Raw genomic sequence first — 144,179 nt, 5'->3', positions numbered from 1 at the left:
CAGGGCTACGGATCTAGTGCTGGAAAGTAGGATTAGGCTGGGTAGCTCTTTTTCGACCGGCACGGACACGATGGGCCGAATGGCCTTCTTTTGTGTCGTAATTTTCTATGATTCTATGAACCTTCTTAGCTGTAATGAAAAGAGAACCTTTCCCTCCTCATAACTGAAGCTTCTCGTCACTTCTATCATTTCAGCGAAGATCTTCTCCACTCTCTCTTTGGCTGTGAGATCCTTATTAGGCTCACGTCGTCTTCCTCATTCCGATTTAATTGAAGGCATTAATACTAGCGTGTGAAATGTTAAAATATTAGAGACAGGAAATCCGATTGTGAGCTTGTTAAGTGTTGGTACAAAAACGTCACTGGCTTTCAGCTCCAGGTTATCGTCTCAAGCTGCAAACAAACCGGGAGCATTCTGCACATGCTCGTTATGGGAACAGGCTCGTTAAAAAAACATTTACGCCAGGTGTAAAGTCCTTACTCTGCAGTATGAAACCACACGAGGCACATTCTGGGGATAAGGTCACTCTGTGACCTGAACTCTTTCTTCACAGGACTCCAAAGACAGTGACCCTGCGTGGGACCTCCCTTTTTATACCTGCGTGATCAGGTAAGGAGTGTCTCCCACAAGTTCACCCCTTGTGGTCAAGGTGTGCATCTAGGTTGAGTGTATACTGTAATACAGTGGTGTTACATTGTGGTTGCATACATGACATCATCTCCCCCCGCAAAGTCTTACTGGGATCATAGGTTTAGTCTTTCAGGTGGTCTACGCTCCCTCGTGGAGCGCCGCAGTTGGGGCTCTGGTTGTTGGACACTGACGTGAGTGTTTGTCACCTGTGGTGATTCCGGCCTGTCCGGGCTGACCGCAGGGACTGTGCATTCTTCTGATTGCTCTTGTTGCTCGTTCACTGGCGGTGTTGTGAGCTCCATCTCATGGTCTTCTTCAGGTTCCTCCGTGTCGATGATGAACCTTTTTTTTACTGGGTCCAGATGCTTACAGCATATCTGACCATTGTTGAGTTTTACCACGATGACCCTGTTCCCCTCTTTGTCAATTACAGTGCCCTCAAGCCATTTGGGCCCCATGGCGTGATTGAGGACGAATACAGGATCATTTATTTCTATACATCTCCCCCTCGCATTACGGTCGTGGTACTCGTTTTGTGACTTGCGCTTGCCCTCAACTATGTCAGTCAGGACTGGGTGAATGAGGGACAACCGAGTTTTGAGTGTCCGTTTCATTAGTAGCTCTGCGGGCGGGACCCCCGTGAGCGAGTGCGGTCGGGATCTTTGGGCCAGCAGGAGGCGCGATAGGCAGCATTGTAGGGAGGGTCCTTGAATCCTGAGCAGACCTTGCTTAATGATTTGGACCGCACGTTCCACCTGGCCATTGGAGGCCGGCTTGAACAGCACAGTCCTGACGTGGTTGATGCCATTGCCCGACATAAAATCTCAGAATTCGTAGCTTGTGAAACATGGGCCATTATCACTAACCAGGATGTCCAGCAAGCCATGGGTTGCAAAGATCGCATGGAGGCTTTCCACGGATGACGTGCATGAATTCAGAATGATGCACTCGATCCATTTCGAATACGCATCTACCACAATAAGGAACATCTTACCCATGAATGGACCCGCGTAGTCAACATGAATGCGTGACCATGGCCTGGTGGGCCAGGGCCACGGGCTGAGCGGGGCCTCCCTGGGGGCATTACCCAGCTGGGCACACGTCGTGCACCTGCGAGCACAGTGTTCCAGGTCTGAATCAATTCCAGGCCACCAAACGTGTGACCGGGCAATAGCCTTCATCAGCACAATGCCTGGGTGCTCCCTGATGAATGCCTCCCTGCCCTTCTGGGGCATAACTACCCGGCTGCCCCATAGTAGGCAATCGGCTTGCATGGAGAGCTCATCAATCCGTCATGGAACGGTCTGACCTCCTCAGGGCATGCTCCATATGCGGGCGCCCAATCCCCAGTCAGGACACATTTCTTAATCAGGGATAGGAGGGGATCTCTGTTTGTCCAGATTTTGATCTGGCGGGCTGTGATGGGGGAGCCTGCACTGTCAAAGGCATCAACAGCCTTGACCATCTCGGCACTTTGCTCCGCTGCCCCCTCAGTGGTGGCCAGTGGAAGCCTGCTGAGCGTGTCAGCGCAATTTTCAGTGCCGGGCCGGTGCCGGATGGAGTAGTCATAAGCAGCCAGCGTGAGAGCCCATCGCTGTATGTGAGCTGACGCGTTGGCATTGACAGCCTTGCTGTCTGACAACAGGGATGTTAATGGCTTGTGGTGCGTCTCTAATTCAAACTTCCTACCAAATAAGTACTGATGCATTTTCTTTACACCGTAGACACATGCAAGCGCTTCCTTCTCGACTATCCCATATCCCAGTTCTGCTTGAGAGAGCGACCTGGAGGCATAAGCCACAGGTTGTAGTTGACCCTCAGCATTGCCTTGCTGCAACACGCACCCAACCCCATAGGACGATGCATCACATGTCAGAATCAATTTTTTACAGAGGTCGTACAGGGTCAACAACTTGTTTGAACAAAGAAGGTTCCGCGCCCGATCAAAAGCCCGTTCCTGACAGTCCCCCCAAAACCAATCGCAACCCTTACGCAGGAGCACATGTAGCGGCTCCAACAATGTGCTCAAGTTCGGCAAGAAGTTCCCGAAATAGTTCACCAGTCCCAGGAATGAACGCAACTCCGATGTGTTGCAGGGCCTGGGTGCCCGTCGAATTGCCTCTGTTTTGGATTCGGTGGGCCGAATCCCATCTGCAGCAACCCTCCTGCCCAGAAACTCAACCTCAGGAGCTAAGAACAAACATTTAGACTTTTTGAGTCGCAGGCCTACCCAGTCCAGTCAGCGTAGCACCTCCTCCAGGTTGTGGAGGTGTTCCTCGGTGTCTTGACCCGTGATGAGGATGTTGTCCTGGAATACGATCATTCCAGGAATGGATTTAAGCAGGCTTTCCATGTTTCATTGAAAAATCGCAGCCGCTGATCGAATGCCAAATGGGCACCTGTTATAAACCAACAGTCCCTTGTGCGTGGTGATGGTGGTCAGTAGTTTAGATTCGTCGGCCAATTCCTGGGTCATATAGGCTGAAGTGAGGTCCAACTTGGTGAACAGCTTGCCGCCTGCCAGCATGGCGAAAAGGTCCTCTGCTCTCGGGAGCGGGTATTGATCTTGTAGGGACACCCGATTGATGATGGCCTTGTAGTCGCCACAGATCCTGACAGAGCCATCCGCTTTTAGTATGGGAACGATGGGGCTCGCCCAGTCGCTGAATTCGACCAGCGAGATGATGTCCTCTCTCAACAGCCGGTCCAATTCGCTCTCGATCTTTTCCTGCATCACATACGGCACTGGACGGGCGTCCGGGGTGATGTGCCTTTGAAAGTCCCAACGCCAGGTTGGAATAGTGAATCGAATTGTTGTAGGACTTGTGAGCACGAACTTCACTCCACAGATGACATTGCGTGAACATCCCCCCATTTCCAGTTCATCTTGGCTAACCAGCTCCTCCCCATCAGTGCAGGACCATTGCCCGGGACAATCCAAAGCGGTAGCCGATTCACTAGCCCATTGTGTGTGACAGTCAACATTACACTGCCTAGCACCGGAATGATTTATTTCGTGTAAGTCCGTAATTGTGTGTCAACAAGTGCTAATTTGGGTCTATTGGCTTTAAGTGGCCATAGCTTATCAAATTGCTGAACGCCCATGAGCGTACAGGGATGCCGTTTAATAAAACCCTCATCATCATTGGTGGCGTTTTGGTGTATGAACCAATATTCGCCACATGGACCCGCTGCACCACGGCGCCCATCGATTTGCCCCAAAGGTCATCCTGCCTCAAAGAACTCTCTTCTGGTCCATCCGCCTCGTATATTAGTCTGGTTGCAGGCTTCCTGCACATTCGAGCTAGGTGGCCACTGAGATTGCAGTTTCTGCAGACAAACTGTTGAAATCTGCAAGATCTAGCTGAGTGTTTTCCCCCACACCTCCAGCATGAGTTAAAGTTTCCATTGTTGGGAACAACAGGGCTGTGGACAGGCATTCCGCGCTGACTGTCCCTTTGACTGCTCTTAAGTACCCTATTCGTGGGTGTCAATGGCCCCATCCTGGCCACTCTGATGGCGTGAATGTCCATTCAGCCTGCCATTGACTCTGTTGAAGTCTTGCTCTGGGGTCTATTGCTTCGGACTGCTCCTGCAAGCCTGCGGGGCTCTGAGTCGCATTGATGATGTTAACTTCCTGATCCATCGCCGCGTTAGAGGCAGAATTGCGCGCGTATATTATTTTCGTCTCTTCCTCCCCAGCCATGAAAATCTGAGCCATCAACGCCGCCGCTTCCAAGGTCAAATCCTTGGCCTCAATTAATTTGCGGAAAATTCCCACATGACCGATGCCCTCGATAAAGAATCCCTTAGCATCTCCCCCCTGCAGGCGTCTGTGAACTTAGAGGCTGGCCAAACGCCGGAGGTCCGCTACGAAGTCCGGTATGCTCTGTCCTTCTTGACGTTGGTGGGTGTAGAATCTGTGTCGGGCCATATGTATGCTACTCACCAGTTTGAGGTGCTCCCCGATCAATTTGCTAAATTCTTCAAAGGTTTTGTCCGCCGGCTTTTCAGGTGCTAGTAAGTCCTTCATGAGTGTGTAAGTCTTTGGTCCACAGCTGGTCAAGAGATGAGCCCTTTGCTTGTCGGCCACTGCATCCCCCAGCCATTCTTTCATAACAAAGCTTTGCTGAAGCCTCTCGACAAAATCGTCCCAGTCTTCCCCAACACAGTACCATTCCTCTGTGCTACCGGTGGCCATTCTCGTGGGTCATGAATTCCCGTTTCTCGTCGCCAATGTAAAGTCCTTACTCTGCAGTATGAAACCACACGAGTCACATTCTGGGGATAAGGTCACTCTGTGACCTGAACTCTTTCTTCACAGGACTCCAAAGACAGTGACCCTGCGTGGGACCTCCCTTTTTATACCTGAGTGATCAGGCAAGGAGTGTCTCCCACAAGTTCACCCCTTGTGGTCAAGGTTTGCATCTAGGTTGAGTGTATTCAGTAATACAGTGGTGTTACATTGTGGTTACATACATAACACCAGGAAGGGAGCGGGCTGATTCAGACTGATTCCTGGGATGGGGCAATTGTCCTATGAGGAGAGATTGAGAAAATTAGCCCTATATTCTCTAGAGTTTAGAGGTAATCTCATTGAAACATACAAAATTCTTACAGGGCTTGACAGGGTAGATGCAGGGAGGATGTTTCCTCTGGCTGGAGAGTCTAGAACCAGGGGTCACAGTCTAAAGATAAGGGGTCGGCCATTTAGGACTAAGATGAGAAGAAACTTCTTCACTCAGAGGGTGAATCTTTTGATTTCTCTACCCTAGAGGGCTGTGGAGGCTCAGTCCTTCAGTATATTCAAGACAGAGATTGATAGATTTTGGGATATTAAGGGAATCAAGGGATATGGGGACAGTGCGGGGAAGTGGAGTTGAGGTAGAAGATCAGCCATGATCTTATTGAATGGCGGAGCAGGCTCGAGGGGCCGAATGGCCTACTCCTGCTCCTAATTCTTAAGTTAGGAAAAGCTGGGAAGGGAGCGGGCTTGTTAGTGTGCTTGTTTTTTTTTAAAGTAGAGACACTGTGCTTCCGGTTGTTGAAGTGCACATTACTTCTGCCCAGCTTCTGGTTGTTGGCAACAGTCACTCTGTATCTGAAAAAAATTATCTTCTGGAAAGCAATTCCAGAAAAATTACTTTTATGCAGTAAAATAACTTAAACCTCAAACAAAGAATGAACCTGCATTTATATAACACGTTTCACTAACTCATGATATTTGAGGTTGATTAAAACTCCCTATTTGGACCCTACTCACTGTGACTTGTCCTTTTTATGCCACTAAATTGTTTCCATAAAAGTTTTCTAAAAATATATATTAATTTTTATATTATATTAAAAATAAAATATTTAAAAAAATATTAATTATTTTTAAGCAATTAGAGCACATTTTAAATGTTTTTTTTAATGTTAAACCTTGGCCTTGAAGTTGCTCTGTTGGGTAATTTAGTCGCTGAACTATTTGTTTGAAACTCCTCTCGCCACCATTAGCAGAGGTGTAAACTAATTTATTTACTCTAAACGGCTTTACTCGTCTGCTAAAGCAGACTTTAGACACAACTCTTGGGTATTGTCCCACAATATCATTTCAATCCCCAGACATCCAAGGGTTGGGCCTATACACATTGGAGTTCAGAAGAATGAGAGGTGACCTTATCGAAACGTATCAGATTATGAGGGGGCTTGACAAGATGGATTCAGAGAGGATGTTTTCACTGATGGGGGAGACTAGAACTAGAGGGCATAATCTTAGAATAAGAGGCCGCCCATTTAAAACAGAGATGAGGAAAAATTTATTCTCTGAGGATTGTAAATCTATGGAATTCTCTGCCCCAGAGAGCTGTGGAGGCTGGGTCATTGAATATATTTAAGGTGGAGATAGACAGATTTTTGAGCGATAAGGGAGTAAAGGGTTTTGGGGAGCGGGCGGGGAAGTGGAGCTGAGTCCATGATCAGATCAGCCATGATCTTATTGAATGGCGGAGCAGGCTCGAAGGGCCAAATGGCCTACTCCAGCTCCTATTTCTTATGTTCTTATGTTCTTATAGCGGGCACAGCATCGAAGCAGAAACTGCTTCTTATTTGAAACCAATCCACCATTCGAAGATTTTGAAATGAATTAATGTTAAAGGAATCCTCTCTGCCATTTTATTTTTTAAAACAATCTGTTAGCCTCCGTTCTAAAGAAACCTTCCCGAAGTTGGGGATCTGGTCCCTGGGGAGAGCAAATGAGAACGTGTGGGGGGAGCAAGGAGAGCATGCTGGGGTGCTCAGGAGCGTGAGCAGAAGAGTGGGGAGAATGGCGGGAGGCTGAGGGAGCGGAATGACCCCTCGAGGGAAGAACGGGAAAAATGACCCGCGGGAGAGCCGGTGCCAGACTACGACATTACGATTCACAAAGGTAGAAAGGAACAAGCTCGTGTCCTCCACATGCGCCTTTCTATCTTCTGCCAGCGTGGTTCCTTGGGCAGGAGCTTGCTCGGTTTTGTGGGGTATCGTCATACATCCTTAACCTCTAACACAAGTTCGAGGATGAGGAAACACATCTGGTTAATACTCTTTATCAAATCAATGATGTAACAGAATCCCTTGCATGCAGTGCTTGTGAGGCTGGCACTTACAATAACTCACGTTCATCAGGAATACCGCAAGCGTGTCATCTCGACTGTTCAGGCGAGCCTCATGCAGGATTAGAAAGAAAGAAAGACTTGGATTTATATAGCGCCTTTCACAACCACTGGACCTCTCAAAGCGCTTTACAGCCAAGAAGTACGTTTGGAGTGTAGTCACTGTTGTAATGTAATGAAGTCCCTAAGTAGTCCTGGAGTGTGCTGTATCTTTTTGATAGGGTTGATCACATCCTCCTAACATGATGCCAATATATCAGCGTGTCCTCCCCACATCTGGTTCACCACCACCTGTTTCTTGTCCATTGTACTCACTAATGAGGAACCGTGGGTCTCCGTTATGGCCTTCCTTTCTTGTATCCTTCCAGTGCATCCATAACTAACACTATTCATACTGACTACTCCCTTACATTCGATCTGGCTACTTAATTTCTTATCACTCCCCACCTAATGTCAGTGAGCTAATATTAGCCGCTCTCCAGGGTTGACCTCGTGCTTTTGCAACGACTGCAACTACTTTCAAGTGTGTGTATATCATGTGTAAGAAAAGCTTACTAAGGCTATTTTACCGAGTATACCTATTACATAGAATGTACAACATAGAAACAGACCATTCAGCCCAACTCCAGTGTTTATTCTCCACACTGGTATCCTCCTGTCCTACTTCAGCAAACCCCATCAACATATTCTTCGATTCCTTTCTCCTTCATGTGTTTATCTAGCTTCCCCTTAAATGCATCTATGCAAGTCGCCTCAACTGGAGTATTGTGTACAGTTTTGGTCTCCTAACTTGAGGAAGGACATTCTTGCTATTGAGGGAGTGCAGCGAAGGTTCACCAGACTGATTCCCGGGATGGCGGGACTGACCTATCAAGAAAGATTGGATCAATTGGGATTGTATTCACTGGAGTTCAGAAGAATGAGAGGGGACCTCATAGAAACGTTTAAAATTCTGACGGGTTTAGACAGGTTAGATGCAGAAAGAATGTTCCCAATGTTGGGGAAGTCCAGAACCAAGGGTCACAGTCTGAGGATAAGGGGTAAGCCATTTAGGACCGAGATGAGGAGAAACTTCTTCACCCAGAGAGTGGTGAACCTGTGGAATTCTCTACCACAGAAAGTAGTTGAGGCCAATTCACTAAATATATTCAAAAGGGAGTTAGATGAAGTCCTTACTACTCGGGGGATCAAGGGTTATGGCGAGAAAGCAGGAAGGGGGTACTGAAGTTTCATGTTCAGCCATGAACTCATTGAATGGCGGTGCAGGCTAGAAGGGCTGAATGGCCTGCTCCTGCACCTATTTTCTATGTCTATGTTTCTAACTACTCCTTGTGGCAGCAAGTTCCATATTCTAACTGCGCTCTGGGTAAAGAATCCTGAATTCATTATTGGATTTATTAGTAACTAGCTTATATTTATGGTCCCTAGTTGTGGTTGCCCCCCACAAACAGAAACATCTTCTCTACGTCCACTCAAACCCTTTCATGATCTTAAAGACTTCTATCAGGTCACCCCTCAACCTTCTTGTTGTGTACGGAGAAAGAGTCAGACTGAACACTGTGAGCTCAAAGTAAAGTGTGACCGTAGTCTTTTATTGCAGGTCTCCAGAGTGCCTCACCAACCTGTGAGGCCTCCTTAAATACCTGTGCTCCCAAGGGATTATGGGATCCTTTGGGACTCCAGGGGATGAGCCCTCTGGTGGCTGTACAGAATAAATACAAGTCCACATATATAACAACACTCCGCCACCCCCCCACACCCAAAGTCAATCGTGTAACTATTTACAATGTGAGTCGATCTAGGGCCCTTCTTGCCCTGGTTGATCGTCTCGCTGTAAAGCTGCTGATGTTGAATCATTTGTTGGGCTGGGCTGCCTGGTGTGTTGGGCCCTGCTGGGCTGCTGTGGATGATGGGTTTTGCTTCGTGATCAACCGTGGTGCCACTGGTGTGTATGTTGAGGGATCAAAAAAGGTAGGGTCCAAGGTGGGTTGCTCAGGATAGTCCGTGAATCTGAGTTTGATTTGGTCCAAGTGTTTCCGGTGAATGAGTCCATTTGAAAGTTTGACCCGAAACACCCTGCTCCCCTCCTTGGCCACGACAGTGCCGGGAAGCCACTTGGGACCTTGTCCATAATTTAATACAAATACAGGATCATTGATTTCAATCTCGCCTGACATATTTGCTCTATCATGATATGAACTTTGTTGAAGCCGCCTGCTCTCTACCTGTTCATGTAGATCAGGGTGAACTAATGAGAGCCTTTCTTAAGTGCTCTTTTAATGAGCAGTTCAGCAGGTGGGATCCCAGTGAGTGAGTGGGATCTCGTGTGGTAGCTAAGCAGGAGTTGGGATAGGCGAGTCTGCAGTGAGCCTTCAGTTACCCTCTTCAAGCCTTGCTTGATGGTTTGCACTGCTCTCTCTGCCTGACCATTGGACGCTGGTTTAAACGGGGCAGATGTGACATGTTTGATCCCGTTACGGGTCATGAATTCTTTGAACTCAGCACTGATAAAACATGGCCTGTTGTCACTCACCAGGACATCGGGTAAGCTGTGTGTGGCAAACATGGCCCGCAGGCTTCCAGTAGTGGCAGCAGACGTGCTAGCCGACATTATCTCGCATTCAATCCACTTGGCGTACGCGTCTACAACCACAAGGAACATTTTACCCAAGTCGACGTGTACTCTAGACCACGGTTTGGAGGGCCAAGACCATAAACTTAGCGACACCTTCCTGGGTACATTGCTTAACTGCGAGCATGTATTACATCTGTCAACGCAGGACTCTAAGTCCGCATCGATACCGGGCCACCACACGTGGGATCTGGCTATCGCTTTCATCATTACGATGCCTGGGTGGGTACTGTGGAGGCCATTGATGAAGGTGTCTCTGCCCTTCTTGGGGACCACTACTCAATTGCCCCACAGAAGGCAGTCTGCTTGTATAGACATTTCATCTTTGCGCCGCTGGAACGGCTTTATCTCTTCCTGCTTTTCCACTGGGACACTGGATCAGCTCCCGTGAAGCACATAGCTTTTGACTAGAGATAATGGGCCCAAGTTTCCACATGATTTGCGCCTGATTTTTAGGAGCAACTGGTGGAGAACGGACTATTTTAGAAATCGGAATTCTCCACATTTTTTTTCTGCAGTTCTAGTCAGGTAGAACAGTTCTAGTTTAGAACAGAATTTTTTCTTCAAAAGGGGGCGTGTCCGGCCACTGACGCCTGATTTGAAAGTTTCCACAGTGAAAATGTACTCCAAACTAAAGTAGAATGGGGCAAGTGAAGATTTTTGTAGAACTGAAAAAACCTGTTCTACACATTAAAATATCAGGCGCAGGTTACAAATTAGGCGTCCAGAACGAGGTGGGGGGGGAGGGGGGGGGAAGAGAACTCATTAAATTCGACAATAAATCCTTATTTATACTTCTACAAATATTATAAAAATAAATCCAACCTGAATAAACATTTATAAGCCAAGAAAAGATTAAATAAACCATCTTCCTACCTGTGTGAAAGTGCTTCAGCCAGGAAGAATTTTGCAGCCGTTCGTGCCGCTGAGCGGGAGAGAGAGAGAGAGAGAGAGAGAGAGAGAGAGAGAGAGAGGGGGGTGGGAGAGAGAGGGAGGGAGGGAGGGAGGGAGAGAGAGAGAGGGGGGTGGGAGAGAGAGGGAGGGAGGGAGGGAGGGAGAGAGAGAGAGGGGGGTGGGAGAGAGAGAGAGGGGGGTGGGAGAGAGAGAGAGAGAGAGGGGGGGAGAGAGAGAGAGGGGGGGAGAGAGGGGAGGAGAGAGGGAGAGAAAGGGGGGGAGAGAGAGAGAGGGGGGGAGGGAAGGGGAGGGAGAGAGGGAGGGAGGGGGAGGGAGGGGGAGGGAGGGGGAGAGAGGGAGGAAGGGGGAGAGAGGGGGGGAGGAAGGGAGGGGGAGAGAGGGGGGGAGGGAGAGAGAGGGAGGGAGGGGGAGGGAGAGAGAGGGAGGGAGGGGGAGGGAGCGAGAGGGGGGGAGGGAGAGGGAGGGGGAGGGTGTGAGAGGGAGGGAGAGAGAGGGAGGGAGGGGAGGGAGAGAGAGGGAGGGAAGGGGAGGGAGAGGGAGGGAGGGGAGGGAGAGAGGGGGAGGGAGAGAGAGGGGGGGTGTCGGGTCAGGGAACAGGAGCGCGGGTCGGGTCAGTCGGGGGGGGGGGCGCGGGTCTCGGGTCGGGGGGGGGAGCGGGTCTCGGGTCGGGGCGGGGGGGGGGAGCGGGGGTCGGGTCTCGGGTCGGGGCGGGGGGGGTGGAGCGGGGGTCGGGTCTCGGGTCGGGGCGGGGGGGGGGGAGCGGGGGTCGGGTCTCGGGTCGGGGCGGGGGGGGGGGAGCGGGGGTCGGGTCTCGGGTCGGGGTCGGGGGCGGGGGGGGGGAGCAGGAGCTGGCCGTGGGAGGAGCCTTATTCACGCAGCCCCAGTGAGGCCATTCAGCCAGGGCTAGGGGCTGCGTGCTTCGGGCCCCTCCCACACAGTTCGGCGCCTGGAGTTACTGCACTTGCGTGCCGACTATAGCGCGCATGTGCAGAGGTCCCGGCACTGTTTTCAGCGCAGGGACCTGGCTCCGCCCCCCCACAGCTCGTGCTGGCTGCGCCAAGGGCCAGAGGACCTGTAAGTAGGTGGAGAATACTGAGGATTTTTTTAGGCGCCGTTTTAGGCGCGAAAAACAGGCGCCCAGCTCGGAGGGGCGCCCGTTTTTTTTCTTGTTGAAACTTGGGCCCAATAAGGGGTCCTGGCTTGTCCAGGTTTTGATCTGCTGGGCAGTGACGGGTGATTGCTCACTCTCAAATGCTTCCATAACTATGGCTAGATCTGCGGGCTGCGCCATTTCCACCCCTGTGGTCTGCAATGGCAGTCTACTGTGAGCATCGGCGCAGTTTTCTGTGCCTGGCCTGTGGCGGATGGCATAGTTGTATGCGGACAACATGAGCGGCCATCTCTGGATGCGGGCCGATGCGTTAGTATTTATCGCTTTACTCTCGGAAAACAGTGATATAAGTGGATTATGGTCAGTTTCCAATTTGAATTTTAGCCCAAACAAGTATTGATGCATTTTCTTTACCCCATAGACACATGCTAACACTTCCTTTTCAAACATGCTGTGGGCTCTCTCAGCCTTAGACAGACTCCTGGATGCAGAAGCAACCGGTTGCAGTTTCCCGAAATCATTAGCTTGTTGCAATACCGATGCCATATGACGACACATCACATGCTAGTGCCAAACACTTCCATGGATCATACAACAGAAGCAATTTGTTTGAGCATAACAATTTTCTCGCTTTTACAAAGGCATTTTCTTGGCTTTTGCCCCAAACCCATTCGTCCCTTTTCGTAGTAAGACATGCAGTGGTTCTAGCAGTGTGCTGAGACCCGGTAACAAGTTACCAAAGTAGTTCAAGAGTCCCAGAAACGACCACAGCTCCGTCACGTTCTGTGGCCTTGGTGCGTTCTTGATTGCCTCCGTCTTCATGTTGGTGGGCCTGATGCCGTCCGCTGCAATCCTCCTTCCCAAGAACTCCACTTCAGGCGCCAGGAAAAAGCACTTCGAGCGTTTTAACTTGAGCCCCACGCAGTTGAGTCGACTAAGAACCTCCTCCAATTTATACAGGTGCTCGACTGTATTCCGACCTGTGACCAAGATGTCATCCTGGAAGACCATGGTGTGCGGGACCGACTTCAGTAAATTTTCCATGTTTCTCTGGAATATCGCCGCCACTGATCGGATTCCAAATGGGCATCTGTTATAAACAAAAAGACTCTTGTGTGTGTTGATGCAGGTGAGGGCCTTTGATGATTCCTCCAGTTCCTGCATCATGTAGGCTGAAGTCAGATCCAGCTTCATGAACGTCTTTCCTCCCGCCAGCATTGCAAAGAGGTTGTCGGCCTTTGGTAGTGGGTATTGGTCCTACAGGGAGAAACGATTGATAGTTACTTTGTAATCGCCACAGATTCTGACGGTGCCGTCTCCCTTGAGGATTGGGACAATAGGACTGGCCCACTCGCTGAACTCGATCGATGAAATGATGCCCTCTCGTTGCAGCCGGTCTCGCTCGATCTCGACCCTTTCTCTCATCATGTACGGTACTGCTCTCGCCTTGTGATGGATGGGTCGCGCCCCCGGAATTAGGTGGATCTGAACTTTTGCTCCTTGGAATTTCCCGATGCCTGGTTCGAACAGCGAAGGAAATTTGTTTAAGACCTGGGCACACGAAGTGTCGTCAGCGGGCGATAGCGCTCAGATGTCGTCCCAGTTCCAGCGTATCTTTCCCAGCCAGCTCCTGCCAAGCAGCGTGAGACCATCGCCCGGTACCACCCAGAGTGGTAGTTTGTGCACTGCTCCATTGTAGGAGACCTTTACGGTAGCATTGCCGATTACAGGAATCAGTTCTTTCGTGTAAGTTCTTAGCTTCGTGCGAACTGGAGTTAAGACTGGCCTTGAGGCCTTGTTGCACCACAACCTTTCGAAAGTCTTTTTGCCCATGATGGACTGGCTCGCGCCCGTGTCCAGCTCCATTGACACCGGGAGTCCATTTAGTTCAACATTCAGCATTATCAGGGGACAATTCGTGGTGAATGTGTGCACCCCATGCTTCCTCTATCTGAGGCTCTGGTTCGTTGTGATCCTCCGTGGATCTGTCGTCCTCTGCAACATGGTGGTTTGCAGGTTTAACAGGCTTAGCAACTCGCCTGCACACTCGTTGGAGGTGTCCCATTGTTCTACAGCCTTTGCAAATGTATCCTTTGAATCGGCATGAATGGAAACGACGACCACCCCCGCAGCACCAACAAGGTGTTAATGGCCTTGCATTCATCACCCTTAATGGTAGACTCTGAGTCATCTACGGACGTGCAGCTGCAGGTATGTGTGACCTGCTCTGTACGGTACGATTCAAAAACAACATCACTTTGTTCATAATACTTGTAGCAGCACTTGTGTGCTGAGAGGTTTACTTCATATTGTCACTGGGCTATCGCTGTGGCCTTACTCAAGGTTGGGGTCTCTGCAGTCAAAAGTTTGCGAAGTATGGTTTCACGGCCAATGCCAAGTACGAAAAAGTCTCTGGGCATGTGCTCCAAATGTCCTTCAAATTCGCAATGTCCTGCAAGGCGTCTTAGCTCGGCGACATACTCGCCACTTCCTGGCCTTCAGACCTTTTGTAGGTGTAGAACTGATACCTCGCCATCAGAACGCTTTCCTTCGGGTTCAAATGCTCTCGGACCAGCATGCACAAATCATCGTATGATTTCTCCGTGGGTTTCGCTGGAGTGAACAGATTCTTCATGAGGCCATACATGGGTGACCTACAGATGGTGAGGAGGATCGCCCTTTGTTTGGCAGTGCTCTCTTCCCCATCAACTCATTGGCCACGAAGTATTGGTCGAGTCGCTCCACAAAAGTTTCCCAATCATCTCCCTCCCAAAATTTCTCCAGGATGCCCACTGTTCTCTATCTGTATCTCGTCGCCAGTTGTTGTGTATGGAGAAAGAGTCAGACTGGATAATGTGAGCTCAAAATGTGTGACCTTAGTCTTTTATTGCAGGTCTCCAGAGTGCCTCTCCAACCTGTGAAGACTCCTTAAATACCTGTGCTCCCAAGGGATTATGGGGTCCCTTGGGACTCGAGGGGATGAGCCCTCTGGTGGCTGTACAGAGTAAATACAAGTCCACATATATAACACTTCTCTTTTAAGAACATAAGAAATAGGAGCAGGTGTAGGCCATTTGGCCCCTTGAGCCTGCTCCGCCGTTCAATAAGATCATGGCTGATCTGATCATGGACTCAGCTCCACTTCCCTGACCGTTCCCCTTAACCCTTTAGTCCCTTATCGCTCAGATATCTGTCTACCTCCACCGTAAATATATTCAATGACCCAGCCTCCACAGCTCTCTGAGGCAGAGACAAGATCCCCAACCTGTTCAATCTTTCCTGATAGGGAGTAGCACTTAGAGAGGATATACGTAAGGGTAAAACGATACACAAATCTGCATACAGCGCCTATCTTTAGTATGCTGGCCCTTGTATAGAAACATAGAAAATAGGTGCAGGAGTAGGCCATTCGGCCCTTCTAGCCTGCACCGCCATTCAATGAGTTCATGGCTGAACATGCAACTTCAGTACCCTATTCCTGCTTTCTCACCATACCCCTTGATTCCCCTAGTAGTAAGGACTTCATCTAATTCCTTTTTGAATATATTTAGTGAATTGGCCTCAACAACTTTCTGTGGTAGAGAATTCCACAGGTTCACCACTCTCTGGCTGAAGAAATTCCTCCTCATCTCGGTCCTAAATGGCTTACCCCTTATCCTTAGACTATGTCCCCTGGTTCTGGACTTCCCCAACATTGGGAACATTCTTCCTGCATCTAACCTGTCGAACCCCGTCAGAATTTTAAACGTTTCTATGAGGTCCCCTCTCATTCTTCTGAACTCCAGTGAATACAAGCCCAGTTGATCCAGTCTTTCTTGATAGGTCAGTCCCGCCATCCCGGGATTCAGTCTGGTGAACCTTCGCTGCACTCCCTCAATAGCAAGAATGTCCTTCCTCAAGTTAGGAGACCAAAACTGTACACAATACTCCAGGTGTGGCCTCACCAAGGCCCTGTACAATTGTAGCAAAACCTCCCTGCCCCTGTACTCAAATCCCCTCGCTATGAAGGCCAACATGCCATTTGCTTTCTTAACCGCCTGCTGTACCTGCATGCCAACCTTCAATGACTGATGTACCATGACACCCAGGTCTCTTTGCACCTCCCCTTTTCCTAATCTGTCACCATTCAGATAATAGTCTGTCTCTCTGTTTTTACCACCAAAGTGGATAACCTCACATTTATCCACATTATACTTCATCTGCCATGCGTTTGCCCACTCACCTAACCTATCCAAGTCGCTCTGCAGCCTCATAGCATCCTCCTCGCAGCTCACACTGCCACCCAACTTAGTGTCATCCGCAAATTTGGAGATACTACATTTAATCCCCTCGTCTAAATCATTAATGTACAGTGTAAACAGCTGGGACCCCAGCACAGAACCTTGCGGTACCCCACTAGTCACTGCCTGCCATTCTGAAAAGTCCCCATTTACTCCTACTCTTTGCTTCCTGTCTGACAACCAGTTCTCAATCCATGTCAGCACACTACCCCCAATCCCATGTGCTTTAACTTTGCACATTAATCTCTTGTGTGGGACCTTGTCGAAAGCCTTCTGAAAGTCCAAATATACCACATCAACTGGTTCTCCCTTGTCCACTCTACTGGAAACATCCTCAAAAAATTCCAGAAGATTTGTCAAGCTTGATTTCCCTTTCACAAATCCATGCTGACTTGGACCTATCATATTACCTCTTTCCAAATGCACTGCTATGACATCCTTAATAATTGATTCCATCATTTTACCCACTACCGATGTCAGGCTGACCGGTCTATAATTCCCTGATTTCTCTCTCCCTCCTTTTTTAAAAAGTGGGGTTACATTGGCTACCCTCCACTCCATAGGAACTGATCCAGAGTCAATGGAATGTTGGAAAATGACTGTCAATGCATCCACTATTTCCAAGGCCACCTCCTTATTTCCTGGAAGCACTTTCTGACTAAGACAGTGTTGTCTTTGAACACATCCCCAAATGATAATTGGCAGCATGGTCTGGTTTTGTAAGCCCTAATTTAAAACCACTTGTGTTAGGGGTTGTGATATCAGCAGTGTGGATCCCGCCTTGACAAAGCCGCACTTTCGCCCTGCGCCATTTTAACAGGTGCATTTTGTCCAGTGTGCGAGGACCTTGCCCCCAGGCAGGTGAGGGGCCTCATTGAAAGGCAAATGTATCGGTCTGATGAGGTCCTTCAGATCCTGACGCCATTTGAACTAGTTTCCAGCGAGGTCAGCGCCCGATTCTGGCTTCGCCCGTTACCATGGAAACTTGTCGCCAAGGATCAGCAGGACCAGTAGGTGAGCTTAATTTTTTTTATTTTTTATTCCTTTTTCTTTGTGGGCTGGGAGGAGCAGTGACAACACTTTCAAAAACGATACCATTGGCCGCGAAGTGTTTTGGGATGTCCTTGAGATTGTGAAATGTGCTAAAATATAAGTGTAAGTTCTTCAAAACAGATTATCTGGTCATTATCATATTGCCGTTTGTGGGAGCTTGCTGTGCGCAAGTTGGCTGCCGCGTTTCCTATATTACAACAGTGACCACACTCCAAAAGCTACCTCATTGGCTGTAAAGTGCTTTAAGACGTCGTGAAATGCTCTATATAACTCCAAATCTTTATTTATTTATTTATTTCTATAAATCTGAAAAATTAGTTCAAAAACCACAAACTTTTAGAAGGCCCTTGGAACCAAGATCTTCTCTGCCTTTAACGGAGCTGGTTTTTTTCTCCAGTTCAGTGTCTGTAAGCTACCACCACGTGTGTTATGTAATGGCTCACACATAGCGTCACTGCAAACCTTAATCTGCCTGTGCTACGCTCCGCTGAAAACGTGGGAAAATAAATATTCCCGCGGGTAAGGACACAGCCCTGCTGTGCTGGCACAGACAGTGAATCTATCAAACCTGCCTCACATTCGGTCTCTGCCAAGATCTAATCTCTGCTCTTAATGCAACTGAAAAACCACAAGGGTCAATTCTGGGTTGTTTCACGGGAGGCCAAGCGTTGATGCCCAAAATGACAGAACCCAGGCGGACTTGCACATGAAATGTTCACAAGAAATTATTAAAAGAGAGTTGCTCAGTCAAATGGTCAAATATTTCATGTAAAAATAACAAAATGCACATTATGCTTTTTCATAGACGTTGCATTATGAGGACAGGTTGCACAGACGAGTCTATGATTAGGGACTGATCTGACCGAAGTGCTGGATGTAGAGAAGATGCTTAGAAACATAGAAAATAGGTGCAGGAGTAGGCCATTCGACCCTTCGAGCCTGCACCACCATTCAATAAGATCATGGCTGATCATTCAACCTCAGTACCCCTTTCCTGCTTTCTCTCCATACCCCTTGATCCCTTTAGCCGTAAGGGTCACATCTAACTCCCTTTTGAATATATCTAACGAACTGGCCTCAACAACTTTCTGCGGTAGAATTCCACAGGTTCACAATTCTCTGAGTGAAGAAGTTTCTCCTCATCTTAGTGGCTTACCCCTTATCCTTACATTGTGACCCCTGGTTTTGGACTTCCCCAGCATCGGGAACATTCTTCCTGCCTCTAACCTGTCCAATCCCGTCAGAATTTTACATGTTTCTATGAGATCCCCTCTCATTCTTCTAAACTCCAGTGAATACAAGCCCAGTCGATCCAGTCTCTCCTCATATGTCAGTCCTGCCATCCCGGGAATCAGTCTGGTGAACCTTCGCTGCTCTCCCTCAATAGCAAGAACATCCTTCCTCAGATTAGGAGACCAAAACTGAACACAATATTCCAGGTGTGGCCTCACCAAGGCCCTGTACCACTTGCAGTAAGACCTCCCTGTTCCTATACTCAAATCCTCTAGCTATGAAGGCCAACATTCCATTTGCCGCCTTCAACGCCTGCTGTACCTGCATGCCAATTTTCAATGACTGATGTACCGTGACACCCAGGTCTCATTGCATCTGCCCTTTTCCGAATCTATCACCATTCAGATAATATGCTGTCTTCCTGTTTTAGCCACCAAAGTGGAAAACCTCACATTTATCCACATTATACTGCATCTGCCATGCATTTGCCTACTCACCTCACCTGTCCAAGTCACCCTGCAGCCTCTTAGCATCCTCCTTACAGCTCACATCGCCACCCAGCTTAGTGTCATCTGCAAACTTGGAGATATTACATTAAATTCCTTCATCTAAATCATTAGTGCGTATTGTAAATAACTGCGGTCATTGTCATTGCCTGCCATTCTGAAAAGGACCCATTTATTCCGACTCTCTGCTTCCTGCCACCAACCAGTTCTCTATCCACGTCAGTACATTACCCCCAATACCATGTGCTTTAATTTTGCACACCAATCTCTTGTGTGGGACCTTGTCAAAAGACTTTGAAAGTCCAAATACACCACATCCACTGGTTCCCCCTTGTCCACTGTACTAGTTACATCCACTTGAAATTACCGACGCCTGGGAACTTGCAAACCTCACCGCCTCGATCTCCTGCGCCCCAGGGATCATGATGTCATCCGGTGCGCAGAGCCCCGTTACCGCCCCGGATGCAATATTCGCTTCCGCCCCCTGTAGCATCACCGGACATCAACAATGGCTGCTGCAGGAGGCGTTGTCACCTTGGCTGGCTGCTTGGGGAGCGCTAATTAAAGACAGTGGTGGTCAGATAGGGCAAAATGTTATTCTCACCCCTGTGTGCTGTTTTTCTCTATTTCTGCCCACCCCTGCTCTTTCTCAGAGCGCTTGGGACGGCACGTCACGGATCGCAGGTGTCGTCGCCGACCATTCCCAGCCTTTCCTTGAAATCACCTCAGTAATGGCCCTTCCCTTTAAGGGAGGGAAGGAGCCTGTGAATCCAACAGCTCTACACGGGACATTGTGCCGCGCTCTGCTGCTACCGCCCCTCCAAGGTCGCGCTTGATTTAGCGCTCCACTCCCTTCCTGGAGCGCTAAACCGGAAGTTCGCGTCCGATTGAATTGAGTAGTGCGGGCAAAATATTTTTGAGCTCCCACAAAAATTATCGGCCGAAATGGGGCGCGACTTAATTTCTAGCCCATGTGTTCCTTGACATCGTATCTGTTATGCTCATAATAAAGCATTGTAACAGAGTACTGTAGACAATGAGTAAATGTGACCATAGCTCCTTTATTCAAACTCCTTGTTGGTACAGCATGGGAGGCCTGCTTATATACAGTGCTCCCAAGGGCTGCTGGGATCCCTTGGGACTCCAACAGGTATGCCCTCTGGTGGCGGTATGATACAGGTTGCTTACGGTTGCATGCATAACAGTATCGCAGCAGGATTTATTTTTTAAATGGAGCATTTTTGTCTCAGTACCTCGCAGTTTCACGGTTTGATAGAAAGAAAGCATTACATTTATGTAGCGCCTTTCACCTCCTCAGAATGTCTGGATGATGGGAGGAAAGATGGATTAGATCATGCACCCCACAGCCATACACAGCTTGAAACAATTCATGTCATTCAGTGTTTTACACGGTTTGCTTTGTTTATGATATGGATTGGACACACTTTTCACAAGCTCAGGAAGTCCCAAAGGGCTTTACAGCCAATGAAGTACTTTCGAAGAGTAGTCAATGTTGTAATGTAGGAAACATTGGCAGCCAATTTACACACATTCCCACAAACACCAACAACCTAATCTATTTCGGTGATGTTGGTTGAGGGATAAATATTGGCCAGGACGCCGGGAAGCGCTCCCCTGCTATTCTTTGAAATAGTGCCATGGGATCTTTTACACCCACGTGAGAAAGCAGACGGGGCCTCGTTTTAACATCATGCAAAAGACTGCACCTACGACAGTGCAACACTCCCTCAGCACTGCACTGGAGAGTCAGCACAGATATTTATCAGGGAGGAGCAAGGCCATGGATAGTTTTGAAAGTGAGGTCAAGGATTTTCAAGTTGATATACTGAGGGATAGGGAGCCAATGGGGATTCGTTGCAATCTGGTTAGGTTTGTTGGATCAGCTTAGTCTGATTACTACTCATTTCCAGATTCGCTTGATGCAGTGCTGGCGATACCAGTGCTGTGTAGGGTGTAGATAGATACCAAATGGCTGGGTTTTCTCTTGAGCCAGTGGAAGCAGATGGGTCCATTTGTGTCACTTGGTTCAATTGGAGGCGCTCTTGCCCCCGCAACCCCCCGCGCCCCCGAGGCAGGACGTTGTAGGTTCAAGCCCCCTTTGAAATAGTGCCATAGGATCATTCGCGTCCACCTTAGAGAGCAGATGAGGTCTCGGTTTAATGTCTCATCTGAAAGATGGCACCTCTGACACTGCAGCATTCCTTCAGTACTGCACTGAAGTACATTGTTGATGGACAGTCGATCTGACCTAAACCATATTTCTTGGATTAAGGAGGAATCAGCGACTGTCTACCTGGGACTTTACTTTCTTGGGAACAGAAGACCAAGAAGAGACAAGACTGAAGATTTTAAGGTTTTGAAAGGGTTTGATTAGTTGGGAATAGATAAGTGTAATGTATTTGCTTCCTGGGTTCTTTGCTTAAGAATTCATAGCAACACATTGCTTTTTTAACAACTAGTTGGTTTATTAACAAAGGTTTAACAATCACACTACACATTACCAGTTCATCCACCAGGCTCACAACTGCATACCTCATCGTGGATGACCTAGACCCAACTGACTGGGGTTTTATTGAGTCTTGTGAACATCACGTGACTGGCTAAGCCACTCACAATGCAACAGCTCTACAAGTATTTTGTTGTAATCAGAAAATAAAATGCCCCCTTATTAAAGGTGGGGTGGAGGGGGGCACTAAAACCGGCAAATTAAACAAATTCTCATTGAGACGTAAAATCAAATTAAAATTTGGTTGCCGTGGTTGATGATGCACTCCAGTCCCTCCGGCGCCCACCTCTCGTGGAAGGCCACGAGTGTACCGGTGGACACCGCGTGCTCTATCTCCAGGGGCACCCTTGCTCGGATGTAACAGCGGAAGAGAGGCAGGCAGTCGAGCTGAACGACCCCTTCGACCGCCCGTTGCCTGGACCGGTTGATAGCCCCCTTGGCCGTGCCCAGGAGCAGTCCTACGAGGAGGCCTTCCGACCTGCCCGCTCCCCTCCGCACAGGGTGCCCAAAGATCAGGAGTGTGGGACTGAAGTGCAACCAGAATTTGAGGAACAGCCCCTTCAAGTAATGGAATAGGGGCTGCAACCTCACACACTCCATAAAAACGTGGAACATGGACTCTTCCAGACCGCAGAAATTGCTGACGGCCTGGGAGCCCATGAACCAACTTAAAAACTTATTGCACGGGACTGCTCCGTGCACCACCCTCCAGGCCAAGTCCCCAATAAATAGAGGGAGGACTCCCGCGTAGAGTGCACTCCATCGGGGACTTCCGCCTCCTCCGGACGGCAAGATGGTGCGCCATGGCGTGTCCGGACGGCAGACGAGGATGGCAAGGTGGAGAGTGTGCAAGAGCAGCCCGTGCAGGAAACCCCTCCGTGCAGAACTGAAAGGCATGGAGGGGATTTCTCCGAGGAGGCTCAGGTTGTGAGGCGCCGGCTCCCGAGGGAGGTTTCGGGGCTTGGCGCCGATGAGGAATTCGGTTCGGACGGGGGTCAGTTCGGACGGGATCTCCCCACGTGCTTGAGCCTCCTCGACACACCTAACGGAGTCAGGGCCCAGAGCTGTTTTTAGTGACTCGATGGCATTGGCCGCGCTCCGGACGTGGGCCCAGTTTAGGCGCCATGCCAGCACGTGTGGCGCCATCCAGCCCGCTCCTCCGCCAATGAGCAGGTCCCTCAACCTGGTCACCTCGCCAGCCACAGCCCTCTCGTCTGCCTGCCACCTAAAACCGCGGTCGTGGAGGTACGGATTCCTGAGCAGCAGGCAACAGCTCTACAAACCTGTGAGCATACTCACGGGTGCATACATTACAGTAAGCTTTTGTGCTGTGTATAGAATTTAATTCTAGGGCCTATGGATTCAAAGCAAAGAAAACCAAATTACATAAGGGATTCAGACAGAACTTATTTCAGGAAAAAGATGATCAACATGGGAACAAGAGGAGGCCATTCGATCTGCCATTCAATTAGAATTGGCGGTTCTGCGCCTCAATTCCATTTAGCCCCCTTTGCTCAATATCCCTTGATAACATTACCTAATACAAATCTGTCAACCTCAATTTTGGGAGTGGGAGAATTATAATTTCCACTACCTTCCGTGTGAAATAGTGCTCCTGATTTCACTCCTAAAAGGCCGAGCCCTAATTTTAAGATTATGCCCCTTAAACCTGTCAGGTGGTTGGAGTTTCAGAAAGGATTAGGTTGTCCTCTCAAAACATTCCTGGTTATTAAATTTAATAAATGACACAGAGATTGCATAGCACAGAGACAGGCCATTTGGCCCAACTGGTCCATGCTGATGTTCATCCCCACACACGAGCCTCCTCCCACCCTGTTCATCTCACCCTACCAACATAACCTTCTATTCCTTTCTTCCTCATGTGCATGAATCTAGGCTGACACTCCAGTGCAGTGCTGAGGGAGCGCTGCACTGTCAGAGGTGCCGTCGTTCGGGTGAGATGTTAAACCGAGACCCCGTTTGCTCTCTCAGGTGGATGCAAAAGAATCCATGGTACTATTTTGAAGAAGAACAGGGGAGTTATCCCTGGTGTCCTGGCCAATATTTATCGCTCAATCAACATAACAATCAGGTCATTATCACATTGCTGTTTGTGGGAGCTTGCTGTGCGCAAGCTGTCTGCTGCATTTTCCACTTTACAACAGTGACTACACTCCAAAAGTACTTAATTGGCTGTAAAGCGCTTTGAGAGGTCCAGTGGGCATGAAAGGCGTTATATAAATGCAAGTCTTTCTTTCTTTCCTTGTTTCCTCTTAAATGGATCTATGTTATTCGCTTTAACTACTCCCTGTCGTAGAGTTCCACATTCGAACCACTCTCTGGTGAAGAATTTTCTCCTGAATTCCCTATTGGATTTATTGGTGACTACCTTATGTTTATGGCCCTGAGTTTTGATCTCAACCGCAAATGGAAACATCTTCTCTACGTGTAGAATTTTATAGAATACCAGTTGATAAAGGTTTCAGATATATCTAAATGCATATATTTTGTAAGTAAGTGGGCATTTGAGTCACACAGTGAATGCTCTCACTCCTGCAGATTGTGAGTCACTCGGCTTGGGTTTAAACCATTACCTGTTCTGATGTATTTCACTCTTGAAAATAATCGCACCTCTGTGTGTTTAAATGGGCCTGTGCCTCATTTGTTTAGATTGGAGATCTCCGTGGTAGTATTTAGCTGATGTTGGCACTCTGCCATAAGAGAAGGCTTGCAGTAGATCCTGTTCATGCTGTTAGGCAGTGAATGGCAAAAACACAAGAACACAAGAAATAGGAGCAGGAGTAGGCATTTGACCCCTCGAGCCTGCTCTGATCATGGACTCAACTCCACTTCCCTGCCCGCTCCCCATAACCCTTTACTCCCTTATCGTTCAAAAATCTGTGTATCTGCGCCTTAAATATATTCAATGACCCAGCCTCCACAGCTCTCTGAGGCAGAGAATTCCACAGATTTACAACCCTCTGAGAGAAGAAATTTCTTCTCATCTCAGTTTTAAAAGGGTGGCCCCATATTCTGAGACTATGCCCCCTAGTTTTAGCTTCCCCTATGAGTGGAAATATCCTCTCTGCATCCATCTTGACTAGCCCTCTCATTATTTTATATGTTTCGAAAGATCACCTCTCATTCCTCTGAACTCCAATGAGTATAGACCCAACCTACTCAACCTAAGTCAACCCCAGCATCTCCGGAATCAACCTAGTGAACCTTCTCTGAACAGCCTCCAAAGCAAGTATATCTTTCCTTAAATACGGAGACCGAAACTGTAAGCAGTACTCCAGGTGTGGTCTCACCAATGCCCTATACAGTTGTAGCAGGACTTCTCTGCTTTTACACGCTATTCCCCTTGCAATAAAGGCCAACATTCCATTTGCCTTCCTGCCAACTTGCTGTACCTGCATACTAACTTTTTGTGTTTCATGCACAAGGACCCCCAGATCCCTCTGTACTGCAGCACTTTGCAATTTTTCTCCATTTAAATTATAATTTGCTTTTCTATTTTTTCTGCCAAAGTGAATAACCTCAGATTTTCCTACATTATACTCCATCTGCCACATTTTTGCCCACTCACTTACCCTATCTATATTCCTTTGCAGATTTTTTTGTGTCCTCCTCACAATTTGCTTTCCCACCCATCTTTGTATCATCAACAAACTTGGTTACATTACACTCAGTCCCTTCATCCAAGTCATTAACATAGATTGTAAATAATTGAGGCCCCAGCACCAATCCCTTTGGCACACCACTAGTTACTGTTTGTCAACTGGAAAATGATCTGTTTATCCCTGACTCTCTGTTTTCTGTTAGTTAGCCAATCCTTTATCCATGGTAATATATTACCCCCAACCCTGTGAACTTTTATCTTGTGCAGTAACCTTTTACGTGGCACCTTATTGAACACCTTCTGGAAATCCAACTACACCACATCAGCTGGTTCCCCCTTATCCACCCTGCTCGTTACATCCTCAAAGAACTCCAGCAAATTTGTCCAACACGATTTCCCTTTCATAAAACCACGCTGACTCTGCTTGATTGAATTATGCCTTTCCAAATAACCTGCTACTGCTTCCTTAATAATGGACTCCAGCAATTTTCCAATGACAGATGTTAGGCTAACCAGTCTATAGTTTCCTACTTTCTGTCTGCCTCCTTTTTAAATAGAGGCGTTACATTTGCAGTTTTTCAATCCATTGGGACCTCCCTAGAATCCAGGGAATTTTGGTAAATTACAACCAATGCATCCACTATCTCTGCAGCCACTTCTTTTAGGACCCTAGAATATAAGGCATCAGGTCCTGGGGACTTGTTCGCTTTTAGTCCCATTATTTTACCAAGTACTACTTCTTTAATGATAGTGATTGTATTAAGTTCCTCGCTCCCTATAGCCCCTTGATTATCCCCTGTTGGGATGTTTTTAGTGTCTTCTACTATGAAGACCAATATAAAATATTTGTTCAGCGTCTCTGCCATTTCCCTGTTCTCTATTATTAATTCCCCAGTCTCATCCTTTAGGCGACCAACATTTACTTTAGCCAATCTTCTCCTTTTTATGTACCTGTAGAAACTCTCACTATCTGTTTTTATATTTCGAGCTAGTTTACTTTCATAATCTATCTTCCTTCTCTTTATTATTTTTTTCAGTCGTTCTTTGCTGGCTTTTAAAAGTTTCCCAATCCTCTGGCCTCCCACTCGTCTTGGCCACATTATATGCCCTTGTTTTCAATTTGATACCATCCCTTATTTCCTTAGTTAGCCACGGATGGTTATCCCTTCTCTTACAGCCTTTCCTTCTCATTGGGATATATTTTTGTTGAGAATAATGAAATATTTCTTTAAATGTCTGCCACTGCTCATCAACCGTCCCACTCTGTAATCTATTTTCCCAGGCCACTTTAGCCAACTCTGCCGTCATACCTTTGTAATGGCATGAGGAGATTGATGGAAGGATATGTAAAAAGATGACTTAATGAAGAGAGTCACTCATTTCCCTTCTTGGATTAAAGAGTCCTATTTACATCTAGGGCTGGATTTTCGGTTGTCTACCACCACAGTTAGCGGCCAGAGGGGGCGGTAAATATGAGTGTTCGACCTTAGTGACCAGGAGTGCAGCTTTTAGCGCTCCGACGGAAAATTCATTAGAAGTTTACCGGGGGCGCAAACCAGTAGAGCCCGGCTGCTGACGATCGCTCCGATCATGACATATTCCTGGTGCAATACCCACACTTGCACCCCGGTCGGTAAATCCGGTGCGGCCGCCTCATTTAGCTCCCGCCAAGAACAACGACTGGAAAAACAGTCGGTGCAGGCTTGCAAAGTTGTTAACTGGTGGCTCCTTCAAGGGATGAGGAAGCGCTTCACTCGGAGGTCACAGTCAGTGCAACGTTTACACACAGCCCGGTGCGCGAGCCTCGAGTTTGCAGCGACAGACAGACATCACAGTATAATCTTGAAAACAAGTGATTTTGAAAACTTTAATGGGGGCATTACTACGCCGCGCCTTTAAGACTCGGCTTTTCCCGGGATCTGATTCGGAGTTCCGCGCATGCGCAATGGGTCTGCAAAATGTACCGACCAAACGTTCGTTATCGTCCCCCCAGCTGTGGTGTGTAACGACTGATTTATCGCCCTATCAGCTCTTCGACCGTTTCTGATGAATTTCTGGGCGAGAGGCGCAAACTTTTTTAAGTCGCTAAAAGTACCGCTCCGCCTGGATTAACGCTGCAACAGAGGCGCGACCGAACTTCTCCCCCCTATTGTTTCTATTCATGAGATCATTTCCTGTTTCATGGACAGTATTACCATTCACAAACAGTAATATCTATCTCACCATTATAACTGTTCATTGTCCCACCTTATTGTGAGAGTTCGACTGGTGTCAATGTGTCAATGAACTTGCATTTATATAGCACCTTCAACATACTAAAACATCCCAAGGTGCTTCACAGGAGCGATTATCAAACAACATTTGGTACAAAGCCACATAAGGAGATATTAGGACAGGTGACCGAAAGCTTAGTCATAAAGGTAGGTTTTAGCGAGTGCCTTAAAGGAGGAGAGAGAGGTAGAGAGGTGGAGAGGTTTCGGGAGTGAATTTCTGAGCTTAGGGCCTAGGTGACTGAAAGGCACGGCCGGCAATGGTGGGGCGAAGAAAATCAGCGATGCGCAAGAGACTAGAATTGGAGGATGCTGTGGGGCTGAAGGAGATTACAGAGATAGGGAGGGGCGAGGCCATGGGGGAATTTGAAAACCAGGATGAGAACTTATAAATCAAGGTGTTGCCAGACCAGGAGATATGTAGGTCAGCAAGCACAGGGGTGATGGGTGAACGGGACTTGGTGTGAGTTCGTCATAGGAAGTCCCTCGAAACGAGGATTGTTGTGTATGCAGGCCTGTTTACTGTGTGATGCCTGTAACACTGTTATGCAACTGTTATGAATGTAGCCTTACCTGTACACCAAAGGGTGCTGCTGCTGGAGACCTAAGGGTTACCTGCACACTGCAGGTAACCCGTATAAAAAGGAACTCACAGCTTGTTGTCCTCACTCAGGAGCTGCAAATAAAGGACTACAGGTCTACACAGTTTAAGTATCATACCTTGCCTCGTGGAGTCATTACTAAAGTGCCTACATACACTACAAGGATGACTTGCTTCCACGCCCAAAAGGGATGAGTTCACAGGTGTTTCAATGAAGGACCTAATATTCCAGATCCCAAACTACACGTTTGAGGGTGGAAGATGCCTGTACGTGGATTTTTTTAACGTGGGGTGACCGTTGCACACCAGCCACCACACGGGCTTGACAGAGCTAGGTCTTGGTCCAGTGGCAAGGATTACCACACACATATCGCAGTGTGGGCTGGCCCGTGCTGCCGCTGGGCTCTTGCCTCTTTTGGCCCCGAACTCACGCCTGTCCCAGATCCCGATCACGTCCCTCTACATTCTCTCGCCGCTCATTCGCCCCGACCTCGCCGCTCCTGCTGTATCGACCCACGCTCCAATCACCGACCTGGACCTCGATGACGTCCCTCTTCGCTGCCATCACCCTCCTGCACCAGCTCGCGCTGTACCTTGCCGTGGTACGCCGCCAGTCTGCCCATGGCCGCCGCTCGCCGCTCCTGTTATGGCCCCGACCTGCCGCTGATGGTCTCTCGCAGGTCGGTGCCACCACGCCAACACAAACTCTCCCTGTGTCCCTTCTACCCGGAGCCTGTGAGTTAGCAGATGTTTGAATGAGCTCAAATTTACAAAGGGTGCAAGGTTGGAGGCCAGTAAGGGGAACATTGGAATAGTCAAGTCTAGAGGTAATAGGAGCATTAATAGTCCAATAAACCAGCAAGTATTTCAAGCAGGTTAGCTTTGTATTACTAAATTATCCACTCCCCGTGGATGTAATGTTCTTGGTAAGTGAATGTAGAGTTGTGGGAAATTAGTTTGATAGATGTGTCAGTAATACATGCTTGTCAATGTTGTAGAAAATCAGTTCCGTGCGTAATCGGAGCACTCTGTGGTATGGACTGGACTGATCTCCAGACTCTTGCACATCAATTGGAGGAATTCCAATTTTCCATATTTGGAATTCTTGGGGAATATTTGCAAGTGCATCGGGATCTTGCATAAAGTTGAGCTGAACTGAAGCTTGTATCAGTATAGGCTTTGGGCCGACCAACACCTAACATGCCAAAAAATGTCCTCGCGTTCACGACAGCTTTAAACACAAATTATTTTCAATGTGACTCGAATGGCTAATTAACTTACTTAATATTTGCATCGAGTTGACTTTTATCAACTAACTGCACACAGGCATTCCATAAAATGGGTCAACGTTTCAAACACATTGAGCAGAATTTTAATCCCCCCCCCAAAATGCGTCGAGTGAAATGTTAAAATGTTAAAAATCTCAAACCCAACCACAACCCGCCTCGAATCCGCGCACTTCTGCTTTTAATGGAGGCGGAACATGTTGCGAGCAACCAACCTGCTCCCAGGAGGCAGGCCAGTCATTTAGATATTATAATTAGGCTGCGTGCCTCAGATTTAATCTCCATTTTAAATTGAACCCGGGCCAGCCGGGTTTCCCAGGCATCGGGAAACCTGGCAGTGAGAGGGAGGTGAGGATGGCTGGATTCAGCAGGTAAGGCTTTCCATTTACCTGCTGGATCCAGCTAACTTGCCTAGGCCTTAAGCACTTGACATCCCTCCCTATGCCACTCTGCCTCTCGACCACTCTCTACTCTTTTATGTTGCTCACCTGTCCTAACATCTCTGTATGTGGCTCATTATTATCCGGTCATCATCACATTGCTGTTTGTGGGAGCTTGCTGTGCATTAATTGGCTGCCGCGTTTCCTACATCACTCGGAACTTCTTCACGGCAAACGAGCCAAAGGTGGGCAGAGGAAACGTTACAGGGACTCCCTCAAAGCCTCCCTGATAAAGTGCAACATCCCCACCGACACCTGGGAGTCCCTGGCCAAAGACCGCCCTCAGTGGAGGAAGTGCGTCCGAGAGGGCGCTGAGCACCTCGAGTCTCATCGCCGAGAGCATGCAGAAACCAAGCGCAGGCAGCGGAAGGAGTGTGCGGCAGCCCAGTCCCACTCACCCTTTCCCTCAACCACTGTCTGTCCCACCTGTGACAGGAACTATGGCTCTTGTTTTGGACTGTTTGGCCACCTAAGGACTCATTTTAAGAGTGGAAATAAGTCTTCCTCGATTCCGAGGGACTGCCTATGATGATAATGACACTTCCAAAAGTACTTCATTGGCTGTAGAAAGCTTCGGGACGTCCTGAGATCGCTCACGATAAATGCAAGTTTTTTTTTTTTCTTTCTTTAAGTCTGCTTCACGTAATCTGTGAATTAAGGAATGCTGTGTGCAGATCAAATTCTGTTCTGCAACATTGAGCCTTAACCAAGTGTATAAAGCATTTTAGCAGATGTTCTAATAATGATTGAGGAGATAGGTACATACTGGAGGCTGAAATCAGACGTCTGTCGTCACAGTGTTAAACTCTCTCCCTACCTAAGTGGTAGAAGCTATTAAAGATACTTGCATCAATTTTTTTTTAGAAGAGAATATTTGGATTTTCACACAATACTCAACACCCCATTCGAGTTGATTTTCTGTCCTCTCCAAAGCAGCAAGCCCAAGACTGACATAAGGTGCCCTGAGCAGACCTGGGAGATTTTCCGAGCTTAACTCATTTTAATAATTGCTCTAAGCTCTCTGTGACGATCAAGCTGGTGTCCTGGCCAATATCTATCCCTCAACAAACATAACTATAAGACTGATTAACCGAGGCCCCGTCTGCTCTCGCAGGTGGATGTAAAAGATCCCACGGCACTATTTCAAAGATGATTAAGATGGGAAGATAGATTATGAAAGTAAATTAGCACGAAATATAAAAACAGATAGTAAAAGTTTCTGCAGGTAGATAAAAAGGAAAAGAGTGGCCAAAGTAAATGTTGGTCCCCTGGAGGATGAGACGGGGGAATTAATAATGGAGAACAGGGAAATGGCAGAGACGTTGAACAAATATTTTGTATCGGTCTTCCCAATAGTGGATAATCAAGGGGCTATAGGGAGGGAGGAACTGAATACAATCACTATCACTAATGTAGTACTATGTAAAATAATGGGACTAAAGGCAGACAAGGCCCCTGGACCTGATGCCTTACATCTTAAGAGAAGTGGCTGCAGAGATAGTGGATGCATTGGTTGTAATCTACCAAAATTCCCTGGATTCTAGGGCAGTCCCAGCAGATTGGAAAACCGCAAATGTAATGCCCTTATTTAAAAAAAGAGGCAGACAAAAAGCAGGAAACTATAGACCAGTTAACCTAACATCTGTCGTTAGGAAAATGCTGGAGTCCATTATTAAGGAAGCAGTAGCGGGACATTTGGAAAAGCATAATTCAATCAAGCAGAGTCAGCGTGGTTTTATGAAAGGGAAATCATGTTTGACAAATTTGCTGGAATTCTTTGAGGATGTAACGAGCAGGGTGGATAAGAGGGAACCAGTGGATGTGATGTATTTGGATTTCCAAAAGGCATTCGATAAGTTGCCAATTAAAGGTTACTGCACAAGATAAAAGTTCACGGGGTTGGGGGTAATATATTAGCATGGATAAAGGATTGGCTAATTAACAGAAAACAGAGAGTCGGGATAAATGGGTCATTTTCCAGTTGGCAAACAGTGACTAGTGGGGTGTCTCAGGGATCGTTGCTGGGGCCTCAACTATTTACAATCTATATTAATGACTTGGATGAAGGGACCGAGTATAATGTAGCCAAGTTTGCTGATGATACAAAGATGGGTGAGAAAGCAAATTGTGAAGAGGACACAAAAAATCTGCAAAGGGATATAGACAGGGTAAATGAGTAGGCAAAAAATTGGTAGATGGACTATAATGTGTGAAAATGTGAGGTTATCCACTTTGGTAGAAATAATAGAAATGCAAATTATAATTTAAATGGCAAAAAATTGCAAAGTGCTGCAGTACAGAGAGACCTGGGAGGTCCTTGTGCATGAAACACTAAAAGTTAGTATGCAGGTACAGCAAGTTAGCAGGAAGGCAAATGGAATGTTGGCCTTTATTGCAAGGGGGATAGAGTATAAAAGCAGAGAAGTCCTGCTACAACTGTACAGAGTATTGGTGAGGCCACACCTGGAGTACTGCGTACAGTTTTGATCTCCGTATTTAAGGAAGGTTATACTTGCATTGGAGGCTATTCAGAGAAGGTTCACTAGGTTGATTCCGGAGATGAGGGGGTTGACTTGTGAGCATAGGTTGAGTAGGTTGGGCCTGTACTCATTGGAGTTCAGAAGAATGAGAAGTGATCTTATCTAAACATGTAAGATAATGAGGGGGCTTGACAACATGGATGCAGAGAGGATATTTCCACTCATAGGGGAAATTAAAACTAGAAGGCACAGTCTCAGAATAAGGGCTGCCCATTTAAAACTATGGAATTCTCTGCCTCAGAGAGCTGTGGAGGCTGGGTCATTGAATATATTTAAGGCGGAGATAGACAGATTTTTGATGCGATAACGGAGTAAAGGGTTATGGGGAGCAGGCAGGGAAGTGGAATTGAGGCCAAGATCAGATCAGCTATGATCTTATTAAATGGCGGAGCAGGCCCGAGGGGCCAAATGGCCGACTCCTGCTCCTATTTGTTATGTTCTTATAAGAGCAGGGGAGTTATCCCCGGGGTCCTGGCCAACATTTATCCCTCAATCAACATCACTAAAACAGGTTATCTGATCATCATCACATTACTGTTTGTGGGAGCTTGCTATGCGCAAGTTGTCTGCTGCATTTCCGACATTACAAAAGTGACTACACTCCAAAAGTAATTGATTGGCTGTGAAATGCTTTGTGATGTCCTGAGGACTTGAAAGACACTGTATAAATGCAAGTCTCTCTCTCTTTCACACTCTTTCTCTTTCTCTCCCTTTCTCTCTCTCTCTCTCTCTCTTTCTCGCTCTCCCTTTCTCTCTTTCTCTCCCTTTCTCTCTCTCTCCCTTTCTCTCGCTCTCTCTCTTTCTCTGTTGCTCTTTCTCTCCAATGGGACTTGCTGACAGCAGGGTTTTCAGCACAACAGCAGTTCTTAAAGGGCTGTTGCTGAGATGTAACGATCAACTTTCTGATGTTATATTCCACAGACAGGGTGGGTGCATGTTTGGCTCTGTCCCAGGGAGACTGCTCCGGGAATTTCCTGCCTGCAAGCTCTGAATGGCCATGATGTGACTGCGCAGATACACCTGCTCCACACAGCCTCAAGAGGATTTTTCCCGCAGATCTTACGAGAAGGTTGAGAAATGGCAAGCAGCAGGTAATTCCTTTCATTTGCAGGCTTGATTCAGCTCTAGTCAACAGGTAGCAAGGGCATCTTTGGCAGGTAATGAGCGGTGAGGGGTAACATTGGGGCAAAGAGTAGGTCTAAAGCTCACGCTCGCAATTTTCAGGCACCCATTTGCGCTTTTCTTGCTGATGGTGAGAAAGATCAGAAAACCAATTTTGAGCTGAACCTGGTTCTGGCACTGATCTGAAGGGGGAGATCTCACTCCATCCTCTGGCTATTAGTGGGACTGCATTGTACAGCTGCACCATTCCTGTAGCATAAAATCATAGAACCATTCAGCGCAGGAGGAGGCCATTCGGCCCATCGTGCCTGTGCCAGCTCTTTGAAAGAACGAGCCAATTAATCCCACTTCTCTGCCCTTTCCCCATAGCCCTACAAATGTTTCCCTTTCAAGTTTTTATCCAATTCCTTTTTGAAAGTTATTATGGGAAGAATGGGCCCAAAATTCCACATGGACTTTTTTTGGCGCAGTTGTAGAGTTACGTCCGATTTTTTTTTTTTAGTGGCCGGACTGCGCCCCCCCCCCAAAAAAAGTTCCATCGCCGGCATAACCTTTCATTTTGGAACGGCACAGATTGTCCTTAAGCTCTGTGGGTGGAGCTTAAGGTCTGCGCCGAAAAACTGAGGTTGCCAGGGTAACGAGGGACACACTGAAGGGCTGAGGCATAAATAAAGCATTTCCCCGTTGTAAAATAGATCACTAAGTGAGACTTGGGATGACAGACTGAAATCTCAATAAATGAAACAATATGAAATTCCTTTATTCCTTTTTAGCATTTACAGATATTTTTCACCTCTACAGTACCGGTGCCACTGCAATCCCGGGCCGAAAGGCCCCCAAACCCCCCGCCGTGTCTTCAGCTCTGCTGAAACAATGGCGCCTTCTCTCCGCCGATTTTCTCTTCTCTGCGCTAATTTCCTTAAGTGTGGGTAAGGTTTTTCAGAACGGTGCACTGCGCCGTTTTAGAATAAAATTCGTACTTGGCCAAACTCGCTTAAATGGCCAGAAATGCCATATCCCGCAGCCAGCACTCCCAATGACGTCAAATAATCGGGAACTAAAAAAAATCAGACATACCTACTTTAGGATGGGGCAGAAACTTTGTCAAAACTTGTAGATTTTAATCTGTTCCAAAAAAAACAGCATGGGCCAAAAAAACGGCGAGGAATGATGGCGAAAATTCAGCCCATATGTATACCTACTATGTTTAGCATGGGAATGGTAGCATAGTGGTTATCTTGTTGAACTAGTAATCCAGAGATCTGCACTAATGATCCGGAGACATGAGTTCAAATCCCACCACGGCAGCTGGGGAATTTTAATTCAGTTAATTAAATAAATCTGGAATTTAAAAGCTAGTATTTAAAAGTAATGGTGTCCATGAAACTATACCAGATTGTCATAAAACCCATCAAGGGAGCAGAAGATGGGTCTCAAGGATTGGATAAGCTCAGAGGGCATTGGGGAGAAGTGAGAGAGACAGGAGTTCTGGACTAGTGGGGAGGTTTGGCTTGGGGACTAGGGCAGGGGGATGGTTTGGCTTGGGGACTAGGGCAGGGGGGGGGAAGGTTTGGTTTGGGGACTAGGGCAGGGGAAGGTTTGGCTCGGGGACTAGGACAGGGGGAAGGTTTGGCTCGGGGACTAGAGCAGGGGGAAGGTTTGGCTCGGGGACTAGAGCAGGGGGAAGGTTTGGCTCGGGGACGAGGGTAGGGGGAAGGTTTGGCTCGGGGACTAGGGCAGGGGGAAGGTTTGGCTCGGGGACTAGGGCAGGGGGAAGGTTTGGTTTGGGGATAAAGGGCACGGGGAAGGTTTGGCTTGGGACTAGGGCAGGGGGGAAGGTTTGGCTTGGGGACTAGGGCAAGGGGAAGATTTGGCTCAGGGATTAGGGCAGGGGGAAGGTTTGGCTTGGAGACTAGGGCAGGGGGAAAGGTTTGGCTTGGTTTGGGTACTAGGGCAGGGGGGAAGGTTTGATTTGGGGATAAAGGGCAGGGGGGAGGTTTGGTTTGGGGACTTGGGCACGGGGAAGGTTTGGCTTGGGACTAGGGCAGGGGGGAAGGCTTGGCTTGGGGACTAGGGCAAGGGGAAGGTTTGGTTTGGGGATCAAGGGCAGGGGGGAAGGTTTGATTTGGGGACTAGGGCAGGGGGGATGTTTGATTTGGGGATAAAGGGCACGGGGAAGGTTTGGCTTGGGACTAGGGTAGGGGGGAAGGTTTGGCTTGGGGACTAGGGCAAGGGGAAGGTATAGCTTGGTGACTAGGACAGGGGGAAGGTTTGGCTCAGGGATTAGGGCAGGGGGAAGGTTTGGCTTGGAGACTAGGGCAGGGGGGAAGGTTTGGTTTGGATACTAGGGCAAGGGGCAAGGTTTGGCTTGCGGACTAGGGCAGGGGGAAGGTTTGCTTTGGGGATAAAGGGGAAGGTTTGGCTTGGTGGACAAGGGCAGGGGGAAGGTTTGGTTTGGGGACTTGGGCAAGGGGATGGTTTGGTTTGGGTACTAGGGCAAGGGGGAAGGTTTGGCTCAGGGACTAGGGCAGGGGAAAGGTTTGGCTCAGGGACTAGGGCAGGGGAAGGGTTTGGCTCAGGGACTAGGGCAGGAGGGAAGGTTTGGCTTGGGGACTAGGGCAGGGGGAAGGTTTGGTTTGGGGACTAGGGCAGGAGGAAGGTTTGGTTTAGGGACTAGGGCAAGGGGAAGGTTTGGTTTGGGGACTAGGGCAGGGGGAAGGTTTGGTTTGGGGACTAGGGCAGGGGGAAGGTTTGGTTTGGGGACTAGGGCAGGGGGAAGGTTTGGCTTGGTTGACAAGGGGAAGAGGCTGAGGGAGATGAATGGATGGTCTCTATCTTGATGACCAAGGTCATGACCTCCTCCCACTTATTTGCATAAAATGAATGATCACATTGGTTTAAGTCGCTGATTTTTGTATTTCTAATCTCAATGTATGCTCCTTGATTCAAAACAAAAAACACAAATCCCTAATGGTCTGGATCAGAAGAGCAAGGCGATAATTGGATTGGCCGGCTAGGTGGCCCAATGGTGGTCCTCTGCCTGAAATACATTGGTCTGTAAAATTCTCATTCTCGTGTTTAAATCGCTCAACCCTCATTCTGTAACCTTCTCCAGCCCAACAACTACAGGGATACGTTAACATAGTGGTTATGTTAATGGACTAATAATCCAGAGACATGAGTTCAAATCTCACCACGGCACTTGGGGAATTTAAATTCACTTAATTAAATAAATCTGGAATTTAAAAGCTGGTATCAGTAATAGTGACCATGAAATTGTTGTAAGTACCCATCTGGTTCACTAATGTACTTTCGGGAAGGAAATCTGCCGCCCTTACCCGGTCTGGCCTATATGTGACTCCAGACCTACAGCAATGTAGTTGACTCTTTAACTGCCCTCTGAAATGGCCCAGCAAGCCATTTGGTTGTACCAAACCCGCTACAAGGAAGAACGGTTCAAGAAGGCGGCTCACCACCAGCTTATCGAAGGTAATTAGGGTTGGCCAATAAATGCTGGCCTTGCCAGCGACACCCACAGCACGTGAACACATAAATAAAAAAATAAAAAATTAATTATAAAGTTGGTATCTCCACTGATTGCACCATATTTTTAAATTTACATCACTTGCATTCCTTCTGCAGAAGGTGTTGTGTATCTGTAAAGCATGCACTCCCATGTTCCACCACCAGGGAGTGCATCCCCTGAAGTCCCAAGGGATCCCAGTGCATCCCTTGGGAGCACTGTATATAAGCCGGCCCCAAAGGCCTATTCCTCACTCTGGAGTGTCTTAATAAAGACTGAGGCCACTGTTACTTTAACCTCCCTGTGTGCAGTCTCATCTGTGTTAGGAACACAGCAACTGGCGACAAGTATACGAATCGAACGCAAAGATGCAGCAAACTGTGGGCATCTTGGAGAAGTTCTCGGAGGGTGAGGACTGGGAAGCCTATGTCGAACGGTTAGACCAGTGCTTTGTGGCCAACGAGCTGGACGGAGAAAGAAGGGCTGCAAAAAGGAGAGCGGTCCTCCTCACAGTCTGCGGGGCACCGACCTACAACCTCATGAAGAATCTTCTGGCTCCGGTGAAACCCACAGATAAGTCGTATGAGGAGCTGTGTACACTGGATCAGGAGCATCTTCTCCCGAGGGAGAGCGTGCTGATGGGGAGGAATCGGTTCTATACGTACCAGCGATCTGAAGGTCAGGAAGTGGCAAGATACGTCGCCGAGCTAAGGCGACTTGCAGGACAATGTGAGTTTGATGGCTACCTGGAGCAGATGCTCAGAGACTTTTTTGTACTGGGCATTGGCCACGAGGCCATCCTACAAAAACTTTTGACTGTAGAGACACCGACCCTCAGTAAAGCCATTGCGATAGCACAGGCGTTTATGTCCACCAGTGATAACACCAAACAAATCTCTCAGCACACAAGTGCTAACAATGTTCATATATTAACTGGAACTGTGTTTGTGAGCAGCAACGTACAGGGCAGAAACCACGAGTCTGCAATTGCCAGCAGGCCTCAAGTGACCCAGATGACTCAGAGTCCCCAACGAAGGATGATTGCAAGGCAATTCACACCTTGTTGGCGTTGTGGAGGCTTCCATTCAGCCTATTCATGCCGCTTCAAAGGGTATGTTTGCAAGAGCTGTGGAACAATGGGGCACCTCCAACGAGCTTGCAAACGAGCTGCAAGCTCTGCAAAACCTGCTAGCCACCACGTGGCAGAGGAAGATCGGTCCATGGTGGACCAAAGCAATTTCGAGCCTCAGAGAGAGGAGGCAGATGCTGCAGTACACGGGGTGTACACATTTTCGATGAAATATCCACCTATAATACTAAACGTAAAATTGAATGGCTTACCCGTAGCCATGGAACTGGACACTGGCGCTAGCCAATCCATCATGAGTAAAAAGATGTTTGAGAGACTGTGGTGCAACAAGGCACTCAGACCAGCCCTGAGCCCCATCCACACAAAATTGATAACGTACACCAAAGAGCTTATCACTGTCCAGGGCAGCGCCATGGTCAAGGTCACCTGCGAGGGCATGGTGCATAGACTGCCACTCTGGATTGTCCTGGGCGATGGCCCCACACTGCTTGGAAGGAGCTGGCTGGGCAAAATCCGCTGGAACGGGGATGACATCCGAGCGCTATCACATGTCCATGAGGCCTCATGTGTCCAGGTTCTTAATAAATTTCATTCCCATTTTGAGCCAGGCATTGGAAACTTTTCTGGGGCGAAGGTACGGATCCACTTGGTCCCAGAGGCACGACCCATTCAGCAAAGGCGCGAGCGGTACCTCACATGCTGAGGGAGAGAGTGGAAATCGAGCTGGACAGGCTGCAACACGAGGGCATCATCTCCCAAGTGCAATTCAGCGAGTGGGCCAGCCCGATTGTTCCAGTATTCAAAAGTGATGGCACGGTCAGGATTTGCGGCGATTATAAAGTAACTATTAATCGTTTCTCGCTACAGGACCAATACCCGCCACCTAAGACAGACGACCTATTTGCGACGCTGGCAGGAGGCAAGACGTTCACCAAGTTCGACCTGACTTCGGCCTACATGACAGAGGAGCTGGAGGAGTCTTCGAAGGGCCTGACCTACATCAACAGGCACAAGGGACTGTTCATCTACAACAGATGCCCGTTTGGAATTCGGTCGGCTGCAGCGATCTTCCAGAGAAACATGGAGAGCCTACTCAAGTTGGTACCACGCATGGTGGTTTTTCAGGACGACATATTGGTCACGGGTCGGGACACCGTCGAGCACCTACCAAACCTGGAGGAGGTCCTCCAGCGACTGGATCGCGTAGGGTTGCGGCTGAAGAGGTCGAAATGCGTCTTCATGGCAACAGAAGTGGAGTTTTTGGGGAGAAAGATCGCGGCGGATGGCATTCGGCCCACAGATGCCAAGACAGAGGCTATCAGGAACGTGCCCAGGCCACAGAACGTCACGGAGCTGTGGTCGGTCCTGGGACTCCGCAACTATTTTGGTAACTTCCTACCAGGGTTAAGCACCCTCTTAGAGCCCCTACATGTGTTATTGCATAAAGGTGAGAACTGGGTATGGGGAAAAACACCAAGTAATTGCTTTTGAGAAAGCCAGAAACATTTTATGCTCCAACAAGCTGCTTGTATTGTATAACACGTGTAAAATACTTGTGCTAGCATGTGACGCGTCGTCGTACGGAGTCGTGTGTGCATTACAACAAGCTAACGTTCCGGGGAAATTGCAATCTGTTGCCTATGCTTCCAGGAGCTTGTCTAAGACCGAGAGGGCCTACAGCATGATTGAGAAAGAGGCATTAGCGTGTGTGTTCGGGGTAAAGTAAATGCATCAGTACCTGTTTGGCCTCAAATTTGAGCTGGAAACTGATCACAAACCCCTCATATCCCTGTTCACTGAAAACAAGGGGATAAGTACTAATGCCTCAGCCCATATACAAAGGTGGGCACTCGCATTATCAGCATATAAATATACCATCCGCCACAGGCCAGGCACCGAGAACTGTCTCTCAGTCGGGTACCATTGCCCAACTCCGGGTGGAAATGGCACAGCCTGCAAACTTGTTGATGGTAGTGCAGCCTGCAGACTTGTTGATGGTCATGGAAGCATTTGAAAATGCTAAATCACCTGTCAGGGCCCGCCAGATTAGGACTTGAATCAACCAACATCCTCTGCTGTCCCTAGTAAAAAACTGTGTACCGCATGGGAGCTGGGCCAGCATCCCCGTTAAAATGCAAGAGCTAATCAAGCCGTTCCAGCGGCGAAAGGACGAGCTGTCCATTCAGGCAGGCTGTCTGTTGTGGGGTAACCGCGTAATGCTACCCAAAAAGGGCAGGGAGACGTTCATCTTGGATCTCCACAGCACATACCTGGTTGTAGTAATGATGAAAGCGATAGCCAGATCCCACGTGTGGTGGCCCGGTATTGACTCTGACTTAGAGTCCTGTGTACGGCAATGCAGCGTATGTGCTCAGTTGAACAACGCGCCCAGAAAGGTATCACTAAGTTTGTGGTCCTGGCCCTCCAGACCATGGCCAAGGATCCATGTCGACTATGCGGGCCTGTTTCTCGGTAAAATGTTCCTGGTGGTGGTGGATGCTTTTTCAAAATGGGTTGAATGTGAAATAATGTTGGGAAGCACCGCCACCGCCACCATTGAAAGCCTGAGGGCCATGTTTGCCACCCACAGCTTGCCTGACATACTGGTTAGTGACAACGGGCCATGTTTCATCAGTGCCGAATTTAAATAATTCATGACCCGTAATGGGATCAAACATGTCACCTTGCCCCGTTTAAACCAGCCTCCAATGGGCAGGCAGAGCGGGCAGTACAAACAATCAAACAGAGCCTCAAACGAGTCACAGAAGGCTCACTCCAAACCCGCCTGTCCCGAGTACTGCTCAGCTACCGCACGAGACCCCACTCACACACAGGGGTGCCCCCGGCTGAGCTACTCATGAAAAGGACACTTAAAACAAGACTCTCGCTGGTTCACCCCAACCTGCATGATCAGGTAGAGAGCATGCGGTAGCAACAAAATGTAAGCGATGGTCACACCACTGTGTCACGGGAAATTGATCTGTATGACCCTGTGTATGTGCTAAACTATGGACATGGTCCCAAGTGGATCGTGGGCACGGTGATAGCTAAAGAAGGGAGTCGTGTGTTTGTAGTCAAACTAGACAATGGACAAATTTGCAGAAAGCACCTGGACCAAATGAGGCTGCGGTTCACAGACTGCCCTGAACAACCCACAGCAGACACCACCTTTTTCGAGCCCACAACACACACCCAAAGGATCAACGACACCACGCCGGACCAGGAAATCAAACCCATCACGCCCAACAGCCCAGAAAGGCCAGGCTCACCCAGCAGCCCTGCAGGGCCAACAACACGCCAGCCCGGCGAGGGCACAGCCAACACACCAGAACAGACATTTGTACCGAGGCGGTTCACCAGGGAAAGAAAGGCTCCCGACCGCCTCACCTTGTAAATAGTTTTCACTTTGACTTTGGGGGGGGGGGGGGGAGTGATGTTGTGTATCTGTAAAGCATGCACTCCCATGTTCCACCACCAGGGAGCGCATCCCCTGAAGTCCCAGCATCCCATGGGAGCACTGTATATAAGCCGGCCCCTAAGGCCTGTTACTCACTCTGGAGTGTCTTAATAAAGGCTGAGGTCACTGTTACTTTAACCTCCCTGTGTGCAGTCTCATCTGTGTTAGGAACACAACAGAAGGATATTTTGCTCTTCAATAATTGTACTCGGTGACATTTTAGAGCAGTGAAAAGCAGCTATTACTGCAGCAACAGTCCATACAAAGCAGAGTTAAACATGAATCTTGGAATTCCAAAATGGAAATGTACAAACATATGTCCTCGCTTGTTGCATTCATGCAAATTGTAAATCCCGTGAGAAAAAAACCATAGCAAAGTGTGTTGGTATTGCATGGAACAAGCCAAGCCATCTGCCTACCAGTCTTATTCTGGCAAATGAATCATTGCACTACACCGAGATCCATTGTCAAGCCAGGAGTCCACTGACTGAGTTTTGACTGAGTGGGACTCAATTGGATAGATCTTTCAAAGCTCGATGGGCCGAATGGTCGCCTACTATGCCTACTCTTACATTTCATCAAAACTATGAGGTGTTTTTGAAGAGTAAATAGGCAGAGACTGTTTCCAATGACAGGAGGGTCAGTAACCAAAGGACACAAATTTAAGATCATTGGCAAAAGAACCAGGGGGCGAGATGAGGAGAATTTTTTTCACGCAGCGATATGTTATGCACTGCCTGAAAAGTTGGTGGAAGCGGATTCAGTGGTCATTTTCAAAAGGGAATTGGATAAATATTTGAAAAGGAAACATTTTCAGGGCTTTTGAGGAAACGAACAGGGGAGTGTGACGACTTGGATAGCTCCTGTCATTGGAAACAGGCACAATGTCGGTGCCGGCTCGAAGGGCCGAATGGCCTACTCCTGCACCTATTTTCTATGTTTCTATGATGGGCCAAATGGTCTGCTACTGTGATGTATGATTCTGTGAGGCTCTTTTCAAGAGAATAATCCTAAATAAGGAGATCCAGACAGCAGTTGTCCAATTGACATAAGATTATGTGGGTGTCTGCACAGATGGAGTGGGGTACAGGTTGAGCGTCCAAAATCTGGAGTTCCGAAATTCGGAATGTTCTGGAATCCGGACACCGCGCCGATCCGTGGCGTGATCGTCCAGAATCTGGGAAATGTTCCGAAATCCGGATTTTAAAAAAAACCGATAACCGCTGCGAGTTGGGCCGAGGGAAGGGAAAAAAAACACAAAAAGAAATTCCAAAAAACAAAAATTAAAATTCACAAAACCCTTCCTTACTAAATAGCTGAAAAACAATTTTTGAAAAAACTTTAACTTACCTTTTTTTGCAGGTCTTCAATGCAGGTTTTTCCCGGCCGCTGACCCCTGACCCGGAATCCCCGACCCACAGCCAACGCTGCCGAACACGAAACCATCGATGACCCCCCCACCCCACCCCACCCCGCTCCACCGCCGACCCCCTAGACACCCTGCACCCCCACCCCCGCACTCCTTACCTCAGCCCACATGTTTCCGAATACAGGATATCGAGAAGATGTTCCGAAATCTGGAAATGCCCAAAACCCCGGATGGTCTCGGTCCCGAGGTTTTTGGATTTCCGACGCCCGACCTGTATTCTGTTTGAGGCCAGGTTATAGTAATCTAGAAATGTGTTGGACACGAGATGATCATCTAGCTCACCCTTCAACGTCTCCCCTTGGGTCCCTCGCCTGATTCTGGATCTTATAGCTGGTTTGCCTTTGTAAGAATATCAAAATATAAGAGATGGGGGCAGGAGTCAGAAAAGGATGTACAGGCTGGGTCTCTTTTCTCTTGAAAAACGAAGGCTGAGGGGTGACCTAATAGAGGTCTTTAAAATTATGAAAGGTGTTGATAGAGTGGATACAGAGAGAATGTTTCCACTTATGGGGAAGAGCATAACTAGAGGCCATCGATATAAGATCGTCACCAAGAAATCCAATAGGGAATTCAGAAGAAACTTCTTTACCCAGAGAGTGGTGAGAATGTGGAACTCACTGCCACAGGAAGTGGTTGAAGCGAATAGTATCGATGCATTTAAGGGGGGGGCTAGACAAGCATATGGGGGAGAAGGGAATAGTGGGTCATGCTGATAGATTTAGATGAGGAAAGACAGGAGGAGGCTCGAGTGGAGCCGGTATGGACTGGTTGGGCCGAATGGCCTGTTTCTGTGCAGTTTATCCTATGTAATCCTGTGTAATCCTATGGAGTAGGCCATTTGGCCCCTCGAGCCTGTTGTGCCATTCAATAAGATCATGGCTGATCTAACCCAACTTCATCTCTCTATCCTATCCCTATACCCTTTGGTTCCCTTAGTATCCAAAAATCTACTGATCTCAGCCTTGGATATACTCAATGACTGAGCTTCCACAACCCTCTGGGGTAGAGAAGTCCAAAGATTCACCACCCTCTGAGTGAGGAAATCTAACAGAAATTCACCCAGTCCCTTTTTTTCAACCCTGCCATGGCCTTCTGTTCCATCACCTCTGCTGATAATCCTCTCCAGAACTGTATCACCTTCTTTAGCAAAACTTGTCTAATTTTCCTATTTTTCCCAGACCCCCTTAACTTTAACGGGTCCTTGAATCCTGACGAGACTGCTCGGTGTAATTTTTCCATTCTTGTGAAAATTTTATAAAGACCTCTATCAAGTTCCTCCTTTACTCTCCTATACCAAAGGAATGAAGCCCCCGGGCAGGCAATCACCTCTGACACCTACACCTTCGTTCTGATGCAGAGACCAAAAACTGAACAGATGAAGTCTCACTTTGTCATGTATGTACATGCTGTTTGTAGCCACCAGATGGTGTCATTGTTGGAGGCCACTGAGCAGCACGCACATGGTGCTGCTCTGGTATAAAAGGCCAGCCATTTTGTGAATCAGACACTTTGGGCCTAAATAAAGCAGAGCCAAGGTCGTACCTTGCTTAGTTAAACAGTACTCAGTTTGAACCTTTATTGCATACATAACACACTTAAGCTCAGATACAACTTCGGCATCACCTCCCTTGACCAATAAATCACAGCGCGAGCTACATGTTTCAGAACTTTATTGATCACCTGAGGACACTGAATCAACAGCTTAATGAATTATCCATCAAACCCCTGGATCCCATTCCTGCTCTGTTACCTCAAGCATGTTACAATATAACATGTACTCCACATTTCCAATTCTCCTACCTAATCTCATGACTTTACATTTATGTGTGTTGACTAACATCCGCCCCCTCTCTACCCATTGACCTAGCCAGTCCACATCCCTTCTGCTCGAATCCCTTCATGACCTCAGCCCGTCCCTATCTCTGTAACCTTCTACAACCCTCCGAGATCTCTGCATTCCTCCAATTCTGGGGGCCAAAATTCAGTGCAGGCAGAAAGCTGGTGGTGTTAAGGCCTTTATTCCCCGATTTAGCGCCGCAAAGTTTACGGCAGCCATTGGACCCAAATTCAGCTGATTGACCACAAAAAAGTGTTCCCGTCTGATTAGCCCTTCAACCCTGAAAGTTTGCAGTCTTAATTGGGGTGTTATTCCCACGGGAAATTCACGCTTGGGGTGATGTGGCAGCTGCCATTGCAGCACAGGCGCGAGGGAACGAGCGTATCGGTGCTGCTTTGGAGAGGGTGGCCGCAGCTGTGCAAGAGTCGACGGAGTGTCTAAGTGCTGTCATATCTGGTAGCTTTCAGACTCTGCTTGCTCGCATGCACTCTCAGCTGGATGCACCCCCCCCCCCCTCACCACCCCTCCACCGAGACCTCAGTGTTGCTTTCGCGGCTGGGTCCACCAAGGGCCACGGGGGGAGGACCTTCCGGTGTGGGGCCACAACACCGACCTGACCTCCCTCAGATTGGTGGTGGTGGTAGTGTGCCGCATCCGATGAGTGACTCAGGCTCCTCGGGCCAGGATACGGATGATACGCTCCCTCCGGCTCGCAGCATTCCTGGGCCCCAGACCTGTCACTCCGGCCAGTGCCTCCATGTATGGCCTCGCCCCGAGCAAAGTCAGACTGAACCCTCCCAGGAGGGTGTTGACCAGTCTCCGGCCGGTCCTTCCAGGCCCAAAGCTGCTCGAGGGCGTCCGAGAAGAACATCTGCGGCTTCCACACAAGGAACACAGCAACCTTCCCAGACCCATGCGGCAGCCACAGGGGAGACACTGAGGCAAAGTCGCAGGTTAGGCAATGCGTAAGATCATCATAGGCAGTCCCTCAAAGTCGAGGATAACTTGCTTCCACTCTAAAAGTGAGTTTTCAGGTGGCTAAACAGTCCAATGCAGACCCTCAGTCTCTGTCACAGGTGGGGCAGACAGTGGTTGAAGGAAAGGGTGGGCGCACTTGTTTTCTGCATGCTCTCGGCGATGAGACTCGAGGTGCTCAGCGCCCTCCCGGATGCTCTTCCTCCACTTTGGGCGGTCTTGAGCCAGGGATTACCAGGTGCCGGTGGGGATGTTGTATTTTATCAAAGAGGCTTTGAGGGCATCCTTGAAGCGTTTCCTCTGCCCACCTGGGGCCTGCTTGCTGTGTCGTGGCTCCGAGAAGAGCGCTTGCTTTGGGAGTCTCCTGTCAGGCATGCGCCCAACAGAGCTGGTCGAGCATGGTCAGCGCTTCGATGCTGGGAATGTTGGGCTGATCGAGAACACTGACGTTGGTGCGTCTATCCTCCCAGTGGATTTGCAGAATCTTGCGGAGGCAGCGTTAGTGGTACTTCCCCAATGCTTTGAGGTGTCTACTGTATATGGTCCACGTTCCTGAGCCATATAGGAGGGCGGGTATCACTGCTACCCTGTAGACCATAAGCTTGGTGCTAGATTTGATGTCCTGGTCTTCAAAAACTCTCTTCCGCAGGTGACCGAAGGCTGCGCTGGCGCACTGGAGGCGGTGTTAGACCTCATCATCATCGATGTCTGCCCTTGCTGACAGTAGGCTCCTGAGGTATGGAAAATGGTCCACGCTGTTGGAGGCCACACTGTGGATTTTGATAACCGGGGGGCAGTGCTGTGTAGCGGGGTCAGGTTGGTGGAGGACCATTGTCTTACGGATGTTTAGTGTAAGGCCCATGCTTTCGTACGCCTGAGTGAAGGTGTTGATGATTGCTTGGAGTTTGGCCTCCGAGTGTGCACAGACGCAAGCGTCATCCGCGTACTGTAGTTCGATGAGAGGATGGGACGACCTTGGATCTAGCCTGGAGGTGGCGGAGGTGGAACAGATTCCCATTTGTTGCCGGGCGGAATGTGGAGCTGTGGCGACATTTCCAGTCTGAGCCCCTGGATTGAGATTTCCATTTTCTCTCTGTGAATCTCTCTCTTGTTTTTTTTTCCCCTTTTCTCTTTCTCTATTCCTATTTCTCTTTTTCTCTCCCTCCCAATCAAATTTTCTCATTCTGGTTCTCATTCCCTTTCCTCACTTCTCTCTCTTTTTCTCCTTTTCTCTTTTGCTCCCTTCCCTCCCCCACTCTCTTCCTCTCCCTCTCTCTCTCCCTCTCTCTCTCTCTCTCTCTCTCCCTCTCTCTCTCTCTCTGTCTCCCTCTCCCTCTCTCTCTCCCTCTCTCTTTCCCTCTCCCTCTCTCTCTCTCTGTGTTTCTCTCTCCCTCCCTCTCCCCCTCTCTCGCTCTCTCTCTCTCCCCTTGAGTGCGGATTCTGTGCTGAACATCCTCTGCTTTGGATCTTACCTTCTTGTCTGTCTCCGCTCTCATGGCTCCGCGATCTCTGCCACTCTGCACTGGCCCTAACAGCTGGTGGGGGGCACCGTCAGCTGAAGGGCCGGCTTCTTCACGCTGAAAATGTGTCCGGGGGCGGAGCGGCAGTGGTGTGCACTTTTAGTGCGTCACTATTGTCGCAAGCCCTACACCGCCACGAGAGTCGACGGTGGAACACACCGCTGCAAGACCTCCCGGGCTGAATCTATGTCGGGGCGGCCAGTTGAGCCCAAAGCGGCGGCCATTCGATTTTGATGAATGGCCCCCGCAAGCGGGCAGTAACGGTCCTTCCCGGAACCGTGAATTTCGGGGCCCTGGTCTCTTGTGCATCCCTGATTTTATGCGCTCCACCATTGGCGGCCATGCCTTCAACGATCGCGGTCCTAAGCTCTGAAATTCCCATCCCCAACCTCTCCCACTCTCATAGAATCATAGAAAATTATGACCCAGAAGGAGGCCATTTGGTCCATCGTGTCCTCCTCTCTCTCATCCTTACAGGCGCTCCTTAAAACCTACCTCTTTGACAAAGCTTTTGGTCAACTGTCCTTTTATCTCCTTGTGAGGCAGGGATGGCCTCACTATGGCCAGATTTACTTCACTTGACGTTGTACACCCTGGCTGCCAAATGATGTGCCAGATTGGCACCACCCCACAGCAACACCATAAAGCATTTCTGCAATACTCAAGCCATTCCTTTGACACTCATCACCTTGCGGGGGTGGGGGGGGGGGGGGTTACCATTACGTCTCACCATTTACTACAACTCACTAAGCCACTTCCAAAGGTGCACACAAATCGGTCCAAAAATGCACAGTGTTGAAAATAAAGCTTTCAGTGTTTGACACCCCATGAACAGAAACTTTACATGAACATTGGCGAAAAGGCCCTTGTGTGTTGTTAGTTGCTATGATTGCACTAGGATGAGGGTGACTGTGAGGGGTGGCTAGTGAGATGGGGATGTGATAATGCAGATGGAGAGGGATGGGTGGAGGTGCAAGATAAGTCAGTGAAGATGTGCAGGAGTATGGTAGGGAAGGCAGAGCGACGGGGATGTGATGGGAGGCACAGCAAGATGAGTTTGAGTGTGGCTTTGTACTAACGTTTCCTGGTCTACTGAGATCCCTGAAACGTTTGTGGCACTGCAGCCTGGTCCTCCTGACGACATCCCTGCTTGAGCCCTCCTGTGCAATGTGCAACCCGGCTGTGTTGATCTCCTGGGGAGGTGTCTTCCACCCATCTCAGTTTTAAATGGGCGGCCCCTTATTCTGAGACCATGTCCCCCAGTTTTAGTTTCCCCTATGCGTGGAAATATCCTCCCTACATCCACCTTTTCGAGCCCCCTCATTATCTTATAAGTTTCAATAAGATCACCTCTCATTTTTCTGAACTCCTTGCGCCACGAAAAATGTACAATGCCTCCCTTAGCGTTGACGCAGGGCCCAGATGCCGAAACTTCCTTACCAAAGTGCAAACTATTCCCGGCCGGAACTTTCCCGCCCCGCCTCCGTTTTCGCCCCGAAAACAAAAAAGCTTAAAATCCAGCCCTTGTTTTTTTTTTAATTGGTGAGAGATTGGGAAATGTTGGTGTTCAGAGGGACCTTGTACACGAATCACTGAAAGTTAACATGCAGGTACAGCAAGGAATTAGGAAAGCAAATGGTATGTTGGCCTTTATTACAAGAGGATTTGAGTACAAGAGTAAAGATGTCTTACTGCAATTATATAGGGCCCTGGTGAGACCGCACCTGGAGTATTGTGTACAGTTTTGGATTCCTTACCTAAGGAAGGATATACTTTCCTTAGATGGAGTGCAACGAAGGTTCACCAGACTGATTCCTGGGATGGGGGATTGTCCTATGAGGAGAGATTGAGTAGACTAGGCCTATATTCTCTGGAGTTTAGAAGAATGAGAGGTGATCTCATTGAAACATACAACATTCTTATAGGGCTTGACAGGGTAGATGCAGGGAGGATGTTTCCCCCAGACTGGGGAGTCTAGAACCAGGGGGGTCACAGTCTCAGAATAAGGGGTGAGCCATTTAGAACTGAGATGAGGAGAAACTTCTTCACTCAGAGGGTGGTGAATCTTTGGAATTATCTACCCCAGAGATATGTGGAGGCTCAGTCTTTGAGTATATTCAAGACAGTGATTGATAGATTTTGGGATATTAAGGGAATCAAGGGATATGGGGACAGTGCAGGCAAGTGGAGTTGAGGTAGAAGATCAGCCGTGATCTCATTGAATGGTGGAGCAGGCTTGAGGGGCTGAATGGCCTACTCCTGCTCCTAATCCCTCATGTTCTTTCACCCTACCATTGATCCCAGAGCCTCTGTCCTATTCTCTCGAACTCCATTCCTAAACCCCTTTGTGTCACCACTTCTCTGTCCACTTTTGAAATACCTTTTCTTGAAACCCATATTTTCTGACCATGCTTCCAGTCACCTCCCCCAACCCTCATGTCATGGCTTGGCATCAAATCTTTTCTTACTTTTTATTTGCTACCTTCATCGTCCCTCCCCGCCCCTCTACATAAAGTACCCTGCCGAATTTTCTATGTTTAAAAGCACTATATAAATGCAAGTTTGTATTGCTCTATATTCTGCTGGATTTAATGGGGAATTTTAACATTTAATGAGGTTTTTAAAATGATGAAGGGTTTTGATGGGGCGAATAGGGAAAGACTTTGGGGATAACTTTAGCGGGGGTGGAAAACTGACGGAATCAAAATGGCCGCCCACTATACACCCCGCCTGATTTTTCCTTTCCACAATGGAGTCCCACTTAATCTCTGTGGAGTGATTTTTGGAATAAAATCCCCTTGAAGACAATCGAGGCATTACAATTAAAGCCAGGTCCATGGAATAAGGGTTCATCCTTGGTATGCAAAATTGCAGTGTCGTTCTGTGAGTGCTCAATATGTTACAGAGGTGAACCATCCTACATAAATCCAGTGCCGTACTGAGGGAGCGCTGCACTGTCGGATGAGACGTTTACCGAGGCCCCGTAGGCCCTCTTGGGCGGATGCAAAAGATCCCATCTCCAGGGGATGAGCACTATTTCGAAGAAGAGCAGTGGAGTTATCCCCGGTGTCCTGGCCAATATTTATCCCTCAATCAACATAACAAAAAAAAAAACAGATTATCTGTGTTATATATGTAAACCTGTAAATACCATGTTTAACCACCAGAGGGCTCATCCCCTGGAGTCCCAAGGGATCCCACAATCTATTGGGAGCACCTGTACATAAGGAGGCCTCACAGGCTGGAGAGGCACTCTGAGACCTGTAATAAAGGGCTACGGTCACACCTTACTTTGAAGTTTGCAGTATCTGGTCTGACTTTTTATTCAAGACATAACAAATTGATCATTGCTGTTTGTGGGAGCTTGCTGTGCACAAATTGGCTGCTTCGTTTCCCACATTGCAACAGTGACTACACTCCAAAAAGTACTTCATTGGCTGTAAAGCACTTTGAGTCGTCCGGTAGTCGTGAAAGGTGTTATGTAAATGCAAGTCTTTCTTTCGTTGTTTCTCGAGTGTTTAGTGACTCGAGTTGGGTTGCTACGTGCACAGTGCTTACTCCTCTCTGATGTCCACGCTGCCAAACAGTAGAATAGGGGCGGGGCACTAGACGGAGGGGATGAGCAGTAGCCAATGAGGAGGGGGATGGTGAAGCTGCAGTCGATGCCAGGAGACTATAAAACTCACAAGAGACAGAGGAGCTTTACCCAGAAGAAAGTCTGGAAAGTGAATCAAGCAACAAGGCTGAAGCTTGCAGTACGAGGCTCGCGATGAAGTGGTTGTTGGTTCTTTGGGGTCTTTGTGCCTCAGCATGCGCTTTAAAAAGGTAGGTGTCTATGTTGTTGCCTCGCCGTTGGGCGTTTTAACTCTGGACCAACAAGCCGCAGTCAAACAAGTCACAGCTGGAAAATATATTAAACGCAAGTCGACAAGTGTTAATTGAGTGATAATATAATTATTCTAGCTCTTTAATGAAGGGACGGGCGATGGCCTACGTTGCACTCAGCGGACAGATTTTTGAGCCATGAGGGAGTAAAGGGTTATGGGGAGCGGGCGGGGAAGTGGAGCTGAGGCCAGGTCTTATTGAATGGCAGAGCAGGCTCGAGGGGCCAAGTGGCCGACTCCTGTTCCTATTCCTTATGTTTATCAACAAGTTCCTGTTTTATTGATGATCCGTTGAAACGCATAACAATTTCAGTTCGCACGCAACGTCAGAAAATGAAAGACTGTGGCTCGTCCAATTGATTTTATTTAAATGACCGCTCTGAGGATTGGTTGTGGTGAAGTAAACGCAAGTCGCCATTGCGGAAGACAACTTTGTGTATTACTGCAGTAGCTCCATTGCCCAAAATGCCATCTCCCCTTCGTGAATTCGAGGGGCTAGATGGCCTACTCCTGTTCCTAATTCTTATGTTCTTATAATTCGTTCACTGGTCAAAACTTAGTGCGCGGCATCGAAAGTGCAGAGTTTTTCTTTTTGACGTCTGTATTGTACTTTCCCTCATTCTCTCTGGTACTGGTGTCTCTTAAGATGTTGGAGCAAAGTTTTACTTAGTCTTGATTAGTGCAAATTTCCATTCCATTCTCCATCAGGATTTTCCGTGGCTAGTGGGTAGCACTCTCGCTTCTGAATCAGAAGGTTGTGGGTTTAAGTCCCACTCCAGGGACTTGAGCACAAAAATCGAGGCTGACACTCCAATGCCGTGCTGAGGGAGTGCTGCACCATCGGAGGTGCCGTCTTTCAGATGAGACGTTAAACCGAGGCCCCATCTGCTCTCTCAGGTGGACGTAAAAGATCACATGGCACTATTTTGAAGAAGAGCAGGGAAGTTAGTCCTGGTGTCCTGGCCAATATTTATCCCTCAATCAACATAACAAAAAAAAAACAACAGATTATCTGGTCGTTATCACATTGCTGTTTGTGAGAGCTTGCTGTGCGCAAAATTCACTGCAGCATTTCCTACATTACAACAGTGACTACACTCCAAAAGTACTTCATTGGCTGTAAAGTGTTTCGAGACATCCGGGTGGTCGTGAAAGGTGCTATATAATGGGGGGAATTCGATAGTTACTTGAAAAAAGAGGAATGTAAAGCGCATGGAGAGTGAGCAGGAGCCTGAGTTTAGACTGGGGAGTCTTGTAGAGAGAAACACTGGTGCGGACTTGATGGGCTGAATGGCCTGTTTCTGTGCTGTAACATTCTATGATTATGTCTTTAACAGAAGAGATTGCTTGAGTTATAGCTGAAGAGAAATATGGGAGTATATTTTCTGGTCAGCACTGTCTTGACCCGATCATACCAAATTCCGGTCCCGTTCATTTTAAACCGGTCAGTGCCTGCAAGCTTTCTTACCAAAACTGTACCGTTGAAAAATATACACCCAATAATAGACCTCAAATAAGCACAAGTAGAATAGCGATGGGTTATATGCTCATTGCTGAGTTTGTGATCTCACCCTGGGGAGGTGCTGAATGTGGAACGACCATCTCTACAGCGAAGGAGACAACATCAGAGGGAGACAGATTGTGGGGATGGGGGGGTTGGAGGCTGCTCTCATACACCTGCTAGTGGCCAGCTCAGACCTACAGCTCAGCAATATATTGTTGCTCCACCAGACTTCCGGTGCGCGCAGAGATCTGCCCTGTGTTGTTGTGCACCATTAGACTACCTAGAAGGAAGCCAAGACACAATCTCACTGAGAATGGAGAGGCCGGCAGGGATGTCTCAAACTGAAGCGGGTGTAGATGATGGTGATTGCACCAAATGCCATCTCCTGTCTCCTGCGCCCCTCCCCCCACCCCCGACCTCCACAACTAGTTTGACCTGCTGCAGAACCCGACTTGTGCGGGGGTACAACTCTATGTATGCCACCCACCCTCCCAACACCTCACCTGTGTGGCATTCCTTCAGGCAATGCAATAGAATCTCCATTGCCCAAATACCACCTGGTCGGGAATTTGTTCACCGTATCTATACTGTACTTGCCCTCATTTACAAGGATATTGCCAAGACTGGTGAGTTTTAGCTACGAGGAAAAATTGGATAGGCTGGGGTCATTTTCTTTGGAACAGAGGAGGCTAAGGGGAGATTTAAATGAGGTGTATAAAATTATGAGGGGCCTAGATCATCATCATCATCATAAGCAGTCCCTCGGTATCGAGGAAGACTTGCTTCCACTCTAAAAATGAGTCCTTAGGTGGCTGAACAGTCCAATACGAGAACCATAGTTCCTGTCACAGGTGGGTCAGACAGTCGTTGAGGGAGAGGGTGGGTGGGACTGGTTTGCCGCACGCTCTTTCCGCTGTCTGCGCTTGTTTTCTGCATGCACTCGGCGACGAGACTCGAGGTGCTCAGCGCCCTCCCGGATGTACTTCCTCCTCTTAGGGCGGTCTTTGGCCAGGGACTCCCAGGTGTCAGTGGGGATGTTGCACTTTATCATGGAGGCTGTGAGGGTGTCCTTGTAACGTTTCCTCTGCCCACCTTTGGCTCGTTTGCCGTGAAGGAGTTCTGAGTAGAGCCTAGATAGAGTGGATAGGAAGGGCCTATTTTCTTGAGTAGAGAGGTCACTATCCAGGTGGCATAGATTTAAAGTAATGGGTAGAAGGATTGGAAGGGAGTTGACGAGAACTTTTTTCACCCAGAGGGTGGTGGGGGTCTGGAACTCGTTGCCTGAAAGGGTGGTAGAGGCAGAAACCTTCATTGCATTTAAAAGGTACTTGGATGTGCACTTGAAGTGCTGTAACCTACAGGGTTATGGACCTCATGCTGGGAAGTGGGATTAGGCTGGATAGCTCTTTGCCGGCCAGCACGGAAACTTTGGGGCGAGTAACCTCCTTCTGTACCGTGAATTTCTATGCTTCCTAAGGGTACTGTTGAACCATGCGTGTATAAGCAGAATTTGAGGAGTCTTAATCCGTGCAAATGTTCATTCTCCATCGGGATTTTCTTTTAATGGGAAAAGCTACAGTTGCTTGAAAAAAGGTTATTGTTACAGCAAGTGACTGCAGGCTATTTGGTCATGGGTAGGTATCACGGCTCAACCTGACTCGGCCCACCCACACAGACATTATCAGTGGGGGGGGTCTATAAGGAACCAGGAGTGGGCACTGGCCTGGGAGCCAAGCTCTCCGACAACCAGTTCAGCTCCAGACTGGGGCTCAAGCCTTGAATGATCCTTATCTGTTTGAGTGGGCAGTGTGTTCACTCACTGAGCTAATGTGTAGGGTGGGGGGAGAGCTCTCGGGCCCGAACTCGGTCGAACGCAATGCCCGCCCAAGTGCTGCCCAAAGGACCGCCGATGGCCGCCGAGAGACCGGGCGGTACTTTGCCTGGAGTATTACTCCGTCAATCTGGGCGGCAGCGGGCGGGAGCTCCCGTTCTCGCCGGCAAATGCGCTTGACGCCCAAGTGCCGCTGAGGATGGAGTCGGGCCCACGGAGGGTTGAAGACCTGCAAGTAAAAAGCGTAGCAAAAAAAAAAAAACACCGCAACATCTTCAGGGGACCCCCATCCGGGTAAGTCGCTGCAAATTAAAAAAAAATATGTTCAATTACCTTTTATTCCGTTCTTCGGGCTTACCGTCGGGGCTAGACCTGCCTCCACGCTGCGGTCCTTCCCCCTGCCAACTCCCGCCGACACCAATCTGACAGCTCGGCGGGCGGGAGGCCACTTCCGCGACCTTGACCGCCAGAGGGCGGTTCCCGGGGGCATCCCCTCTCGCCTGCTCCAGCCCAAGAGCGAAGACTAGCGGCAAAACTCGGCGGCAGCGGGCGACAGCAGACGGTAAGGCCACCAATATCGGGCCCCCAGTCTTTGGCGGTGCGCCAGTTTGCAAAAAGCTTTGGAAAACATAACTGCCTCACTAACTGTGTTAGGGTTCCTTCATGTGACTATCTATCAAGCCCTTCCCCCCCCCATCCCCCGCCCCCACCCTCACCCTCCCGGCCCACAAGGACATGAGATTCTCCAGCGCCCACTTGCCAGTACGTTTGGGTGCGTGGGAGAGTTTGGAGAAGCTTTCCCTATTATTGGCTATTTTCGGAACATCCCTGTGTAAACAGTGGGAGCTGCAAATACTATTTTTGTTCCTGTCTGATAGTTAATTTTACCATCTGGCTGATGATACCACTGCGCCTGTTGCTCGAGCCGCGTTTCTCCATCTCGCACACCACGGAATGCTCCTAACACCGGTCCCTTCGCCGAAAATAAATTGATCCGGAAATGTACCGGGTAAGGAGTTGGTCATGAGCAGAGCTCACAGGGAAATGGAGCTGAGTCCATGGGCAGATCAGCCATGTTCTTATTGAATGGCAGAGCAGGCTCGAAGGGGCCAAGTGGCCTACTCCTGCTCCTATTTCTTATGTTCTTATGTTCTCCCGTTAACCGCTGTGAGCAGCACTGCAGTGATTGTCGGGCTACTCTCTGTGGGGGAGCCCTCCTCTGCTGCACATGTTGACAGGCTCCCAGGGACCCACAGCCCGAACTGTCATGCTCATAATAAAGTAATGCAACCGAGTATTGTAGACAATGAGTAAGTGTGACCTTAGCTCCTTTATTCAAACTCAGAGTGCTGGTACAGCATGGGCGGCCTGCTTATATACAGTGCTCCCAAGGGATGCTGGGATCCCCGGGACTCCAACAGGTAGGCCCTCTGGTGGCGATATGATACAGGTTGCCTAGGGTTACATACATAACATGAACCTCCTAAAGAAATTACATAGGAACAATCGTAAGGACAGGAGTAGGCCATTCAGCCCCTTGAGCCTGTTGCACCAAACTATCCAAAGGAGGACAATGCTTTGATAATATTCAGCAACAGAAAGACTTGGATTTGTATAGTGTCTTACGCAACTTCAGGATGTCCCTAGGCGCTTTACTGTTAAATGAAGTACTTTTGAAATGTTGTAATGTAGCAGACAATTTGCACACAGCAAGCTCCCACAAACAACAACGTGATAGTGACCAGATAATCTGTTTTTTGTTACATTGATTGAGGGATAAATATTGGCCAGGGCACCAGGGAGAACTCCCCTGCTCTTCTTCGAAATAGTGCCGTGGGAACTTTTACATCCACCTGAGAGAGCAGACGGGGCCTCGGTTTCATATTTCATGTGCTCAGCAGTGCAGCGCTCTCTCGGGCGTGTCCGCCGAAATGGGACTTGAACCCATGACCTTCTGGCTGTGAGGCGGGCGTGCCGCCCACTGAGCCACAGCTGACACACGGTAGCAAGTCGACCCATCCAGAAATCTGATGGCCTTGTGGAGCACAGTTAGAAAACCTATGCTCTGCCGTGACTGCCTTTGAGAAGGGCTGGTATTGTTCAGTCAGTGGAGACGGGTGGGAGAGCAAAACTAGGGGACATGTGACATTGTAGTAGCGCGTCTGTTTTTGAATTCATTCGTGGGATGTGGGCATCGCTGGCAAGGCCGGCATTTATTGCCCATCCCTAATTTCCCTCGAGAAGGTGGTGGTGAGCCGCCTTCTTGAACCGCTGCAGTCCGTGTGCTGAAGGTGCTCCCACAGTGCTGTTGGGGAGGGAGTTCCAGGATATACGTCATAGGGAGCTTTAAACGGCGTGAAGGAAGCGGAAATTATGGAGTAATTTTCTCGTTCAATTGCTTATTCGCCATATTTGCCGAAGACCTTTGTGCCTCACCACCTGTTCTCTCACAAAACTAATTAGAAGGAAATTGTCATAGCTCCGCCCCTCATTACAATCAATGGCGATCGTTGCTGCCCTTTAATTAACACCACTGACAGTTACAGCTGGAAATTGCCCTTCGTCCCGATTAGGGGTGGTAACCTTCCGGGGCTGGGACTTCCTGCACCAGGCCTGGAAGTCCACTCCCCCCCCCGCCCCCCCCCCCCCACCCACGACACGGAATTAGACCATACGCCCCTCAAAGGAAGCGGAGCGCTGTCTCCGGCTCAGTCTCCCCCACTGTCTCCCCCGCTGTCTCCGGCTCAGTCTCTCCCGCTGTCTCCCCCACTGTCTCTGGCCTCTGTCTCCCTCACAGTCTCCCCCACAGTCTCCCCCACTGTCTCCGGCCTCTGTCTCCCCCGCTGTCTCCGGCCTCTGTCTCCCCCACTGTCTCCGGCCTCTGTCTCCCCCGCTGTCTCCGGCTCAGTCTCCCCCACTGTCTCCGGCTCAGTCTCCGGCCTCTGTCTCCCCCACTGTCTCCGGCCTCTGTCTCCCCCACTGTCTCCGGCCTCTGTCTCCCCCACTGTCTCCGGCTCAGTCTCCGGCCTCTGTCTCCCCCACTGTCTCCGGCTCAGTCTCCGGCCTCTGTCTCCCCCGCTGTCTCCGGCCTCTGTCTCCCCCGTTGTCTCCGGCTCAGTCTCCGGCCTCTGTCTCCCCCACTGTCTCCCCCACTGTCTCCCCCACTGTCTCCGGCTCAGTCTCCGGCCTCTGTCTCCCCCGCTGTCTCCGACTCAGTCTCCGGCCTCTGTCTCCCCCACTGTCTCCGGCCTCTGTCTCCCCCGCTGTCTCCGGCTCAGTCTCCCCCGCTGTCTCCGGCTCAGTCTCCGGCCTCTGTCTCCCCCGCTGTCTCCGGCTCAGTCTCCGGCTCAGTCTCCGGCTCAGTCTCCCCCACTGTCTCCGGCTCAGTCTCCCCCGCTGTCTCCGGCTCAGTCTCCCCCGCTGTCTCCGGCTCAGTCTCTCCCGTTGTCTCCGGCCTCTGTCTCCCCCGCTGTCTCCGGCCTCTGTCTCCCCCGCTGTCTCCGGCCTCTGTCTCCCCCGCTGTCTCCGGCCTCTGTCTCCCCCGCTGTCTCCGGCTCAGTCTCCCCCGCTGTCTCCGGCTCAGTCTCCCCCGCTGTCTCCGGCTTAGTCTCCCCCACTGTCTCCGGCCTCTGTCTCCCCCGCTGTCTCCGGCTCAGTCTCTCCCGCTGTCTCCGGCCTCTGTCTCCCCCACTGTCTCCGGCTCAGTCTCTCCCGCTGTCTCTGGCGCTCCGCTTCCTTTGAGGGGGGCTCCCAGGGTGGTAGCGCACCATTGATTCCAACACTGCGCGGAGGAGCCCAATGCTACACACATGCTCCACGAAGCACTAATGCCCTGCAACGACCCTCCCTTTCCATTAAAGGAGAGAGCCTCTGTGCATTCTGCAGCCCCTTTAATGGCCGCTGCTGCGCCACCAGGGACGCGGTGCTGCCGGGACAGCGCCCCCCAAGCCTCCGGGGCAATTTCCTGGGAGGCGGTAATGTCTCCCTCCCCCGGGTGAAAACGCTATTACGCCCCGTTAGCACCCCCCGGAGGTGCTAACATGGCTATACAAAGGGACTATTTCATTCCCCTTTAGACTTAACTGGTTCATTGACTTTGAATGCGTTTTCTGATTGCATTTAAATGAGGAGCTAATTGGGACTGGTTGAAAGACCGGGTTCATAAACATTACACGGTTCGGTTGATAAAACGATTCTTTTCTTTTAAGCTTTTTGCTTAACCACGTTTCCTGTTTAAGTATTTATTGTTGCTAATCTGCTCCTCCATCTGTTTGTTTAGCCAGAAAATCCCTCCAGAATAAATAAATGTCGAACACAAACAGTTTGACTGTTACATTGCACTGTGTGCAAATGTGTTATCCGTGGCAGGCAAAACCCAAACATCGGCAGTACAGATTTAAACCGAGGTAGTGGGGATCGACTGTGGAATGACTGAAAGTACAGCGGCCATTGGCTGTGCAGTTTCTGCTTCGATGCTGTGCCCACTATAAGAACATTGAAGCAGGAGTCGGTCATTTGGCCCCTCGAGCCTGCTCCACCATTCAATAAGATCATGGCTGATATCATGGACTCAGCTCCACTTTCCTGCCCCCCATAACCCTTTACTCCCTTATCACTCAAAAATCTGTCTATCTTCGCCTTAAATATATTCAATGACCCAGCCTCCACAGCTCTCTGGGGCAGAGAATTCCATAGATTTACAACCCTCTGAGAGAAGAGATTCCTCCTCAGCTCAGTTTTAAATGGGTGGCCCCTTATTCTAAGACTATGGCCCCTAGTTTTAGTTTCCACTATGAGTGGAAATATTCTCTCTGCATCCACCTTGTCGAGCCCCCTCATTATCTTATATGTTTCGATAAGATCACCTCTCATTCTTCTGAACTCCAATGAGTATAGACCCAACCTACTCAACCTATCTTCATGTCAACCCCCTCATCTCCGGAAACAACCTCGTGAATATGTCATATTCTAAATAGCAACGCAGAAAAATATGGGGGGGAATTTTAAGGTGGGTGCGCGGGTGGGTGTGGGGGAGTTAAGTGGCCAAAAATTCAAGGTGTGTCAGGAAGCCGCTGGCTCCAACCTGTCGACTTCCTGGATTTACCCGCGTGGGCAACCAACCCACTCCCAGGAGGCAGCTTGGCATTTAAAATATGTTAAGTAGGCTGGAAGCCTTGGATTTAACCTGCGGCCAGCCTCGGGGAAAGCCGGCAGCAGCGAGGACTGCCGTGGAGAGCGCCACCTGTGGGCCGGGAGGAGCAGGAATGCTTCTGATCGGCCCCCACCCCGATAGTAATTAAGACCATAAGAAATAGGAACAAGCGTAGGCCATACGGCCCCTCGAGCCTGCTCCACCATTCAATAAGATCATGGCTGATCTGATCATGGACTCAGCTCCACTTCCCCGCCCGCTCCCCATAACCTCTCATTCCCTTATCATTTAAGAAACTATCTATTTCTGTCTTAAATTTATTCAATGTCCCAGCTTCCACAGCTCTCTGAGGCAACAAATTCCACAGATTTGCAACCCTTTGAGAGAAGAAGTTTCTCCTCATCTCTGTTTTAAATGGGCGACCCCTTATTCTAAGATCGTGCCCTCTAGTTCTAGTCTCCCCTATCAGTGGAAACATCCTCTCTGCATCCACCTTGTCAAGCCCCCTCATAATCTTATACATTTCAATAAGATTATAGTGTTCCTAACACAGATAAGGCTGCACACAGGGAGGTTAAAGTAACAGTGACCTCAGTCTTTAATAAGATGGGTTTGCTTTCCTGGTCCGGCGTGGTGTCGTTGATCCTTTGGGTGTGTGTTGTGGGCTCGAAAAAGGTGGTGTCTGCTGTGGGTTGTTCAGGGCAGTCTGTGAACCGCAGCCTCGCTTGGTCCAGGTGCTTTCTGAAAATCTGTCCATTGTCTAGTTTGACTACAAACACCCTACTCCCTTCTTTAGCTATCACCGTGCCCGCGATCCACTTGGGACCATGTCCATAGTTTAGCACATACACAGGGTCATTCAGATCAATTTCCCGTGACACAGTGGCGCGATCATCATTTACATTTTGTTGCTGCCACCTGCTCTCTACCTGATCATGCAGGTTGGGGTGAACCAGCGAGAGTCTGGTTTTAAGTGTCCTTTTCATGAGTAGCTCAGCCGGGGGCACCCCTGTGAGCGAGTGGGGTCTCGTGCGGTAGCTGAGCAGTACTCGGGACAGGCGGGTTTGGAGTGAGCCTTCTGTGACTCGTTTAAGGCTCTGTTTGATGGTTTGTACTGCCCGCTCTGCCTGCCCATTGGAGGCTGGTTTAAACTGGGCCGAGGTGATATGTTTGATCCCATTGCGGGTCATGAATTCTTTAAATTCGGCACTGGTGAAACATGGCCCGTTGTCACTGACCAGTATGTCAGGCAGGCCGTGGGTGGCCCACATGGCCCTCAGGCTTTCAATGATGGTGGTGCTTCCTGACATTATTTCACATTCAATCTATTTTGAAAAAGCATCCACCACCACCAGGAACATTTTACCGAGAAACGGGCCCGCATAGTCGACATGGATCCTCGACCATGGTCTGGAGGGCCAGGACCACAAACTTAGTGGTGCCTCTCTGGGCGCGTTGCTCAACTGAGCACACACGCTGCATTGCAGTACACAAGTCAGAGTCGATACCGGGCCACCACACGTGGGATCTGGCTATCGCTTTCATCATTACTATACCCGGGTGTATTCTGTGGAGATCCGAGATGAACGTCTCCCTGCCCTTTTTTGGTAGCACTACGCGGTTACCCCACAACAGGCAGTCTGCCTGAATGGACAGCTCGTCCTTTCGCCGCTGGAACAGCTTGATTGGCTCTTGCATTTCAACGGGGATGCTGGCCCAGCTCCCATGCAGTACACAGTTTTTTACTAGGAACAGCAGAGGATCTTGGCTGGTCCAAGTCCTAATCTGGCGGGCCGTGACAGGTGATTTATCATTTTCAAACGCTTCCATGACCATCAACAAGTCTGCGGGCTGCGCCACCATCAACAAGTTTGCAGGCTGCGCCATTTCCACACCCGTGGTGGGCAATGGCAGCCGACTGAGAGCATCCGCACAGTTCGCGGTGCCTGGCCTGTAGCGGATGGTATAGTTATTCGCTGATAGCGCGAGTGCCCACCTTTGTATACGGGCTGAGGCATTAGTATTTATCCCCTTGTTTTAAGCGAACAGGAATGTGAGGGGCTTGTGATCGGTTTCCAGCTCAAGTTTGAGGCCAAACAGGTACTGATGTATTTTCTTTACCCCGAACACACACGCTAATGCCTCTTTCTCAATCATGCTGTGAGTCCTCTCAGCCTTAGATAAGCTCCTGGAAGCATAGGCGACAGGTTGTAACTTCCCCGCAACGTTAGCTTGTTGTAATACACACCCGACTCCGTACGACGACGCGTCACATGCTTGCACAAGTCTTTTACACATGTTATACAATACAAGCAGCTTGTTGGAGCATAAAATGTTTCTGGCTTTCTCAAAAGCAATTGCTTGGTTTTTTTCCCCATACCCAGTTCTCACCTTTGCGCAATAACATATGTAGGGGCTCTAAGAGGGTGCTTAACCCCGGTAGGAAGTTACCAAAATAGTTGCGGAGTCCCAGGAACGACCGCAGCTCCATGCGTTCTGTGGCCTGGGCGCATTCCTGATAGCCTCTGTCTTGGCATCTGTGGGCCGAATGCCGTCCGCCGCGATCTTTCTCTCCAAAAACTCCACTTCTGTTGCCATGAAGACGCATTTCGACCTCTTCAGCCGCAACCCTACGCGATCCAGTCGCTAGAGGACCTCCTCCAGGTTTTGTAGGTGCTCGACGGTGTCCCGACCCGTGACCAATATCTCGTCCTGAAAAACCACCATGCGTGGTACCGACTTGAGTAGGCTCTCCATGTTTCTCTGGAAGATCGCTGCAGCCGACCGAATTCCAAACGATCATCTGTTGTAGATGAACAGTCCCTTGTGCGTGTTGATGCAGGTGAGGCCCTTCGAAGACTCCTCCAGCTCCTGCGTCGTGTAGGCCGAAGTCAGGTCGAGCTTGGTGAACGTCTTGCCTCCTGCCAGCATTGCAAATAGGTCATCTGCCTTAGGTAGCGGGTATTGGTCCTGTAGCGAGAAATGATTAATAGTTACTTTATAATCGCCGCAAATCCTGACCGTGCCATCACTTTTGAGTACTGGAACAATCGGGCTGGCCCACTCGCTGAATTCCACTGGGGAGATGATGCCCTCGTGTTGCAGCCTGTCCAATTCGATTTCCACTCTCTCCCTCATCATGTGAGGTACCGCTCGCGCCTTGTCGTGAATGGGTCGTGCCTCTGGGACCAAGTGAATCCGCACCTTCACCCCGGAAGAGTTTCCAATGCCTGGCTCAAAAAGGTAAGGAAATTTGTTAAGAACCTGGGTACATAAGGCCTCATCGACACGTGGTAGCACTCGGATGTCATCCCAGTTTCCAGCGGATTTTGCCCAGCCAGCTCCTTCCAAGCAGTGTGGGGCCATCCCCCAGGACAATCCAGAGTGGCAGTTCGTGCACCATGCCTCCTCGGTGACCTTGACCAGGGCGCTGCTTAGGACAATGAAAAGCTCTTTGGTGTACGTTCTCAGTTTCGTGTGGATGGGGCTCAGGGCTGGTCTGAATGCCTTGTTGCATAACAGTCTCTCAAACATCTTTTTACTCATGATGGATTGGCTAGCACCAGTGTCCAGTTCCATGGCAACGGGTAAGCCATTCAATTTTACATTTAGCATTATAGGTGGACATTTCGTCGAAAATGTGTACAACCCGTGTACTTCAGCATCTGCCTCCTCTCTCTGAGGCTCGAAATTGCTTTGATCCACCATGGAGTGATCTTCCTCTGCCACGTGGTGGTTAGCAGGTTTTGCAGAGCTTGCAACTCGGCTGCAAGCTCGTTGGAGGTGCCCCATTGTTCCACAGCTCTTACAAACATACCCTTTGAAGCGGCATGAATAGGCTGATTAGAAGCCTCCACAACGCCAACAAGGTGTGAATTGCCTTGCATTCATCCTTTGTTGGGGACTCTGAGTCATCTGGGTCATCTGAGGCCTGCTGGCAATTGCAGACTCATGGTTTCTGCCCTGTACATTTCTGCTCGCAAACACAGTTCCAGTTAATTTATGAACATTGCTAGCACTTATGTGCTGAGAGATTTGTTTGCTGTTATCACTGGTGGACATAAACGCCTGTGCTATCGCAATGGCCCTACTGAGGGTCTGTGTCTCTCCAGTCAAAAGTTTTCGTAGGATGGTCTCGTGGCCAATGCCCAGTACAAAAACGTCTCTGAGCATTTACTCCAGGTAGCCATCAAACTCACATTGTCCTGCAAGTCGTCTTAGCTCAGCGACGTAGCTCACCACTTCCTGACCTTCAGATCGCTGGCATGTGTAGAACCGATACCTCGCCATCAGCACGCTCTCCCTCGGGTTAAGATGCTCCCGAACCAGTGTACACAGCTCCTTATACGACTTATCTGTGGGTTTCACCGGAGCCAGAAGATTCTTCATGAGGCTGTAGGTCGGTGCCCCGCAGACTGAGGAGGACCGCTCTACTTTTTGCAGCACTTCCTTCTCCGTCCAGCTCGTTCGCTACAAAGTACTGGTCTAGCCGTTCGACATAGGCTTCCCAGTCCTCACCCTCCGATAATTATCCAGGATGCCCACAGTTTGCTGCAGCTTTGCATTGGATTCGTATTGTGTTCCTAACACAGATGAGGCTGCACACAGGGAGGTTAAAGTAACAGTGACCTCAGTCTTTAATAAGACACTCCAGAGTGAGGAACAGGCCTTAGGGGCCGGCTTATATACAGTGCTCCCTTGCTGGGATCCCTTGGGACTTTAGAGGATGAGCTCCCTGGTGGTGGAACATGGGAGTGCATGCTTTACAGATACACAACAAAGATCACCTCTTATTCTTCTGAATTCCAATGAGTAGAGGCCCAACCTACACGACCTTTCCTCATAAGTCAACCCCCTCATCCCTGGAATCAACCTAGTGAACCTTCTCTGAACTGCCTCCAAGGCAAGTATATCCTTTCGTATGCACTGGCGGGTATGCTCACAGGTTTGTAGAGCTGTTGCATTGTGGGTGGCTTCGCCAGTCACGTGATGTTCACAAGACTCAATAAAACCCCAGCTGGTTGGTTCAGGGGATCCACGATGAGCCTGGTGGATGAACTGATAATGTGTAGTGTGAGTGTTAAACTTTTGTTATTTAACCAACTGGTTCTTAATAGCAATGTGTTGCTATGAATTGTTAAGCAAAGAACCCATGAAGCAAATACATTACATTGGGGTCAGAGCCCTGCGCCCTCCTCCGGAATGCTCCCCGCCCCAACTGGAAGCCAAGCCTGTCACTCAGGCTGACTCCCAGGGGGAAACTGTCAATGATGAAAGACGCACGCTCTGTGCTGGGCAGACCCAGATTCCAGGTTTCCTGTACGCTACCAGACACCCCACCTCCACCCTCCCCCCACCCATACTCCCAGTACGTTGATAAGTAAAATTCTCCCCATGTTGTCAGTTATCAACAATAACTTGATATGTGAAATGTCCAAGGCACTTCATGAGCGCTTTGCAAAATTTGACACCGAGCCACATAAGGAGATATTGAGACAGTGCATTTCCAATTTTCATCACTCCACCATTGGCGGCCGTGCCTTCAGTGACCTTGGCCCTAGGCTCTGGAATTCCCTCCCTCAACCTCTCCGCCTCTCTCTACCTCTCTCTCCTCCTTTTATGTCGCTCCTGAAAATCTATCTCTTTGACCAACCTTTTGATCACCTGTCCTAATATCTCCTTGTGTGGCTCGGTGTCATATTTTGCTTGAGAACACTCCTGTGAAGCGCCTTGGGGCGTTTTACTACCTCAAAGGCGCTATATAAATGCAAATTGCTGTCCGGTGCACTTGTGGGGGGTTTTGGAAGTTGGGTGAGTGACAGGAGCAGGCATGGCTGCGATGCTCTCTGTGCTCAAAGAGCCTGCTGATATTCATCTTTGAAACTTAGGCATAAAGGTGGCTTACATACCTCAGAGGGAGCCCGTGTTTTCAGGAGTGGAGGGAAATAAATTCATAAAAAATGCGGCTTCACAGCAAAAAACATCAACTAATCTTCTAAAAGGCGGACATGGTGGGACTAATTGGATAGCTCCACCAAAGAATGGCCTCCTTCTGTACGCTATGATTCTATGGTGGCGATTCCCCCTGACAGTAATGGCCTTTCCTGTTCACACCTTCTGAGTTCTAACCTGTCAAATGTTCAGGCTCCTGTTAATTCCTGGATGCTCATTAACTGCCAGAGCGTATTAGCATTTAAATTGCTTTCTGCCCTGATGTAATCTGCATCACATAACTAAATATGTAACCCCTGGATTTCATTAACTGCCAGAGTACATTTGCATTTAAATTGGTCTTTGTACTAATGCAATTAAGGTTGCATAAATATTTAATCCCTTCATCTGAAGAGGTATTGAGAATCATAAACTACGTTCCCATCTGTGCCCACTGCACTCACTCTGGGTAACTGATTGTAGTTACATTTCTAAATGAATATCTTGCACTCTGCTCACACCGGCCACTGCACCTTTTAACATTTTCACGCACTGATTTACACCTCTCGTCATGTTTATACACTTGGGCTGGAATCTTCCCAGTCCCGCGAGCGCTTGACAGCAGGGCGGGATCCCACTCTGAACCCGCCTCCGTGTCAGTTTCCAAAGTGCCGGGTCTTGCTGCGGTTCACAGACCTGACACCAAGCGACGGGCCAGCCAATCAACATCAGCAAGAGGTAGTTCAGAGGTATTTTCGGGGCCCAGAAGAGGCGAGGGCCCAGGGTCAGCACGGGCCAGCCCACACTGCGATATGTGTGAGCACTAGGTCCGTGCAGCAGAGCTGGTCTCCAGTTGTCCTGGTTTACCTTTGCCACTGGACCAAGACCTGGCTCTGTCAAGCCCGTGTGGTGGCTGGTGTGCAACGGCCACCACACGTTAAAAAAATCCACGCACAGACATCTTCCACCCTTCAAGATGTAGTTCAGGACCTGGAATATTAGGTCCTTCATTGGAACACCTTCATTGAACTCATCCCTTTTTGACATTGAAGCAAGTCATCCTCGATTCGAGGGATCACCTTAGAAGAGAGGTATTTAAAAATAATTTGACCAGGTATAAGTTTTTCAGGAGCTTTCTTCTCTCAGGCCTCCCATCAGGTGTGTGCGTCGGGTTCTCAATGACTTTTCAATGCTTTGACTAGTTGACAGCTGCAGAATTGGTATAAAAGCTACCATTTCACAGCTGTTCACTTTCCAATCTCAGAGGCTGAAGCCTTCAGGATTTGGAAGACACTGGCGCTGTATGCAGTTTGGAGGTGTCTGCACTGAACTCTCTATCCACTGTCACCTCCTTGGAGCAACCTATCTCACCATTGACAGATCGCTTCTGTCATCTCAACTTCAGCTGCCATCTATTCCAGCAGCATCGGTGCCCTTGAGAAATTCTCAGCTTGGTCCTCAGAATCCCACCATGATCAGCCCCACACCAGCATTATCAGGCACACCAACATCACTAACACACACCAGCATCACCAACAACAACACCAACCTTCTCCATAATCACCTGCTGCTGTACAGGACACAGGGCATCAGCACCCGAACACATTGCTGCTCAGGACTCCAGGGATGACCTCACCATGGCCAGATTTACTTCACTTGACGCTGTACATCCTGGCTAACACCCCACATCACCACCATAAGGCATCCCTGCAATGCCGAGGTCATTCCTTTCACACTTATCACCATTGTGGGGGGGGTTACTCTTATGTCTCACCATTCACTACAACTCACGAAGCCACTTCCAAAGGTTCACACAAATCTGTCCAAGAATGCAAAGTGTTCCAAATTAAGATTTCAATGTTTGTTTGAGAACACATTAGCAGAAACTCTACATGAACATAGGCTAAAAGACCCAAGTCCCTACCCATGTGTGTTGTTAGTTAGTATGATTGGACAAGGATGAGGGTGAATGTGAGGGGTGGCTAGTGAGAGGGGGATGTGATAACGTAGATAGAGAGAGAGGGATGGGTGGAGGTGCAAGGTCAGTTGGTGTGAGCAAGGATGTGCAGGAGTAGGGTAGGGAAGGCAGAGTGATGCGGATGTGATGAGTGGCACAGCGGGATGAGGTTGAGTGTGGCTTTGCATTGACATTTTGTGATCTACGGAAATCAATGAAAGGTTTGCACCACTACAGCCTGGTCCTCCTAACGACATCCCTGCCTGTGCCCTCCTGTGCAATGTGCAACCAGGCTGTGTTGGTGTCCTAGGGAGGTCTCTTCCGTCCATTGGAAGGGAAGAGAACCTCCCTGCGTACTGTGACTCCCTCCATAAGCACATGGAGTGATGGGAGAGCCTGGGTGCAGCCATGCAGCTCTGTGCAGTGGTTGTCAGCGTTTGCTGCACCTTAATGCTGCAAAACACTGACAGCACAGCTGTTAAAATCAATGTGAGCATGGTCCCTTTAAGGAAACCAGCTGATGACGCGTCATCAAATTATGTCATCAGACCTGCTTCCTTTTAATTGGCCGGCAACCTCACAGGGTGGGCTTAACAAGCCCTATCCACGGTAGATTGGCCGAGGCCTATATTCTCTGGAGTTTAGAAGACTGAGACGTGGTCCGATTGAAACATACCGAATTCTTACAGGGCTTGACAGGGTAGATGCAGGGAGGATGTTTCCTCTGGCTGGGGAGTCTAGAACCAGGGGTCACAGTCTCAGAATAAGGGGTCGGCCATTTAGGACTGAGATGAGGAGAAACTTCTTCTCTCGGGAGGTGGTGAATCTTTGGAATTCTCTACCCCAGAGGGGTGTGGGGTCACCCTTATGTCTCACCATTCACTCCAACTCACTAAGAGTATATTCAAGACAGAGCTCGACAGATTTTTGGATATTAAGGGAATCAAGGGATATGGGGACAGTGCGGGGAAGTGGAGTTGAGGTAGAAGATCAGCCATGATCTCATTGAATGGCAGAGCAGGCTCGAGGGGCCGAATGGCCTACTCCTGCTCCTATTCCTTATGTAAGAGTCTTCAGACCATGCAGGCTGGAGCGAGGAGCGTCTCCGCCTCCCGCCACTGACCCCAGCGTCCCGGTCTCGCCCCGGTCGGCGAGATTGCGGCTTGACTCCGCCAACCCTCCCCCCCGCTCCCCTCCCCCCACCCTTGTATGGTTTCTGTGATTTGAGCAATCTGTTGAACCACTGGTAACAACAATTTAAATTGTTTCAAATGTCTTATGAAGTTTTTATTTGCGGTTAATTGGAGAAATTGTCCAACAGAGAGCAACTCTTAAAGATACCGGGGCCACTTAGCATCTGATTCTGTACCTACTGAATTTTTTTCTCTCTTCGCGAGATTTTATTTTATATTCAAGGCACTATATAAATGAAAGTTGTTTTCGGAACATTTCCTGCCATTCTTAGGAAGGCAGTAAGATGTTACAGGAAATGTGCTGTTACCAACACAGTCATAGAAACATAGAAACATAGAAACATAGAAAATAGGTGCAGGAGTTGGCCATTCGGCCCTTCGAGCCTGCACCGCCATTCAATGAGTTCATGGCTGAACATGCAACTTCAGTACCCCATTCCTGCTTTCTCGCCATACCCCTTGATCCCCCTAGTAGTAAGGACTACATCTAACTCCTTTTTGAATATATTTGGTGAATTGGCCTCAACAACTTTCTGTGGTAGAGAATTCCACAGGTTCACCACTCTCTGGGTGAAGAAGTTTCTCCTCATCTCGGTCCTAAATGACTTACCCCTTATCCTTAGACTGTGACCCCTGGTTCTGAACTTCCCCAACATCGGGAACATTCTTCCTGCATCTAAACCCGTCAGAATTTTAAACGTTTCTATGAGGTCCCCTCTCAGTCTTCTGAACTCCAGTGAATACAAGCCTAGTCGATCCAGTCTTTCTTCATATGTCAGTCCCGCCATCCCGCGAATCAGTCTGGTGAACCTTCGCTGCACTCCCTCAATAGCAAGAATGTCCTTCCTCAAGTTAGGAGACCAAAACTGTACACAATACTCCAGGTGTGGCCTCACCAAGGCCCTGTACAACTGTAGTAACACCTCCCTGCCTCTGTACTCAAATCCCCTCACCCTCCAGTCACCCTCCAGTCACCCTCGTATGGAACATAAGAACATAAGTAATAGGAGCCCCTCGAGTCTGCTCCACCATTCAATAAGATCATGGCTGAACTGATCTTGGCCTAAATTCCCGATCCCTATATCCCTCGATTCCCCTCGAATCCTAAAATCTATGAATCTCAGCCTTGAATATACTCAACGACTCAGCATCCACAGCTCTCTGGAGTAGAGAATTCCAATGATACAAAACCCTCTGAGTGAAGAAATTGCTCCTCATCTCGGTCTTAAATGGCCTGTTTTCCTACATTCCAACAGTGCAATTGCTACATTACTTCAAAGTACTCCGTTGGCTGTACAGTGCTTTGGGACGTCCTGGGGGCCAAGAAAGGCGCTATATAAATGCAAGCTCCTTCATTTTCTTTTTCCATAGCAAAGCATCCCAAAGCATTTCACACTAGGACTTGAGCAGGAGAAAAGGTGAGGGTTAGGGGTGAGAATTGCAGAATGCGAGGGCAAAATGGCAGAAGAATCCAGCACCGGTGGTGGAACAAGGAGAGGATGGAACACATGAGGGAGTAGAGTTAGAAGAGTGGGATATGCAGGTGGGGATTTACAGCTGGAAGAGGTCAGTGTAATATATGCACCTAGTGAGGATGCTCTCGGGTTTGTAGATCTGTTGCATTGTGAGTGGCTTAGCCAGTCACGTGGTGTTCACAAGACTCAATAAAACCCCAGTCATTTGGGTCTAGGTCATCCACGATGAGGTGTGCAGTAAAAACAGAAAATGCTGGAAATCTCAGCAGGCCAGGCAGCATCTGTGCAGAGGAAGCAGAGTTAACGTTTCAGGGTGCTTGAGGAACAGCACCTCATCTTTCATTTATGCACTTTACAGCCTTCTGGACTCAACATCGAGTTCAAAAATTTCAGAGTGTAACCGTTGCCAATCTTTGGCTCCCTTTGCCCCCCCCCCCCCCACCCAGAGTCTGTTCTTTTTTTTTCTCCTTGTCTCTAATGGCAGTCGGTCATTATCCTGCCATTCACACCCTATCTTGACAAATGTTTTTCTAACTCCTGGCATTATCATTTGAATTTGGGCCATCATCCCTTTTGTCTCTCCAATCTCTCCTGCCTTCCACCCTATCACAGACCTTCCCTTTTGTTCTTTCTTCCCCTCCCCCTTTCAGGTCTTGTTAAGAATCGGTTCTTTCCGAACACTCTCCAGTTCTGACGAAGGGTCAGCGACCCGAAACGTTAACTCTGCTTCCTCTCCACAGAGGCATTTTCTGCTTTTATTACCGATTCCAGCATCAGTATTTTGCTTTTGTATGAGGTATGCAGTTGTGAGCCTAGTGGATAGACTCCCAAAGCAAGTGCTCTACTCGGAACTCCTTCAACGCAAACGAGCCAAAGATGGGCAGCGATACCGTTACAAGGATACCCTCAAAACCTTCCTGATAAAGTGCGACATCCCCACTGACACCTGGGAAACCCTGGCCAAAGACCGCCCTAAGTGGAGGAAGTGCATCCGGGAGGGCACTGAGCACCTCGAGTCCCGTCGCCGAGGGCATGCAGAAATCAAGCGCAGGCAGCGGAAAGAGCGTGTGGCAAACCAGTCCCACCTGCGACAAAGTCTGTGGCTCTCGTATTGGACTGTTCAGCCACCAAAGAACTCACTTCAGGAGTGGAAGCAAGTCTTCCTCTATTCCGAGGGACTGCCTATGATGATGAGGATGAACTGGTAACGTGTAGTGTGATTGTTAAACCTTTGTTAACAAATCAACTAGTTCTTAATAGCAATGTGTTGCTATGAATTCTTAAGCAAAGAAACCGTGAAGCAAATACATTACAGTTGGGAGGACTGCAGTCATGGAGGGATCTTTCGATGAGTACAAGAATTTCAAAATGGTGCTGCCTAGGGAATGGCGGAACTAATGCAGTTCAGCTTGGGTTGCCTTTTTATCATTTATTTTGCTTTTTATTTGTCAGTTATAAAAATATTGGGGGTGAAGGAAAGGGCTGTTTGACTGGGCAGGTGGATGGAGACAGGAGGTCATGTGATGAAACCTCCGGGAATAGGTCCAACCAGAGATGGCAACCTGGCACTCAGCAAGGATTGGTGTTATTGGTGAGGAATTTATGCAGGCGGTGAACTCTGTATAAGTTAGAGATCAGCATGGATTTGTTAAGGGAATATTTTGCATCGGTCTTCATGGTAGAGGATACTACAAACATCCCAATAATTGATAATCAAGGAGCTATTGTGGGGTGGGGGGGGGCGCGGTGGGGAAATTAAAACAATCACTATCACTAGAGATAAAGTATTAGGCAAGCTAATGGGACTAAAGGTGGACAGGTCCCCTGGATCTGATGGCCTGCATCCTAGGGTCTTAAAAGAAGAGGCTGCAGAGATAGTAGATGCATTGGTTGTAATCTACCAAAATTCCCTGAATTCTGGAGAGGTCCCAGCGGATTGGAAAACCGCAAATGTATCACCTCTATTTAAGAAAGGAAAGAGAGAGAAAGCAGGAAACTATAGACCAGTTAGCCTAACATCTGTCATTAGGAAAATGCTGCAGTCCATCATTAAGGAAGTAGTAGCAGGACATTTAGAAAATCATAATGCACTCAAGCAGAGTCAGCATGGTTTTATTAAAGGGAAATCTGCTGGAGTTATTTGAGGATGTAATGAGCAGAATGGATAAGGGGGAACCAGTTGATGTTGTATATTTGGATTTCCAGAAAGCATTCGATAAGGTGCCACATAAAAGGTTCCAGCACAAGATAAAAGCTCATGAGGTTGGGGGCAATATATTAGCATGGATAGAGGATTGGCTAATTAACAGAAAACAGAGAGTCGGAATAAATGGGTCATTTTCAGGTTAGCAACCTGTAATTGGGGTGCCACAGGGATCAGTGCTGGGGCCTCAACTATTTACAATTTATATTAATGACTTGGATGAAGGGACTGAGTGTAGCATTGACAAATTTGCTGATGATACAAAGATAGGTGGGAAAGCAAGTTGTGAGGAGGACACAAAGAATCTACAAAGGGATATAGAGAGGCTCAGTGAGTGGGCAAAAATTTGGCAGATGGACTGTAATGTGGGAAAATGTGAGGTTATCCACTTTGGTAGGAAAAATAAAAAAGCAAATTATTATTTAAATGGGGAGCAATTACAAAATGCTGCAGTACAGAGGGATCTGGGGGTTCTTGTACATGAAACACAAAAAGTTAGTATGCAGGTACAGCAAGTTATCAGGACGACAAATGGAATGCTGGCCTTTATTGCAAAGGGGATGGAGTATAAAAGTAGGGAAGTCCTGCTCCAACTGTACAGGGCATTGGTAAGACCACACCTGGAGTACTGCGTACAGTTTTGGTCTCCTTATTTAAGGAAGGATTTACTTGCATTGGAGGCTGTTCAGAGGAGGATCACAAGGTTGATTCATGAGATGAAGGAGCTGTCTTATGAAGAAAGGTTGAGCAGTTTGGGCTGATACTCCTTGGAGTTTAGAAGAATGCGAGGTGATCTCATTGAAACATATAATATTCTGAGGGGGCTTGACAGGGTAGATGCAGAGAGGATGGGAAATCTAGAGCTAGGGTGCATAGTTTCAGAATAAGGGGTTGCCATTTAAAACTGAAATGAGGAGGAATTTCTTCTCTCAGAGGGTCATGAACCTTTGGAATTATCTACCCCAGAGAGCTGTGGAGGCTGGGTATTTGAATACATTTAAGGTGGAAATAGACAGATTTTTGAACGATAGGGGAGTCGAGGGTTCTGGGGAGCGGGCAGGGAAGTGAAGTTGAGACCAGGAACAGATCAGCCATGACCTTATTAAATGGCGGCGCAGGCTCGAGGGATCAAATGGCCTACTCCTGCTCCTATTTCTTATGTTCTTATGTGTCTGACTAACTTGATTGAATTTTTTAAGGCGGTAACAAGGAGGGTCGATGAGGGCAGTGCGTATGATGTAGTGTATATGGATTTTAGCAAGGCTTTTGATAAGGTCCCACCAGGCAGACTGGTCACGAAAGTAAAAGCCCATGGGACCAAGGCAAAGTGGCAAGTTGGATCCATAATTGGCTCAGAGGCAGGAAACAAAGAGTAATGGTTGATGGGTATTTTTGTAACTGGAAGGCTGTTTCCAGTGGGTTCTGCAGGGCTCAGTGCTAGGTCCCTTGCTTTTTGTGGTATATATCATTGATTTAGACTTGAATGTAGGGGGTATGATTAAGAAGTTTGCAGATGATACTAAAATCGGCTGTGTGGTTGATAATGAAGAAGAAAGCTGTGGACTGCAGGAAGATATCAAACAACTGGTAAGGTGGGCAGAACAGTGGCAAATTGAAATCAATCCAGAGAAGTGTGAGGTAATGCATTTGGGGAGGGCTAACAAGGCAAGGGAATATATATTAAATGGTAGGAAACTGAGAAGTGTAGAGGAACATAGGGACCTTGGAGTGCATGTCCACAGATTCCTGAAGATAGCAGGCCAAGTAGATAAGGTGGTTAAGAAGGCATACGGAATACTTGCCTTTATTAGCCAAGGCATAGAATACAAGAGCAGGGAGGTTATGCTTGAACTGTATAAAACACTAGTTAGGCCACAGCTCGAGTACTGCGTGCAATTCTGGTCACATTATAGGAAAGATGTGATTGCACGAGAGAGGGTACAGAGGAGATTTACGAGGATGTTGCCTGGACTGGAGAATTTTGGCTATGAGGAAAGATCGGATAGGCTGGGGTTGTTTTCTTTGGAACAGAGGAGGCTGAGGGGAGACCTTATTGAGGTGTATAAAATTATGAGGGGCCTAGATAGAGTGGATAGGACGGACCTATTTCCCTTCGCAGAGCGGTCAACAACCAGGGCACATAGATTTAAATGATTGGTAGAAGGTGGTTTAGAGGGGATTTGAGGGGAAATGTCTTTACCCAGAGGGTGCTGGGGGTCTGGACCTCACGGCCTGAATGGGTGGTAGAGGCCGAAACCCTCACCACATTTAAAAAGTACTTGGATGTGCACTCGAAGTGCCGCAACCTACAGGGCTACAGACCCAAGAGCTGGAAAGTGGGATTAGGCTGGATAGCTTTGTTTGCCGGCGTGGACTCAAAGGGTCGAAATGGCCTCTTTCCGTGCTGTAAATTGCTATGATTCTATGATTCTTGATTATGTTGGGTGAAGCTCAGGAGGGCAGCAAGCTGGCATTGGGACAGTGGAGTTTGGAGGTAACAAGGATGTACCTGAGGGTTTCAGCAGGGCTTTGCTGAGGCCGCACCTAGAGTACTGCGTACAGTTTTGGTCTCCGGATATGCTTGCCTTAGAGGACGTGCAACGAAGGTTCACTAGATTGATTTCTGGGATGACAGGGTTGTCCGATGAGGAGAGATTGAGTAGATTGGGCCTATACTCTCTGGAGTTTAGAAGAATGAGAGGTGATCTCATTGAATCATACAGGATTCTGAGAGGGCTTGACAGGATAGATGCTGAGAGGCTGTTTTCCCAGGCTGGGGAGTCTACAACTTGGTGGTATCGTCTCAGGATAAGGCGACGGCCATTTAGGACTGAGATGAGGAGAAATGTCTTCATTCAGGAAAAGGCAACCTTTGGAATTCTCCGCCCCAGAGGGCTGTGGATGCTCAGTCGTTGAGTACAGGCAACTGTCGATTATCCGCACACGGATGCAACGGGAAACCGTTGTAATGGCATTTAAAACTCCTTGTGTGTTTGCGCGCTGCTGCAGCCGCTGTCTCTCGCGGCCACCGCTGATGTTTGGAGTCCTTTCTGCCCGGGAAGGCAGCGCGCTCCGGAACCCCGGAGCTAGACAATCTCCTCCTCGAGGCCACCTGCATGCATGTCGGTAATGTCCATACTTAACTGTCTTGTTACTGTTTGTAGCTGATTGCACAGTTTTTATTCATTGAAGTTTCAACTTTATAATGTCAACTCGCTCTGACGGAGAAATCGTTTACCCGGCATAGCCCAATCCCCGAGGGACCCGGATAATCGAGAGTTGCCTGTATATTCAAGGCTGAGATCGATAGATTTTTGGGCTCTAGGGGAATCGAGGGATAATGGGGATAGGGCAGGAAAGGGGAGTTGAGGTTGAAGATCAGCCACAATCTGATTGAATGGCGGAGCAGGCTCGAGGGGCCATATGGCCTACACCTGCTCCTATTAGTTAGGTTCTTAAAATTTGAGTGAGGCGGGTGTGGAGACGGACGCTGTTTCGGAGTTGGGCATTGGCAGCCTTAGTGAGGGTCTGGATGTGGGGCTTAAAGCTCTGGGCTGAGAAAGACACCAAGATTTCACATCAGTAGATTGTGCGAGGGTGGGCATTCAGAGAGGGGCTGCAATTGAGAACTGGAGCACAGAGTCTGGAATGCTGGCCAAAGGGAATGGTTTGATCCTTTCCAATACTGAGCTGCATGAAATTCTGGCTCACCAACGCACCGCATGTTCTATATCGCTCTCGGGGAAATACAAGAGGATGTGAAAGAGATGAGAACAGCTTGTACATTTTAAAATACAGCCCAGCTGCATAATATTTGCCTAATCTGCGAATGTTAACGATCGAGTTGATTGGGAAGGAATAAACTCTCGGTTACCACAGCAATGCAGTCATTTAATTTTAGGACTGCAGGTTTTCACTGCCAACTTGAGGTCACGAGGTGGGGGTCAGATACCTTGAGAGAAGGCGGCATCCAGTTGAATATTTGTGAGAAGCTTAGAATTCAATCTCTGTGAGAAAATCTTTTGGCATTTCAGGCGGCCTTACTGCAATGCCCTGGAGTCACTTATTCTCTGCTCTGATGAGGCCCGAAGGGTTTTGTGACCTCTTGTGGCTGTTTCAGGTGCAGTTAAATGGTCTCAGGTCCAAGTTCTCAGTCTCAAGATGGCTGGAACTGTTCCGAGTTTTATATAACAACTTGCATTTTATGTAGTCATTTTAACATTAAAATCAAAAGCCTGGGGCCTTTCCCAAATGGGAAAGGTTAGAGGAGTGGCTAGCGAGCCATGGAAGGGATGGATTCAAAGGAAAGAAAGTCTTACATTTATATAGCGCCTTTCACGATCACCGGACGCCTCAAAGCGTTTTACAGCCAATGAAGTACTTTTGGAGTGTAATCACTGTTGTCACTGGGAATGCGGCAGTCAATTTGCGCACAGCAAGCTCCCACAAACAGCAATGTGATAATTGTTATGTAAAAATAAAGAGTCTGACTGGATACTGTGAGCTCAAAATAAAGTGCAACCTTCGTCTTTTATTGCAGGTCTTCAGAGTGCCTCTCCAGCCTTTGAGGCCTCCTTAAGTACCTGTGCTCCCAAGGGATTATGGGATCCCTTGGGACTCCAGGGAATCAGCCTTCTGGTGGCTGTACTAAGTATATATAAGTTTACATATATAACAAAAATGACCAGATCATTTGTGTTTGTGATGTTGGTTGAGGGATAAATATTGGCCAGGACATCGGGGATAACTTCCCCTGCTCTTCTTTGAGATAGTGCCATGGGATCTTTTACGTCCACCTGAAAGATTAGGACAGGTTTGGTTGAAAATTGAGTTTTAGGAAGGCTTTTAAAGGATACTATTGGTGATCTTTCAGCAGTGGCTCGGTGGGTAGCACACTCATCTCCCAGTCAGAAGGTTGTGGGTTCAAGTCTCTCTTCAGATAATTGACCGCAAATTTCAGGCTGACGCCCCAGTGCAACATTGAGGGAGTGCGGCACTGTCATAAGTGCCATCTTTCAAATGAGATGTTAATTGGCCAATCAGCACCTTCCTCTCAAGGGCCAATTCGGGATGGGCAATAAATGCCGGCCTTGCCAGCGACGCCCACATCCCAGGAAAGAATTAAAAAATATGAGGCCCCAACTGCCCTCTCAGGTGGAATTAAAAGATCCCACTGCACTATTTCGAAGAAGAGCAGAGGAGTTATTCCCAGTGTCCTGGCAAATATTAACGCTTCAACCAGCAGCTAAAAACAAAACAGATTATCTGGCAATGATCACACTGCTGATTGTGGGAGCTTGCTGTGCGCAAATTGGCTGCCGAGTTTCCCACATTACAACAGGGACTACACTTCAAAAGTACTTCATTGGCTGTAAGCAGCTTTGGAATTACCTGAAGTTATGAAAGGCACTACATAAATGCAAATTATTTTTTTCATGTTTCTGGGGCATTTGGCGATAGTGGCAGTGCCAAAGGAACTGCTTTCCATAGAAACAGGAGTAGTCCATTCAGCCCGATTGTGGCTGATCTGCACCTCAACTCCATTTACCCGCCTTTGTTCCGTATCCCTTGACACCCTTACCTGATAAAACCCTATCGATCTCAGTCTTGAAAGCTCCAATTGTCCGACCATCCACAGCCTTTTGGGGGCAAGAGAGTTCCAGATTCTTACCACCCTTTGTGTGAAAACTTACTTCCTGATTTCCCTCCTAAATGGCCTAACTTTAATTTGTTATGCAATGATTGTGTCCCCTTGTTCTGGGTCCCCTCACCACAGGAAATAGTTTCTCTGTATCTACCCAATCGAATACTTTCATTATTTTAAACACCTCGATTAGATCACCCCTCGTCTGTCTATACTCAAGGGGGTACAAGCCAAGTATATTGGGCTCAGCTCCACTTCCCTGTCTGCTCTCCCTAACCCTTCACTCCCTTATCACTCAAAAATCTGTCTATCTCCGCCTTAAATATGACCCAGCCTCCACAACTCGCTGGGGCAGAGAAATCGAAAGATTCTCGACCCTCTGAGAGAAGAAATTCCTCCTCATCTCAGTTCTAAATGGGCAACCCTTTATTCTGAGACTATGCCCCCTAGTTCTAGATTCCCCCATGAGTGGGAACATCCTCTCTGCATCCACCCTGTCGAGCCCCCTCAGTATCTTATATCTTTCGATAAGAGTTTATGCAGGCTGTCCTCATAAACTAACCCTCTAAACCCTTGCTGGCATTTACATGTGGCAGGTAAGTGAAGAGGCTCCTGGGGTACAAACCAGGGCAGTGAGGTGGCAGTAGGCATCACCACCCCCAGCATCATCATAGGCAGTCCCCTCGAAATCCAGGAAGACTTCCTTCCACTCTAAAAGTGAGTTCTCAGGTGGCTGTACAGTCCAATATGGGAATTACAGTCTCTGTCACAGGTGGGACAGACAGTGGTTGAGGGTAAGGGAGGGTGGGACAGGTTTGCCGCACGCTCCTTCCGCTGCCTGCGCTTGATTTCTGCATACTCTCGGCGACGAGACTCGAGGTGCTCAGCGCCCTCCCGGATGCTCTTCCTCCACTTAGGGAGGTCTTTGGCCAAGGATTCCCAGGTATCGATGGGGATGTTGCATTTTATTAAGGAGGCTTTGAGGGTGTTGTTGAAACGTTTCCTCTGCCCACCTGGGGCTCGCTTGCCGTGTAGGAGTTCCGAGTAAAGCGCTTGCTTTGGGAGTCTCGTGTCAAGCATGCGGACCCCATTGTCACCACCCTATTTCCCCATTGTCTCCACCGCTATTTCTCCTGACTTAGTCCAATGGTTGCAACGCAGCAGAGATGGATTAGGAGAGAGGAAGGTTGTCTGAAGAGGGAAAGGGATGAATATTCTGGAGCTTTGCTTGGTTACCTTTGAGGACCAGGGCGCGCGTATGCAGAGCTTTTCCTTACCAGATTAAATGGGTAGTTTGGAGCTCTACTCTCCTGGCCAACCTCCCACTTTCCACTCTCTGTAAAGTTGAGCTCATCCAAAACTCTGCTGCCTGTATCTTAACTCGCACCAAGTCCCGTTCACTCATCACCCTCTGTGTTTGCTGACCTACATTGACTCCTGGTCTGGCAACACCTCGATTTTAAAATTCTCAACCTTGTATTGAAATCCTTTCCCTCGCCCCTCCCTAAGTCTGTGACCTCTTCCGGTGCTACAACTCTCCGAGATCTCTGCTCTCCTCCAATTCCTACCTCTTGAATTCCTTCGCTCCACCATTGGCCGTGGGTTCAGCTGCCTAGGCCCTAAACTCTGGAATTCCCTCTCTAAACTTCTCAGAAGAACATAAGAATTAGGAGCAGGAGTAGGCCATACGGCCCCTCGAGCCTGCTCCGCCATTCAGTAAGATCATGGCTGATCATCGACCTCAACTCCACTTTCCCGTCCGATCTCCATATCCCTTGATTCCCCTGGAGTCCAGAAATCTATCGATCTCAGCCTTGAATATATTCAGAGACTCAGCATCCACAGCTTTCTGGGGCAGAGAATTCCAAAGATTCACAATCCTCTGAGTGAAGACATTTCTCCTTATTTTAAATGGCCAGCCCCTTATGCTGAGACTGTGCCCCCTAGTTCTAGACTCCCCCAGCCTGGGGAAACAACCTCTCAGCATCTACTCTGTCAATCCCCTTCAGAATCTTATGTTTCAATGAGATCACCTCTCATTCTTCTAAACTCCAGGCCCATTCAACACAATCTCTCACCACCTCTCAAACTCTCTTTCCTCCTTTAAATTGCTGCTTATAATCTATCTCTTTGACCAAGCTATTGGTCATCTGCCCTAATATCTCTTTCTTTGGCTCGGTGTCAGTTTTTGTCTGATTAAACTACACTCCTGTGAAGTGCCCTGGAATGTTATACAATGTTAAAGATGCTATATAAATACAACTTGATGTACTCGCCGCTGAGTCAGATGGTTGTGGGTTCAAGTCCCACTCCAGGGACTTGAGCACAATAAATCTAGGCTGGCATTCCGGTGCAGTGCTGAGGGAGTCCCGCACTGTCGGAGGTGCCATCTTTCAAATGAGACATTAAACCGAGGCCCCGTCTGCTCTCTCAAGTGGACATAAAAGATCCCATGATGCTATTTCGAAGAAGAGCAGGGGAGTTATCCCTGGTGTCCTGGGGCCAATATTTATCCCTCAATCAACATAACAAAAAAACAGATTATCTGATCATTATCACATTGCTATTTGTGGGAGCTTGCTGTCAGCAAATTGGCTCCCTCGTTTCCCACATTACAATCGTGTCTACACGCCAAAAGTATGTCATTGGCTATAAAGCACTTTGGGACGTCCGGTGGTCGTGAAAGGCGCTATATAAATGCAAATCTTTCTTTATAATTGTGTAGTTTGTACATGACCTGTGGAAGCACTGCAACTGATGGACTGAGTGACCATTTCATTCGCTTGAAACCATTCCTGTCTCCACAGGGTCTCTCTCCATAAAATGCCGACCGTTCGCCAATCACTGCGGCAACTTGGATTGAAACTGACGGACGTCTCTCGGGAGGTTAATAAATACTTGCAGACAAGCGTGCGCAATGGAACAGCACCAACAATCCTCACCAACTACCTGGATGTAAGTGCGGTCCTTCTGCTTAAACTCTACGGTCATGTTTGGTGTCGCAGTGTAAATGCGTTGCAGCTCCGTGCTGTAGATTGTCGGAGAGGGACGCTAGGTTGATTGCTCACTTTGCTCCTGAGTTCAGCTGTCAAGTGAAGGAAGGATTCCTTCCGGTCTTAAGAAGTCAAAAATTGGTGGAAGTCGGGGAAGATTCACCACGGGGCAGATTCACCACGGGGCAGATTCACCACGGGGCAGATTCACCACACGAGGCGGATTAACCATAGAGCGGATTAACCGCGGGGCAGATTCACCTCGGGGCGGATGGGGTTGCAGCCCCAAGCTCACCAAAGAACATAGACCCAACAAATAAATGCAGGAAAAAAAAATAAGGCCTCCCAAATTCGCACACAGGAAGTCTCGCAATGTTATCTTGTAAAGTATCTACAGGATATATACTTGCTTATACAGGCTAGATTCACTTATTTATATTGATATACAGAAGTACCTATATACACTAATGTACTTGTATATTGAAGTACCTATATACACTAATGTACCTATATACAGAAGTTCCTATATACACTAATGCACCTATATACAGAACAGAATATGTACTAGCCTGTTTTATTTCATGTTATTGAGAGAAATTTGCATATATATATAGGAATCTACTACAGGTTGAACCTCTTATCTAGAACTCCCTTATCCGGTACCACCCCTCGTCCAAAACCATTCCCGGCCACCGGGTGGCGCATGCGCAGAACTCCAACATGAACAAATTGAAGCCCTTCCTCACTGCCGACTCCCTTAATCGCTGGCCTGACCCCGCAATCCACCACGCCCCCCCCCCCACCCACCCCCATGATCTCTCTGCTGCACTCCCAGCCCCAAGCCAGCCAGTCCCGATATCCCCCTGCTCAGTACCTCACCATCCAATTTAACGTGACCACCCCTCGTCCAGAAAAATCCCTTATCCAGAACAGGCCAGGTCCCAAGGATTCCGGATAAGGGAGGTTCAACCTGTATTGCAATGTTATCAGAACCAGAATATATACCTTTTTGGTACAGAATATATGCTTTCATTGTTAAATATACTGGCCTTTGTTTTCATACTCCGAATCAGAATCATATAAGTAATATAATGAACATGAACAAACGTAACGATCGGCCCATTAGGATCAGTTTTCCCCAGGCCCATCAGGCCCTTGATCCGGCCCTGGGTGGAAGAGATACCCTCAACGCTACTAGCCATCAGCATTGCACTGCTAGAGGCTAGAGGCATCACTAGAGCAGGCATCGACAACAAGATCCAACACCGCCTCCAGTGCGCTAGTGCAGCCTTCGGCCGCCTGAGGAAAAGAGTGTTTGAAAACTAGGCCCTCAAAACTGTCACCAAGCTCAGGGTTTATAGGGCTGTAGTACTACCCACCCTCCTGTATGGCTCAGAAACATGGACCATGTACAGTAGACATCTCAAGTCGCTGGAGAAATACCACCAACGATGTCTCCACAAGACGCTACAAATCCCCTGGGAGGACAGACGCACCAACGTTAGCGTCCTCGACCAGGCCAACATCCCCAGCATTGAAGCACTGACCACACCTGATCAGCTCCGCTGGGCAGGCCACATAGTTCGCATGCCAGACATGAGACTCCCAAAGCAAGCACTCTACTCGGAACTCCTTCACGGCAAACGAGCCAAAGTGGGCAGAGGAAAGGTTTCAAGGACACCCTCAAAGCCTCCCTGATAAAGTGCAACATCCCCACCGGCATCTGGGAGTGCCTGGCCAAAGAGCACCCTAAGTGGAGGAAGTGCATCCGGGAGGGCGCTGAGCACCTCGAGCCTCTGCCGAGAGCATGCAGAAAACAAGCGCAGGCAGCGGAAAGAGCGTGCAGTAAACCTGTCCCACCCACCCTTACCCTCAACGACTATCTGTCCCTCCTGTGACAGAGACTGTGGTTCTCATATTGGACTGTTCAGTCACCGAAGAACTCATGCTAAGAGTGGAAGCAAGTCTTCCTCGATGCCGAGGGACTGCCGATGATGATAATGCTAGAGGCTGGGAGCGAGTTAGCCACACAAATCGTAGCCTGGAGGTCTGAGGATGGTGAAGGGAGAAATAAATCAGAAATTCAGTTCTGGGTCTCTCTCCGGTCTCTGATTCTGGGCCCGTTCCCTCTGTTTCCTGGGACTTGGCTCCTGACTTCAGCTGGGTCCAGCTCTGGCTCTTGCTCCAGATTTTACCTGAATCATGGGCCCCAGCTCCTGTCCCTATCGCTGGTTTCAATTTCTGCATCCCCCCACCCCCGCTCCAGCTGCTGTCTATCAGTTCGGTCTTCATAACTTCCCTCTTTTCCACCCAAACTGCATTTTCTTTTTTTTTTTTTTGAAATTCGTAGCCAATCTTTCCAATTCTTTGTCAAATCACAAACGCCAGAGGTCACCTTGCACACGCCAAGGATCACTCTGCGCCAATGCTCTTAGCCAAAAGGCCTAGAGCCACTGCACCGTTCCTGGAAGTACTGCAATACCAGGTTCGTGCCATGGAGGTGGATGGGTCAAGCCACCCCACCCACCCCAAACTGCGGTTTTATACTTCATTAGAACTTGGACACTCCCCTAAAAATAACACCAACAGAAAACGGAATGCCTTGACATTCTAACTTATTCTCTTTAATATTGCGACGGTGGCATTACTGGGCATGAGTGAAGCGCACACACTGACACTGTCTCTCAGTCATGGGCACAAGACACAATCGTGGGCACGTGCCTACATGGTGGAGTGAGAGACTTCGGTCCTGAGCTTCCACACGACATGAGTTCCCGATCTTGGCCATGGTTTGGGGGTGGGAACGAGTGCTGGGTGGAACCAGCTCCTGCCCGGGACTGAGGCTCAACCTGTGCTCCTTCCAGAGATCAGGGTTGGTGTTCGCGATGGGAGGGATGCATGAAGCAGGCTGACTGAGTGTGACGTTGATTCTTTCTGATAACCCAAGCTTGCATTATCATAGGATTCTGTTTTTCCGTTATTACAGTGGGTATAACACTCTCACCTCCATGGGTTCACGTCCCACTCCAGAGGCTTGAGCACAAAAAACTAGACTGCCATTCCAGGGAGTGCTGCACTGTCAGGGGTGCTGTCTTTCAGATGAGACATTAAATCGAGGTCCCGTCTGCTCTCTCAGGTGGATGTAAAAGATCCCATGGCACTATTTAAAAGAAGAGCAGGGGAATTTTCCCTGGTGTTCTGGCCAATATTTATCCCTCAATCAATATAACAAAAGAACAGGTTATCTAGTCATAATCAGTTGCTATTTGTGGGATCTTGCTGTGCGCAATATGTTGCTGCGTTTCCCACATTTCAACAGTGACTACACTCCAAATGTACTTCATTGACTGTAAAGCACTTTGGGATGTCTGGCGGTCGTGAAAGGCGCTATAGAAATTCAAGTCGTTCTTTTTTTTTATTGGCTGTAAAGAACTTTGGGATGTCTTGAGGTTGCGAGAGGCGCTATATAAATGCAAGTTTGTTATTGTTGTGTTGTCCTCTTCAGACCCAGTACTTTGGGGAGATCAGCATTGGGACACCTTCACAAACCTTTAAAGTCATCTTCGACACAGGGTCAGCCAACCTCTGGATACCATCCATGAACTGTTCACCCATCTACGCTGCTTGCTGTAAGTGTTCTCTGGATCGTTGTAAGGCCGCTGTAATGTATTTGCTTCATGTGTTCTTTGCTTAAGAATTCATAGCAACACATTGCTATTAAGAACTAGTTGGTTTATTAGCAAAAGATTTAACAATCACACTACACATTACCAGTTCATCCCCAGGCTCACAACCACCTGCCTCAATGTGGATCCCCCCGAACCCAACTGGCTGGGGTTTTATTGAGTCTTGTTGAACATCACGTGTCTGGCTAAGCCCCTCCCAACTCAACAGCTCTCCAACTATTTTAATAGAACATTAAAACAAGTGCCCCCTTTTGGCGAGGGCACTAGAACCCACAAATTTCTAAATAAAACTTTAACGGAAACTTAACTCAAATTAAAATTTGGTTGCCGGGGGTGATGTTGCACTCCAGTTCCTCTGGCGCCCACCTCTTGCGGAAGGCCGCGAGCGTACCGGTGGACACCGCACGCTCCCTCTCCAGGGACACCCTGGTTCGGACGTGGCCCCAGAAAAGAGGCAGGCAGTCGGGATGAACAACCCCCTCGACCGCCCGCTGCCTGGACCGGCTGTTGGCCACCTTGGCCAGGCGCAGGAGCAGTCCTTCGAGGAGGCCTTCCGACCTGCGCACTTCCCTCCACACCGAGTGCCCAAAGATCAGGAGTGTGGGACTGAAGTGCAGCCAGAATTTGCGGAGCAGCCCCTTTAAATAATGGAACAGGGGCTGCAACCTCGCACATTCAATAAAAACATGGAACACGGACTCTTCCAGACCGCAGAAATTGCAGCGGCCTGGGAGCCCGTGAACCGACTTAAAAATTTATTGCACGGGACTGCTCCGTGCACCACCCTCCAGGCCAAGTTCCCAATAAATAGAGGGAGGACTCCCGCGTAGAATGCACTCCATCGGGGACCTCCGGACGGCAGGATGGTGCGCCATGGCGTGTCCGGACGGTAGACGGAGAGTGTGCAAGAGCAGCCCGTACAGGATTAGCAGCTCTACAACTATTTTGGTTGTAATCAATTAAATCAAGTGCCCCCTGATTAAAGGGGGGGACACACCAAACACTTTCAAACAAGTGCCCCCTTGTTTTTGGGGGGGGTTTTTTGAGGGCACTGAAACACAAATTATACAAGTGCCCCCTAGCTAAAAGGGGGAGGCACTGAAACCGGCAAAATAAACAAATTAAACTTTAGATATATAATATCAAATTAAAATTTGGTTGCCGGGTTAATGATGTACACCAGTCCCTCCGGCGCCCACCTCTCGCGGAAGGCCGCGAGCATACCGGTGGACACCACGTGCTCCATCTCCAAGGACACCCTGGCGCGGATGTACGCACGGAAGAGAGGCAGGCAGTCAGACTGAACGACCCCCTCGACCGCCTGCTGCCTGGACCGGCTGATGGCCCCCTTGGCCGTGCCCAGAAGCAGTCCTACGAGGAGGCCCTCCGACCTGCCCGCTTCCTCACAGGGTGCCCAAAGATCAGGAGTGTGGGACTGAAGTGCAACCAGAAATTGAGGAGCAGCCCCTTCAAATAATAGAATAGGGCCTGCAACCTCGTATATTCAATAAAAACATGGAACACGGACTCTTCCAGACCGCAGAAATTGCAGGCGGCCTGGGAGCCCGTGAGCCGACTTAAAAACTTATTGCACAGGACGGCTCCGTGCACCACCCTCCAGGCCAAGTCCTCAATAAATAGAGGGAGGACTCCCACATAGAGTGCACTCCATTGGAGACCCCTGCCTCCTCCGGATAGCAAGATGGTGCGCCATGGTGCGTCTGGACGGCAGACGAGGATGGCAAGGTGGAGAGTGTGCAGGAGCAGCTCGTACAGGACCAACAGCTCTACAAACCTGTGAGCATACTCACAGGTGCATACTTTACAGTCGGTGCAGACACAGACATCACCGCAAACCCTAACTGGATTCTGCATCTAATCAACCATTGCTTCTTTCCCCCTATCTGGCCGGGTGTATGTACACCTATCGCCACCGTGTCGCTGAGTGTCTGAACCAAACTCCTGACACGCCTGTAAAACTGACATACATCGTTGACCCCCTGAAAGGCCTTTGAAAGGATCAGCAGGCCTCGAAGTTGCTGCAGATTCAGTCAAAGTCTGGGCAGAAATTAAATATTGGCTTCCGGGTAAGCAACGCCTCAATTTCAAAAATTCTCATCCTTATTTTCAAATCCCTCCATGGCCTCGCCCCTCCCTATCTCTGTAATCTCCTCCAGCCCCACAACCGCTTGAGATGTCTGCGCTCCTCTAATTCTGTCCTCTTGAGCGTCCCTGATTATAATCACTCAACCATCGGTGGCCGAGCCTTCTGTTGCCTAGGCCCCAAGCTCTGGAACTCCCTCCCTAAGCCTCTCCACCTCGCTACCTCACTTTCCTCCTTTAAGACGCTCCTTAAAACATACCTCTTTGACCAAGCTTTTGGTCACCCGACCTAATTTCTATTTATGCGGCTCGGTGTCAAATTTTTAATCTCAGGATACTCCTGTGAAGCGCCTTGGGACATTTCACTATGTTAAAGGCGCTATATAAATACAAGTTGTTGTTGTTGTTGGCGGAAAAAATTGAAGAGAAAGCCTGAAGAAAGTTAAGGGCTTGAAATTGCATCGCATCCCGATTGGGACGATAACTTTTCAGGGAACTCAAAAGTATTGGCGGGTCGGAAAAGATTTGCTTCGGCCGGGAACTTCTGCTTTCGCGCTCCAAGAGTGAAGTGGAGCACTAAATTAAACGATGTCACATCCCTTAGAGCGCGAAAGAGCGTGAGAGGGACGGTACCGGCAGAGCGCGGGGCAACGTTCCGTGCAGCGTGCTGGGTGGAATGAATCCTCAGGCTGTGTCTGTTGGGCCGCAGCACCTGCGATACGCGCATGGCAGCCCCGAGCGCGCTCAGAGAGAGGGCAGGGCTGAGCAATGGCAGGGGCAAAAGAAAGCCGTAGGCACCGGAATGGGAAGGTAAATAAATTTTGCCCTACCCGACCGCCGCCACCTTTAAATATTGTTCCTCGAGCGGCCAGCCGAGGTGACATTCCCTTCCTGCAGCTGCCGTTGTTAACGCCCGGCAATGCAACAGGGGACGGGAACGAATATCACAGCCGGGGCAGTAACAGGGCCCCTCGCACCGGATGATGCCGCGATTTCCGGGGCGCAAGAGAGCGAGACGGTAAGTGTTAACGCCAACGCAAAACCACCAAGGAAGTTCGCGAGCATCAGTGATTTTGCCGCGTCTTGTTCGGTAAACCCCTTCGCGCCTCATTGCCGCCCCCCCCCCCGCAGGGGCTAACAGGAGGCGCAACCCAGCCCAATTTCTCCCCCCTTAAGATTTAGATAATGAAAACATTTTTCAGATTAGGGGAAACAAGAGAAAAATATGCCACAGTGAGATGTGAAGCGAAAAGAAAGAGAAGATAAAAAAAAATTAAGGATATGGCGAGGAACAGAATCAAACAGAATTTTTAAAATACTGTATCAGGGTGTTTTGTTTGGGTTGAACACCAGGTGAGTTGCCACTGGATGGCGCTATAGGCTAGGAACAGATTTATGTGCATCAGACCCTCAAAAAAACATGGCAAGTGGAAAATGGTTAAATTGCCTGAAATTAAATAGTTTGCATCTTGTTTTGGCTCTTTTTAGTTTCCCATAACAGATATGACTCCTCCGCTTCAAGGACATACGAGGCCAATGGAGAAGGATTTGCTATTCAATACGGCTCTGGTGATGTGAAGGGATTCCTCAGTCAAGACATTGTAATGGTGAGCGACAAGCAATGGATTCATGTTCATGTATCAGCATAAAGATTAATTACTGTTCCTTTTCCTTCAGCAGGGTAAGGGCTGCCCACTGTGTGACTCCTTTAATAATTTAGGAGTGGGGTGGTGGGGGTCTGTGCCTTTAACGAGAGGGACTGCTCCTTTAAATACAACAACAACAACTTGCAATTATGAGGCGCCAGAATAGGTACCAGAATATCCGTATTTGTAACTAAAATTGAAATTATGTTGACTTATTGCAAAGTACTTGCGGGTTGGCCATTAAGACGTCCCAAGACGCATCACGGGAGTATTATAAGACAAAACAAATAAATTTGACACTGAGCCTCACAACGAGAAATTAGGGCAGCTGACCAAAAGCTTGGTCAAAGAGGTATGTTTTAAGGCGTCTTAAAGGAGGAAAGAGAGGTAGAGAGGCAGAGAGGTTTAGGTCCAGAGCTTGGGGCCTAGGCAACAGAAGGCACGGCCACCAATGGTGGAGCGATTATAATCAGGGATGTTCAAGAGGGCAGAATTAGAGGAGCGCAGACATCGCGGGGGGTTGTGGGGCTGGAGGAGATTACAGAGATAGGGAGGGGCGAGGGCCATGGAGGGATTTGAAAACAAGGATGAGAATTTTGAAATCGAGGCATTGCTTAACCGGGAGCCAAGGCAGGTCAGCGAGCACAGGGGGTGATGGGTGAGCGGGACTTGGTGCGAGTTAGGACACGGGCAGCCGAGTTTTAGATGACCTGCATAGGGTAGAATGTGGGAGGCCAGCCAGGAGTGCGTTGGAATAGTCAAGTCTAGAGGTAACAAAGGCACGGATGAGTATTTCAGCAGCAGATGAGCTGAGGCAGGGGGCGGAGATGGGCGATGTTACGGTGGTGGAAATCGACGATCTTAGTTATGCCGCTGTTATGGGGTCGGAGCTCATTTCAGGGTCAAATATGACACCGAGGTTGTGAACAGTCTGGTTCAGCCTCAGACAGATGCGAGGGAGAGGGAAGCCGGTGGCTAGGGAACCCAGTTTGTCAATAAGCAAAGAGTGGTGAATTACACATTTTAATAATTGATAGCACAACTGGAAGTTATGATGAGGTTTCTTCACATTACCCAATTTCTCTAATATGTATTGCAGTTGCCTATTACCCTGTCTCTCTGATACCCCATCTTCTTGTTGCCTCATCTTTCTAATTTGCTAACATTGTAATGTCAACAGCAAAAATAACAATTTCACAATAGGATTGAAGACCTACGGAACTGTTTGTAATGGAGGAATGTCTGGGAGCGGGTTAGAGAGGAGCAAACACATCCCCGTGCTCACCCCCCACCCTCCCTCCCTTGGCCCCATCTCTCTCCCCCCCCCCCACCCCCTTTGCTCAGTCTCCTCCCCCCCCACCCTAAGACACTCAGTCTGTAGTATGAACACCCCCCCCCCTTCCCCCCAGACCCTCAGTGCGCAGTATGACCTCACCCCCCCCGGACTCTCAGTGCACAGTATAACCCTCCCCCCACCCCAGACCCTCAGTGCGCAGTATGATCCCCTCCGCCCCGGACCCTCAATACGCAGTTTGACCATCTTCCCACCCCCCCCCGACCCCAGACCCTCAGAGTGCAGTATAACCCCCACCCCAGACCCTCAGTGCGCAGTATGGCCCCCTCCCCCCGGACTTTCAGTGCGCAGTATAACCTCCCCCCCCAGACCCTCAGAGCACAGTATAACCCTCTCCCCACCCCCGGATCCTCAGTGCGCAGTATGACCCCCTTCCCCCCGACCTTCAGTGCGCAGTATGACCTCCCCACCCCCCCCCCCCCGGACCCTCAGTGCGCAGTTTGACCCCACCCCAGACCCTCAGTGCACAGTATAACCCCCTCCCCACCCCCAGACCCTCAGTACACAGTATAACCCCCTCCCCCCAGACCCTCAGAGTGCAGTATGACCCCAGTTTGTGCGATGTGATTTATGACGCATGCCCTGTATTCTGGCAGGTGGCCAATATCCCGGTTATCCAGGTGTTTGCCGAGGCTACCGCCTTGCCAGCTTACCCTTTCATCTTTGCCAAGTTCGATGGGGTCCTGGGGATGGGATTCCGCACTATTTCTATCGACGGTATTAAGCCGGTGTTTGAGAGGATCCTGGACCAACACGTTCTCGCTGAAGATGTCTTTTCTGTTTATTACAACAGGTGGGTGCATCCGGTATATAAGGAAAGAAAGACTTGCATTTATATAGCGCCTTTCACGACCACCGGATGTCCCGAAGCACTTTACAGCCAATGAAGTACTTTTGGAGTGTAATCACTGTTGTTATGTAGGAAACGTGGCAGCTAATTTGCACACAGCAAGCTCCCACAAACAGCAATGTGATAATGACCAGATAATCTGTTTTTGTGATGTTGATTGAGGGATAAATATTGGTCAGGACACCGGGGATAACTCCCCTGCTCTTCTTCGAAATAGTGCCCATGGGAACTTTTACGTCCACCTGACAGAGAGCAGACGGGGCCTCGGTTTAATGTCTCATCTGAGAGATGACACCTCCGACAGTGCGGCACTCCCTCAGCACTGCACTGGGAGTGTCAGCCTAGATTTATCTGCTCAAGTTCCTGGAGTGGAACTTGAACCCACAACCTTCTGACTCAGAGGCAAGTGTGCTGCCCACTGAGCCATATAATCCATAGCACCAAGAGGTGAAGAGGATTAGGAGTGAGTGATGGAGAAGGGAGTTGGAACTGACGGGGCCAGAGTCCTGGAGTCCTTCTAACTCAGAGGAAAGAATGCTGCCAACTGGATCGAGGTGACACTTGAGCAGAGGAGACCCAGGATATCGAGAGGATATTGAATAACCAGGGATATAGCTTCATGGGGAGGTTAAATGATGGCAGCTTGGTTCAAAGTGTAGAATTCTTGACCCTATCAAAGATTTCTAAGGTGATTAAAGATGATTCCCGAAGGTATTCATGAGTAGAGCTCAGCAGTGTATGGTGGCATAGTGGTTATGTTACTGGACTAGTAATCTAGAGGCCAGGACTAATGATCTGCGGTGATGAGTTCAAATCCCACCACGGCAGCTGAGGGTATTTAAATTCAGTTAATTAAATAAATTTGTAATTTAAAAAAAAGCTGGTATTAGTAATAATGACCATGAAACTACCAAATTGTCATTAAAAACTCAACTTAGTCAACTAATGTCCTTCAAATCCATACATGCCCTAATGGTCTATATGTGACTCCAGACTACACAGCAATGCAGTTGACTCTTAACTGCCCTCTGAAATGGCCCAGCGAGACACTCAGTTGTACCAAACCACTACGACAAAGTCAGCATTGTGAGCACCTTTGCCACACGGACTGCAGCGGTTCAAGGATGCTGCTCACCCCCACTTCTCAAGGGCAATTAGGGAGGGGTAATAAAAAAGGAAGCAGACAAAAAGCAGGAAACTATAGACCAGTTAGCCTAACATCTGTGGTTGGGAAAATGTTGGAGTCCATTATTAAAGAAGCAGTAGCAGGACATTTGGAAAAGCAAAATTCGGTCAGGCAGAGTCAGCATGGATTTATGAAGGGGAAGTCATGTTTGACAAATTTGCTGGAGTTCTTTGAGGATGTAACGAACAGGGTGGATACAGGGGAACCAGTGGATGTGGTGTATTTGGACTTCCAGAAGGCATTTGACAAGGTGCCACATAAAAGTTTACTGCACAAGATAAAAGTTCACGGGGTTGGGGGTAATATATTAGAATGGATGGAGGATTGGCTAACTAACAGAGAACAGAGAGTCGGGATAAATGGTTCATTCTCTGGTTGGCAACCAGTAACTAGTGGGGTGGTGCAGGGATCAGTGCTTGGACCCCAACTATTTCCAATCTATATTAACGACTTGGAAGAAGTTTGCTGACGATACAAAGATGGGAGGAAAAGCGATGAGTGAGGAGGACACAAAAAATCTGCAAAAGGACATAGACAGGCTAAGTGAATGGACAAAAATTTGGCAGGTAGAGTATAATGTCGGAAAGTGTGAGGTCATGAACTTTGACAGAAAAAATCAAAGAGCAAGTTATTATTTAAATGGAGAAAGATTGCTAAGTGCCGCAGTACAGCGGGACCTGGGGGTACTTGTACATGAAACACAAAAGGATAGTATGCAGCTACAGCAAGTGATCAGGAAGGCCAATGGTATCTTGGCCTTTATTGCAAAGGGGATGGAGACTAAAAGCAGGGAAGTCTTGCTACAGTTATACAGGGTATTGGTGAGGCCACACCTGGAATACTGCGTGCAGTTTTGGTTTCCATATATAGGAAAGGATATACTTGCTTTGGAGGCAGTTCAGAGAAGGTTCACTAGGTTGATTCCAGGGATGAGGGGAGTTGACTTATGAGGAAAGGTTGAGTAGATTGGGCTTCTACTCATTGGAATTCAGAAGAATGAGAGATGAGCTTATCGAAACGTATAAGATTATGAGGGGGCTTGACAAGGTGGATGCAGAGAGGATGTTTCCACTGATGGGGGAGACTAGAACTAGAGGGCATGATCTTAGAATAAGTGGCCGCCCATTTAAAACAGAGATGAGGAGAAATTTCTTCTCTCAGAGGGTTGTAAATCTGTGGAATTCGCTGCCTCAGAGAGCTGTGGAAGCTGGGACATTGAATAAATTTAAGACAGAAATAGACAGTTTCTTAAATGCTATGGGGATAAGGGGTTATGGGAAGCGGGCAGGGAAGTGGAGCTGAGTCCATGATCAGATCAGCCATGATCTTATTGAATGGTGGAGCCGGCTCGAGGGGCCGTATGGCCTACTCCTGCTCCTATTTCTGATGCTCTTATTAAATGCTGGCCCCGCTGGCGACGCCCACATCCCGTGAACAAATACATTTTTTATAAAACATCAAAACCACCCGTGGGGCAGCTATACAACAACAACTTGTATTTATATAGCACCTTTAATGTAGTAAAATATCCCAAGGCGCTTAACAGGAGTATTGTAAGAGGAAAAAAAATGACATCAAGCCACATAAGAAGATATTAGGGCAGTTGACCAAAAGCTTGGTCATAGATGAAAGTATTAAGGAGCATCTTGAAGGAGGAAAGAGAGGTGGAGAGGTTTAGGCAAGGAGTTCCAGAGCTTGGGGCCCAAGTAACAGAAGGCACGGCCACCAATGGTTGAACTATTATAATCAGGGATGCTCAAGAGGGCAGAATTAGAGGAGCGCAGATACCTTGAGGAGTTGTGGGCCTGGAGGAGATGCCATGGAGGGATTTGAAAACAAAGATGAGAATTTTGAAATCGAGGCGTTGCTTAACTGGAAACCAATGTCGGTCAGTGAGCACAAGAGTGATGGGTGAGCGGGACTTGGTGCAAGTTAGGACATGGGTTGCCGAGCTTTGAATGACCTCAAGTTTACGTAAGGTAGAACGTGGGAGGCCAGCCAGGAGTGCGTTGAAATAGTCAAGTCTAGAGGTAACAAAGGCATGGATGAGGGTTTCAGCAGCAGATGAGCTGAGGCAGGGGCGGAGATGGGCGATGTTACGGAGGTGGAAATAGGCGGTTTTAGTTATGCTGCGGATATGTGGTCAGAAGCTCATTTCAGGGTCAAATATGACACCAAGGTTGTGAACAGTTTGGTTCAGCTTCAGACAGGTGCTAGGAAGAGGGATGGAGTCAGTGGCTAGGGAATGGAGTTTGTGGCGAGGACCCAAAACAATGGCTACGGTCTTCCCAATATTCAATTGGAGAAAAGTTTTGCTCATCCAGAACTGGATATCGAACAAGCAATCTGACAAATTGGAGACCGTGGAGGGGCCGAGAGAAGTGGTGGTGAGGTAGAGCTGGGTGTCGTCAGCGTGTATGTGAAAATTGACGCTGTGTTTCCAGATGATGTCGCCAAGCGGCAACATGTGGATAAGAAATGGAGGGGGCCAAGGATAGATCCTTGGGGGACACCAGGGGTAACGATGCGGGGGTGGGAAGAGAAGCCTTTGCAGGTGATTCTCTGGCTATGATGGATAGATAAGAATGGAACCATGTGTAGTCAGTAGGGCAGAGAAATCCAAGTGATTGGAGTCAAGTTTCAGCAGAGTTGCAGAAGTTGAAAGAGCTCAGTGAGAACAAAGACATGCAGGGTCAGGGGATGGGCAATGGACTCCACAGGGATAGCTTTAAACGTGTGGTTTGAACTCAGTTTGGGCTAAAATGCCTTCACTATCTGAGCCAGAGTATCTTCAGCAATGAAAGGAAGGGCTAAGTACGGCAATGGCTGACCAAGGATACAGTTAAAGAGTAGAGCAGGTCAGTGAGGAGCTGCCAGCCGGGAGCCATCTTGGAGATACTGGAAACCATAGCAACAATCACAGATTAGGGAAGAACATTCCAGGTGAGGAGCAAGCTCTATAATTTTAGAAAGTTCCATGGATGGATTCCAGTCCAAGATGGACTGATAGATTGAAATTCCGCTCTCTCTTTCTGGCTGTAAGGTCATGAACTGGGCTGCTCATTACATTACATTAGTGGGAGCAAATTGGCTGCTGCATTTGCCTCCAAAACAACAGCGTCTGTGCTTCAAAAGTAATTCATTAGCTGTGAAGTGGGGTGAAGGGGGATAAGGAGCAAGGTGACAGAGACAAGGGAGTGGAGGTGGCAGGGAAAGATGGTGTAATGGGGAGATGGGACATCAGAGAGTTTGGGTAATGGGGAATAGGGTAAATTTGGAAACCAGAGAGCTGGGAAATCAGAGTGACAGAGTAACCCAGAAGATATTGTATCCGAGAGACTGAATGAAAGGGAGACGGAGTAGCAGGGAGGTGGGATATCAGAAGGATGGGATAATAGTTAGAGATGAGGTAATATAGAGATGGGATATTAGGCAAATGTGATATCAGAGACATTAGGCAACAGGGAAATGGGGGTACAAGGGCAATGGTATATCAGAGAGATAGGCAATAGGGAAATGGGTAACCGATTGGGTAAGAGAGGAGGTAACAGGGACATGGGATAATAAGGAGATGGAGTAACATTGCAAATGAGTAAGAGAGAGAGAGGATAACAGTTTATCGGAGCTGCAAAAAATACAAAAGTAAAATACTGCGGATGCTGGAATCTGAAATAAAAAACAGAAAATGCTGGAAATCTCAGCGGGTCAGGCAGCGTCTGTGGAGAGAGAGAGACGGAGTTAGAACTGGAAAAGTTTGAGATGTAACAGATCCTTAAGGAAGTGCAAGGGGCAGGGAAAGGGGGGAGGGGAGAAAAGAACAAAAGGGAAGGTCTGTGATCGGGTGGAAGGCAGGAGAGATTAGAGAGACAAAAGGGATGATGGGCAAAAATGGGCTATTGGGTAACAGGGAGAAGGAATAACAGATGGGATAGTAATATGAAGGTGGAGTACAGAGAGATGAACGAGGGGGACATGAGGTAATTCACCTGGAAGGCAAACGTGTGAATAAGAGAGGTAGGCAAAGTGAGGGAGAAAGCAATGCAAGAGGGAGGCAAGACCAAATAAGCAGTGCTACTTCTGATCAGAGATTAGCTGTGTTTTGAATAAACTATGCAGGAAGTGGGTCAGTGGGATACTAAATACTGTGAACAGGAGCGTGGCAGTGTTGAAACATCCAGCGAACAGAACCATTTCTGTCAACCAGTGTCAGCATCAGAATCTGCTCGGTCAGTCATAGCGCAGCCTGTGGCAATACAAAGCTCCGTCTAATCTGCCTTGACAATACGCCTTCACTCATCTTCGACAGACCACCACTACTAGAAAGGAAGAAAGACTTGCACTTATATAGCGTTTTTCATGACCACCGGGCGTCTCAAAGCGCTTTACAGCCAATGAAGTACTTTTGGAGTGTAGTCACTGTTGTAATGTGGAAAACGCAGCAGCCAATTTGTGCACAGCAAGCTCCCACGAACAGCAATGTGATAATAACCAGATAATCTGATTTTGTTATGTTGATTGAGGGATAAATATTGGCCAGGACACCAGGGATAACTCCTCCATTTTCTTCGAAATAGTGTCATGGGATCTTTTACATCCACCTGAGGGAGCAGACGGGGCCTCGGTTTAACATCTCTTCCGAAAAACTGCACCTCTGACAGTGCAGCGCTCCCTCAGTACTGCCCCTCCGACAGTGCAGCGCTCCCTCAGTACTGCCCCTCCGACAGTGCAGCGCTCCCTCAGTACTGCCCCTCCGACAGTGCAGCGCTCCCTCAGTACTGCCCCTCCGACAGTGCAGCGCTCCCTCAGCACTGCCCCTCCAACAGTGCAGCGCTCCCTCAGCACTGCACTGGGAGTGTCAGCCGAGATTTTTTTTTTCTGCTCAAGTGCCGGAATGGGACTTGAACCCACAACCTTCTGACTCCTAGTGGAGTGTGCTATGCACTGAGCCACAGCTGACACTAATACAGCTTGGGTTGTCAGTCTTCCAGAATTGCCTGGCATCTCCAGGAATTAAAGATGAGACACTGCTGCGAGCAACCGGGGAGAAAGATGATCGGTGCATCAGAATGCAATTTTCATTTACTTAAATAATTTTGCTCGTTAGTGATAAAAAAAATATTGGAGATCGAAAAAAATTTTGTTTGATTCTTGACGTTTAGCCAAAGAGCCAAAGATGAGTGTTCGCTGTCCAATTAGCGTGACAAGAGCATGAGGTCGGACGTGTTGGGCGACCAATGGCGGGAGAGTGGGGGCGGAGCGGTTGGTCATGTGATGAAACCTCCTGGAATCCATCCAACCAGAATTGGCAACCTAAGTTACAGCAGTGTAAAGGTTTTCCATTCCACATGCTAATTATCCTGGAGGCCACTCGAAGTCAGCTGATAAATGCTATGCCAAGTCCTGGCCACTATTTTTTTCGTTGGTCCTTGTGAACATCCAGCATTTATTGCCCATCCCTAATTGTCCTCAAGAAGATGGTGGGTGAGCCTCCGCCTTGAACACAACTGAGGGCAGTTAAGAGTCAACCACATTGATGTGGATCTGGAGTCACATACTGGCCAGACTGGGTGAGGACGGCAGATTTCCTTCCCTAAAGGATATTCGTTGACCAGTTGGGTTTTTACAACAGTTTCATGATTACTGACACAGGTTGAACCTCCCTTACCCGGAACCACCCCTCGTCCGGCACCATTCCCGGCTGCTCTGACGTGAACAAATCGAAGTCTTCCTTACTGCCGCCTCCCGCAATCGCTGGCCTGACCCCGCGATTCACCGACCCCTCCCCCCCCCCCCAATTAGCTTTCGGCCACACTCCCAGCCCCAAGCCAGCCAGCCCCGATATCCCCTTGCTCAATACCTCTACCGTCCAATTTAATGTGACCACCCTTCGTCCGGAAAAAGCCCTTATCCAGAACAGGCCAGGTCCCGAGAGTTCCGGATAAGGGAGGCTCAACCTGTACTAGCTTTTTTCATTCCAGATTGAATAAAAATTCCCCAGCTGCCATGGTGGGATTTGAACTCATGCCCCGGATCATTAGTCCAGTAACATAACCACTATGTTAACGATTGCAATTGTCCAAACTCCATTCCAAGCAGAGCGAATTATCTCCTGCTCGCTGCTCTGCCTCCTTCCCAGCTCCTTCCTGCCTCCTGACTCTTCCGTGTTGTTAACTTTGACTGTTTCCTTGATTCACACAGGGATTCCTACGGGACTCCAGGCGGTGAGATGATCTTGGGGGGCTCGGACCCTTCATACTACACCGGGGACTTCCACTATATCAGCTTGCTCAAGAAAGGCTACTGGCAGATCGAAGTGAGAGGGTGAGGCATACAGCACTGATCTGGAGAGGTCCACCCTTACGTACAAATTCACAAGAAATAGGAGCAGGAGTAGGCCATTTGGCCCCTCGAGCCTGCTTCGCCATTCAATAAGATCCTGGCTGATCTGATCATGGGCTCAGCTCCACTTCCCTGCCCGCTCCCCATAACCCTTTACTCCCTTATCGCTCAAAAATCTATCTATCTCCGCCTTAAAGGTGCAGAATGGCCTTTGAGTTTCCGCAGAGGGGCCGCCATTTTGGAAGTCGCCCTCGTTTACTTTTGGAGCGGTGTAGGGGACCGTTCTAAGAGTTTTCCTGCCACAGTGTGCACGCGCCAACCCCTTACCGACTGGCAGGGACCCCTTCCCCAAACTTGCCCCTCGGGAAATTGCTCCGCGGTAGTGGCACTGCCGCTGGTCGGTGCCCCCAACAGCTTTCGCGGGAAGGTCGGGGCGGATGTGCGGCAAGAGATTGTGGCGGAGATGCGGCAAATGTTTGGTGCGGATGAGCAGTGAGAGATCGTGGCGGAGGTGCAGCGAATGTTTTATGGTGGAGGAGCGGCGAGAGGTCGTGGCAGAGGAGCGGTGAGAGATCTTGGCGGAGGTGCGGCAAATGGTTGGTGCGGAGGAGCGGCGAGAGATCGTGGCAGAGGAGCGGTGAGAGATCTTGGCGGAGGTGCGGCAAATGGTTGGTGCGGAGGAGCGGCGAGAGATCGTGGCAGAGGAGCGGTGAGAGATCTTGGCGGAGGTGCGGCAAATGGTTGGTGCGGAGGAGCGGCGAGAGATCGTGGCAGAGGAGCGGTGAGAGATCTTGGCGGAGGTGCGGCAAATGGTTGGTGCGGAGGAGCGGCGAGAGATCGTGGCAGAGGAGCGGTGAGAGATCTTGGCGGAGGTGCGGCAAATGGTTGGTGCGGAGGAGCGGCGAGAGATCGTGGCAGAGGAGCGGTGAGAGATCTTGGCGGAGGTGCGGCAAATGGTTGGTGCGGAGGAGCGGCGAGAGATCAGCTGTCGGTACACTCGCCGTGCTTTGGCGGCCCGTCTGCGTTTAAATGTGAGTGCGAACTGCTGCGGTCGCCATGTTGTTTTTTTTTTTTTTGCTGGCTGACTGCCAGATCGGGCCGACAATTATGGCCGCGGGTTCAGCGCAGTGTTTGCCACTAAAGTGCCTGCAGAGTTCGCAGCGGCCCTCCCCTTTAACTCACGCTGTGACGTGCTAGCGCGATGACATCATCAGCGCGCCGCTGATGACTGACAGCATCGGCTACTCCGCCCCTCCCCCACGTCCGCTCTCTTGATGAGGCCACTTCCACCCCGCTCCCCAAAAAATCCCCGAATTGCTGAATTTCGACGGATGGGCCGCGCCAGAACACATCGAAAAGGGTAGATGCGCCTCGTTTCCGGCGGTGGGCAATTTTGGCCCCAATATATTTAAATTCTTGTCACTGTCGGACATTCAATTCATTGAATCGATGGCCCACACGCAGGAGGGTAACGGCTGATATCCTTCCTTGCTCCAGAGGTGGCGCTGTTTCAGCCTGTTACAACAAGCACAGCTAAAAGACGTCGGGGTAGAAATTTCCCCCGCCCCCAAAACATGGCGCTCCATGGTTTTTACCGCATCTGCGGTTCAGGTCACCTCTTGAGCGACATTCAGCTCTTTATTTTTTGGGGGTTTTGATCCGGAAGTCAGTGTAAATGAGGGCGGTGACCACACCTGAGGGGCGGATACGCGGCGGTGACGGGAACTGAGGGGTGGTGTGGAGTCACTGCCGCGATGACGTCATCACAGCGCTGCGTCACCACGTGTCTCCGCTTCACTTAAAGGGGAGAGTTTCTTCGCGCTTTTAAAACTTTGGCCCACTGGGCCACCAGTGAGGATTACAGAACTGTATCTGGATTCTGAGATCAAAAAAAAAGTTTGACTGGAGTCGCAATAGTCATTCCATTGTACATATTTTTGCTTTTATATAAAGCGTCAGTTTATCTATTTACTTGTGAATCTTCAGTCAGCAAGTATTGAGCCAAGCCTAAACTTTTGTATGTTACTCGTTTTTGGATTTATTTTTGTGCTGTATAAACTTCTAAACATTATGCTTTAAGGATTTTGTATTATGGCACCCGGGGGGGGGGCATAATTGTTGGGCCGACCTGGCAGTCAGACAATTTTTTTAAAAAACATGGCGATAGCGGAAGTGCGCCCTCCCCCTTTAAGGGAAGCCACACCGGCATTGCAGAAGACCACAGCGTCAGAAGGCCGTTTTCCAAGGGGAATGTCATCGCCAGTGTAAAGTCCTGTCCCTGCAGTACGGACACACACGAGGCACATACTGAAGTCAAGGTCACTCAGGACCTGCACCTTTATTACACAGCTCTCGAATCCCACACTTGCCTGAGACCTGTCCTTATATACCTGTCTGGGACCAGGTATCCAGTGTCTCCTGCAAGTGCACCCCTGGTGGTAAGGTAAGCTTGTGGTTACAGGTCATCTCTGGTTACAGTCACGTATCGCGTGGTAAGATACAGTTATGTACAGTGGTGTGAGATACAAGACAGCCAGGGGGTTAGACCGGCGGTGTGCATGGTGATGATGCACTTACCGCGGATCGGCAACAGCGGAGCGGTAAGGGAGGGGGGGGGGGGAGGGGGGGAATCGGGGCACCGCCAGAAAAACTCAGGAGGGCAATTGGGCTTTCAGCCATTCCACCAAAAAGTCGGCGGCCTCTCCACTCCGCAGTGTGGACGCCGATTTTCGGGGGTAACGGGCCTGAAGAAGAGGGGCAATTCCGGCCCCGTGCTGTTGCAAAAAGTAAAATAGTGCGGATGCTGGAATCTGAAATAAAAGAATTTCCTCTCACGTCGCCCAGTTGCCGCCCATTTTGGGAAAAAAATGTAAAGTACTGCCCGTTTCACCTCCCTTATTAGCGGCGGCGGTAAATTGGGCCCACCATTCCCCCCGGTGTTGCTGCTCATCGCGCTTTGGACACTCAGAAATCACAGAAAATTCACTCCCAGCGCTAAATCCCAATAAAACCTTTTTTTAAAGGCCCGCTACTGCCCGTTATCGCTGCGATGGAAACCGCCCGTTTCTGGAGTACTTGGTCTGACTTGGGCCCAGCCTTCCTCCATTTTGTTTGCAGCTTGACAGTGGCTCAGAAAAAAACCCTTTAAATTCTTGATGCAAATCTAATTATATGTGGTGTACATATTAGCAGATATGTGAGTTTTCGACACGATGACCACCACTACTGTAGTTAAGTGATTCTATGCAGGAAGTGAACTTTTGTGTCTTTGAATGTGATTGGGAGAACCTTTTGTTCAGTCGGCTTTGGGCTGACATATACCGCTGAGTTCCTGCTATAATTTGGTTGTGTGTTAGATAATTGGTACTTCGTCTATGTGGTGGACTGAAACATCATCTCACCAACGTGCAAACATTGCATCAGGAAGTCGATGTGCGCTCTAAAAGCCTTGCAAATTATTGGATTGTGTAATTAAAAAGTTCTCATATTCAAAGGGGCTCACTGTCTCACACAGAGCCCAGGCACGGAATTAACTCCCAGTACAGGATTAGAGAGAGAAAGGGGCTCACTGTCAGAGGGAAATACCCTCATATTCACCCAAAACATGGCAGAACGCAAGCCACAATGTAATCAGCCAATCGATCTTCCCACAAAATATACACAAACAGTCTGGGACAGGCGCATAGCTGAAGCATGTTGTAATCTCACACGCCTGCCCGTCTAATCCCGAGGGACCTTTACTTTGCTCTGCACTCTCTTTCGTCATTCCCTTAGCTGTGGGTTTCATTTTTGTTTAAACAGTCCGGCTCCAAAGCAGACCCACCCCACCGCCCCCCCCCACCTCCCCTTTACTGATGCTGGGGCCGCGGGCACGGGATGTGTCCACGCAATGGGGCCTCATCCAAGTCATTGTGTGTACATAACGACCTGAAGGGGGTGAGGTGGGGAAGGAAGGAGAAGGGAGTAAGTCACTGGGTGTACAAGGAGACCTGAAGGCGGTGGGGGGGGGGGGGGGAAGGGGGGAGTGTGGAAGGGTGTCAGTCACTAATTGTACATCCAAGTAACCAATCTTTACGTGTCTTGACAGTGTGGTGGTGGGGCTATTCGACTGTGGCAGGCGTTACAACTGTAATGTATGCACCTGCGAGTACGCTCACAGGTTTGTGGAGCTGTTGCATGTCAGTGGCTTAGCCAGTCACGTGATGGTCACGACTCAATAAAACCCCAGTCAGTTGGGTCTAGGTGATCCACGGTGAGGTATGAGTTTACAAGGGACACTGGCAATCACACATTTAAAGTTGTGTTTCCCAAACGTTGTAAAATGGGAGATATTCTCCCTTTCCCAGAAGTGAATGAGACACAGCACAAGAATAGTTAAGTTCAATAAAATTTTATATAAAACTTGTAACTGGTATAAAACTTTAATCATGTAATAAAATAAAAATTTTTATGAATTCCAGTTTTGAAAACGACAAACATTATGAACAACAAACAGCAACAACGACAACATCAACAACAGTATAGACAGCACTGAAAAGACCCCTGCACCCTCCCACAATTTTCCTGCAGCCACCTCTCCCAACGCCCTTCCTCCCCAATCCCCCCTGACCCTTGGCCCTGACCCCTTCCTCCTCCTCCCGCGAACAATACCCCTGGCCCTGACCACGTCGGGACCAGTACGTCGTGCAGCAGCACAGCACCTCGAGCATGACTGCTGAGCAGGGACGACAATGGCAGCGCTATGTGTGGGGGGCTCTGGAGAAGATGGAGGTGCGGAGGACCCATCTTCAAAGTCGGAAGAAACTGGTTCCTCCCGACGATCAGGTGATAGTGAACCTTGAGGGGCAGTGCCATATCCCACGACCGTCGATTGCCGCATAGCATTGGCATTGGCGGTGTGGGTATCCTCCCTCACCGCGGCAATTAGCTCCGGCATGTCCTCCGATTGACGGGCTGCTAAAGCCGCGATGTTTACGGACAACCCAGCAACGGCCTGGAGGAGCTCTCGATTCCCGTCGATGCTCATCCTGGACAGTCCCACCATGTCCAGGCTCGCATCTGTCTGTCGCACAGCGTTCCCACTTTGGCGGGGTCGGTTTGCGCCGTTGCATTCCGCTTGAGCCTACTTCCTCGGGCCGGTATCCAACAAACGAGGAACCGGTGGCCGCTGGTAGAAAGGACCCTTCAAATCCCGCCATTCCTCTCTCCTCCTGCACCACTACAATGCTTTGAGGAGTGGTCTCCTCCAACTTCTGCCGCACCATCTCCTCCATCTCTTCCACCGCCATCTCTTCATTTGGTCTTCCCTGCAATGACTCCTCTCTGGGAGGGGCAGGCGGCTCCACCTGTGCAACTGTAACAACATAACATGAATGATTGGTGGCAGGGGCAAGGGGAGAGGTCAGAGCTAACATCAGAGCAATTCACGTTGCGCAGGCTTATGTGGAGAACAAACATTTTTTACCGAGATTCATTTCATTCTAGAGAAAGTACATGATATAACAAAACTTGAGTCCCAAACAGTTTGCTGTCCAAATGGCAGAGTGTGATCAACCAATAAATCATGTCACAACTAACAATATTTCTTGCTCCCAGAATTACATTACGTTCTACATTATATTGCCATAGATTGAATTACATGACCGCAGTACAGTCCAGGGATTATGCAGACTTAACTCTCCGGGAGAACTGGTTTGGCACCTGTTATGTATTTAACCCCTTGCAACCTTGTAACCTGCATCACACCTGTCCACCAGAGGGCCTACCTGTTGGAGTCCCAAGGGATCCCAGCATCCCTTGGGAGCACAGTATATAAGCCGGCCACCCACGAGGTACCTGCACTCTGGAACTACAATAAAGGAGCTAAGGTCACACTTGCTCATTGCACACAGTACTCGGTCTGACCATTTATTATAACAACACCAACACAGGTGGCAGTGCGATCATACGCCCCTGTCAAGGCTGCGGCGCATTCCTCGAGGTCCGTCAGAGAAATAGTCTTTGACGGACCATAGCCCGTTTTGCGGAGTTCTGCCGGCTAGTTTTTTCTGCAAAGGGGACAAGAAATATGTGTGAACTAATTTGACAGCTACTAACACACACACATACATACGTACAATATGTAGGTACGCATCCCCAATTAACCGTCCCCCCAGTCTTTTCGGCAACGAGTGCACGAATTAAGTTCTCTTAGCACGCAAATGTTGCATGATGAACGCATGAAAATACAGAGCACTAACACAATGCGGTCGATGATCGGAAATAAAAATGACACCAAGCTTTACAACATCATCAAACGTGACACTACTTAAGAGTAAAAAGTCAATGCATGATAAAAGTTAGTACTTACTCCCGCAGACCCGACGATGCCATTCCACCGTTTGCGGCACTGGCTCGGCCCCCGCATCACGGGCACAACGGAGGGCACCGCCTCAGCGATCTCTCGCCATTACCGCTGATACGCGGACGGTGACGGTTTCCCTCGCCCACCCCGTGTTCACTGATTCCAGCGGGCTTCCACTTTGTCCACCAATGACTCCTGGGCTTCCTCCGAGAAACGAGTGGCCCTCTTCCTCCCACCAAACGGCCCCTCCACTTCCATGGCTTGATTCTCCATTGTATTGATATTTATTTATATATAGCTTTCAACTTAATTAATTATTTGTTTATTATTATTTTTAAGATGTATTAATAATATAATTATTACTAGTTATATTATTAATTATATTATTTTCTAATATATTATTGTCAAGATGCTAAATACTCCTCAAAAAAAATCTGAAAAATCCTCATAGCTCCTCTCTCAGGGAGGGTATCTTGCCTCAGGGTGAAAATCATGAGGGATAGTCTTGGGATCTCCTCCCCGGGGCTGGATAGCGAAGATGTGGGGATGGTTGAATATTCTGCAGCTTTGTCTGATTTGCCTTTGAGGATTAGGAAGTATTCATGTGGAATCTCCACTCAGGAGATTAAATGGTTGGGGTAGAGCGCATGATCGGGAAAGAGAGTACGTGGATGGTGGAACTCTGGGCTTTTTTGTTTCTTGATTCACAGGAGGTGGGCGTCGCCAGCAAGCCAGCCTTTATTGTCCTCAGAGGGTCGTAAATCTGTGGAATTCGCTGCCTCAGAGAGCTGTGGAAGCTGGGACATTGAATAAATTTAAGACAGAAATAGACAGTTTCTTAACCGATAAGGGAATACGGGGTTATGGGGAGCGGGCAGGGAAGTGGATCAGATTAGCCATGATCGTATGAAATGGCGGAGCAGACTCGATGAGCCTTATGGCCTACTCCTGCTCCTATTTCTTATGTTCTTATGATTTCCCGCTAGGCCATTTCAGAGGTCAGTTAAGAGTCAACCACATTGCTGTGGGTCTGGAGTCATATATAGGCCAGGCCAGGTAAGGACGGCAGCAAGGAGTCAAGATGGGAAGCGGGTGGGGAAGTGGAGTTGAGGCCAAGATCGGATCAGCCATGATCTTATTGAATGGCGGAGCAGCCTCGAGGGGCCTACTCCTGCTCCTATTTCTTATGTTCCTTCCTTAAAAGACATTAGTGAACCAGTTTTACGATAATCCAGTTTCATGGTCACCATTACTGACACTAGCTTTTTATTCCAGATTTATTTAATTAACTGAATTTAAATTCCCCAGCTGCCTTGATGGGATTTGAACTCATGTCTCTGGATCATTAATCCAGGCCTGTAGATTACTGGTCCAATAACATAACCACTACGTTACCGTACCGCTGAAATTGGCCTTGCTAATTATGTCACATTCTTGTGTCGCTGGGCTGACTCTTTCCATTACCAACCATTGACACACATTTACTCAGCAGCAGGAGTCATGGGATAGCAAGCTGAATGAGGAAACCACGATTGATATCTCCTCGCCTCCCTTGCCAAGGATGTTGAAGGCGATTATTGTGGCGCAGTTGCTATCCGGGCTGAGATCAGCAAACATAGCATGGACTATTTCTACGTGGATGCCCCTCGGCCCTCATGACCCATTTTTATCCTGCGTTATTAATAGTTAAACAGATCTCGCAGTGAAGAAAAATAAAAGCTTGCCTTTAACAACCACAGGACATCCCAAAGTGTTTTACAGCCAATGAAATACTTTTGAAATGCTGTCATGTAGGAAACGCAGTAACCAATTTGCGCACAGCAAGCTCCCACAAACAGCAATGTGATAATGATCAGATACTCTGTTTTATTGATGTTGATTGAGGGATAAATGTTGGCCCAGGATAACTCCCCTGCTCTTCTTCTAAATAATGCCACAGGATGGTTCACATCCACCTGAGAGAGCAGACGGAGCCTCGGTCTAACATCTCATCTGAAAGACGGCACCTCCGACAGTGCAGCGCTCCCTCAGTACTGGGAGTGTCAGCCTAGATTTCTGTGCTTAAGTGGGACTTGAACCCACTACCTTCTGACTCAGAGGCAAGAAGTGGAGTTTAGAAGGATGAGAGGGGGTCTCATAGAAACATATAACATTCTGACGGGACTGGACAGGTTAGATGCAGGAAGAATGTTCCCGATGTTGGGGGAGTCCAGAACCAGGGGTCACAGTCTAAGGATAAGGGGTAAGCCACTTAGGACCGAGATGAGGAGAAACTTATTCACCCAGAGAGTTGTTAACCTGTGGAATTCTCTTCCGCAGAAAGTTGTTGATGCCAGTTTGTTGGTTATATTCTAGAGGGAGTTAGATGTGGCCTTTACAGCTAAAGGGGTATGGAGAGAAAGCAGGAAAGGGGTACTGAGGGAATGATCAGCCACGATCTTATTGAATGGTGGTGCAGGCTTGAAGGGCCAAATGGCCTACTCCTGCACCTATTTTCTATGTTTCTATGTTAAGAATGCTACCCACTGAGCCACGGCTGACACAGTGCTCACAGAAGTGCCTTCATTGTACAGACCTGTGCACAGAGGTACATAGTGGCCATGTTCCCCCGTCCCCCTTGCCAACCACCCCCCAGACCCCCTTTCTTTCTATAAAGGATGAATGTAATTATCTGAACTTGGCAAATAATATTTTTAAATTGCAGACATTTTTCATCACATTTAGAGGGGAAGAAAAGTTTCCTTCCATTAATTCTTGTTCTTTTTCTCTTTCCTCCGTCAGAATTTCCGTCAGTGGGGAGCTACTGTTCTGTCGGAGAGGATGTGCGGCCGTCGTCGATACAGGCTCCTCCTACATCAGTGGACCCGCTGCGGCAGTTTCCTCGCTAGTGAGAGCTATCGGGGCCACGGCCCTGGCAGAGGGAGAGGTAAGGGTTGCAACAACCATCGGTAATCTGTCAGCCAGGGCTTCGTTTGCAGCACCCTCGCCTCCGCCCCAGCAGGTTGTGGGTTCAAGTCCCACCCCAGAATCGTAATGTAGGCTGACGCTTCCGACAGTACTGAGGGGGTGCTGCGCTGTCAACTGGTGCCGTCTTCTGGCTGAGATATTCAACCAGGGCCCAGACTGCCCTTTCAGGTGGATGTGAAATATCCCATGGGACAGTCTGAGGTTCCCGTGCAGGCCACTTGCTGGTATATGAACGGAAAAGCTGCACATGCGCGGAAGATGGAATGGACCCCACAGGCCCTTAAATGGGCCACGCGGCCAAAATAAATTACAGAGGACGTTGCATGGGACTATTGCGAAGAAGAAGAGCAGCGGACTATGTACAGCAGACACCTCAAAACGCTGGAGAAATACCACCAGCGCTGCCGCCGCAAGATCCTGCAAGTCCATTGGCAGGACAGACGCACCAACGTCAGTGTTCGCGCTCAGGCCAACATCCCCAGCGTCGAAGCACTGACCACGCTCGATCAGCTCCATTGGACGGGCCACATCGTCCGCAGGCCCGACATGAGACTCCCACAGCAAGCGCTCTACACAAAGCTTCGACGTGGCAAGCGAGCCCCAGGTGGGCAGAGGAAACGCTTCAAAGACACTCTCAAAGCCTCCTTGACAAAGTGCAACATCCCCACCGACACCTGGGAATCCCTGGCCCACAACCGCCCAAAGTGGAGGAAGTGCATCTGGGAGGACGCTGAGCGTCTCGAGTCTCGTCGCCGAGAGCATGCAGAAAACAAGCGCAGGCAGCGGAAGGAGCGTGCGGCAAACCAGACTCCCCGCCCACCCCTTTCCTCCAACCACTGTCAGCCCCACCTGTGACAGAGACTGTAATTCCCATATTGGACTGTTCAGTCACCTGAGAACTCACTTTTAGAGTGGAAGCAAGTCTTCCTCGACTCCGAGGGCCTGCCTATGATGATGATGCTGATTTCTCAACTAACACCAATTAAGAACAGGTTATCTGGTCATTATCACAGTGCTGTTTGTGGGAGCTTGCTTGTGCGCAAACTGGCTGCCGCATGTTCTACTTTACAACAGTGACTACATTTCAAAAGTATTTCAAAAATGCTTTGGAACATTGTTACATAAATAAAAGTTATTTCTTTCTGTGTCCCCTTTGGACCATAAACAAAGCAAGCCGTGTAAAACACTGAACAACATGAATTATTTTAAGCTGCTCATGGCTTTGGGGTGCATGATCTAATCCATCTCTCCTGCCCTTCCCACCGCACTCAGACAAGAACCTGCCATTAGTCTCCACCAGTGAAGTACGCATACAGACGGCGCCACCATGAATAGGCCTCCTCTGTCCACACCAGCCGCGTTCTGCGGCTTCATTTCCCTCTCGGGTGTAGCGGTAGGGTTGGAGCAGATGTTGCGATCTTTGACTTGCATTATCCATGGCGCCTTTCACGACCACCGGACGTCTCAAAGCGCTTTACAGCCAATGAAGTACTTTTGGAGAGTAGTCACTGTTGTAATGTGGGAAACGCGGCAGCCAACTTGCGCACAAGCAAGTTCCCGTAAACAGCAATGTGATAATGACCAGATAATCTGTTTTTGTTATGTTGAGTGAGGGATAAATATCGGGCCCAGGGAAGGCACGAGGCCAGGGCCAGGGGCCCAGGGGTAGCACGGGCCAGCCCACACTGCGATACCTGCGCGCACTAGGTCCGTGCAGCAGAGCTGGTCTCCAGTTATCTTGGGTAATCCTTGCCACTGCACCAAGACCTAGCTCTGTCAAGCCCGTGTGCTGGGCTGGTGTGCAACGGCCACCCCACATTAAAAAAATCCACGCACAGGTATCTTCCAACCTTCAGGATGTAGTTCGGGTCCTTCATTGAAACACCTGTGAACTCATCCTTTTTTTTTTGGCATGGAAGCAAGTCATCCTCGTTTCGAGGGACTGTCTATGATGATGAATGAAATATTGGCCAGGACGCCAGGGATAACTCCCCAGCGAAATCATGCCACGGGATGTTTTATGTCCACCTGAGAGAGCAGACGGAGCCTCGGTTTAACATCTCATCCGAAAGATGGCACCTCCGACAGTGCAGCACTCCCTCAGCACTGCACTGGGAGTGTCAGCCTAGATTTTCTAGCGTGGTGGAGCCCAGATTAGGAAAAGGGGAGGTGCAACGAGACCTGGGTGTCATGGTACATCAGTCGTTGAAGGTTGGCATGCAGGTACAGCAGGCGGTTAAGAAAGCAAATGGCATGTTGGCCTTCATAGCGAGGAGATTTGAGTACAGGGGCAGGGAGGTGTTGCTACAGTTGTAGAGGGTCTTGGTGAGGCCACACCTGGAGTATTGTGTACAGTTTTGGTCTCCTAACCTGAGGAAGGACATTCTTGCTATTGAGGGAGTGCAGCGAAGGTTCACCAGACTGATTCCCGGGATGGCGGGACTGACCTATCAAGAAAGACTGGATCAACTGGGCTTGTATTCACTGGAGTTCAGAAGAATGAGAGGGGACCTCAAAGAAACGTTTACAATTCTGACGGGTTTAGACAGGTTAGATGCAGGAAGAATGTTCCCAATGTTGGGGAAGTCCAGAACCAGGGGTCACAGTCTAAGGATAAGGGGTAAGCCATTTAGGACCGAGATGAGGAGAAACTTCTTCACCCAGAGAGTGGTGAACCTGTGGAATTCTCGACCACAGAAGGTTGTTGAGGCCAATTCACTAAATATATTCAAAAAGGAGTTAGATGAAGTCCTTACTACTAGGGGGATCAAGGGGTATGGCGAGAAAGCAGGAATGGGGTACTGAAGTTGCATGTTCAGCCATGAACTCATTGAATGGCGGTGCAGGCTAGAAGGCCTACTCCTGCACCTATTTTCTATGTTTCTATGTTTCTATGTCTATGTTTCTATGTAACATCTGGACACCAAAGTCTCATTTTTAAAATAGAAGCCCAATTTTCGCTTCCGCTTATAGGGGCCAATTTTCCTTGTAGGTGGGTATCAGACTGGAGAGTTAGGCGTTGAGTTTGGGACACTCGTCCAATTTTCCAATTTTCATGGTAGACCCTCATCTTAACTTGGTGGGGTTGTGGGGGTGGATTCCATCGCGGGTGTCCAGCGCGGACGGGCAGCTCGCGGATAGTGGCAGGGGTCAGGAGTTGAGAAATCGGAGGACTACTCTTGTGGTGCCAAGCCAGCGAGGGACACGCTAAAGGGGGAGATGCAGGTGTTTACAAGGAGGTGCGGAGGGACTGGCAGCTGATTTATGTGGGAACCCGTTCGTTCAGGACCACTGGTTAGGCTACGCTATGTATGGCGTCACCGGCGGGGTTTAAGCATCGCGCACTCCTCCCATCAGAAGCCCAAAATTGTATCGGGGTCGTCTCAACGTCCCAGGACACCCAATTCGCATTTTGTAAGTAGGCCTGTTTTTGGGTGGTTCGTAAGAACGTAAGAAATAGGAGCAGGAGTAGGCCATTTGGATGTGATAAGGCGCTATATAAATGTAAGTTTTTATTCATTACCACGGAAAGTTTAAACTATCTCCTCTGTGGCATAATGAGAAAACAAGACATTCACTTGTTTCCAAAGTGAACCTTTGCTGCAGTAGCCTTTCTTTCAGATAACCCATGAATGAACATTGCTGGGCAAAGGTTTTACATTCCTCCCTGTCCCTCAATAAGACACAGCTTATTCACTGAGTCCTACAGATAATATGGGGCCCATTTTCATCCCCCTCGAGCCTGAACCTCCATTCAATAAGATCACGACTGATCTGATCCTGGCCTCAACTCCACTTCCCTGCCCGCTCCCCATAACCCTTGACTCCCTTATTGTTCAAAAATCTGTCTATCTCCACCGTGAATATATTCAATGACCCAGCCTCCACAGCTCTCTGGGGTAGAGCATGCCAAAGATTCATGACCCTCTGAGAGAAGAAATTCCTCCTCATCTCCATCTTAAATGGGCAACCCCTTATTCTGAAACTATGCCCCCTAGCTCTAGATACCCCCATAAGGGGAAGCATCCTCTCTGCATCTACCTTGTCGAGCCCCCTCAGAATCTTATGTTTCTGTAAGATCCCCTCTCATTCTTCTAAACTCCAATGAGTACAGGCCCAACCTGCTCAAACTTTTCTCATAAGACAACCCCTTCATCCCAGGAGTCAACCTCGTAAACCTTCTCTGAACCGCCTCCAATGCCTCCTTAAAGGCTGCTAGCCTATTATCTCGGCCCACTCCAAAACCACGGCAAGTATTAGATGTTAAGTGCTGCATCGCAATTTTCACCATGCTACTGCCTGGTTCTTCACTGGCAGAAGGGTATGAAAATGGGCCCCATTTTATCTGTAGGGCTCAGTGAATAAGCTGCATCTTATTGAGGGACAGGGAGGAATGGAGAACCTTTTCCCGGCAACGTTCGTTCGTGGGCTATCTGAAAGAAAGGGTGCTGCAGCAAAGGTTCACTTTGGATGCAAATCATTGACTTGTTTTCTCATGGTGCCACAGAGGAGATAGTTTAAACTTTCAGTTATGAAAAAAACTTGCATTTATACAACACTTTACCACATCTCTCCAAAATGTCCACAAAAGCTTTACATGAAACAAATTGCTTCAAATTTGTTGTCAAGTCCCTCCATGGCCTCGCCCCCTCCCTATCTCTGTACTCTCCTCCACTCTACAATTCTCCAAGATCTCTGCACTCCTCCAAGTCTGGCCTCTTGTGCCTCCCCAATTTTAATTACTCCACCATTGGTGGCCGTGCCTTCAACTGCCTGGGCCCCAAGCTCTGGAACTCCCTCCCTAAACCTCTCCGCCTCTCTACCTCTCCTCCTTTCAGATACTCCTTAAAACCTACCTCCTTGACCAAGGTCATCTCCTATTGTTGGCTCATTATCAAATTTTGTTGGATAACACTCCTGTGAAGTGCCTTGGGATGCCTTGGTGCTAGATAAATGCAAGTTGTTGTTGAAGTGCAAACGCAGCTATTTAAACCAGAGGGCATAAATTTAAAGTAATTGGTAGAAGGTTTGGAGGGGATTTGAGGGGACATTTCTTCACACGGAGGGTGGGGGGGGTCTGGAACTCACTGCCTGAAAGGGTGGTCGAGGCAGAGACCCTCACCGCATTTAAAAAGTACTTGGATGTGCACTTGTAGTCTACAGGGCTACGGACCGAGAGCTGGAAAGTGGGATTAGGCTGGGTAGCCTCTTATTGTCCGGTGCGGACACGATGGGCCGAAATGGTCGCTTTCTGTACTATAAACTTCTATGATTCTATAATTTTGCTGAATGCAGCAGTCATTTCCACCTACGGATTGCCGCCCACAGCGATGAGATAAATGACCAGCTCGTGGTGGTGCTGGTGGGAGGAGGAATGCTCTCCTTAACCCTGGGAGAAGTCCCTGCTCTTTGACAAAAGGTGGCATGGGATCTTCACCAGCCCACCTGAACCACCGGATCCGTGCCACTCTTTGGATGAGTTTAACATCTTGTTTGAAGGATGTCTCCACCAACAATGCAATACCCTCCCCGCCGACACGATGTCAGCCGAAATGATGTGCTCAAAAACGGGGCTTGAACCCACAATATCCTGACTCATGGTGAGGCAATGAGGGGAGGGAACGAGTGCCATCAATTGAGCCAAGTGGACATGGCTGCTTTCACTGGCTCAAGAGAAAACCCAGCCAGTATGCTCCCAAGACTTATGAGGATAGGTTGAGTAGGTTGGGCCTATACTCATTGGAGTTCAGAAGAATGAGACGTGATCTTATTGAAACTTGTAAGATAATGAGGGGGCTCGACAAGGTGGATGCAGTCATAGGGGAAACTAGAACTAGGAGACATAGTCTTAGAATAAGGGGCCGCCCATTTAAAACAGAGATGAGGAGGAATTTTCTTCTCTCAGAGGGTTGTGAATCTGTGGAATTCTCTGCCCCAGAGAGCTGTGGAGGCTAAGTCATTGAATATATTTAAGGTGGAGAAAGACAGATTTTTGAACGATAAGGGAGTAAAGGGTTATGGGGAGCGGGCAGGGAAGTGGAGCTGAGTCCATGATCAGATCAGCCATGATCTTATTGAATGGCGGAGCAGGCTCGAGGGGCCAAATGGTCTACTCCTGCTCCTATTTCTTATGTTCTTATGTTCTTATGACAGCACTGGTATCGTCAGCACAGCACCAAGTGAATCTGGAAATGAGTAGTAATCAGACTAAGCTGATCCAACAAACGTAACCAGATTGCAATGAGTCCTCACTGGCTCCCTATCCTGCAGTGTATCAACTTGAAAATTCTTGTCCTCATTTTCAAAACTCTCCATAGTCTTGCTCCTCCCTGATAAAATCTGTGCTGACACTCCAGTGCAGCACTGTCGGAGGTGCCGTTGGCTCAGGTGGCCATAAAAGATCCCATCACCCTATTTTGACGACGAGCAGAGGAGTCCTGGCCAATATTTATCCCTCAATTGTTATGTCTGTAATATACTTATGAATTACTCCACGAGGCAATGTGTTGTCCTTGGTCCTTTATTCGTAACTCCAGAGTGAGGCAGCCGCTTGGTGGCCTCCCTTTTATACAGCCCCTGCCACCAGGGCAGGAAACCCCGGTCTCCACCAGTTGCACCCTCTAGTGGTGCCAGCATAGTATATACACAGTGTAAATCTTATTGATAGTACATCAGGTACCAAGTCTCCATCTTATGCAACTATACAGTGACTACACAGAGAGTATATCTATAGTCTGCATATATAACATCAATCATCATCTCTAACCCAGATTATCTGGCCATTATCACATTGTTGTTTGTGGGAGCTTGCTGTGCACAAATTGGCTGCCGTGTTTCCTACATTGCAACAGTGGCTGATCTTCAAAAGTACTTAATTGATTGTAAAGCGCTTTGGGATGTCCTGAGGTTGTGAAAACTGCTATATGAAAGCAAGTTGGGTCAAAATCCTGGAACTCCCTCCCTAACAGCACTGAGCACCTTCACCACACATGCGGACTGCAGCGGTTCAAGAAGGCAGCTCACCAGCACCACCTTCTCGAGAGCAGTTAGGGATGGGCAATAAATGCTGGCCTTGCCAGCGACGCCCACATCCCTGGAACTAATATATTTTTTAAAAGTTCTGCTTCTCTGTTTAGCCTGCAATCTTCTCCAACTCAATGTCCCTGCTGACTCTGGCTGTCGCTGCACCCCTCCCCCCTTCCTGCCTCAGCCTTCAGACACCGCACCCTGTCTGCACTGGAATTCTTTTACTGAGCTATCTCTCCCCACCTTCGGTCTGCTGCAGGCATATTTCTGACTGCACTTCTTAGTCCTGGCCATGTATCATTTCTCACACTGGCTCTTTCATTTCCCAATCCCCTTTAGAGGCAGTAATGGACCTTAACGGGGGGGGGGGCAATTTCGGCCTCTTAATAATTGTGAACACCTCGATTAAATCTCCCCTCTAAGAGGCAGTAATGGGGCGGTAAGGCCTTTGCAACTTGGGGTAGACGGATGGGACTGACCCATCAGAAATTGGCCCCGGGCCGTGAGCAGTCGAAATGGGTTTCCTGCCCCGCCCATGTTCCCGCCTCGTCGGGCACGTGCCGACTCCTGACCGTCCAGCGGGACCCCTTTCCGCCCTGTGCGGGTAATTGCCCCGCGGGAGCGGAACCACCGCCACTCCGTGCCCCCGACAGCTTTTCCCAGCGGGAAGCTGCCAATGACTGGGTGTAGCGCCCGCCCTTAAAGAGGAGGGCGCACCACCGTGGCCGCCATTTTATTTTAATTGTCGGCTGACTCTGAAGTCGGCCCGACAGTGGCGGCCAGGGGTTAGGCAGCCCCCCCTATTGGATGCCAGGCCCGCTGGCCCGGCCGAAGCCCTCCCTGGTGGCCCAGCGGGCACCACTAAAGTGGCCGCAGAGCTCGCAGCGGTCCCCCGCCCCTTTAACTGAGGGGGAGGGGACGTTGTTACGCGTTAGCGCGATGTGGCAGGTCCAAGTCGCGCTGACTTCATCAGCGTCGCGCTAACGTGCTCAGCGCGGCGCTGGTGACAGCGCCCACCTTCCACCCTACGGCCGCCCGAAATACCGCCCTGACCGAAACTCCAAAAAAAAGAGGACACGGTCCCTCTCTTCTCTGCCCCAAGGACTGGGGCGGAGAATAATGATTCATTTCGAAAGGTGAGCCCCATTTGGGGCGGAGAGCAATTTCGGCCCTTAGGTGTTTTTGCTGGAGTAAATAAGGACAACCTGTTTGTGCTGACGTGAGGGCTGGTAAGCAGAGAATGCGGATGAAATATAATTGGCAAAAGAACTAGAGGGAAGATGAGGAGAATTTTTTTTTTATGCAGCGTGTTGTGATCTGGAATGCAGTGCCTGAGAGGAAACATTTACAGAACTATGGAGAAAGAGGAGGGGAGGGGGACTAATTGGATCGCTCTTTCAAAGAGCCGGCACAGGCACGATGAGCCGAATGGCCCCCTTCTGTGCTGTATGTTTCTATGATTCGAATCACCAAACGGGACCCCTGTGAGAAATATATTTACAGTGGAACCATCTACTGCGATGAAAAAAAACTATACTGCGTCCAGATCAGTTGCTAGCTAATTAGATAAGAATTTGCATGGCAGTGATATCATGGACTGCAGGACACGATGGTTATTGCCAGCACTGAGATATTCCGGCAATGAGCCATTGTGTTGGGTGAGTAATCATCGGAGTTGCAACATTGTTGTTAAATGAATACATCACCAAGCCCGGCTCGACTCTAACCTCATGCTCGGGTATTCAGTCAAAATAAAATTGCTTTATCAACTTTGTTAGTTTGGTTAACTTCATTAAAACTTATTCAGAAGTGTCCTTAAAAAGAAATTCTCTTGCCTAATAACAGTTGTCTCATTGCTCAAAGACTTGAGCACATAATCCAGGCTGACACTCCAGTGCTGAGGGAACGCTGCACTGTCGGAGGCGCTGTCTTTTAGATGAGACGTTAAACCGTCTGTCCTCTCAAGTAGACGTAAAAGATGCCACAGCACTATTTTGAAGATGAGCAGGGGAGGTTTCCTGGTGTTTGGTGTCAAACAACATCACTAAAACCGATTGTCTGGTCATTCTCACATTGCTGTTTGTGGGAGCAAATTGGCTGCCGTGTTTCCTACATTACAACAGTGACTACAGTTCCTACATTACAACAGGGAGCAGCGCGTGCTGCTGCAGGAGGGCGACGGCTATGAAGCCAGGCCGCTGATTGCAGTGCGGGCAGGCACAGCAGGAGGGGCGAAGGAGCGGCAAGAGTCCGTAGAGAGAAGTGACCGGAGCCCAGGAGAGGCATGAATCTGGAGTCCAGAAGAGGCGAGGGCCCAGGGGCAGCACGGGCCAACCCACACTGCGATGTGTGTGCGCGCTCGGTCTGTGCAGCAGAGCTGCTCTCCTGGTTAACCCTTGCCACTGGACCAAGACCTAGCTCTGTCAAGCCCGTGTGGTGGCTGGTGTGCAATGGCCACACGTTAAAAAAATCCACGCACAGGCATCTTCCACCCTTCACGATGTAGTTCGGGATCTGGAATATTAGGTCCTTCATTAAAACACCTGTGAACACATCCCTTTTTGGCGTGGAAGCAAGTCATCCTCGATATGAGGGACTGCCTATGATGATGATGACACTTCAAAAGGTACTTCATTGGCCGTGAAGCACTTTGGGACATCCTAAAGTCGTGAAAGGCGCTAAGTTTCTGCAGCATTGTTGTCTGATAGAAATTGCGGACTGGCCCCAGGTGTGACTATGCTGACACTATTTTAGCCACTTGCAAGAAAACCCCTTACAGACGATACAGGCAAATGCTCTTCACATGTGTACATTTACTCAACAAATGTCTACCAAGAAGTAAAGCACTCGCCATGATCAAAAAACATTTCGGGCTGGATTTTCGGTTGCCTAATGCCTCAGTTAGTGGCTAGAGGGGGCATTAATGGGAGCGTAAGAGGTTACTGACTGGGAGCATAACGTTTAGCGCCCGACCGAAAATTCATTAGAGGCTCACTGGGGGCGCAAACCATTCGTGCTGGGCTGCTGACGATCGCTCCGATCCTGACATATTCCTGGTGCAACGCCCACGCTTGATGAAGCTGACGTCACAATGGGCAGAGTTGTGAAACAGTGAGTGAACACAGACACAGTTTTGAAAGCGGGATGACCGGAAAAAAAACTCTGATATTCAGGCACACAGCATGAGGGAGGTCAGAATTTGCTTGCACGGCAGATATTAATTGTTCAATCTCCAGGGTTACTCGCCCAACTATCAAAATGGAGCGGTTCGCATTCGTGAGCGTAGCAACGTAACGACTTAATTTCCAATTGCAATAAGTGAAAGATGTTTGTGCATCCACATTTCCTGCAACATGTGAAACCATGGCGTCTGGCGCATTAGCCATGCAGCTAATTGGGATACCAGATCCGGTGCACCCGCCTCATTGAGCGCCCGCCAAGAACAACGTTTGGAAAAACAGTGGGTCCAGGCTTGCAGAGTCGTTAACTGGTGGCAGCTTAAAGGGATGAGGAAGCGCTTCCCTGGGAGGTCACAGTCAGTGCAACGTTGACTCACAGCTCGGTGCGTGAGCCTCTGAGTTTGCAGCGACAGACAGATATCACAGTGCAGCTTGAGAAAAAGTGATTTTGAAAAATTTTAATGGGTGCGTTACTACGCTGTGCCTTTAAAACTCGGCTTTTCCCGGGATCTGAATCGGAGTTTGGCGCATGCGCAACGACTCGGTTAAGTTTAGCGCCGCCATTTTCATTCGCGCCCCCCCCACCCCCCCAGCTCTGGTGTGCAATGGCTGATTTAGTGTCTCTGTCAGCTCCTCGCCCGATGCTGACAAATTTCTGGGCTGGAGGCGCAAACGTTTTCAAGGCGCTAAACGTACCGCTCCGCCTGGATTAACGCCGCAACAGAGGCGTGGCCGAATTTCTCCCCCCTTTGCTTTTCATCTTCCCATTTTACCAACAAATGCACAAAAGGGTTAACGCTGACATGCATACCCTGTACGAATGTGAGCATTGAGATCACATGCCCAGTGACTGTGGCTATGATTCACCTTTTATTTCCTGCTCAATGCAATTCTCAACATCTGGATTCCCAATTACACATGGCTAATGCGTCAGACGCCATGGTTTGACATGTTGCAGGAAATGTGGATTCACAAACGTCTTTCACTTATTGCAATTGGAAATTAAGTCGTTACATTACTACGTTTCCATTTTGGTAGTTGGGAGAGTAACCCTGGAGATTGAACAATTAATATCTGCCGTGCAAGCAAACTCTGACCTCCCTCATGCTGTGTGCCTGTATATCACAGTCCCTTTTCCGCTTTCAAAACTGTGTCTGTGTTCACTCTCTGTTTCACAAATCTGCCCATTGTGACGGCTTCATCTGTTGATGCATTGTCAACGGAGGAATGCAACCAGTCCGAGCCGCATAGTGTCGAGTGTTAATGTAATCACTGGTTTCTAGGAGCAGACAGGAGCCAATTGAACGCCGGTTTACTGTTACCAAGTGGTGCAATTTAAAGAAAGCCGACTACTCAGAAAACTGAGGGGTGCTTAGAACAGAGGCAGTGAAGAGCCAACGAAAATGTCTGGCCCTATTCTGACCGCACCAAGTTCTCCTGGTCTCATACTAAAAAAAAGAAAGACTTGCATTTATATAGCGCCTTTCATAACCTCAGGACATCCCAAAACACTTTACAGTCAATGATGTACTTTTGAAGTGTAGTCATTGTTGTAGTATCGTTGAGACTCGAGGCGCCCTCCCTGGTGCACTTTCTCCACTTAGGGCGGTCTTTGGCCAGGGACTCCCAGGTGTCAGTGGTGATGCCAAACTTTATCAGAGAGGCTTTGAGGGTGTCCTTGTAACATTTCCGCTGCCCACCTTTGGCTCATTTGCTGTGAAGGAGCTCCGCAAAGAGCACTTGCTTTGGGAGTCTCGTGTCTGGCATGCGAACTATGTGGCCTGCCCAGCGGAGCTGATTGAGTGTGGTCAGTGCTTCAATGCTGGGGATGTTGGCCTGGACGAGGACGCTAACATTGGTGCATCTGTCCTCCTAGGGGATTTGTAGAATCTTGCAGAGACATCGTTGGTGATATATCTCCTGCGACTTGAGGTGTCTACTGTACATGGTCCATATCTCTGAGCCATACAGGAGGGCAGGTATTACTACAGCCCTGTAGACCACGAGCTTGGTGGCTATGATGATGTTGATGATGATGGTGGGTATTGTACTGTGGCAGTTTTCGATCACATTCATCGGTAGCCTTGCTGCTGTCACAATTGAGTTTGGCATTAAACTGGGTGACAGTCTCCTGTCTTTTCTATTTGTAGTGAAATCGTAAACACTGGTACACAGAGCACGTGTGGCATTTCGATGTAGAGGGAGCTTTGCTCTGTATCTAACCCGTGATATATCTGACCTGGGGGTATTGATTGAGGGATAAATTATGGCCAGGACACTGGGGAGAATTCCCCTGCTCTTTTTCAAAATAGTGCCTTGGGATTTTTTTATGTCCTTCTGAGAGAGCAGACGGGGACTCGGTTTAACATCTCATCCGAAAGACGGCACCTCCGACAGTGCGGCGCTCCCTCAGGATTGTACTGGGAGTGTCAGCCTAGATTTTTGTGCTCAAGTCTCTGAAGTGGGACTTGAACCCATAACCTTTTTTATTCATTCCTGGGAAGAGGGTGTCGCTGCCAAGGCCGGCATTTATTGCTCTCCCTAATTGCCCTCGAGGAGGTGGTAGTGAGCCGCTGACTTGAACCGCTGCAGTCCGTGTGGTGAAGGTGCTATTAGGGAGGGCATTCCAGGATTTTGAGCCGACGCAATGAAGGAACGGCCGATATATTTCCTAGTGAGGATGGTGTGTGAGGTGGAGGGAAACTTGGAGGTGGTGGTGTTCCCATGCGCCTGCTGCCCTTGCTCTTCTAGGTGGTAGAAGTCACGGGTTTGGGAGGTGTTGCCGAAGAAGCCTTGGCGAGTTGCTGCAGTGCATCTTGTAGATGGTGCACACTGCAGCCACGGTGCGCCGGTGGTGGAGGGAGGGACTGTTTGAAGTGGTGGATGGGGTGCCGATCAAGCGGGCTGCTTTGTCCTGGATGGTGTCGAGCTTTACTTGAGACTATCATCGCCAACCCTTCAGGATTGTCCTGAAGTCTCTGTAGGAATGGAAGATTAATTCCAGGACACTGCAGGAGCAAACACAGGAGAAAAATCATTGGGGTCATTGGTGGGGGGGGGGGCATTAAAAGATGTATATTTTCTTTCAAAACTTTGGTTTAATAGTTGTAAAAAATGTTGGAAATGAGAAAGAAAAGGCTGTCTGACTGATCATCAAGAGTCATCCAATCGGGTAATGAATGCATCGTGAGAATGGACATGTAGGGTGACCAATGACGGGAGCGTGGGGGCGGGGCAATTGGAGGGGGGGTCATGTGATGCAATCCCCAGGAATATGTCCAACCAGAGTTGGCAGCCCAACTTGTGACCAAGGTTCCCTTTAAGTTGCATGGCCGCCCAGCGCTTGCAGTTCCCGCGCAGCCGGCTCACTGGCTTCGAAACAGGACAAGCCGCGCATGCACGGTATCTTGAACGGGCCGTGCAGCTCCTTACAGGGGCCACGCACTCGAAAACAAATTAAAGGGAGCATTGCTTGTGACTGCTGTGGATGACTAATTAAGTTGGGCAAGTGCAGGCTGGGACAAATTGTACAATCCACGGAAGGAACAAGTTTGAGGCTCAATTGGACATATTCTGATCGTAAAAAAGCCCAGCCGCATTATATTAATCCTGGTCGTTCTCCCATAAGGCCTTGGAAATGGGAATTGCGGCCTCTCTCTCTCTCTCTCTCTCTCTCGGTGTCAATTGATATTTTTGTCCCCAGAGAAACTATACTTCTGTTGTCTCATCGCAGGCCACTCTATCATCCAAAGTCCATCACCATAGTTACTGCCAGTAATCAAAGTAGCTCCAAGTAAAAGGCCAAGCTGACTCAACTGTAATCACAGCTTCTCCTAAAAAGAGTCGAAGAGGCCATGTGATTATTTCCCAGGGCAGGAACAGGTTTATTGGTTGGTTGTCAAGGCCTTTTTGAAAAGAGAGTTTGTACATTGGAGTGTCTTGCTGTCATGACATGACATCACACTATTTGCACTGCAGAACTTACTTTAAGAGCAGGGAAGGTGCAAGAGGTTATCAGGAACCATTGCTACGCTCCCACAATTGCGCAGCTACTTACGTCAGACATTGAGCCAGTGAAACCAAGGAAAGTCCCAAGTTTGATCCCCGACATATGATTCCCACTCGCCTCTGAGTCAGAAGGTTGCAGGTTCGAGTCCCACTCCAGAGACTTGAGCACAAAAAAAATCTAAGCTGACACTCCCAGTGCAGTGCTGAGGGAGCGCTGCACTGTTGGAGGTGCCATCTTTCGGATGAGATGTTAAACCAAGAGACGTTTGCTCTCTCGGGTGAACATAAAAGATCCCAAGGCACTATTTTAAATAAGAGCAGGGGAGATATCCCTGGTGTCCTGGCCGATATTTATCCCTCAATCAACACTTCCAGGTCAGATATATCACGGGTTAGATACAGAGCAAAGCTCCCGCTACACGGTCATATCAAACAGTTCCAGGTCAAGTTACAGCACGGTTTAGAAGGAGAGTAAGACTCCCTCTCCACTGTCCCATTAATGAGGGAACATTTCACTATTGGATGCTAAATGCCACAAGTGCTTCTGGCACCATCAGCTTCTCCAGGGCAATTGGGGATGGGCAATAAATGCCAGCCTTGCCAGCGACGCCCACATCCAATGATCAAATAATTTTAAAAGGCCCTTAAAGGGGCTGCGCACCCACAAGAAAGAGGGGAAAATTGCTGTTCAATATCTACAGCATTTTCTCTTTTTTTTATTAATGAAAGTTCTATCTGCCCTGCCATCCAAAAGTGGCTTTTATTTGGGCCTCCTGATGTGCTGGAATCGCCAACCAGAGACGTGAGGTTCCAGCACCGCGGCAGACTTTGTGACGGCCATCCCAAGCTAATCCAACAAGTTTACTCTGAGTTTCTGCTGGCTGCATGAGGCACGAGTGTTGGAGCCTGCAATGACATCGAACCAAAATAACAGCAGCTTAAGGGTACTGAAAGTCATGTCGTTCTTAAATCAATGAGCTACAAAAACAGATAAAAGAAAGACTTGCATTTATATAGTGCCTTTCACGACCACAGGAGGTCCCAAACGCATTACATGATGATGGCAGCCAATGAAGTGCTTTTGGAGTGTACTCACTGTTGTAATGTAGGAAAGGCGGCAGCCAATTTGCACACAGCAAGCTCCAACAAACAGCAACGTGATAATGACCAGATCATCTGTTTTTGCGATGTGCATCAAGGGATAAATATTGACCAGGACACCGGGGATAACTCCCATGCTCTTCTTCGAAATAGTGCCGTGGGATCTTTTACGTCCATCTGAGATGGCAGATGGAGACCTCGGTTTAACGTCTCATCCGAAAGACGGCACCTCCAACAGTGCAGCACTCCCTCAGCACTGCACTCTAGTGTCAGTCTAGATTTTTGTGCTCAAGTCCCTGGAGCAGGACTTGAACCCACAACCCTCAGAGGTGAGAGTGCTACCCACTGAGCCACAGCAGAGGGAGCTACTGCCGCATTTATTGTAAAAGGAGCACCAACATTGTGTCTTTCACAGTGTCAGGGGACAGACCTTGTCAAATTATCCTGTGTTGAACCAGAATATAACTCGGGTGCCTGATTACAAAACAAAGGAACGTTAAACGACTTGAAGAGTAAGTGCTTAATCAGAATTAACAGTTGTTAATTTGTGGAACAGACGGCCACCCGCTGTAATAAGATGGAGATTAAGATGCAGCATTCAAAATGGAGGTACAGCTCGAGAGTAATTAGGGATGGGCAATATATGCTGGCCTTGCCAGCGACGCCCACATCCCATGAACGGATAAAAATGCTAAACATCGATAGAGAGTAGAGGGAGCCAGGGTTGGTGTCAATGCAGGAGGAAGCTGGGTCGCAACAGGGATCAGTGCTGGGGCCTCAACTATTTACAATCTATATTAATGACTTGGATGAAGGGACCGAGTGTATTGTAGCCAAATTTGCTGACGATACAAAGATAGCTGGGAAAGCGAGTTGTGAGGAGGACACAAAGGGTCTGGAAAGGGATATGGATAGGTTAAGAGAATGGGCAAAACATTTGGCAGATGGAGTATAATGTGGGAAAATGTGAGGTTATCCATTTTGGTAGGAGGAATAGAAAAATGAAATCATTATTTAAATGGAGAGAGACTACAAAATGCTACGGTACAGAGGGTCCTCGTACATGAAACACAAAGAGTTAGCCTGCAGGTACAGCAAATAATCAGGAAGGCAAATGGAATTTTGGGCTTTATTGCAAAGGGGATGAGTATAAAAATAGGGAAGTCTTGCTACAACTGTACAGGGCGTTGGTGAGGCCACACCTAGAGTACTGCATACAGTTTCATTCTCTTTATTTAAGGAGGGATATATTTGCATTGGAGACAGTTCAGAGAAGCTTCACTAGGTTGATTTCTGGGATGAAGGGATTGTCTTATGAGGAAAGGTTGAGCAGGTTGGGCCTGTACCCAGTGGAGTTTAGAAGAATGAGAGGTGATCTTATTGAAACATATAAGATTCTGAGGGGGCTGGATAAGGTAGATGCTGAGAGGATGCTTCCTCTCGTGGGGGTATCAAGAACTAGGGGGCATAGTTTCAGAATAAAGGGTCGCCCATTTAAGATGGAGATGAGGAGGAATTTCCTCTCTGAGAGGGTCGTGAATCTTTGGAATTCTCTACCACAGAAGGCTGTGGAAGCTGGGTCATTGAATATATGCAAGGCTGTGATAGAGAGATAGGGGAGTCAAGGGTTATGGGGAGCGGGCAGGAAAGTGGAGTTGAGGCCAAGATCAGATCAGCCATGATCTTATTGAATGGTGGAGCAGGCTCGAGGGGCCGTATAGCCTACTCCTGCTCCTATTTCTTATGTTCTTAAGAGGAAAATGGCCTAGATCTTGTACACTGACCTAAATAATTGGGAGAATTGGATGTGCTGACTGTCTCTTTCTTATTCCTGCCCTCTCATCTTGCCTCTTTTCCATGCAGTACATCGTGAACTGTGACAAAATTCGTCTCTTGCCTCACATTTCTTTCAACCTGGGAGGAAGAGACTACATACTAAAGGGCGAAGACTACATTATGAGGGTGAGCTGCAATTATGGTGCGGGGTAAGGGGGTTGAGAGTTTGTGTGTGTGTGTGTGTGTATTTTTGTGCGTTCTGTTCATTTTAATGATGCTGGTGGTGAGGGAGGGTGGGTGGTCTTCTGTATGTGCTCTGTCATTCTATGGATGCTGGGGTCCTGCAGTGAGTGGTTAGGATCTGGAATGCGCTGCCTGAAAGGGTGGGTTGAGGCAGGCTCAATTGTGGCTTTCAAAAGGGAGTTGGATAAGCACCTGAGGGGAAAAATATTTGCAGGGCTACGGGGAAAGGGCGTGGGGAGTGGGACTAGCTGAAGTGTTCTTGCAGCGAGCCGGCATGGGCTCGAGGGGCCGAGGGGCCTTCTTCCATACTGTAACCATTCTATGAAGCTATGGGGCCGAAATTGCCCCTTCCCGTAAGGCCTGTTACCGCCGGAAATCGCCAGCCGCGCTGCGGAGTGGAACGACCGCTGATCTTTTCATCGAATGGCCGCCATTTTGAAAATTCTGCTCTTACGGTACCCCAGCGGTGACCCACTCCCCCTCCCCCACTACTGCTCCGCTGCTGCCGATCCGTCCTAAGTGTGACTTCAGAGCACGCACCACCGATGTGCCCACCCACCCCCCCCCCCCCCAAACCCCGTACGCGAAATTCCACACAGAAAAGCTTGCTCCCGCCGCTTGGTGCCACCGACAGCTTTTTCTGTCGGTGTGCTGTGCTTGAAGTGCTTCTAAAATGGTGGTGCGACTGCCATTAAAGGGGAGGACGCACTGCCGCGTCCACCATTTCTTTTTTGTCGGCCAAGTACTATGTCGGGGCCGACAATTTTGCCCCCCCCCCCCCCCCTCCTCCATCCCGGGTTCGGCCGGGCCGCCAACAGGCAGCCTGGCACCCCGTTTTAGGGCCAGGCCGCTGGTCCGGCCAAAACCCTCCCTGGTGACCCAGTGGACTTAACGAGAAGAATCTCAGAGCTCGCAGAGGCCCTCCCCTTTAAGTGAAGGGGAGAGACGTGGTGACGCGCCAGCGCGACGATGTCATCAACGCTACGCTGAGGAGTGACAGCGGCGGATACCCAGACCCCCACCCCCCACTTCCGCCCCTCTACTCACCGAACTTCCGCTCTCTGCTGTACTTCTGGCCCCGTTATGACCGACTTCCGGGCCGTTCGAGAAAATAAAGCCAAAGAGTGGAATTTCGCGCAAGAGGCCACCACATCTACCGCTGGGGTAAAAACAGTCTAAACACATTAGGTGCACCGCACTTTCGGCAGGGGAGTGGGCAGGGCAATTTTGGCCCCTATGATTCTAAATATACGAACAATAACGGACTGGTAAAAATCCTTTGGTTCATCCAACCTGTCCCATTCAATTGTAAAACCTTGTGTCCACTCTCCACCCCACCCAAAACCACGTGATCTCCTGGGAGAGGCGGAAAAACAGATCCAAAACCCAGGCCTACATGGGGGGAGGGGAAGAAAAATCTGCGCAATTCCTCTCCCACCCATTTAGCAAATCGAAACTAGTCCAGGAGATCACTGCGGCCCTGAATTCCCTATATTTCCTATGTGTTGTAAGAGGAGATCTCCGCTCCAGCCAGAAACAGGTGCAGGTCTCGCTTGAAGGAACTCAGCGAATCTGTGTCCACTGTTCCAGAGGTTCACTATTCTCTGGGAAAAGAACCACCTCCTGCCTAATGTTTCCGCTTATGTTTTTTTTAAAGGGTGCGCGGCTCCCTTTAAGGGGCTTGCGCGGCCCAATCGCAGTAGCGCACATGCGCGAAACCTAACATTGGAGAGGCAGCTTATCTAGAACAATGCTCCTGATGAATAACCTAAATCTGTCCTTGTACAACCTAAAGCTGTGACCCTGTGCCCTCCCTAATCTATTTAATTGGACCGAATCGGCAACTGGAACAGAAATCTATTCCCTTCGTTATCTTATAAACCAGATTACCCCCACGTCTTGGCTTTGTCCAAGTGTAGAAAAGTGTAAAGTTCTGATCCATTGATGTTGATGGAAGCCTTGGGCATTTTCCAGTCACCATGATTGTGGTCCTGAAGCATGAGTTCCAGACTGTGTTATGTGTAGAAGTCTGTTGCTAAACATGGGAATGTCGTGAGCTTTTCCTTTTGAGGAGGAGATTGATAGACAAACTGACACGCACGTTATTGTAAATAGTTTCTGGTGTGGTTAAAGAGACTGTGAGTTTTTTTTTAAAAGTCCAGCTGTACGAGTGTTCGTGCTCTGGGAGACGTCGGGACTAACCTCTGTCTCTCATTGTTTGCAGGAATCCCAGTTTGGAGAAGACGTCTGCACGGTTACATTCACTGGTCTAGACATCCCCCCACCCGCTGGTCCACTCTGGATCCTGGGTGCCAGCTTTATTGGTCGCTATTACACCGAGTTTGACTACAAGAACAAAAGAATAGGCTTTGCCACGGCAGTTTGAGCCAGACATGTACTGGACTGCATGGTTTGTGCTTTCTTTTGGCAAAAACGTGGCTCACTCCCCAGTTACGGCAACCTTCTCCAGCATTGGGCTTCCTTTCCAATTTGGGCTCAATCAGACCAGACCAGCAGCTTTTATATCCGGCATCCCATTGTCAGTGTGAGCGACGCTCGGTATTAGGTTTGGAATCATCGAATTAGATCAGAAAAAGCAGGAATAGAACAAGGAAAAGCCATTCAACACCTTCCATAGGCCATGCACAGTCTGCATTATCATTCTTCTCTATTCATTTAATCTCCATGGGAACATGAGTCATTGGAACTTAGGAAAGGCCGCTCGATCCTGGTTCCCCCATTCAATGAGATCATGGCTGATCTGTACCCTCTCTCCATTTACCTGCCTTGGCTCCATAATCCCTTAATACCCATTGGCTAGCAAAAACCTAACGATCCTGGGTTTAAAACGATCAATTGAGCTAGCATCCACTGCTGTTTGTGGGAGAGAGTTCCATACCTCTACCACCCTTTGTGTGAAGAAGTGCTTCCTAACTTCTCTCTTGAATGGCCTTGCTCCAATTTTAAGGTTATGCCCTCTTCTCTTAACTCGTGTCCTAACTCGCACCAAGTCCCGCTCATCCATCACCCCTGTGCTCGCTGACCTACATTGGCTCCCGGTTTAGCGACGCCTCGATTTCAAAATTCTCATCCTTGTTTACAAATCCCTCCATGGACTCGCCCCTCCCTATCTCTGTAATCTCTTTCAGCCTCACAACCCACGAGATGTCTGCGCTCCCCTAATTCTGCCCTCTTGAGCATTCCTGATTATAATCGCTCAACCATCGGTGGCCGTGCCTTCAGTTGCTTGAGCCCTAAGCTCTGGAACGCCCTGCCTAAACCTCTCTGCCTCTCTACTCTCTCTTTGTCCCTTTAAGACACTCCTTAAAAGGTACCTCTTTGACCAAGCATTTGGTCACCTGCTCTGATTTCTACTTATGCTGCTGGGTGTCAAATTTTTTTTGTCTCAAAATACTCCTGCGAAGCGCCTTGGGATGTTCCACTACGTTAAAGGTGCTATATAAATACGTGGTTGTTTTTGTTCTCTTAGCCTCCCCCAACAGCGGTAAAAGTTTTTCTCGAACTTATCAGTTCCTTTAAAAATCCTAAAAACCGCCAACGGGAAGGTTCGACAAATACTCCAATCCAAAAAGATAATGAAGCAAAATGGCTGAATATTCATCCGTCCTCACATCTCCCCTGTTCAGACGGGGCCTGTTTTCCCTCAGACTCTTCCTCCCCTCCTCTGCCACAGGAACCGTTGTAACCCATTCAGTAACTGATTACCTCGATGCGATCCATACAAAATTGACGGGCACGAAAAGACCAGCTGGTCCAACAAGCCTGGCCCACAACATGTTGGCTGGATACGCTTTATTAATTTAGTGCCTTTAGTGACCGTCCCATTCTCAACCCAACACGTGTCCGGCTCCTCTGTTAGACGAGCGAATACTCTTTGCCTCTATTGCCTTTGCTAAGGAAAGCATCCAGTCAGACTCGTGTGCCAATCTTCGATTCAACGAACTAAAATGAAAATAATACTGCACGAGTTATCAAGATCTATCCCTGGACATCCTCCGCATGATTGTAGTTGCTAAATTTGATAGCTAGTGATATCAAATGGTAGAATATCAACAGCATGCCAACCTGTACTTCTATTATATTAAAAGATCCTCCAACCTGAGTATGCAAGATGCAATTTTTTTTTTGTGCTCATTTTATGTTAATGTTGTGGACCGGAACATTTTCCATTTCGGGCACCCAGTGTCAGCATCAGTCTCTGCCCCGGTCAGGTATTCCACAGCTCGATGCAGAGTAAGGGTTCCCCCAACAATGTGCCTGAACCAATGAATTTGGTTGGTTAGCAACCCAGAGAGTCACTAACGGAGCGCTAAGCGTCTCCCGTCCGAGCACCGCGCCATCGGCGCCTGTTTGCCAAATTCAGTGAAGGTTTAGCGGCAGCAAGTAAGATTGCACTGCGCTCACTAGTTTCATGATTACCTTTATTGATACTAGCTTTTGATTCCAGATTTATTTAATTAACTGAATTTAAATTCCCCAGCTGCCGTGGTGGGATTTGAACCCATGTTTCTGAATTATTAGTTCAGGCCTCTGGATTACTAGTCCAATGACATAACCACTATGCTACCGTACCCTAGATATTGAGTCAGTTGATTGTTTAATAGCTCTTATATGAGAAAGGTAGATTATTTCAAGGTTTATTGCTGGATGAGCCTGAATCAAACTGCTAGTGAACAAAAACTCCAAAGGAATATAAACCCAGGAACTTCAAAACACAGCAGGTAAGTGACTGGTAAAATCCGGCAGGGCCTGCTTACTAATGAGCACATTCCACAGTCACAGAGCTGCACAGTTTGAATATACTTCGGCCCACACCCCCCATCCCAATCTCTCTCTCCCACACACATTCTCTCAAATGCACACACACGCGTTGCTGTTCTCTTATCTACAAGTATTTCAAATTCTAAATACTCAGTCGGTGACGATTGTGTTGACACCAAACTGTGCTCAGAAATACAGGCTTTCGATCATGGTGATCATATAATAGTCAGCAGCTATCTAACTGGGTTAGCCAGCAGAATGCTCCTCCCCCCACATTACTGTGATTGACAGTGGATTTGTGTGTACAGATAGCCAGAGGCCACAGTGGTCGAGAGATCACATCCCACACTGAGCTATATAAACCAAAATAACAATTTTTTTTCAAAGAGAGTTGTGTTTCATCAACATGAACATAACCTTTACCCTATTTTCTTTTAATATATCAGCGTTTTATTTTTAGGCATTTCTTTTCAGGGTGACGACCTTGGCTCAGGGCAGTAACTTCCCCTCAAGGTCAGAAAGTTGTAAGTTCCAGTCGCGTTCCAGATAATTGAGTACATAATCCAGGCTGACACTCCCCAGTGCAGTGCTGAGGGAGCCCTGCACTGTCGGAGGTGCCGTCCTTTAGCTGAGACGTAAAACCAAGGCCCCGTCTGCCCTCTTGGGTGGATGTAAAAGATCCTACAGTACTGTTTCAAAAAAGAGCAAGGGGAGGTCTTGTGATGTCCATGTTTAGATTCACACTGCGGCCGACATCACTAAAACAGGTTACCCGGTCAGTATCCACGTGCTGTTTGGTGGGATCCTGCTGTGCACAAATTGGCGGCTGTTTTTTAAGAACATAAGAACATAAGAAATAGGAGCAAGAGTAGGCCATACGGCCCCTCGAGCCTGCTCTGCCATTCAATAAGATCATGGCTGATCTGATCATGGACTCAGCTCCACTTCCCTGCCCGCTCCTCATAACCCCTTATCGTTTAAGAAACTGTCTATTTCTGTCTTAAATTTATTCAATGTCCCAGCTTCCACAGCTTTCTGAGGCAGCGAATTCCACAGATTAACAACCCTCCGAGAGAAGAAATTTCTCCTCATCTCTGTTTTAAATGGGCAGCCCCTTATTCTAAGATCGTGCCCTCTAGTTCTAGTCTCCCCCATCAGTGGAAACATCCTCTCTGCATCCACCTTGTCAAGCCCCCTCATAATCTTATAGGTTTTGATAAGATCACCTCTCATTCTTCCGAATTCCAATGAGTAGAGGCCCAACCTACTCAACCTTTCCTCATAAGTCAACCCTCTCATCCCCGGAATCAACCTAGTGAACCTTCTCTGAACTGCCTCCATAACAAGTATATCCTTTCCTAAATATGGAAACCAAAACTGCACGCAGTATTCCAGGTGTGGCCTCACCAATACCTTGTATAAAGGCTTTGCTTTTTTTAAATTTCAAAATCTACTTTATTCATATAAAAATTTGTACAGTACATTCAAAAGCAGTTCAGTACATTTAGCTGCGGTCAGCAATCCCATACACTACATTTGGGTGCTGACGGCAGTTCCGTTCGATACATTTCCTTGCTTTTCATTTCAAGTACAATTCGGTACAATACGGGATACATTGTAGTACATTTGACAAATTACATTACATGTGTCACTATACAGTACACGGAATGGGTGACGGTACATTTACATTTTTCTTTTCAACGTGCATTATGAAACAGACCTTGCATTATACATGGCACTACATAGGTGTTTACAGATCATGGTGCTCCATGTACACAAAAAAGAAGTTACAAGTACGGCCCGAGGGGAGTTTTGTACTGATTCCAGCCCCTGGGTTTACCGTGGCAGAAGGGCTTTAAACTGTGGCCCTTCCCCACCGTGCCTTTGCGGCGACTGCACCAATTTTAAGCGCGTCCCTCAGCACGTAATCCTGGATCTTGGATTGCGCCAGTCTGCAACACGCAGACGTGGACATCTCCTTGCTCTGGAAGACCAGCAAGTTTCGGCAAGACCAAAGAGCGTCTTTGACCGAGTTGATGGCCCTCCAGCAGCAGGTGATGTCTGTCTCGGTGTGTGTCCCTGGAACAGTCCGTAGAGCACAGAGTCCTGTGTTACGGAGCTGCTCGGGATGAACCTCGACAGCAACCACTGCATCTCCTTCCAAACCTGCCTTGCGAAGGCGCAATCCTGAAGGAGATGGGTGACAGTCTCGTCCGCCCCGTAGCCGACTCGGGGACACCGTGCCGTGCTGCTGAGATGTCAGCTGTGCATGAACGCTCTGACGGGTAAGGCCCTCCTCACCGCCAACCAAGCTATGTCTTGGTGCTTGTGTGAAAGCTCTGGCAATGAGACGTTCTGCCAAACGAGTTCGACAGTCCGCTCAGGGAACCACCCAACAGGGTCCACCCTCTCCTTCTTTCGTAGGGCGTCCAGGACCTTACGTGCTGACCCACTGTTTTATGGCTTTGTGGTCAAAGGGTTTTTTTGTGAAAAACTTTTCCACGAAAGACAGGTGGACAGGCATGGTCCAGCTGGTGGGGGCGTTTTGCGGCAGCGTGACCAGGCCCATCCTTCGCACAAAGGGGACAGGTAGAACCTCTGCACGTAGTGACACTTGATGTTTGCGTACTGGGGGTCTGTGCACAGCTTGATGCAGCTGCACACAAAGGTGGCCATCAGGATGAGGGCCACGTTCGGAACATCCTTTCCTCCGCTGTCCAGAGATTTGTACATTGTGTCTCTGCGGACACGTTCCATTTTGGACCTCCAGACAATGTGGAAGACGGCCCGGGTGACTGCCGCGGCACAGGAGCGAGAGATGGGCCAGACCTGTGCCACGTGCAGCAACCCCGAGAGCACCTCACTCCTGATGATCAGGTTCTTTCCTGCCATGGAGAGGGAGTGCAGCTTCCACCATCCCAGTTTTTGCTTCACTTTGGCGATACGCTCTTCCCAGTTTTTGGCGCACGCCCCGTCCGCTCTGAACCATATTCCCAACACCTTCAGGTAATCTGGCTTAACGGTGAAGGGAATAAAGGATCGGTCGGCCCAGTTGTCAAAGAACATGGCTCCGCTTTTTCTGCGATTGACCTTCACTCCCAAGGCCAGTTCAAACTGGTCACAGATTGTCAGCAATCTGCGGACCGACTGCGGATCCGAGCAAAAGATGGCCACGTCGTCCACGTACAGGGAGGTCTTGACCTGAGCACCTCCGCTGCCTGGGATCGTCACCCCTCTAATGCCCGCATCCTTCCTGATGGACTCGGCAAAGGGCTCGATACAACACACAAACAGGACAGACGAGAGAGGATAGCCTTGCCTGACTCCAGATCTGATCGGAAAGCTTTCAGTTTCCCACCCATTGATTTGAACTGCACTACTGATGTCTGTGTAGAGAAGTTGGATCCAATTGCGGATACCCTCCCCAAACCCCATTTTGGAGAGCACGTCCATCAGGTACGTGTGCGATATCCTGTCAAAGGCTTTCTCCTGGTCTAAGCTGATTAAGCAGGTGTCCACCCTCCTGTCCCGCACGTAGGCGATCGTATCCCTGAGTAGCGCCAGGCTATCAGAGATCTTCCTGCCGGGGACAGCGCAGGTCTGGTCCGGGTGAATCACCAGCTCAAAAGCAGACTTGACCCTGTTGGCGATGACCTTTGACAGGATCTTGTAGTCCACATTGAGCAGCGAAATGGGCCGCCAGTTTTTGATTTCCTCCCTCTCCCCCTTCTGCTTGTAGATGAGGGTGATGATGCCTTTCCTCATCGATTCTGACATGCTGCCGGCCAGAAGCATGCCCTCGTATACTCCCATCGCTTCCGGGAGTTTTATTCATCTCGAAGGACCGGACGGCCTTTGTCATCTCGTCCAGAGTTAGTGGGTGGTCCAGACTCTCCCGCTCGCTGTCGTCTAAGACCTCTGAAATAGACGACAGGAAAGACTGGGAGGCCGCGCGGTCTGTGGCTTGACGTTGTACAGCCCGGCATAGAAGGATTTGCTGATCCTCTGCATGTCAGGCTGCGAAGACGTCACAGAACCATCTTTTTCCTTTAGGCTGGTGATCACAGAGCTCCCCCTGTGTACTTTTTGGAAGAAGAAACGTGAACACGTCTCATCCTGTTCGACGGAGCGGACTCTGGAGCGGAAGATGATCTTGGAGGACTCTGAGGCAAAGAGCGAGGCTTGCTGGCCCTTCACCTCTTCGAGTTCCTCCGCGACATCGACCCCCATCGACCGCAGCAGGAGCAGGTTTTGCATATTCGTCTGGAGTTGGAACAATTCCCTCTGTTTCCCTCTCGCCTCCTGAACAACTTTGAGGATGAAGAACCTCTTGATGTTCATCTTGATTGTTTCCCACCAGTGCATCGGTGAATTGCAGAGGGGTTTTACGGTTCTCCAACCTTTGTAATCCCTCTTGAGTTCCTCCACGTTTTCCGGAGTCAACAGTTTCACGTTCAGCTTCCATATCCCTCTGCCAACTTTCTGGTTTTCCTGCGGGCGACAGTCGGCCAGTAGGAGGCAGTGGTCAGAGAAGAACACCGGCGTGACGTCGGTGGATCTGACCTTGAGCGTGTGGGACACAAACAGGAAGTCTATTCTGGAACGGACGGACCCGTCTGGTCTCGACCAGGTGTATCTGAGCGATGCTCCGTCTGCAGGGTTGCTGAAGACGTCGCACAGCTTGGCATCTTTTACCGCATCCATCAGGAGTTTGGACATGGCGTCCAGTTTGCTGTCGGCTCTGCTGGATCGTCCAGCCGCATCGATGATGCAGTTGAAGTCACCGCCCAGAATGACCAGCCTGGACATCGCCAGCAACAGTGGGAGCTGCTGGAAAAGGGCCAACCACTCGCTTCTGAGAGGCGAGGCATACACGTTAATTAGCCTTAGAAGGGAATTTTTGTACATTACATCTGCTACGAGGAGGCGGCCGCCCACCACCTCCTTAACTTCGGTGATGGTGAAGTGGCCTCCCCGCAGCAGAATGCCCAGGCCGGGAGCCCGGCAGTCATTGCCTCCTGACCATATGGATGGTCCATGGGCCCACCATCGTGACCACTGCCGGTCCGCTTTGACCTTGGTGAGGTAGCCCAAGGTGGAAACACATCGCGTAGTGGATTTTATGCTACGCACGTTAATAGTAGCAATTTTTAAATCCATTTTAAAGTTACTGTTTACAGTTACAAACATTACACTTCAAATAAATCGTCTTTCAAGTCCGAGGTCTGCCCAGTGGCCAGTTCCGTCATACATAGGTTTAAATTATACAAGTCTACTGCACCTGGGCTGGCGTGGTCGTCATCCTCTGCCGTGGGGGTGTTTCGACCAGGGGACTGCTGCAGTGCTGTTATAAGGTCCGATATGTCCTCTGCATTGTCCTCGCCTGGTGTTGGTGGTTCCCTCTTTTCCTCAGTCGCGGTGGTCTCGAGCTGGTGTGCTTCGATCGCTGCGTCGCTCCCGGTATTCCGGAGGTGAGGTGTGCTGAGCACTTCGCTGCTCCCGTTCTCCCGGAGCTGGTCTGCGTTGGTCGCTTCTTCGCTCCCGGTGTTCCGGAGCTCGTGTGTGCTGGGCGCTTCGCTGCTCCCGGGTTCCTGGAGCGGGGCTGTGCCGGTCGCTTCACTGCTCCCGGTCGCCTGTGGCTGTGGGTTGGCGTATTGCCTCTTGTTTTGGTGTCGGTAATGAGGGGCTTTTTCTCGCCTTTCCTCATCAGACGAGCTGCCATCGCTGCTGTCTGTCGAGGTTGTTAGCCACCTCTTCCCTGTCCTTTCCGCAGGGGCCCTTGCTCGCCTGTTCTCCTTACGCTTGCGGGCCTTTTTCTTGATGGTCTCCCATCCCGCTTCATCGTCTGCTGTTCCTGGACTCGGTGCGATGGGGGAGAGCTTCACTGCTGGCTGCTGGTGTCTCGCAGCTCGCCGTGGCAGGCTTCTCTTCCTTGCCGACTTGTTCCGAGTCCACGGGGGCGGTTGCTTTTTTGCCCAGGGCGTTGGTTGGGGGGAGGGTGTGGGTCTCCTCTGGAGTGTTGTGTTCCTCAGCTTCCTCCTCCTCTGGTGCAATGTTCTTTGCTGCCTGCGCATAGCTGAAGTTGCGTTTGGGGCAGTTTATGTCAAGGTGCCCAGCCAGACCACAGAGGTTGCAGCACTTGGTCTCCTTACAGTCCTTTGTCTGGTGGCCTTCGTTCTTGCAGTTTCGGCAGATGAGAGTTTTGCAGCTTGCCGCCACATGGCCTGCCTTCCCGCAGGTCCGGCACACATTGGGCTGGCCAGCGTACACCATGTAGCCCCGACTTCCTCCGGTGGCGAAGCTGGAGGGGGGGTGCAGGATGGTTCCGCTGGCGTCCACCTTCATGGTGACCTGGATCTGGCGCTTGCTGATCCAAATCCCGTGCAAGTCTTTCAAGTCGCTGCTGTTTCCTGCCCCATCGACATGCCCCGAGGAAAGTCAGCACATCAATGACCGGAATGTGGGGGTTGTACATCTGCACTGTGATAGTGCGTCTTCTCTGCGACGGGAGGGTGAACAGTGACTCCCAAGTCAGCACTGAGCGCAGCGGTTCACTCGCCTCCTTCAGTCCCTTCAGGAACTTCAGGCAGAGGATGACGGTTCTGAAGGTCACATCAAAGTAACCTCTCTTCGGGAGGTCCTCGACGACTTTCATGCCACATGTTCCCAGCAGGATTTTCTTCACGAACAGGTCCCGGTTGATTGTTGCCTATCCATCCACTTTCTTCACCGTCACTCGGATGGTGTTTCGGACGCCCTTGTTTGCCGTTCGGTTGGCCGCCATCCGGGTTGCAGATTCCTCCTTTTGATGTGTATTTTGGCCGAATCTGTTGTGGTGCCAGTCCGGCACCGCCCAATAGTCGGTCGACATGCAGATTTTCCTCTTCTCTCCAATTGGTGCTTGGCCCAAGCCAAAGGGCCAGAGCCAGCAAAACTGGAAAAATGAGTTTTCTGCATATGAATTTCAATTTGCATATGAATGCCCAATCAACAGATTTTTTTTTTTTTTTTTTTTGAAATTCGTAGCCAATCGTTCCAATTCTTTGTCAAATCACAAACGCCAGAGGTCACCTTGGGCCCATTCAAGGATCACTCTGCGCCAATGCTCTTAGCCAAAAGGCCTAGAGCCACTGCACCGTTCCTGGAAGTACTGCAATACCAGGTTCGTGCCATGGAGGTGGATGGGTCAGGCCCCCCACACACCTCCTATTTCCAAAAAAGCAAGCATATACCTTCCTGATCCAGGGAGAACCACCTTGGGGTTATGGTGGTTACTCCCCTGTCAGGTCAGTTACGCATGATCTTAGCCAAAAGGCCGAGAAGTGATATTCATCAAGGATGTCCTCACTGAAATCTACCATCTGCTGCAGCAGTATTCCAGGTACAATTTCGTGATGCACGTTGAAAAGAAAAAATGTAAATGTACCGTCACCCATTCCGTGTACTGTATAGTGACACATGTAATGTAATTTGTCGAATGTACTACAATGTATCCTGTATTGTACCGAATTGTACTTGAAATGAAAAGCAAGGAAATGTATCGAACGGAACTGCCGTCAGCACCCAAATGTAGTGTATGGGATTGCTGACCGCAGCTAAATGTACTGAACTGCTTTTGAATGTACTGTACAAATTTTTGTATGACTAAAGTATATTTTGAAATTTAAAAAAAGTATTCCAGGTGTGGCCTCACCAATACCCTGTATAACTGCAGCAAGGCTTCCCTGCTTTTATACTCCATCCCCTTTGCAATAAAGGCCAACATACCATTGGCCTTCCTGATCATTTGCTGTACCTGCATACTACCCTTTTGTGTTTCATGCACAAGTAGCCCCAGGTCCTGCTGTACTGCGGCACTTTGTAATCTTTCTCCATTTAAATAATAACTTTCTCTTTGATTTTTTTTCTGCCAAAATGCATGACCTCACACTTTCCAACATTATACTCCATCTGCCAAATTTTCTTGTGTTACAACGGGCGGCTACACTTCGAAATACTTTGTTGGCCTTGAAGGGCTTTTGAAATATCCTGAAGACGCTATTTAAGTTGTTTCTTTCTTTCTAGATTCATTTCCAATAGTCTCTGATTATTTTATTTAGAAGTTTGTTTTGTGAACCCAAAGTAGTAATTCGAGAGATCTTGGACTTTGAATAAAGCAGTGTGTCACGCACGATGACTTATCCATTCTTTACTCTCTGTGCTAGCATTATTATGTGTTGTCACATCAGTGCAAGGCTCAAATTCCAAACTTGAACCAGTAATAAACTATGGCCCTGGGCGGTTATGTTACTGATAGGCCTGGACTAATGATCCGGAGAAATGAGTTCAAATCCCACAACGGCAGCAGGGAAATTTAAATTCAGTTAATTAAATAAATCTGGAATAAAAAGCTAGTATCTGGATTGTGACAAAAATCCATCTGGTTCACTAATGTCCTTCAGGGTAGGAAATCTGCCTTCCTTACCTGGTCTGGCCAACATGTGACTCCAGACCCACGGAAATATGGTTGACTCAGAAATGGCCCAACAAGCCACTCAGTTTTACCAAACCGCTTCAAAGAAGCACGGACTGCAGCGGTTCAAGAAGGCGGCTCACCACCACTTTCTCAAGGACAATTGGGGACAGGCAATAAATGCCGGCCTTGCCAGCGATGCCCACTTCCCGTGAACGAATGCGGAGAAAAAAAACAAGCATGTCTTCTTGAGCTCTTCAATTGAATCCAGCCAAGATGGATTGCATGGGCTCCTTAGCAACTGATTTGAGATTTGATCAGGGTCTAATTCTGGTTGAGGTTGTTGGTGGCAAGGGGAGTTGGAGCCTCACCCATTGCTGCAGCAATCAGGCCCGGGCTATTTTAACTCCTGGGCCTCATTAGCACATCGCCGGTTCACTTCTTGCCTGGAACAATGGGAGGTGGCTGCTTAACTGCCCGCCCCCGCCCACTTGCCGTTGGTTTCCGCTGGGCAAGACAGGGTTGAAATCTCCCCCCAGAGGAGCAAAATTCAAATCGGATTTTGAACGCAAATTTGAATCCAAGCCCAGTTGAAGTAGCCACAGAAATAGGTCATCGGGTAAGAGCCCTGCAAGATCCAGGGAAGTTAATATTGGTTAGAACGGTTTGAGATAGTTCACTGACTCAGCCTCAACTTCAGCGAGGGTCACTGCACAACTTTTTAAAGGAATCTACTGCGCGAATTCCAGTCTCGTTTGAGTAGACGGTTTTTACAGTTGAGAGAGCTGGAAGTGCAGGTGGAGTTTGGCCATTTGGATCTGTGCCAGGAATGAGCGATTGCAGCCATGGGTCTGTCCATCTTGTCACGTCAGTTTCTGCTGCAACCAAGATGGAGAAGGGTTAAAGAGCAGGCTCGAGGGGCAAATGGCCTACTCCTGCCCCTACATAACATAACATAAGAACATGAGAAATAGGAGCAGGAGTAGGCCATATGGCCCCTCGAGCCTGCTCCGCCATTTAATACGATCATGGCTGATCTGATCATGGACTCAACTCCACTTCCCTGCCCGCTTCCCATAACCCCTTAAGGAAGGAAGATAGTGCAGGGGTCCCCTGCGGTCATCCGCCTGCAAAACAGATACACCGCTTTGGGTACTGTTGAGGGGGATGACTTATCAGGGGAGGGCAGCAGCAGCCAAGTCCACAGCACCGTGGGTGGCTCTGCTGCACAGGAGGGCAGGAAAAAGAGTGGGAGAGCTATAGTGATAGGGGATTCTATTGTAAGGGGAATAGATAGACGTTTCTGCGGCCGCAACCGAGACTCCAGGATGGTATGTTGCCTCCCTGGTGCAAGGGTCAAGGATGTCTCGGAGCGGGTGCAGGACATTTTGAAGAGGGAGGGTGAACAGCCAGTTGTCGTGGTGCATATCGATACCAACGATATAGGTAAAACACGGGATGAGGTCCTACAAGATGAATTTAGGGAGCTAGGAGCTAAATTAAAAAGTAGGATCTCAAAAGTAGTAATCTCAGGATTGCTACCAGTGCCACGTGCTAGTCAGAGTAGGAATCACAGGATAGCTCAGATGAATACGTGGCTTGAGCAGTGGTGCAGAAGGGAGGGATTCAAATTCCTGGGACATTGGAACCGGTACTGGGGGAGGTGGGACCAGTACAAACCGGACGGTCTGCACCTGGGCAGGACCGGAACCAATGTCCTAGGGGGAGTGTTTGCTAGTGCTGTTGGGGAGGGGTTAAACTAATATGGCAGGGGGATGGGAACCCATGCAGGGAGACAGAGGGAAGTAGAATGGGGGCAGAAGCATAAGATAGAAATAAGAAAAGTAAAAGTGGAGGGCAGAGAAACCCAAGGGAAAAAGCATAAAGGGCCACATTACAGCAAAATCCTAAAGGGGCAAAGGGTGTTAAAAAGACAAGCCTGAAGGCTCTGTGCCTCAATGCGAGGAGTATTCGTAATAAGGTGGACGAATTAACTGTGCAGATAGCAGTTAACGGATATGATGTAATTGGCATCACGGAGACATGGCTCCAGGGTGACCAAGGCTGGGAACACAACATCCAGGGGTATTCAACATTGAGGAAGGATAGACAGAGAGGAAAAGGAGGTGGGGTGGCGTTGCTGGTTAAAGAGGAAATTAATGCAATAGTAAGGAAGGACATTAGCTTGGATGATGTGGAATCTATATGGGTGGAACTACGGAATACCAAAGGGCAGAAAACGCTGGTGGGAATTGTGTACAGACCACCAAACAGTAGTAATCAGGATGGGAACAGCATCAAATAAGAAATTAGGGATGTGTGCAATAAAGGTACAGCAGTTATCATGGGCGACTTTAATCTACATATTGACTGGGCTAACCAAACTGGTAGCAATGCGGTAGAGGAGGATTTCCTGGAGTGTACTAGGGATGGTTTTCTAGACCAATATGTCGAGGAACCAACTGGAGGGCTGGCCATCCTAAACTGGGTGATGTGTAATGAGAAAGGACTAATTAGCAATCTTGTTGTGCAAGGCCCCTTGGGGAAGAGTGACCATAAAATGGTAGAATTGTTTATTAAGATGGAGAGTGACACAGTTAACTCAGAGACTAGGCTCCTGAACTTGGGGAAAGGTAACTTCTATGGTATGAGACGTGAATTGGCTAGAATAGACTAGCGAGTGATACTTAAAGGATTGACGGTGGATAGGCAACGGCAAACATTTAAAGATCACATGGATGAACTTCAACAATTGTACATCCCTGTCTGGAGTAAAAATAAAACGGAGAAGGTGGCTCAACCGTGGTTAACAAGGGAAATTAAGCATAGTGTTAAATCCAAGGAAGAGGCATATAAATTGGCCAGAAAAAGCAGCAAACCTGAGGACTGGGAGAATTTTGTAATACAGCAGAGGAGGGCAAAGGGTTTAATTAGGAGGGGGAAAATAGAATATGAGAGGAAGCTTGCTGGCAACATAAAAACTGATTGCAAAAGTTTCTATAGATATGTGAAGAGAAAAAGATTAGTGAAAACAAACGTCGGTCCCTTGCAGTCAGATTCATGTGAATTTATAATGGGAAACAAAGAAATGGCGGACCAGTTAAACAAATACTTTGGTTCTGTTTTCATGAAGGAAGACACAAATAACCTTCCAGAAATATTAGGGGTCCGAGGGTCTAGTGAGAAGGAGGAACTGAAGGATATCCTTATAAAGCGGGAAATTGTGTTAGGGAAATTGATGGGATTGAAGGCCAATAAATCCCCGGGGCCTGATAGTCTGCATCCCAGAGTACTTAAGGAAGTGGCCATAGAAATAGTGGATGCATTGGTGATCATTTTCCAACAGTCTATCGACTCTGGATCAGTTCCTATGGACTGAAGGGTAGCTAATGTAAAACCACTGTTTAAAAAAGGAGGGAGAGAGAAAACGGGTAATTATAGATCGGTTAGCCTGACATCAGTAGTGGGGAAGATGTTGGAATCAATTATAAAAGATGAAATAGCAGCACATTTGGAAAGCAGTGACAGGATCGGTCCAAGTCAGCAGGGATTTATGAAAGGGAAATCATGCTTCACAAATCTTCTGGAATTTTTTGAGGATGTAACCAATAGAGTGGACAAGGGAGAATCAGCGGATGTGGTGCATTTGGACTTTCAAAAGGCTTTTGACAAGGTCTCAAATGAGAGATTGGTGTGCAAAATCAAAGCACATGATATTGGGGATAATGTACTGACGTGGATAGAGAACTGGTTGGCAGACAGTAAGCAGAGAGTCGGGATAAATGGGTCCTTTTCAGAATGGCAGGCAGTGACTAGTGGAGTGCCGCAGGGCTCAGTGCTGGGACCCCAGCTCTTTACAATATACATGAATGATTTAGATGAAGGAATTAAGTGTAATATCAATTTGCAGATGACACTAAACTGGGTGGCGGTGTGAGCTGTGAGGAGGACGCTAAAAGGCTGCAGGGTGACTTGGACAGGTTAGGTGAGTGGGCAAATGCATGGCAGATGCAGTATAATGTAGATAAATGTGAGGTTATCCACTCTGGGGGCAAATACACAAAAGCAGAATATTATCTGAATGGCGACAGATTAGGAAATGGGGAGGTGCAATGAGACCTGGGTGTCATGGTTCATCAGTCATTGAAAGTTGGCATGTAGGTACAGCAGGCGGTGAAGAAGGTAAATGGTATGTTGGCCTTCATAGCTAGGGGATTTGAGTATAGGAGCAAGGAGGTCTTACTGCAGTTGCACAGGGCCTTGGTGAGGCCTCACCTCGAATATTGTGTTCAGCTTTGGTCTCCTAATCTGAGGAAGGACGTTCTTGCTATTGACGGAATGCAGCGAAGGTTCCCGGGATGGTGGGACTGACATATGAGGAGAGACTTGATCAACTGGGCCTTTATACACTGGAGTTTAGAAGGATGAGAGGGGATCTCATAGAAACTTATAAGATGCTGTCAGGACTCGACAGGTTAGATGCGGGAAGAATGTTCCCGATGATGGGGAAGTCCAGAACCAGGAGACACAGTCTTAGGATAAGCGGTAGGCCATTTAGGACTAAGATGAGGAGAAACTTCTTCACTCAGAAAGTTGTTAATCTGTGGAATTCCCTACCGCAGAGAGTTGTTGATGCCAGTTCATTGGATATATTCAAGAGGGAGTTAGATATGGCCCTTACGGCTAAAGGGATCAAGGGGTATGGAGAGAAAGCAGGAAAGGGATAATGAGGGAATGATCAGCCATGATCTTATTGAATGGTGGTGCAGGCTCGAAGGGCCAAATGGCCTACTCCTGCACCTATTTTCTATGTTTCTATGTTTCTATCCCTTATCGGTTAGGAAGCTGTCTATCTCTGTCTTAAATGTATTCAATGACCCAGCTTCCACAGCTCTCTGAGGCAGCGAATTCCACAAATTTACAACCCAATGAGAGAAGAAATTCCTCCCCATCTCTGTTTTAAATGGGCGGCCCCTTATTCTAAGATTATGCCCTCTAGTTCTAGTCTCCCCCACCAGTGGAAACATTCTCTCTGCAGCCACCCTGTCAAGCCCCCTCATAATCTTATACATTTCGATAAGATCACCTCTCATTCTTTTGAATTCCAATGAGTAGAGGCCCAACCTCCTCAGCCTTTCCTCATAAGTCAACCCCCTCATCTCCGGAATCAACCTGGTGAACCTTCTCTGAACTGCCTCCAAAGCAAGTATGTCCTTTCGTAAATATGGAAAGCAAAACTGCACACAGTATTCCAGGTGTGGCCCCACCAATACCCTGGATAACTGTAGCAAGACTTCCCTGCTTTTATACTCCATCCCCGATTTCTTATGTTCTTATAAGGTCCCTGAAATTTCCACAGGCTGCAGTGCCTGTGGTCGTGCCAGAATCATGTCTAACGGTGCCCTCCAATGCTGACCCTCGCCAGAGTTTGCAGGGTCAGTGGGAAGGCATTATTCTTGAGGCCCTTCATTGGAGCACACCTGGCCCATGTTCCTGGAAACTTGGATGACCACCCACCCATTTTGAGGGGGGGGCAGCAAAGAGTTGCCCGTGCCATCTACGGGGGGAGTTACCTTGCCACCCGCAGACTCTAGCCATTGCTTTGATTATTTTGATTAGCCCCCAACTTATGTGTTATATATCTGGACTTGTATTTACTCTGTACAGCCTCAAAAGGGATCATTCCCCAGAGTCCCAAGGGATCCCATAATCCCTTGGGAGCACAGGTATTTAAGAAAGCTTCACAGGTTGGAGAAGCACTCTGGAGATCTGCAATAAAAGACTACGGTCACACGTTACTTTGATCTCACAGTATTCAGTCTGACTCTTTCTCCATACACAACAACTGGCGACGAGATACAGATACGAACCCAAAGATGCAGAGAACAGTGGGCACCTGGAGAAATTTTCGGGGGAGATGATTGGGAAACTTTTGTGGAGCGACTCGACCAATACTTCGTGGCCAACGAGCTAGATGGGGAAGAGAACACTGCCAAAAAAAGGGTGATTCTCCTCACCGTCTGTGGGGCACCAACGTATGGCCTCATGAAGAATCTGCTCACTCCAGCGAAACCTACGGAGCAATCATACGACGATTTGTGCACACTGGTCCGAGAGCATTTGAACCCGAAGGAAAGCGT

At 48.8% G+C, this 144,179-nt stretch overlaps 1 protein-coding gene and 1 pseudogene across 1 annotated transcript; one reads left to right on the top strand and one right to left on the bottom strand.

Annotated features, from left to right (window-relative positions):
* The first annotated feature begins 50,954 nt into the window (after nt 1-50,954).
* Nucleotides 50,955-128,923, top strand: ren (renin). The gene is made up of 9 exons (XM_070859219.1): nt 50,955-51,056; nt 80,813-80,960; nt 84,504-84,627; nt 88,276-88,394; nt 90,384-90,580; nt 98,022-98,144; nt 107,287-107,431; nt 124,650-124,748; nt 127,030-128,923. Exons 1-9 carry the CDS (start codon nt 51,001-51,003, stop codon nt 127,189-127,191), a joined length of 1,173 nt encoding a protein of 390 aa, XP_070715320.1. The 5' UTR covers nt 50,955-51,000; the 3' UTR covers nt 127,192-128,923.
* A 7,789-nt stretch (nt 128,924-136,712) lies between these two features.
* Nucleotides 136,713-136,914, bottom strand: LOC139228446 (U2 spliceosomal RNA; annotated as a pseudogene).
* Between the last annotated feature and the right edge of the window lie 7,265 nt (nt 136,915-144,179).

This window comes from Pristiophorus japonicus, chromosome 17, assembly GCF_044704955.1.
Source record: "Pristiophorus japonicus isolate sPriJap1 chromosome 17, sPriJap1.hap1, whole genome shotgun sequence".
NCBI classification, from domain to species: Eukaryota; Metazoa; Chordata; class Chondrichthyes; family Pristiophoridae; genus Pristiophorus; species Pristiophorus japonicus.
Note: the sequence above shows the minus strand (reverse complement) of the source record. Positions and strands in the feature narration are given on the sequence as shown.

Excerpts from the sequence above, each read along its gene's own strand:
- ren (XM_070859219.1), top strand. The coding sequence starts at position 51,001 with ATGAAGTGGTTGTTGGTTCTTTGGGGTCTTTGTGCCTCAGCATGCGCT. Across the intron at positions 51,057-80,812 it reads TCAGCATGCGCTTTAAAAAG|GGTCTCTCTCCATAAAATGC; the intron begins GTAGGTGTCTAT and ends CTGTCTCCACAG. Across the intron at positions 90,581-98,021 it reads TTTTCTGTTTATTACAACAG|GGATTCCTACGGGACTCCAG; the intron begins GTGGGTGCATCC and ends TGATTCACACAG.